At 43.0% G+C, this 142,346-nt stretch overlaps 8 protein-coding genes across 10 annotated transcripts in view; 5 read left to right on the forward strand and 3 right to left on the reverse strand.

Moving 5' to 3' along the window:
- Positions 1 to 20,955, forward strand: part of LOC111222736 (beta-1,3-galactosyltransferase 1-like) — a 95,370-nt gene extending 74,415 nt beyond the window's left edge. The window contains exons 1-2 of one of the 2 annotated variants that reach the window (XM_022746568.1): positions 7,507 to 7,533; positions 18,939 to 20,955. In XM_022746568.1, the coding sequence (XP_022602289.1) occupies positions 19,205 to 20,191 (987 nt within the window). In that variant the 5' untranslated portion in view covers positions 7,507 to 7,533; positions 18,939 to 19,204 and the 3' untranslated portion in view covers positions 20,192 to 20,955. Of the gene's footprint in view, positions 1 to 7,506; positions 7,534 to 18,938 lie in introns of those variants that run through there. The other variant, XM_022746567.1, reaches the window with a different exon arrangement.
- A 16,740-nt stretch (positions 20,956 to 37,695) lies between these two features.
- On the reverse strand, positions 37,696 to 54,341 carry LOC111222681 (bile salt export pump-like). The gene is made up of 29 exons (XM_022746482.1): positions 54,262 to 54,341; positions 54,026 to 54,114; positions 53,842 to 53,860; positions 52,671 to 52,697; positions 52,530 to 52,581; positions 52,139 to 52,440; positions 51,872 to 51,959; positions 51,492 to 51,625; positions 51,208 to 51,379; positions 50,992 to 51,116; positions 50,719 to 50,893; positions 50,246 to 50,359; positions 50,049 to 50,159; positions 49,848 to 49,973; positions 49,248 to 49,451; positions 48,984 to 49,154; positions 48,461 to 48,662; positions 48,292 to 48,361; positions 47,910 to 48,030; positions 47,640 to 47,810; positions 47,368 to 47,472; positions 46,884 to 47,045; positions 46,460 to 46,663; positions 44,815 to 45,056; positions 43,991 to 44,147; positions 43,442 to 43,639; positions 41,842 to 42,048; positions 40,416 to 40,562; positions 37,696 to 39,938 (listed from the first exon to the last, which is right to left on the reverse strand). The coding sequence occupies exons 2-29, from the start codon at positions 54,102 to 54,104 to the stop codon at positions 39,738 to 39,740; spliced, it is 4,086 nt and encodes a 1,361-aa protein (XP_022602203.1). The 5' UTR covers positions 54,105 to 54,114; positions 54,262 to 54,341; the 3' UTR covers positions 37,696 to 39,737.
- Positions 54,342 to 57,852: 3,511 nt separating this feature from the next.
- Positions 57,853 to 61,702, forward strand: LOC111222768 (retinol dehydrogenase 7-like). 2 transcript variants are annotated; one of them, XM_022746609.1, is made up of 5 exons: positions 57,853 to 57,910; positions 59,402 to 59,716; positions 60,350 to 60,608; positions 60,692 to 60,855; positions 60,942 to 61,702. In XM_022746609.1, exons 2-5 carry the CDS (start codon positions 59,404 to 59,406, stop codon positions 61,163 to 61,165), a joined length of 960 nt encoding a protein of 319 aa, XP_022602330.1. In that variant the 5' UTR covers positions 57,853 to 57,910; positions 59,402 to 59,403; the 3' UTR covers positions 61,166 to 61,702. The 2 variants fall into 2 exon arrangements, with proteins under 2 accessions (XP_022602330.1, XP_022602329.1); XM_022746608.1 differs by having other exon boundaries at positions 57,887 to 57,917.
- Positions 61,703 to 65,080: 3,378 nt separating this feature from the next.
- LOC111222733 (ATP synthase subunit beta, mitochondrial) lies at positions 65,081 to 68,878 on the reverse strand. The gene is made up of 10 exons (XM_022746561.1): positions 68,743 to 68,878; positions 67,687 to 67,860; positions 67,404 to 67,578; positions 67,098 to 67,219; positions 66,806 to 66,990; positions 66,539 to 66,697; positions 66,250 to 66,372; positions 65,942 to 66,154; positions 65,651 to 65,852; positions 65,081 to 65,553 (listed from the first exon to the last, which is right to left on the reverse strand). The coding sequence occupies exons 1-10, from the start codon at positions 68,843 to 68,845 to the stop codon at positions 65,456 to 65,458; spliced, it is 1,554 nt and encodes a 517-aa protein (XP_022602282.1). The 5' UTR covers positions 68,846 to 68,878; the 3' UTR covers positions 65,081 to 65,455.
- A 7,449-nt stretch (positions 68,879 to 76,327) lies between these two features.
- On the forward strand, positions 76,328 to 100,687 carry LOC111222660 (collagen alpha-1(XXVIII) chain-like). The gene is made up of 35 exons (XM_022746461.1): positions 76,328 to 76,478; positions 78,031 to 78,605; positions 80,319 to 80,339; positions 80,429 to 80,491; positions 83,273 to 83,326; positions 83,439 to 83,483; positions 83,598 to 83,624; positions 83,981 to 84,025; positions 84,226 to 84,270; positions 84,367 to 84,420; positions 85,770 to 85,838; positions 85,951 to 86,019; positions 86,386 to 86,454; positions 89,396 to 89,464; positions 90,312 to 90,380; positions 90,620 to 90,688; positions 90,813 to 90,881; positions 90,986 to 91,057; positions 91,141 to 91,209; positions 91,303 to 91,374; positions 91,499 to 91,567; positions 92,339 to 92,407; positions 92,862 to 92,930; positions 93,385 to 93,453; positions 94,467 to 94,535; positions 95,719 to 95,787; positions 95,895 to 95,963; positions 96,048 to 96,128; positions 96,284 to 96,319; positions 96,410 to 96,446; positions 96,640 to 97,197; positions 97,596 to 97,858; positions 97,960 to 98,221; positions 100,063 to 100,257; positions 100,463 to 100,687. Exons 1-35 carry the CDS (start codon positions 76,328 to 76,330, stop codon positions 100,468 to 100,470), a joined length of 3,699 nt encoding a protein of 1,232 aa, XP_022602182.1. The 3' UTR covers positions 100,471 to 100,687.
- Positions 100,688 to 103,965: 3,278 nt separating this feature from the next.
- Positions 103,966 to 109,326, forward strand: LOC111222717 (kelch-like protein 41b). The gene is made up of 6 exons (XM_022746536.1): positions 103,966 to 105,165; positions 106,214 to 106,371; positions 106,766 to 106,873; positions 108,042 to 108,227; positions 108,944 to 109,090; positions 109,215 to 109,326. The coding sequence occupies exons 1-6, from the start codon at positions 104,053 to 104,055 to the stop codon at positions 109,324 to 109,326; spliced, it is 1,824 nt and encodes a 607-aa protein (XP_022602257.1). The 5' UTR covers positions 103,966 to 104,052.
- A 1,863-nt stretch (positions 109,327 to 111,189) lies between these two features.
- On the forward strand, positions 111,190 to 113,437 carry LOC111222766 (2-oxoglutarate receptor 1-like). The gene is made up of 2 exons (XM_022746606.1): positions 111,190 to 111,244; positions 112,327 to 113,437. Exon 2 carries the CDS (start codon positions 112,336 to 112,338, stop codon positions 113,338 to 113,340), a length of 1,005 nt encoding a protein of 334 aa, XP_022602327.1. The 5' UTR covers positions 111,190 to 111,244; positions 112,327 to 112,335; the 3' UTR covers positions 113,341 to 113,437.
- A 3,810-nt stretch (positions 113,438 to 117,247) lies between these two features.
- Positions 117,248 to 137,101, reverse strand: LOC111222661 (heparan-sulfate 6-O-sulfotransferase 3-B-like). Its single transcript, XM_022746462.1, has 2 exons — positions 136,527 to 137,101; positions 117,248 to 118,007 (listed from the first exon to the last, which is right to left on the reverse strand). Exons 1-2 carry the CDS (start codon positions 137,066 to 137,068, stop codon positions 117,248 to 117,250), a joined length of 1,302 nt encoding a protein of 433 aa, XP_022602183.1. The 5' UTR covers positions 137,069 to 137,101.
- Between the last annotated feature and the right edge of the window lie 5,245 nt (positions 137,102 to 142,346).

Genomic DNA, 142,346 nt, shown 5'->3' on the forward strand with positions numbered 1-142,346 from the left:
TGAGCTGTAAATAAATTCTGGACTCACACGAGGTTCACGAATAAATCCTCAGCTCTCATATTAGGAGTGAAGCGTCCAGTATCTTCAGCTGGGATCCAAAACAATAAGTCGCCACGTCTCCGCAGAAGTTATTACCACTTTGATTCATGAAAGTGTTTTTTAATCTGAAAAGTCCTTTTTTTTTCCTCACACTCTTGTCTTTACTCCTCAGCCCTGTGAATGTGTGTGTGTGTGTGTGTGTGTGCGCGCCGCTCATATAGTAAATGGTGTAGCCGAGTGAATTACACCCACAGCGGCTCCCTCCCTTGTGAGAGCTGATACTGTCCGTACAAGACGTTATTGGATTACATGTGCCGGGAGATATTGTGTGTCTGCCGCTGTTACTCACTTTCTCATTGGATTCAAAAGGAATGACTTCTGTTGCTTTCACGCCGCAATTTACACTTTAAGTCACAGATTCTCTCATTCAAGATGTTTCTTTAGATCTTATCTGAATAATTAAATACTGCTTACTACTACTACTAATATCTCGTCGTATGAGTTTAATGTCTTTCTCTGTCTCTCGCTCGTAGTGTTGCGTAAGTGCATGCACCTCTCTGCAGAGGGAAGACGACACCGAGCAGCTCTCTCAGATGCATCACCTGATACAGCTGATGTATGGGCCATAAACTCTAAAACAACTAATGTGCATTGATAGTCCTTAACTCCCAGCTGTAAAAGCAGACTGTCAACACATATACAGTCCCCCACCCCTGCGTCACGGAGGTGTGAATCATGGCGATACCCTTCTCAGCCACCTTCACCCGGGGAAGGTATCACTCTGCAGGCTGTTACATTTACAGTTTTATGATTTACATTTACTATTATGTTCAGTTAAGTTCAATGTCAGATTTATTGTGCACGGTGGAAAAAAGATCAGCACTTTCTGTTACTTTTTCTTCTCTTGGAAAGACACTGCCACAGTTTGCATTCACTCCGCATCAGTCAGATAATAGAAAGAGATTTAACCAAGACTCCCAGGACTTCTGTGTTTGTGCTCTGAATGGAGCAGAGTGCAAACATCAAAGCTTCGTGCTGTTGTGAAACGCAGACATTTTGTTGTTCAGAACGAACTTTAAATAAATAAATCTGGAGGGCGTCAGAAGTTACAAAGACTTTAACCTGTTGTGGTTGGACAGAGAAGACGGTGTCATCATCATAAAAACAGACGTATTATTTTCGGGTTGTCCGTTCCATCTCTTGTGAACGCAGATTCTCGGTAACGCCTTGAAGTAACTGCTTCAAATTTGGCGCAAACATTCACTTGGACTCAAGGATGAACTGATTAGTTATTGGTGGCTAAAGGTCAAATGTCAAGGTCATGATGACCTCGCAAAACACACGGTTTTGACCTTGTGAAAGCGATATCTCCGTAACACATTCACTTGGACTCCAGGATGAACTGATTAGATTTTGGTGGTGATTTTGGCAAATAGCCTTCCTCGCTTTCTTGCAGAGAGTTAGATGAGAAGTTTTACACCACTCTTATGTCTGTATAGATGTTAGCTTAGCATAAAGACTGGAAGGAAGGGGGAAACAGCTAGTCGTTCTTTTGCTATCTTGTTTGTTTAATCCATATGGAAACAACAATGTATAAATCAGACGTTTTGGATATACAAGAGTTACATTATGCTAAGCTAGGCTAACTACCTGCAGACTCTTATGTTTAGCACACAGACATGAGAGTTGTAGCTCGTAATGTTCGACCGATCCGCAGTAGCTCCGTGTTCAATCTCGGTTCCACATGAAATAAAACTACAGTCGAGTTCAGCTCTACTTTTGATGAAGAATCCATCGAGCTTGAAAATAGAGCACACGTTCCCTGTTCCCAACCTTTACGATTCTCCACGCAGGTTCATCTATTAATTCTTCCCTTAATGAAATGAAATTACAAAGAGCACTGTAGCAAATAGCAATTTGCCTAATTGAAGTGATGGAAAGATAATCTGTAAACTCTTAACAGCGACTATGGGCGTTTTAATTAGTGATTTAATGAAAGCTACAATGCAGGTCTGGTTATTGGATGGTAACAAATGAAGCCCCGCTGTATTAAGTGTCAGTCTGGCTCGTCTTTATGGGCGGAGGTGCAGTGCTCAGAAAAGACTGAATTAAATCGGAGAGGACTGTTGGCTGTCCAATATTTCAGGACGTTTTTCAGGACGGTGACGGATGATTTAATACAGTTCATAATGTGTGTGCAGTAGCTGCTGTTTTATCCCCGCACCTCAGGCCTAATAGATTTCAGGCAAACTGCATGGACGTGCTCCAAAAAAGGTGTTTTTCGTTTCCAGTTTAAAATCAATCAAGGCCCGAGAAGAAAGAAAGATCGACCTCTTTATTCAGATCTCACCTTGTTGATTTCATGTCAGTCCTTTTACTTTATTGATATTTATTCACAAGAACTTGGAAAGTTTTTTTTCTTTTACATTTTGTCAGAGCCAGTCCATTTGTCTCTCGTATGTGTTTTTTTTTTTGCTTTGGAAACAAATCCTAGCCGACTATTTATTTCATCCCAAAAAAAAAAAAAAAAAACTGGGCAGAAAAATCAATCAGATAAAGTGGCTCGTTGAGACCGGACCCGCCAAGTTCAACATTCACGCCGCCTCGTTACGCAACCACGAAGTTCTGATCCTGACAGCCTTTAGACGTCCTCCTTTCAAGGTCGGAGAGAAAACTGGATTTGTGGTAAGAGGCGGCGGCGGCCGGGGGGGGGGGGGGTTGTAGGAGATGGAGGAAAGTGTTGCAGCCATTTTTGCAGCTACCCACAATCCTCCCCCGCCTCCCACCTCCTGACCTGAGCTGAGAGAACGGCCACAACGAGTTCATCTTTAACTTAATTGACACTTTTTTTTTTTTTTACAAACTACTCATTAAACTAGTGCGGAGTGGGCGGAGAGTTTGTTGTCAGGGTAACTGTTTTACTCTTAATTGTGATGTGAATTTAAAAAAAGCGTTGAGCAAAGAAGCTTCATTTAAATGGATGTGGGTGTCGGTGCAGCGTGGAGAGGAGAATCAGTCTCTGTCCTCGCTCTTTGTGGACGGCGTGACCCCCCCCAACCCCCCTTACCACTGCCCTCCCCCCTCCTCATCATCACAGCGAGATAAAGCTGCTGCAGAGAAAAGTACACTGACCTGACAATGAAACAAACTCAGGACGCTGGGAAACAGCACGAGTTCAAAGAGGGTTTAAAGAAATGGCTTTGGATTATTTAACTGACTGATGTTTTTTTATTATTATGATCTTTAACAGAAAAAGCTCCTTTGTTTTCAATAACTTCCTCCGTTCAAATGAAACACAAGACATTCACACATCTGCACACATCTGTTCTTACCGACAATGTGTCAAATAAAGTAGAGATAAAATAAACGACATAACCTTTAACCTCGTGCTACAGATGTCTTAAACTTCTTGTAAACAAAGAAAAGTTATGTTTTTACATTCGGTTTCTCGACATGTGGAATATATTTCCTTCCTCATAAAACATTTGTAAAGATTTTCAAAGAAGGTATGTATTTAAAATACATCTGTAAATATCCGACGTGCCCTTGCAGCTGCATTGCTGCATGTTTTTTGGGTGTTATCTCATGATGCTGCGGCTGGAGGCTCGGAGGAGACGCTGCCGGCGCCAGGAATGACAAATTGTGGATTATGTCGTTGTGAGTTTTCTGATCAAATGAGAGCTACAGTGCACACTGTGCTCCCCTGTGGATCCCAGATGATTAGACATTAACTGTCACGTTGGCCCAACAAAAAGAGAGAGAGAGAGAGAGAGAGAGGGAGAGAGATGGTCTAATCACAGGCGCAGTGAGAAGTAGCTTTGTCATGGTGCCCCTCCAGTGAAGCTCTGAACTGGTTTCTTTTCTTTTTCTTTTTCTTTTTCTTTTTTTGGGGGGAAAAAAGACTAAACCCAAGTGATTTCTACAAGGAGCTGAGTGATCCTGCTTTGATGGAGGCCATTTTGCAGTTGGTCAAGGACAGGCTGGAAGCAGAGAGGGGAAGAGGTGTCAGGGGAAGAAGTTAAGAAAATGAAACCAGGCTTTTCTGAGTCAGAGCAGCAAATGAAAAGACGATGAAGTTGAAAGCTTGAACTTTATTTTCTGCTTTCTGCACGAACTGACAGTGATGTGTTGTTTAATGTGCAGTGATTTAAGTGCATCATAATAATATCTGATGAAGTTCAGCTTGTGCTTTTTACAGCTGCAGTATTTTTTCCATCTTTCCTCTGTCTGTTGATGTAACAGAGAAAACATAAAGAAAATAGAACAAATTGTATATTTCAACATTTATATACTTCTCTTACAAACACACACACACACACACACATCTTTGTTAGGGGGGGGGTGTCATCTCAGGGGCCAGCTCAGATCGATCCGTCCCAGAGGACAGTCAGCCCATCCAGCAGCTAATCACACAGATGGATCTCTCGTCTGACAGCCGTCATAAGCAGTGAGACTGCCACTGGATCACTTCCTGTCAGCACTGACACACTCCAACGTCAAGACACACACACACACACACACACACACACACACACACACACACACACACACACACACACACACACACCCCTTCTTGTTAGGGACTGTATGACTTTTTTGTGCCTTTTTGCTGTGTAAGAATTAGGTGTACTGAGGGTCGGTAAATTAAAGGAGGCTATTTGTAAGTTTTGCTATCGCTACGCAGCTAACGTTAGCATTAGCAGCTGTTTACTCTCCGGTCTAGAAGAAACGTTGTGACTTCAGCATCTGTCTGCAGAGGTGGAGATAAACACCAACGTTAACTCTCGTCTCTTTCGCGTCTTTTCTTCTAATGAAGTTAGCATGCTAACCAGCTAGCCCCAGCCCGTCGTCACTTTCTTTTTAAGCTAGCGGTCTACACACAGACAGCTTTTCTTTTCAGCTTGTTCGTAACGGTTCACTGTTAGCCTAACATCCTCTGCGATATGTTTTATTGCACATGTTCTTATCGCCGTGACGATGAAAATGCAATTAATCGGTCAGCGCTAGTTCAAATGTAGCACAGATATTAGCTGAAAGAACGTGCACGTTTTACCACTATGTGTTCGGAGACATAAGCAGCTGCTGGCGCTAATCCTCCATTAAACCAATGCAGGAGATGTAGATGTAGACAACAATAAAAAAACATGAAACTTGAGTGAAACTAATTAATTCGACATCTCGTCCGGCTCTATTGACGCTGCTCTGTTCGGCTCAGTCAGTTTAACACCAATAATTTTTGCACAGTCCCTTAAGCAGCCTGTGAAGACGAACCGACTAGATTCTCTTTTAAACCGCTTCACCGCACGTCTCCTTAATCCTAATTAGAGAAACACTTTAAAGGGGCGTTAAATCATCTAATGGGCGTTTTTATTTAGAAGGTTTGAAATTTGAAGTCTCAGCATTTGGCAAAATAATCGTTGAGTCACTGGTATTGATCAGCAGCCCTATTAAACCCACTGCAGATATATTATGGTCATTTGGTGCTACGGGACAGTAAAACTGAACTTACGAGGTTTACTGTTGCCTCCACTTCTTCTTCGTCTTGCTTCTTGACTCTTCTCCCTCCATTTTTCTCTCTTTATCTTTTCTTTTTTCTTCTCCACCCTCCCTCTACGCGACGCTGGCGCCTCCGTCAAAGCTTTGGCCCGGAGGTGAAACTGTGTGAAGAGCTCTCATTAAAGTGGCGTTCAGAGATACTGACACCCAGCTGGAGCAAAACGCCAACAGTTAACCTTGTCCGATTCTCCACGGAGGAATTTAAATATTCATCAGATCTAAAAATAATAATAACAATAATAATAAGAATAATAATAAAATCTTCCTGCTGCTTCAATACAAACAAAGTTTAAGGTTGATATCACTTCTTCTTTGGATCCTCCTCCAGCCAATACTGGTGTGTTTGCCAGAGGTGGGAAGGTCAGAGGATTGCAGACGTGTGTGTGTGTGTGAGAGTGTGTGTGTGTGTGTGTGTGTGTGTGTGTGTGTGTATGCGCTGATGGGGGATGTGTATGTTGTTTAAAGCAAACTGTGTCTGACAGGCTGACAGAAACAATGAAAACTAGAGTGTGTATTTCTGCCAGGGTTTCAGGTCGAAGCCAAATGCCGTTAAAAGTATCCACATCCACTCTGCCCTCTGATGCACACACACACACACACACACACACACACACACACATATATAAACAGATAGCACATAAACAGAAATATTGACTCACTTCTGAAGCCGAAGCGTGGCAGCTCTGAGAGGTGGAATCATTTATTTACCGGGGGCACAATGAGCAGCGTGGCGTCCGACCGGACCTCATGCTGGCTGCAGATAGCAGCTTCACCTCCGAGGGGCCCGAGGAAGCTGACCGCGGGTTATCACGCCATCCACACACATCAAACCAGCTAAAGTGCCTGCTGTGATTTTTACAGGATAGAGAAGTGTGTGTGTGTGTGTGTGTGTGGGGAGAGAGAGAGAGGGAAGCGTGTTTCTATTAATATTTATCGTGTCTCTTTACATCCACTGGCTGACATCTATCTGGATTATTATTTTTATTTTTAGGATTTCCATCTCACCATGGACCATGTAGATGTCATGACAACCTTGTATTTAATACTCAGTGGAACTGGTTCCCAACAATTTGTTAATAGTACAAGTTACATGAATTATATAAGCAACAAAAGCGAATGGTATTTTATTTAAAAGTTAAAAGTGCAGGCGTCTTTCTAGTGAAAGCAGAATGCCTGAAGACGTTCAACAAATGTCTCAAAGTGTTAAAAGACGACGTCGTGATTAATTCAGACACGAGAGAAGAAGAAGAAGACGACAAATCCTTGAGCAACAGATTACACTAAATTTAATTGCACCACTTAATTGGTCACAGTATACTCACTGGCCCCTCCCCTTCTGCTACGTAGCCAAGACGGCGGCTGTAGAGGGTGTGTGTGTGTGTGTGTGTGTGTGTGTGTGTGTATGTGTATGTGATGTAGGTCTCTGTTTTGATTGGCACCATAAGCAAATCAGCAGCTGAACCCACTCACTCATATACAGGTGATGACATTTCTTACCTATGTTTAGTTTGTGTCTGTCCGCACACACTGCAGACGTCTGGAGACACTGCACTCAGGCAGCGTGTGTGTGTGCGTGCGTGCGTGCGTGCGTGCGTGCGTGCGTGTGTGTGTGTGTGTGTAGTGCCCCTCAGCAGGAGGAGTGTTATTTACCGGAAGGAGTGCTGAAGCTGCATGTCCTCATCCTGTGCTGCCATCAGCAGTCGCGTGTGTGTGTGTGTGTGTGTACGGGGGACAGACTAAGAGACAAGGTAATTACCACAGGACCTTTTCATCTCCCAGGTTCAACAGAGCAACTTACAGGAGCTCTGCCAGCTCATAGCAACGACAAGTGTGTGTGTGTGTGTGTGTGTGTGTGTGTGTTTGCACATACGCCTAAAAACTGAAGACCACTATTGTTTTTGTTTTTTTACACAGGGACACAGTGGACGACATCTGCATGTAAGCACATTAGATAAAAACCTGCAGGTGTGTGTGTGTGTGTGCGTGTGTGAGTGCGTGCCTCTGCATCGTGTGTGTTCACTGTTGCCTGGAGTTATGTGTTATCTAGACAGGTGCAGTTGTCTGCGCCCTGCTATATAATGGGATGTGTTCAGGCTGTTCCACGCTGCACCTGTCTGCCAGCTCTGAGATGCTGCTCCTGATAACTCCTCGGCCCTGATAGAGGCGGGAGCTCAGAGCAGGAGTACCGCCACCGGGCAGCGGCTCTGCACATGTGTCAGACTACTGCTAATCCTCTGTCTCCATCAGCTCCATCCAGATGTTTTCCTAGATAAACAACTTAACGTGAATAAGGTGTGTGTGTGTGAAAAAAATGCACGTGTGTGTTCAGAAGTTAATGAGCAGGATTGTATTAGAGCTCAACTTTGGAGGGTTTGCACTGAAAATTGTCTTGAGTAGGTTTTGCGTGAGTGTGAGTGTGTGAACAGATGTGTGTGTGTGAGCAGATGTGTGTTGGTGCTAATTGATGCCTGTAGTGCAGCAACTTCTCTGCTGAGCATATGGCCTTTTAATGTCGCAGAGCCTCACCGCTATCTGTCACCCGATGAGAGCAGGGTGCTGAGGTGTCGGGGGGGGGCGACGACAGTGTTTCACTTCCTGTTTTCATACTTTCCTGCACATTGTGTATTTTTGTGAGTGTCAATAGATGAATGCTTTCCGTGGCCAGGAGGAGAGGAGGTGGACTTGTGTTTGTCAGTTGCCAGTAGACAGTGATTTCGTGGTAGCCGGCTTTGAGTTGCCGTGGTGACAGGTAATAAACAGAGTCCTTATCCTTAGATGAGAGTCACAACAAGAGCAGGTCCAACAGAGGACACGTCACATGACTCATGGAGCTGTGGAGAGAGTGGATGAATCAGATCCAGATTTGCAGAAGAAAACACTTTGACAACTTATAAAACTTCTCAAACTGATTCTAACTAAATATGATGCACAGTATGTTTATGATTGAAGTATTGATCACAGAGGAGTAAACGTTACAAACGGCTGCTCCATCTTCTGTGACAGCTGCTGTAAGATCTGTCAGATTCCAGTATTAATATAGATCTGTCCATTAAATTAAATGAAGTAGTTATGCACTGATATAAATGTGTAAATGTATAAATACATACAAGGAAGTTAGTTTCAATATAAATATAAAGAAGAGTAAAAACTTTAATAAATAACATTAAGAGTTTAAGACCAGAGAGTGACTGTCAGTTTATTTTTTATATCATTATCTTTAGATTTAAAGAAATCATTCTGCTCCTTGTCGTTGCAAATCATCCGGGGATGACGTGGGGCCCTTTTCAGGGGGGTTTCCGACTGAGGCGTCATTGCAAAATGTCCATCGGTTGTTTAAATGGGAAAGGGGGCAAATTTGGGACATTGCTGTGGGAGTAAAGTTTGTCAGCCCTCAGGGAGCCCCCCTCACAGGGGCCCCAAGCAGTTGCCATTACCCATCAACACTTGCCATCACATTATGTTGCACATGACGGACAGAACACGAGCTCTCGTGTTGTTCTGCAGGTATGTTGAGTGAAATAACTTTCAGCTCGTTTTTGGAGAAATATCGCTCATTATCCTCAAAGAAGAGAGGAGGCTGTGCTTAAACGTGATCTAATATTATTAGCTAAGTGCTGTGGAAATTACCCATCGTGTTCAGAGGGGAGCATCAACTCATCTCAATTCTGGTCTCATCCATCACGAGCTGAAGGGCCCACTCCGTCTGACTGGCGTTTGTGAAACACTTCACGAGAATAACGTGATTCACATGCCTGGTAGATTGGGCCATTTTTGTTCCCATAGAAACTGCCACCATACGGACAGAGGAGCATGATGGGAGAAAGGTGATCACTCAGAGGTGTTGATTTGAATGTGGCGGCTCTCCAAAGGAATCGTGCGTGCGGTTTTTCACATCTTGATGGACGTCCTTTCGTCTTCGGGATGTTTCGCTGATGGACGTGACACAAAAGGAAATTGAAATTACAGAGAAACAGCAGAGAGGATCAATAACAGAGACGTTACGGGCTCATCACAGACTCACAGCTGCTGATTTCTGTGTTGGAGATGCTTGTGGACACTTTTGCAGGTTTAAGGTCAGTGTTCAAGTGAAAGAGAGAGCACAGGAAGAATAGGGGGGGGGGTTGAAAGGTTGCTGCTACATGTATTGTGTATACACTGGCGCTGCAGGCTACTGCTGTATTGATCGTCCTCTCAGTTTGTTTTTCACTCTTACAGAAAGCTTCCTCTGCATCTCCTGAGACTGGTGATTTACAGGTGCAGGTACATCTGAATATAAAGACTTTGATTTCTCACATTCACACTCAACGCATCACTTTAAATCCTTGTTTGTACAGATTTCATTCTGCTGTCAGGTGTAGAAACCATGAGTGAAGTGAAATGTATGAAATAAACACTGAACAGAATAGAAAATACACACACACACACACACACACACACACGGTCGTTCACTGGAAACGGTGTAAACAGGAAAGACAACAAGGTCAGCGACGCTTGTAATCGGTTATTCATGCTGCTTTCTCCACCGGTAGTCACGGCTGATGAGCTCTCCGTTTTCAAACTAAAGCTGTCATGATCTGCCCCTTTATATTTCTGAGTTTGGACACTTTCTTTGGATTCTGATTTTTGTTTTACTTTGAAATTATTTATCTTGCGTGTTATTTCATGTTTGTTTTACTTCCTGTCTTTGTTGCGTTTCCCTCCTCGGTGATTGTCTGCCCCGCCCTAATGTGTTTCACCTGTGATTTATTACCCTTCCCTCCCTCGTTAGTCTCTGTCTTCCCCTCTGTCTGTGTCAATCTGTCTGTTGTACTCCTGTGTGCCAGTTTGGGTCCCTGGTGTGTTTTGTTCTGTTACTGGATTGTCTTGAGTTTGGACTTCTGTTAATGGATTTTATTTTGCCTCACTTCCCCAGTTTGGATTTCTTTTACCAATTCACTTCGTCTTGTGTGTTTAAATAAACCAGTTCACTGCAGACACTCACCAAAACTCATCAAAACACACTCAGAAAAGGCAGCACAGAGGATGCTGTACCGTACTGCAGAGGCCGCCAATATCATCTTGCATCATCGTGGGTGTTGATATTCAATATAAGTTTTAAACCACTCCTCACTACCACTTACAAATTTGCTTATTCAGCTTTAAAGTTCTGTACTTTAATACTTTTTTTTTATGTTGGTTCTGGTTGATTTGTGTCGATAAAGTCCAGTGGGGCCGATGGATTTGCTTTCTCGCAAGTGGAAAATGACCTGCTGTGAACAGCAGCCCCGAGAGGAAACATCGTTTTAAAACCTGTAATATTATTTTTCTTGCTGAGCTGTTTTCTGTCGAAACCGTTTTGTGGCTGGTTTCAGATCTGACCGGAGCAGTCTGACTGTCGGCTTGAGGCTCTGTCAGTTGTGTAATCACTCTGGAGGCGGTCCACCTGAACTAAAACAAATGGACTATTATATTTGAACATTAGACCCTTTGTTATGACTTTGGACATAAAGTTTAACACACTGTTGGACAAGGCTTCAGTTTGCTTTGCAGTGCATTATGATTATTATTTTTTTAATAATCACAACAACCAAAAAAACAAAAAACAAAACACAAGGCAGTTTATTTATATAATCACATTAAACACAATTAATTTAAAACACTTTAGAAATAGCATAAAATAAGCAAAACAGAATGAAAAAACATTAAAATGGGTTCAAATAATAAATAAACCAAAGCAGGGACAAATGATCAGTAATTAGATTTTAAAATCCAAGTAAATATATTCTGAATAAAATAGAATAAAATACCCCAAATGCAATAAAATCAAATCAAGAACAGTAAAATAAATAGAATGGGACCACAGTCATCTGCATACTGTGCTAATTAATGCTGTTGTTTTGGAAGAATCTGGCTTTACAGAAGCATATAGATATAAATAAACGGGGCCAAGTATTGATCCCTGTGGTACTCTGCAGGTCATGCTGAACTGCTTGAAAGTAATGGAGATAAATCTGTGAAAGCATAAATCCTGTCTTGCATGTAGGACCTGAAGGGTGTGGTCAGCTGTGTCGAGAGCAGACTACATCTGTGGGTGTCTTGTGATTCAGATGGTGAATCCTGATTGTGACATCATCGCCTACAGCTGCAGGACACTGTTTCATAGTGCCAGCAGTCTGTGAGCGCTAACCGTCGAATCTTTTCACTGCAGATGCTCAGTGTCTGACAGTCAGGCAGCTCTCAGGTGTGTGAGAGTACGAGCGTGTGAGGCAGTGTACTGCTGAAGTGCTGAGAGTGTGTGCTCAGCAAAACTGTGCCCTGGATAATGTAAAAGTTTAGAAAAGCGAACACCGCCTTGCCCCAGGTGCCTGGGCTCTTTTGTGACTACAGCTGATACATTTCATCACTGCTATAAAACTCTGACCTCTACAGCCGGATCTGCGAAGGTTATTACCACCTCATTCTCACATATCAATCCTAAACTGCTTTTACCTTTACCTCCCTCCAGGAGCACCTCAGCAGAAACACCCCAGTGGTGTTGAAGCATTTGTCTTCACCAGCTGGTATCACATTACGTTTGATTTTGGCAGCCTCAGTAGTATAACCATAATTCCAGTTTCTTCTCTGAGTGTCGTCCCCCTCACTTACCCCCGGTGCAGCACCGAGCTTGAATATTGCATAACAGCAATATCAGCCAGTCGGACAGTGAAATGTATTACCTGCATGAATCAAGTTGTCATTTCCAATTTATGAGCATCGAGAGCGCAGGTCTGGCCAGGGCGGGTGAGCCGGCTGAAGGTTTCTCATTGAGGTCCACGACAAAACGAAAACGAAGCCAACGCACCTGCGCTCGTCCGGATTCTCGTGTGTCTTGAGAAAACACTGATTGTGTAATGATGCGATGCAGCTGTGTCTCTGCACCGCACCTCTTGTCTTTCCCCCCGCTCAGCCAGCGTTTGTACATAAATCTCAGCGTGATCTAACGCACCAGATGGGTGGGAGTCGCAGCTCCCCACTAATGGAGTATTGTTCTCAAGTTCAGGAAACTAAACTGGCTTTAAACAAGTTCTAACTTTCAGATTCACTTTGTCCTTTGAGGCAAGCTTTAGCGAATTAAAACAAACACTGAATTTTCTGCAAGCACTGCTTGGCTGCGGACTGATATGCCCCAGAACAGTTTGGGCTCAAGTCAGCACTGAAGTGGGGATGGAGCATCAGGCTTCTGTAGAGCCGCCAAATCTGTTGGCTGCTATTGATATCCTATTTCCTCTGTCACTCCTAAGCTGCTTTGCATTCAGAGGTTTTGCACTAAGCCCAGAGTGTCCAGCCTGTGGCCTGTAATACTGACTATACGGCTGTGCTGCACCACAACAATCATTGAGTCTTTTATTATCCAGGAAACAAAAGCATAGCTGGTGCCTCACTGGGAGCCGTCCAGCCCTGACATGTCAATTGTGCTCCTTTGTTATTAGGTGGGATACGAACCAATTTGGCCATTGCCATTTAATTCCTCACACATTAATTCCCCTTTTGAATGTTTAGAGGCCGACATAATGGGTTTTAGAGTTGGCAGAAGATTGGAGGAAAAGAGGATCAAACGCTGAACAGAAGACAGTTTTTTTTTTTTTTTCCTATGTATCTGACAGTTATAAACCTCCTGTTGAGCTTATCACATATTCAACAGCTTGAGATACGGTGTTGAATTCTGGACTATGGAGAGAGCGCACGTCGGCATCAGCGAGAGAGGTTTCGCTCCAGCGTTTTGATATGTTTAAATTTCTAAATCAGATACTTTAGATTCATGAAGAAAAGCTCTGTTCAGATCCTGACACCCTCCAGTATCACAACATTCATACAACACATTTATAATATGGGTAAGAGCGAGTTAGCGAGCGTTATCATGCTACTGTAACCGTCACTATTGAAAACAGACATGTAACATAAAGAACCATCAAGTCACCTACAGATCGCGGTGGAGAACAGCCGGTCGAGGGGTTCTCCGCCTCAGTAAAGCTCGACCAGTACTGGCTCCACAGTCGGACTGGGACAGAAATTCAGCCGCTGGGATCGGCTGCATGAATGACACTGACGGAGCCGGTAAAAAAACACTGACGGAGCCGGTAAAAACTTTATGGATGTTTTTGACGGCGCTGGTAGTGCGCATCTTATCTCTTTTTTTTTTTTTGACGAATCAAAAGGTCACTTTCACCTGAACGCTGCGTAGGCTACTACACACAGAGAGGGCGTGGCTTAGCTAGACGCCATGACGACAGTGTGTGTTGTCTTTTGGTCCATTTTCTTCACCATCAGCCATTATCCTCTTGACTCTCTTTGTTGCTGCTGCTGAAGGATATTCACAGGTCATGCCTCGCGTTCAGATGCTATTACCACACCATAACGCTGCGATGTAAAGGATCTTCTCAACACCAAACACGATGACAGCTTCGCTTAAATCAGCTGTCAAGAGACGGAGAGGCCGCTTCCTGTTCTTCCCCTGCCAATCATGGAATCTGTAATACTGAAGCAGGCGGCGTGACTGTACGATGTCACCGCAGAGCTGAGAATATGATTTATTTACCTCCTGATGTGTTTGCCCTCTGAGCTCGTCGCTCACACGCGTAACTCCACTGAAGACAGTAGACATTACAGTCTATTAAACCGCCCTGCAGAAGCACATGGTGCAGCCTTTCTTTTGTTTTTTTTTATCTCTTACTTCCTCTCTCACTGACTCAAACACACACCGTTACCCCCCGCCCCCCCACCACCACCCACAAGCAAGGTCACTCTAATGACTGCAATCAATTATCTGGTACGACATTAAACGAGACTCCCACCTCTCTGTTGCCTCTGAGCTTTTAGCTTCAGCTTACAGTGGTCACTTGATTTTAAAGCCCCCCCCACCCCTCCAGGCAGAAACACTATAGCACAGTGACTGATTTCTTTAATGTGTGATGACAAGATGCTGCGTTTATACCACAGCTCTTGAAGCTACTCATCAATTTGGAACAAATACAATGAAATTTAATAAAATAACAAATATGTTCCAGTTATTATTATTTTCCACTATTGATTAAATTAGTTGATAATTCTCTCAGCATGAGCAGCTAGTGAAAACTGTTTCATCATATTTTCTGGGGCTTAGAGACTAAACTTTTATAGCAGAAAACTTGGACTGTAAGTGGGTGTTTAGGAGGCAGGTGAGGTCTAGTGTTGCATTATGGGAATTGGAAGGACGTAGCCTTTTCCTCTGTGTAGCTGCTGTGATGGCCTCGGTGGGATCTGTAGTTTTACATCTCCTCTCTCTGGATCTTCCCTGTGAGCCGTGTCGTGACAGCTGCTTCTTTTTTATTAACACATAAACACAATATAGAAAAACAGTCAGGTAAAGTTTTAGCTAGCACTGATCAATAGAAGATTAAATCAGCTGTTGTTGGCGAACAATAATTCTGTATCTGCTGTTGATAGACGTGTGTCTTTGGTTGGTTTTTGTAGTTTGACAAGTTAAAAAGAATGGTGACTCCTCTTTCGCATCAACATCAGGAAAAATCTCCAGCTAAACTTTAATGATATCAATATTTAACATCAATATTTTAAGCTTATTAATTGTTCTTCATTTTAACCACTTCCATTGGCAGGAAGTAGCTCGTGTCCACCTCATTTTCAGGTTGTAAGCGCCGGTTATGAACATGAAATAAAAGATTTATGAAATTATGATTTCATGAAATGCTAATTGATTCCCAACTCGGGGCGTCTGCTGCTTCAATTCCCTTTGATTTATTCCAACTGATTTCTAAGAGAAAACACATCAGACAGTCATGAAAACTGCCCCTCACTAAGCCCAAGGTGATGACTTCAATAACAGTGACACGTTTGAGCAGCTAGAACTAGTGAATGCTGGGAATTTTGTGCTTGACAAATGACTTAAATGGTAAATCATTTATGAATTGTTGATTTTCTGCCAGTCGATTGATTAATTGTCTCGACGCTAAAAAGAATCGATGTGTAGTTTTTTGGTCTTTTTTAAAGGAAAGAAAGCTCATCTTCTACCCGCTCTCAGGGGCAACCTTTCAAGAGCTGGATAAATGTTTGATCACTGTACCAAAGTATTTTAAGAGCCGTCTCGTCCTCCTCACAAAGGTAATCATGATATGGAGTCTTGGAATCGGCGTGAGGCATAATGGAGCAGCAACCGGCGCAGCAGAGCTCAGTATGAGGTTGCTAAATTGACTTCCCGGGGGAGTTACATTCAAAACACTTTAGCACTTAATGCTGGCGTACAGCAGACTCTACCCCCACTGCTTCCTATCGGTCTCTCTCACTGGGTCTTGCTCTCCTCCTATGGCCTGTCAATGCGCTGTCATGACAACAAGTTCAGATTAGTGGATGGTTAGCAATAAGCCCTGTGAATGGGTGTTAATAATAACTGTAATTATTATGCTTTTGTGTTTTTTCTTTGCATCGATAATACCTGTTTTTACTGCAGTGTAGTGTTTTTGAGTTATTGTTTGGTTGCCATGTTTTACCGCCTTGTCATTAAGGTAGTCACAGTAATAGTAGTAGTAAAGTCCTATTCTTACACACGACTGTGTGGCATTGACGTCACAAGCAATGAGGGATGTAAACCAATGACTTTGATCATATATGAACACATTAAACAAGTTTTGCCAGGTGTCACAGCCTACGACTCGTCGGCTAGCAACAGCCGTGACCACGACACAACGATTGATTGACATTCATACAAACCAATCGGTGTTGAATCCAGACACATGGTGCACTGTTTATGTTTTTATACCAAGTTGGTAAATAATATGATTCTGAACTGATTCACAAATGCCAGAAAACAGATTTTTGTGCTACTGTTAGCAGCTAACAGTTTGCTAGCTGTAGCTTCATGTTTAAAGCACAGATATGAGAGTAGAAAAGTAAATAAGTTGTTGTTATTTCATATATTTGGTGAGCAGCTAAACTTAAACATGCAGTGTGTGTGTGTGTGTGTGTATATATATATAAGAACTGCTGTTGTTGGGCCTCGTCACTTCCATTAATATGGATTCAGATATTGTTGTGACATCTCCCATCAGTGAACTTGAACCTCTCTCCAGACGGAGCAATCAGGAGACTGTGTGGTCTGTTGTTGTCCACGCTGAATTACTGTCCACTAACCACAAATTAACACTGATATTACTCAATATGTCTACACCACCACAGTTAGAAACTCTGATCTCCTGCCCTGATATTCTGTTGGAAGTGTAACATATTCAGCAGAGGACTTCCACGGAGTGCTAATGTAATTCAAAGTGACACGACAGCATGAAACGAAACAGCCGTCTTTCAATTCGCTCCGAGGGGGGAAGTTAGGTCGCAGGATTTCGTGAGGATATCAGTTATTCTGGGAGGATTATGAAACCGATGGACCCACCTCTCCGGAGGAAAAAAAAAAAAGAAAAGGTGCAAACAGGAAGAAGGGAACGAGGGGGGGGGGGGGGGGGGGAAAAAAAAAAAGAGAAAAAAGGGGGAGGGGGGGGGGGGGGGGGGGGGGGGTCGAGGAAAAAGAATTAATATGATGATTAAGTGATTCTGGTAGAAGCTGGTAGTGAGTTAGAGGACTACTAAAAAGGTAGCGCAGGGTGAAGGAAGAATAAACAAGTGTGTGGAAACTTGAAATGAGACAACAACAACAAAAAAGCCGAGAGGATAGAGAGTGAGACAAAGAGCGTGGGGCGGGGGGGGGGGTAGTGGAGCAAATAAAGAATGGATCAAGCACCAACTGGAGTGGAGAAGCAGGAGTGATTGAGAGGAACAGAGGGAGGAAGGTGTGGGAAAAGCAGCGCATGATGATGGATTCTACTGGACCGTGAGATTGATTGACTCTGTTCAGAAAGAAGAGGGAACAATAGTGGATGGGGTACGGTGGTGTGGTGGTGGTGTGGTGGTGGGGAGGGGAGGGGAGGGGAGGGAGGAGTGAGAGAAAAGTCCTGATGAAAAGAACCATGGCGCCCCGCAAGACACGACAAAAACTGGAGTCTGATAAAAGTGAGGCGGTTTTTTATCTCAGCGCTTCCATCTTAAAACACACAGCACAAGCAGCAGCATCTTTGCANTGGGGGGGGTAGTGAGACATATAAAGATGGATCAAGCACCCACTGGAGTGGAGAAGCAGAGAGTGATTGAGAGGACGGAGAGGGAGGAGGTGTGGAAAAGCAGCCATGATGAGATGGATTCTACTGGACCGTGAGATTGATGACTCTGCTTCAGAAAGANACATTTCAGTATCTCTAATAGGATCTATAGCACTCTTTTTCTTTTTTTTTTTTGTTCATCATCAGTTATGCATGGTGGGAAAAAAATAAAAAAGAAAAGTGTATCTCCCCAGAATAAGAGCAGAGCTGCTGTTACATCAAAAGAGATTATGTCTGTAGCAAAGAAAAGTCTGTTTGAAAAGAAGGATTAGATTTATTTTGGCTTTCAAACACCCCCCAAAAAAAAAAAACCCCAGTGAATTAGTTATCCATCACCGGCTTTGAATTCAAAACGACATTTAAATAGAGGAAGCACACGGCGCCAGGACGTAACAAATGCACAGGTTTTTTTTTGTTTTTTTTTTTAACCGTGCTCCATATTTAGAGCTTAAATTCCTCCTCTTATGGTCTGTCGGTGCGACCAATTAGAGCGGCGCTTCTCAAAGTTGCACCGGCGTTCCACGGCGGCGCTCGTCCAGCCTAACGAAGGAGAAGCTCATTACTGAGGAGAATCTGTAAAAATCCACAAGCTCGGTTTGACAAGGAGGTATAGAAGGGAGGGGGAGGGGGGAGTAAGACCGGGAGAATGAGAGGAAGTGGATATTAATCTTTTCCCATGAGAACGTTTTAGTTTCACCTTCTCCGACTTGATCCCTCTCCCCCTCTCTCACCTCCTCCTCCCCCCCTGCTCCTCCTCCTCCTCCCCTCAGCCTGGAGGAGAGGCTGTGATTCGCCAGCCTGCGTCTGGTCCGGGGGGGGGGGGGGGGGGGGGGGGGGTAAGACGGAGATAAACAGCGTTTGCAAATAGAAAGTGGTGGAAGCGACGGCAGAGCAGGCGCCATCAATGGGGAGAGTTTCCCGGGTTATTCACTTTCCTCAGACCAAGAGCTCTTATCAGAGGCAGTGATGGAGTGATGTGGGCGCTGGCTGTGGCACAGCGCCACCTGCCTCGCCAGTGGACTGATGGCGTGCGCCGGGATCAACGGGGAATAAAAGATAATCCTATAAATGCCTTTTTCATTGGAGTATTCTGTTAGTTTTACCTGCTTCTCTTTCTGCGGCGGTGCTGTGATGTGTTTATGATTCATGTGGCCTCTGACCGTCTGTTCTCTCATCTTTTTTTTTTAGATGCTGTCACAGAGCGCTGAGAGCGTTCCTGCGAGCGGCGATGGGACCCGGTGAGGTCGCGGACATGATAAGAAATCTCCACGGAGCTCCGTTTCAATCACAACGGCAACACTAGACGGTGGAGACGTCCATTATCTGAAATTAATGTCAGCTGTGTTGCGGAGGCAGCCTCAAGCTGCGCCGCCAGATCTGAGACACCCCATGGAGGCGTGGCCTCGACAGGTCCCACACTGCTGCCACTGGTAACACCAGCCCGATGAACAGAGATGCCTTCTAAGGTCTCCTGCTTGTACCTGCTGACAGTGGTTTGTTGGGCCAGCGCTCTGTGGTACCTGAGTGTGTCCCGCCCCTCCACCTCCTACGTGGGTCAGCTGACTATCCCAATACGCAGGACGCCCAAGGTGAACAAGAATGCCACCTTCAGCAACATCCGCACGCGCTCGCTCAACCCGCACGACTTTGGCTACATCATCAACGAGGCCAAGAAGTGCGAGGCGGAGCCGCCCTTCCTCGTCATCCTGATCAGCACCACCCACAAGGAGTTTGACGCCCGTCAGGCCATCAGAGAGACATGGGGCGACGAGAGCACGTTTCCAGACGTGCGCGTGGTCACGCTCTTCCTGTTGGGCCGCAGCACGGATAACGTTCTCAACCAGATGGTGGAGCAGGAGAGTCAGATCTTTCACGACATCGTAGTGGAGGATTTCATCGACTCGTACCACAACCTGACGCTGAAGACGCTGATGGGGATGCGTTGGGTCGCCACCTTCTGCCCCAAGGCGCAGTACGTCCTCAAGACGGACAGTGACATCTTTGTCAACATGGAGAACCTCATCTACAACCTGCTGAAGCCCACCACCAAGCCCAGGAGGAGGTACTTCACCGGCTACGTCATCAACGGCGGGCCAATCAGGGACATGCGCAGCAAGTGGTACATGCCCAGGGATCTGTACCCGGAGAGCAAGTACCCGCCCTTCTGCTCCGGCACCGGCTACATCTTCTCAGCCGACGTGGCCGAGCTCATATACAAGACGTCGCTACACACCAGGCTGCTGCACCTGGAGGACGTGTACGTGGGCGTGTGCCTCCGGAAGCTCGGCATTCACCCGTTCCAGAACAGCGGCTTCAACCACTGGAAGATGGCCTACAGCCTTTGCCGCTACCGGCGGGTGGTCACCGTCCACCAGATCTCCCCCGAGGAGATGCACCGCATCTGGAACGACATGACCAGCAAGAAACACCTGAAGTGTTAGCAGGGCCGGGGGGGGAGAGCCGGGGAGGAATCGAACGCCCCTCTCATCAACTGCTTCTCCGTCATTGGCGTCGGCAGATACTGTACAGCACGTAGCGCCGAGCCAAAGGAACCGTATTGACAAAGTGTCCGGGCTTCGTCCTGCTGCTCACTGCTGTGCCAGGAGTCTCTGTAGTGCAAGGCCAAAGCAAACTTCTCTGTACTGCTCTGTCCTCTCGGTCTCACTTCAAGGGGTTTTTCAGCGCTGCTTCCTGCGGCACCGTCGTTTTTATAGGGAATGATGAGACAGGAAGTGCAGACGCCTGTGTTTTAGCTTCTCATTTATACAAGACACAAACTGTTACGAAACAACCGGATCACACAAACGTCAACACACTGAACACAGACGTTGGCCTCTGGAGTTGAGCTCTAACTCTGAATGTTGCTCATGTATTTTCAGTTGTTGTACTTTCTGAACAAGGTGTTACTGTTGGATGTATTGTCTGTGACTGCAGCAGCTGGGACCGCGGCGAGCTCTGGATTATCACCGAGCGGACCTGCCTGATTCCTTTCAAGACGTATTTTTCTTACAACAGATCTGCAGATCTTTGTGAAGGTTTCCTCTAGACGGCGTGGAGACGTCGGCTGCTTCGCGTTCCCGAGTGAATGTTACTTCTGTTGATGTGTACCGTGCGGTTGTTTGTCTCAGGCAGCGCTGTGAGCTGGGCTGCAGAACATTATATTTTCTATTACTTGAACAAAAAGGAGAGCAGATGTAATGTAAGAGCAGTGGAAGACGAATATTACTCTTTTGAGCGCTTTCTTCTTTTCAATTACTTGAGATTAAATAAACTGCTTTTATAAGACTTGATATCGTATTTATTCCATAAAACAATATAAAAAGTTCTTATCCCACCTGGTTTATAACGAACGCCCTCACAGGATTACACCCTGAAGGGTTTCGTCATGTTGTAAAACATGAGCTGCGGAAACGACAGCGTTTCATTAGCCACCGCGGCTCAGAGCAGCAGCTGTGCTCAGTTTGAAGTCCCACATCTCAACACGTCACTGACGGGCGAGAGCCGCTGAAATCTCAGTGCGGAGCTGGAAACATGTTCTTTTCCACGCAGGTGTTGGTGCCAGTGCGTTAAGCGGCGAGCAGAACCCAACGTGTGATTGCATCAACCGTAGCATCTGAGTGACTGGCAGCTGAGAGGCTGTGTTCAGCCGTACGGTCTGAACAGGAGGAGTAAATGGATTTTTATGTCAAAATAAAATGCATAAATTTCTTCATTTTCAGCCTCCCGTGTACTGTAGGTGTCACCACATCATTTATTGTTTCACTCACTGGAAAGTTAAATTCCATTTTTAAGGGCATCAAAATGAAAACAGGCTGTTTTGCTCTTTTTATCTTGAAAAGCAAAAAATAAGAATAATTTCAGAGTCAAAGAAGAATTTTAAAGTAATTTGGAATTAGCAATTACATAAAATGTATCATGACACCTGTTTATATAACTCACCTGGACTAAAGTTATGGAGAATTGGATTAAGCTCTTTGAATTAGCTGGGAGTTAGGGGCAGAGTAAGACACTGCCAAGATGGCGACGGTGCAGCAGCTCACTCTGAGCTTCAGAACCGCTCTTCAGAAACCAAGGAACTCAAGTTAGTTTGACAATTACAATAAAGTTTATTCAAACAAGACAAACAGTTCAGAAAAAAGAAAGAAACTTTTCTGCAGTTCTACCATGAATATAAAGTCAGTTTTAATTTGTAGTTTTATGATGTTTTGTTTTTGACTTCATCACTAAATTATCACCTGTACAACCGACCAACCCTGTTGTATCTCTTACGGCCTCGTCACCAAAGCCCCAACATCTTGTTGGGAACGAGATGAATAATGTCCTAAATGTTTCCGTGTCAAACCTCACGCAAAGAAAAGCCGGAGTTCACAGTTGATGCCATTACACTGCTCAGCCTACTGCAGCGCACACACACTGGTGAGTCTAATCGTGTCTGTACGCAGGAGATACAGCCGGAGGCCGTGTGTGTGTGTGTGTGTGTGTGTGTGTGTGTGTGATCACTGCTGAGCCTGTTAGTGAAGGTCATTATCTGTTATTAACACTAAGAATTCTCTGAAATCATTAAAATGTCTGATTGTGTTCAATTGTTCCCTGCGAGGTACGCGCTCTCGCCGGCATGCGAGCACAAGGAAACATTACTGTAATTAGGTTGCCCCAGCCTCTGATGCCTACAGGTGTGTGTGTGTGTGTGAACTCTTTGTTCCCAGCATCATCATCACCATCATCATCATCATCATCATCCGGGGGAGCCGCACCACTCCTGCGGGATTTGGTGCCAGAGAAATGAAAAATGTCTTCTGTTCTGCACTTGCAAAGATAAACAGAAAGAAAAAAAAAGAAGAAGAAGCGGGAAGCACTCGTGGCGCAGCTCTTTCCTCAAACACTTTCACTCCAAAATCTTGTGGGAGCTCGTAGGCAGAAAACACACCAGCGCTGTTATGATTTCTTCATAATAAAAACTATTCCCGGGCGGCATCTTTACTTCAAATACTTCTTCTTGATCAGTTTCTGGAACAGTCCTTTTTTTTTTCTTTTCTTTTTGCAACCAAAATATAATTGAAACAGTTTTACTCCAGTTTGTTCTGGAAAAGAAAAGAATTCAACCCCTACTAGCCACAGTATGTTATCAGTTAATGACTTTATTTTTTCCAAAATAAAGTGCACAAGAATATTCTGCCTGGTGTACATGTGAAATAATTGTTATTCACAGCTTCTTATCTTCTGCGCTGCGTTTTGCATTCCTCTGATCACCCCCTATGGCATATGCAATTGGATACAATATGCTGAGTAATAGAAAGTCTGCTCCGTAATTGGCCAAACAACGCAGTGGTAGAGCATTTAAAAGGCTAAAGCTTGGGGAAAATGAAAAGCGAGTGATTATTCCGGGGCTTGTGGTAAATGAACCTCATAACGAGCGAGGCGGAGGGCTAGGCAATTGGGAACACTCAGATTTCAAAACAAAGCTTTGGAAGGCAGGCCTGTGGAGCGCAGAGTGGAAACACAACGCTGGTAGGACACGGAGGAGACCTTGATTTGGCGTTGGAGTCTAGTAAGACGCTGTAAAAAGACTGGAGGCAAATTTGTTAATGCTGCATAACCCACTGCAGAAAAAACGAGCATTTTTTTTAATCTTCTTTTACATATTCATATTCTTCTGCTTATTCTTTTGCCCTAAATACTTTCTCCTCAGCCTCTCAGTTAGCGTGACCTCCTCCTGACCTGTCCTTTGAGGCGCAGAGGATGCATATTTACCAGAAAATAGCCACGGAATAAATTGGCGGTGTGCAATCTGCCATCTGTGCGGGCGCAGTTAGACCAAGGTGAGAGGAGGAGGACTCGGCGAGAGCAGCTGGGGAGGCGAGGTAACCGTCCTCTTCCTCCTCCAGGTGAAGCACCGTCGGAGTTGATGCTGCGATGCATTAGGACGCCGCAGCTTCCCTGAAATGATAATGACGAGCTGATGTGCTGGTGGCTCGGTTCTGAAGGCAGCCTGAGGTGTTGATGTTCTGTCACTTGATTACTGGCTGCGATGTTTGGATGTGCAGTTCTGTGAATATATTTATATTCTTTATATCTACAGTGTGTGTTTCTATGGATTTTTCAGGTTCGGTTCTTCAGTACGTTGGTCTGAGGTGAGCTCTGCATTCGAGGCTCAGGTGTAAACAGTTGGAGACACTTGATTGGCCGAGGGTCATGTGACAGTAAACATTATGATAGCCTATTATAATAATAATTACAGTATATTATTGATAGGGTTTAGTTTTGTGTGGGGCTTCCTATGTATCATTTCATTAGCTGCAGAAAAGAAAAACCCCTCAAACTTGTTCCCCTGCCTGTTGATGACTGTTTATACATTCACAGCATTACTCAGCAGGAAGTCAAATTTACTTCCTGCTCACTAAGACTCAAAGGTCCAGACCTGATGCAGTTCAGTGATCAGAAGCACAGAAGCTTATTAATCTTCGTCCTGTCTGCCACGTTGTAAACATTTGATAAATATACATCAGAAAAGTGCATTTCTGACACCAGCTGCCTCTGAAACAAATTTATTTTGAAGTGACTTCTCTGCAAAACAAATCAGTGGCAGCAGAGCAAGAATAAGCTCCAGACCTCAGCTTCCTGTTGCTCTGTCATTGGTGTTTCATAGGCAATCATGATCAGTCCACGTGTCCAGCCCAGGATTTTAACCTCTCAGATATTTAAAACGAAACCTAAATATTAATATCTGGTATTAATATTGATATCTGCCAGGTTATACTGTCCTTGTCGATGACAGCATTTCAGCAGCATGAATTATATCCCGTCATCCATAGCAGATAGATGGGATTTAAATGGGACGCATACATCAGGAACGTGTGGCAGGGGCACCACAAGCGCTTGACAAAGATAAGTGTGACAGCCAGGCTGAATTTGAAATTGCGCGAGCAATAAATTAACCCTTAATGCCCTGGGACGGATCTCTTGGAAATGATGGAGGCTCAGGAGCTCGAACCTCACCTTCTTCTGAAAATCAGCAGGATCATATTTATGACCAGCTGCAAGAAGAGGAGGAATATTTGCATGTTTGCATGAGAGTGGAGTCTCATAAATAGCTGGTCGGCTGGTGAATATCGAGATCATTGGATTCAGAGAGCAGGTTGACGAGCAAGATATTCATAACAGGCTTGCTGGGTATTTGATGTAGGTATTTTCTATAATTTAGCATACCTGTGGAACGCATGCAACTCGTGTTTATGTGTCCTGAAGGCAATGCATTGTGCAGAGGATCTGTGAGTTAGTCTGTTTGATGTGCCGCACAGCATTTGAAGATGCTTGTGCTCCTTTCCTCCGCCTGCATCCAGGCACGTTACAGCGCAGTGCAGTGCAGTGGTTACTGACCTTTTTTTGTTTGAGGCTCTCTCACGTCTCCTTCAGATGAGCTCCTCTTCATCTGTGTCACCTGACATGTACCATTTATCCATCACTTTCAGTCATGTCAGTGGTTTATCCATAACTTTTAGCTGCCGACTTCAACTACCAATTTTAGCCATGTAGCATTAACCCTTTACCTTTAGCTCATTATGTCAACTGTCTCCCACTTCTTAGCTGCATTTAGCATTTATCCATTACATTTAGCTAATAATTTTAGCTGTTACTTTTATACTTTTAACTGTTTAACCATATAATTTTGACTAATAATTTCTAACTATTTTAACTTATTTGCTAGCTTGCTAACTGGCTTCCATGCAGATTTGGGTAAACATGGCCTGAAGGTGTTTGTGGAGCTTCCTGTTGCTGGAGGGACTGAGCAGTTAGCGTTCAGGAGCTGGCAGCTGAGTTGTTATTGTGCCAATAAATGTTCTGATTTACACTAATTCATAATCCTGATTGGATGTGTATTTTCCCTCTAAACACAAATATATGTTTATGTTTTCTATCTTTCCACATACCCCTTATGTACAAGAAGCCCAAGTAGCGAACACTATTCTCAAATTGTCTTTATGAATCATGTATGCTAACAGATGGGTGGTGGTACAACTACAGGCCTTGTGCTCATTACACGGAGGCTTGGAAACAGAAAACAGACTTGTGATTTTACAATCTCTGCATCAACAAGCACACACACTTAAATAAACATGAGCTACAAAACTTCCTTAAATATACAAAAGTAGTAATTGCAATCCTTTCATATAAATTCCCAAACTCTTCAGATACAGAATGGCCACTTTGAATTCATCTTCCAGCTGATGCGATAGGAGGATATGAAATCCTTGTTGTCTTAATTAGAGCCGAGTGAAATGAAACTGCTGAGGCCCGAAGCCACGTTGTAAGATACAATTGGGACAAAAAAGCTCATTAGTAATTGTTTCATGTATTTAAAGAACTGAATCAAACTCTCCTCAAAACATGAACTTTTTCTACATTTGAAATTTAGGATTTTTGACTTCGTCCCAGGGCAAAGCTGCTGCTGCGGCTGCGGCGGCGGCGGCTGCTGCTGCTGCTGCTGCGGCTGAGGAACCTTTGCCATTTGTCCGATGTGTGATCAGCAGTTGGGCTTTAACTGAAGGCCACAACATAACTTTACTGGACTTTAAACACTATTCTGAATGTGTTGATGCCATTTTTTTTATGTCCGTCTCTTTAATATAAAGCTAAAAAAATATCAAGTTAGAGGTTTTTATGTGAAGCTTAATCAGCCATAGTTGAAATGTGATACTTGCAAAACTTCCTCTGCCTCACTGCAGAGTGTAAAAGGCTCTCTGTCTTTTTCACCGGGTCATTGACTTTGATTAATTTCCACAACCCGCTGCACAAATACATTTAACATTGATACGGCAGGTTTGGTTGCTGTGACATCTCGTGCGTCGCGTCTGCAACAGAGAATTGAGCTGCTGTAGTCCACCCATTGGCTCTAAGATGCTATTGTAGCGCGCTTGTCGACTGAAAAGGGTTTTTCAGTCATTAGCTGTGGTCCTAACCACTCTGGCGAGGACCCGTGGGGAGTTCATCGCCTCATTTGGGATGTAATTAATCTCTATTAAAACCACATCCATCATACTCCGCACCTGACCCACATCTCACACACACAGACACACACAATTTTGCGCTTCAGAACACAAACCGCTGGGAACATGCCCGAAGAGATGGCGAGGAAAAAGGATGAGAAGACTGAGTGCTCTCCAGGAGGAGGGAGACGAAGGCAGGAAAAGAAACAAAACGTACAGAAGACGTATAATCTCCCTTGCAACATATAATATAAGAATAATGGCGGGCTGCGTTTTCCCTTTAAATGCGTACTTGTCAGCTTTGTGTCTCTTTCTCCATCCACTTCTTGCCCTTCACTTTCTGGCCCCAATTCTCTGTCTCCCACTGCCTTTCCCATCTCTCTCTGTCTCTGATAATCTAAGCCAGGCTTAAGCCTCCATCTTCTCTATCTGCCTCGCTCTCTCTCAGCCCCCCCCCCCTCCTCCTCGTCTGATTCAGTTCTGCGAGGCCTGAGAAATCCTCAGCAGATGCTTGAGAGACTGTTTGGCTGGCTCCGTGCTGTTGACAGACAACACAGCTTTAAATGTGAAAACAAGGCTATTTCGAGCGGCTTTGCAGAGATGGATGCATGAATTTATAGACAGGAAAAAAAAAAAAAGAAAGAATCTCACAGACGTTGTTTTTGCACTTGTTTGACGTTTTTTTTCCTCCGAACTTGTCAACAGGAAATGTTTTGTGAGAGCAGCAAGGAGGAAAATGCAAACACTTTGTGGCTGTCACAGCGAGAGCTTTTATCCTGAGACAATGCACACGGACACGGATCAGAACGTGTCGCCTCGCCTGAAGCTCGCGGCGCGTGCAACCAGTTGCTTTGATAGGATGAAGTTAGCATTGAAGTCACCGCCAGGTCAGTTGTTGGCGACTGAAACACAAACTCAGAGTTCACTTTAACTTTTGATCTGGATCCTGTCAGAGATATTCGTCTCTTTTCTGTCTTATTATATGGTTTAAAGGCCGCCGCCGCCATCCCTCGTCCACACTGGACAATTCTGCAAAATGCTAGTTATGTCCATTTCCCAACGCTCAACGCCAGCGCTGCAAGTACTGTGCTGTTTATGAAACCCAGCCTTAAAGCTGAGTGTGTTACCTGTTAGTGAGTTCCTGCGTATTACGCAGCAGATCAGCTGTTTGAGTCGTAAAGCGTTTGACGGCAGCCTTTGTTCTCTCTTGGCGAGGCCGGGCGTCCGTCTGAAACCTGGCTGTCGAGTGTTTGACCTCTTATTAGCAATACTGCTGCATTCCAAAAATCTCACTAATTAATTTGGTGAGAGGCCAGACTTTCATCAAGCTACGATCCAAAATCTAATGAGTGTAACTTTCCACTAACAGCGACTGAATCTCCACATGACGTGATTTAGTTTGGGGGCGTGACTCCGTCCTCTCGCCGCGTCGCGCTCGTCCTGCCTGACCTCCTGCAATCATTCCATCTCCCCTGTCAGTTTCTCCCTGTACCGTTGGCAGGACTGATAAGCTCGCTCTGTTTGCAGTCCTTCCCGTCTGACACACACACACACACACACACACACACACACACACACATATCTGGGCTGAGCGCAGGTATACAGCCAAAAAAAAAATAAAAAATCCTGCACCAGCTTTAGGGAAATTCAATCAAAGCTGAAGTGTGCAGATTAATAGCTGCTGTTCGTGATGCAGGAGTCACGCAGCTCTGCGTGGGTTGTTTACGTGACTGTGTGAATGTATCTGCACAAAGATCTCACTCGCTCTGAGCTCATCACTTTTTAGCTGTAATCAAGATTGATCGATTCAACACAGCGCTGTTACTGGGAGAAGTGGGGAAAACTCTATTACCCAGCAGGCTGAGGGGCAACGCAAGGTCAACCGTTACAATACATCCAAGGGTTCTTCTTCTTCTTCTTCTGCTATCGCCTCCAATTTACTTAATACAGGAGGACTGCTCTTCTTCTCCCGCATTCTGGAAGATAATCGACGATGAAATGAAGCGGCGTCAGGCCCGTGTCAGTGGGGGATTGTGGAGGAAGTGACAGCTCAGGGGCTGATGGGAGATAATCGCAGGACACAATAACCGCTGCCAAGAGAATTGCTCGGGGCTTCTTTATGGTCATAATAACCGTAACCTTGTCTGGCACCGCAAGGTAAGTCTAATGCGGCGCAAACATTTTGTTAGGGTGCACACGCACACGTGTACACACACAAAGGCTCATGGGTAAACACATGAGCTCGCCAATATCACACACACACACACAAACACACGTGTGAATTATGTCACTGTCAGCTCAAACTCTCCCCCTGGAGCAATATCCGCTCTAACACACACACACACACACACACACACTTGGAAAGGAGTGTACACTTACCAAATCATGACAAATCACCCTTTCCAGTGGTTGTCCCACCTTGGGGGGTTGTAACAACAGTGTCAGCCCAGATGAGGAAGCAGGCGGCTCACCTGGCGACAGCTTTTACTTTCATGTTTTCAGGCTGCTTTATTTCATTACGCTCTCTGAGGTTTGTCACATCACGTCTGAAATCACTTTAATCTGGTTTGTTTGGGGTTTTTTTCGGTGTCACTGTGAGTGAAACAGCTGTTGATTAGCAGCCGGTTTGATTCACTTTCATCTCCATTTGTAACAGTGGATTTTAAATGTTTGAGCGTTACATTATTTTTCATGTATTACTCTTTTCTTGCATGTTAATGGCAAATTAGGAGAACAGCCAACAACCAAGTCTTTTCCTCTTGTGAGCGTTCAGCTGGCTGACTAACCACTGTAAAAGACCAGTGTCTGTCAGCGCTGATTACTTATGCAAATAGGCAGAGCGCAGTAATTACACCCTGCCAACAGTGTAAACACACACACACACACACACACACACACACGCTGTAGCCGCTGTGACGTCCACCACTGAGAAGGTGAACACCTCAGACCCCGGCGCTCTTCACCCGCGAAGCTGCACTGATCAATATTGTGAAGGTTTAGAAAGCAGGTCTGTGTTTTATAAGTCCTGCGAGGAAGAGGAGACGTGCAGCGTGGAGGAGGCTTGTGTGTGATTACCTGTGGTTACCTCACACAGGACTTCTTGTGGCATCAGCCAGGTGCAGGCGGCGAGTCTGGAGCACGGGGCCAGAGGAGAAGCGCTACAGGGGGATTACCTGGAGGAACTGAAAAATAAAAAAAGGGATGGAAAACCGTCCAACAGGATTGTGAAAGTCTGGCCGGAGATGCAGACAGGTTTGCGGGAGAGGCTGAGGGCAACACTGACACTCAGATAATAGAGTCAGATCCTCAGAGGAGAAGCTGCACCTCTTCAATTCTTGACTTTTTCTGGTGAAATATCACCGCGAAAAAGGAAACAGCACGAAAAGGAAAAATCACTCTGTCGTGTTTGCTCGAAACTCATGTTCACACTGACATCATGTTCTCATGTTCCAGGTTTCACCAGCCTGAAAAAAGGCCGAGCTGCTGCTGTGACAACTGTCATTTAAAAGCATCATCATTCAGGTTTATTATTAATCAACTCAGCCGTTTGTTCCTGCTGCAGTTTCTACACGTTGTAGGTTTGTGACTTTCAGCCATCTGGCCCAGCGGAGAGAGACGCTGCGTTCAGCTGCGAGGTGAAACACGTGGGCGGCGAGCTCGGCGACTGTTACTCAAAAACACAATATGTTTTTTTTATGGCCGCATTGCATTCTGGTCTACTGAGACCGCCGCTGGATGAGATCCTGGTCTCTCTGCTTCTGCTTGCTGTGGGATGCAGCTGCTGCTGGTCGAAGGTTTACGAAGAATAATGAGAATATTTTTGTAAATGTCATATATTAGATTTGTGTACGAGTAACTGCAACAACAATATCTTTTTATTGTTCCAGTTAGGAAACTCTTCTTGTTCTGGCAACATGTCACTTTATCTTGTTATTGCATGAAATGTTTCTCATTATGTCACAAAATCAACATCTCATCTCACGAGAAACAAACTTTTCCCGCTTTCAACGAGAGAAAGATCCGGTGTCAGTCTGAAGACGTGGAGCACGTCAGCTGGAAAAACTCACAACACTGCGTCTGTAATCAGGACAGAGAGAGTGTGTCTGCACCGTGGGTAGAGTTATGGATTAGTGAGAACCAACGTGTTCTGTCTCCAGTCGTGACGGCGGGTGGTAAACAGCGGGAAAACGCGGCTGCTTCTGCTCAGAGATGGTATTTCTGTAAATTGCATGTTTGGTTATCAAAGGCCGTGGAAACAGACTGAGCCGTACGTGCTGCAGAATGTCAGAGACGTGTTGTGCAACAAGACTCAGGTTTTCTCCGCCGAGCATCACTCCAAGGTCAATCATCGCCTCGTTTACAGAAAAGCTATTTGCTAATCCGGCTAATGGGTCTGTTCAGAGACTGTATCTGATTGAGAACTCGCTCTCAGACAGAACAGCAGTCAGACGGCAGCACATTAATGTTATCTCGGGTTATTTCAAGGGGACTGCACCGGGGGGATCCCTCAGGAAGTCGAAGCTGAAATGAGAAATATCAGCCGTGCAGGAGGTGCAACAAATCACACGAGGTTACAGGAGGATGGTTGCCACGGTTCCCGGGAGCAGCAGCCGCTTCAACGATGCAACGCCGAGCCATGACGTGGTTTAACGCGGCTGTCCGTGCAGCGTTTTTAGTCGTCCCCGTGGGGCGTCGTCCTATCACCAGGGTCAGGTAACCCCGCCTGGCTCCTCCACTCACCATGAGTCAGTATCACTCTGCTTTCCCGCTGAACCTGGAGATTAAACGCTGGACTTCATACGTGTCAGACGTGTGCTCTTCCACCGAGCGGCATCCAAGGTCAAAGGTCGGACGCCGCTCGGCGGGAGGCGTGTTCACAGCTGGTTCTTTCCTCCTCAGCCTGCGTTCGACTGAAGCAAACAAGTGCGAGTGATTTAGGCCGGCTGTGCAAATTTCATACATAAAAGCCAAATGGTGCATTAGTGAGGTTTGCTTCTTCAAAAAAAATATATATCTGGAAACCCATTTTACAAAATGACGACCTTAATTTTAAAAATCACACACGCGTGTTATTGCAGTGAATTTAGGGTGACAAAGGTCTGAGCTTAATGCAAACTGAGCTGCTTACACAGCCTGATAAAAAGCCTCCACAACTTCCCCGCACAACCTTAAATTACCGCTTGATTGCCTCAGTAATAGACGGGCTCACCCCGGGCCAGCCGCAGGGTTCAGAGCTCTACACCACTCGCAGGTTATGATTCATAATTCATGTCTTGCTTTCATAATTGTGATTTTTATCAGGTGTATTCATGGTGGAGGAAGACTTCAACAGTCGAGATTAAAGAGGAAATTAAATTGTGTTTTTAATAGAGACCTAATGCAAATCCTTCACGTGTTGCAGCGGCTGAATGCGGGGTCACCTTGGAGGGAGGGACGGTGACTCATTCCTGGTGATGATGTCACGCTGCCGGCCGACAGGTGTGACACTCACCGGGAGGACGGCGTCACGTGTTAGTGTTAGAAAGATTTAAGTGTCGCGTGAGTTTTAAAGTGATTGCCACTGAAGGATTTAATGATAAAAAAGGAAACTTTGGTTGCTCAGCTGTTTTGTGAGACACTTTAAGTGACTCCTTAATGGTTCCTGGTGCTTTTGTCCTTTACCTGTCCTGTCTCTCCTGTAGCTCCGCCCAGCCTGCTCCTGATTACTCCTCAGTCACACACCTGGTCTGGGAGGGACAGGTATAAAAGCATCAGAAGGGACAGAGCTCCCTCCTGAGTTTGTGTTTGTGTATATTCATGTTGAATAAACTCTCTGGACCTTGTTGTATTGGAGTAGAAGACTCCAGGTTATTAAATGCAGCTGTTTTCAGAGGGAAGGTTGTCAGCACGGGGCTGTGATCGATGTCACACTGTGCACACGTGGATCCAGAGCAGGTTCACCTGTACCTGTCTCCGTCTTTGCTGTTTTCTCTGCGTCCAACAGGGAAAATTGCGAGTCTCCATAAAGTGACACGCAGACACAGATTTCAGCAGAATGTGACGGAGAGTGTCACAGAGGAAAAGGAAAAGCAGCAACAACAAAGACTGGAAGGAGCTTTATTTTATTTTTCGACACTGAACACGAGCTTCACAATCAACATGTGGCTCAGAGAGACACGCGCCGGTCTCCGCGTGCAGTCCCGCTGAAACCCAAAGATGAATTCCAGACAGGAGTCACTTCGATCAGTCCAGACCTGCAGTACCTGACGTCCCGACTGTTTCTTTAGTGCACAAATAGAAATGCTAAGAAGGAGTTGTGACTTCCTGCAGTGTGACACCTGCAGACCCTGAGCCAGTAACATGTCCTGAACAGCCCTCATCAGCCAGGCCGATCAATGACAAGGAGCGTCAGTGTGATGAGTACATGTGATGTTCTGTTCCTCACCACCTGTTCTATAGGTGAACCGGGGGGTCCCTGGTGTTCAGCCTACGGTGTCCCTCCAGGCGGGTTGCAGCACTAACCATCCACTGTCAGGAAGCCAAACATGCATTTTCATTTTCACTGACATCTTAGTGTCGCGTCAGCTCTGCCTGGAACAGCCAATTAAAATGCTTCTCCTTCTCCATCCTCTTTCTTAATTAACAGTTGTGAGCTTTTACATTTTCGAGCAGCGTCACGATCATTGAATACATGTGTGGTGCATGAACATCAGGTGTAATTAACCTCGCTGCTTGTTCACAGGGTTATAGGCTGTAATGTGATTTACAGATGCACTTTTAAAATATCTTAATCCCTCCCCTGTGGACCCTGGGCCGCCTGCAGACGCCCCCTCCACCTTCCAGCGCCAGGCTACAGCAACAGCCCCTGATCAGGGACTGCTGAGGTTAGAGCAGGTTGTTCTCGGAGGGGCCGTGTCAAATCTAAAACACTTTCACGTTTCTGAATGAATATTTGAAAAGAGTCTGGTCTGAGAAAATCAAAAGAAGCTGGGTAATGCGCTGGTTTGTGCGCAGTGTTTTCTCACAGAGATTTCAGAGCAGAAAAGGACTGAGGCGACACCAAGGAAGTGATTGGAGCTGCGTCTTATAAAGAGGATAACAACCGCTGAACAAGAGACGGCGGAGAGGAACAGGTGGCACGAGGTCGGTGGCAACGATTCAGTCACTGAACAAACCGAACAATGGCGGTGTTCACACACAACATCAATCAATTCAATCAGAGCAGGTGGGACATGGGACTTCCAGCCACGGTGAGTCTCTGCGTACTTCCTCAGGTAGCAGGAAGTCAGGAAATACTGATTTTCTGTCTTCCCAACTTCTCAAAATCATATTAGGTTGTTTGCATCTTGTTTGCATCACATCTGACGTCAAAGCTTGTTGTTGGAAACATCCGCATACATGAGGTGGTTAATGTCCCACATCCATTTAACAGATCTTCCATATAAACATATAAATTATATATATATAAAGATGTGCTGGAGAAAACACCGGTCCTGATCTCTCTTCACCTGGTGAGAGGTTTCAGAAAGCCGCAAGAGCCGAAAGACAAATTTGGAGTATCTCCTACTTCCAACTTCCTCCAACATGTCAAAATAAGAGCTTGCCGGAGCGCCGTCAAACGCCATGACAGACAGACAGACAGACAGATACCGACGGCGGGGAAGTCGCTGTGGAAATGCAAAAAGAATATTTCAAAAAAACATGACAAAGGGGATTGTGCGGATCTTCTTCCCCAGCTGCAGCTGACAGATGTCTGTCACCATGAGGCCTGCAGAGTCAGGAGAAAAGTTTTACTGGCTTCCTCTGTCGTGGGAAAATTGCTGCATTCTTATATTAAATGTCTAAATATGTGTTTTGCAGCCACTTCCTGAGCTGTTCTCCTCGTGCTGAATCATTCTCATATTAATGAATAACTTATCCCTCCACAGCGTCCTCCTCTAATTCAGCCCTTTGCTCTCCCTGTGGTCACAGTTACTGTTATTGGTGCTGTAATAATGATTATGATAATGAAAAGCTTTAATGGTAATGACTGTCATCAGTAATGATGAAATTAGACTCATGTTATATTGTAGCTCCTTTTCACTTCCCCTTGGGTTAATGATACGTCTTCAAGTATGGATTTATTTTTACAATGGCCGCTGTAATTTCAGCTTTATGAGGACTGTCCGTGTTTGAGCCAGACAGAGGAAAAGACATGAGACCTCAGCAGTTTTTAATATTAGCCCTGAGTCCCTGCGTTAACGCTGGGAGAATCAAATCAAGTCAAAGCATATATTGCATAACCCAATATCAGATTCATGCAGGAAACAAATCCGGGACTAAACTAATTTTATTTGCTCATGCAGCCATATTAGACTGTGCTGCTGCTGTCAACACGCCGCCTGCTGTGCGTCTATTAAAGGTCTCTAAGCATGTATTTTCAGAATTGCATTAGTATTCTGAGTTGAGAGGACACTTCAGCGAATAACCTTTTTTTTTTTTTTTTAATGTGATTGAGTTTTCTGAATGAAGATCCAACAACAGGAGCGCAATCTCCAGGGTCGATCAGAAGTGCGACCTGCAGCCACCACCTCGGATCAAACGCACGACTTCCTCTCCGTGCGCCCTCTGTAACCTGAGGCCACGCTTCATTTCAGTTTCTCCTCTGCTCCACCACATTTAAATTCTGACACCTCCGCCCCGAGGCCAGCTACTGACAAGGCCAAAAAAACAAAAAAAAGAAAAACAAGGGTCTCCTCCATCTTATTTACTGCTCCTTGCGAGCCGCACAATTTGCCGGCCATCCTCTCAGTGAGCTGTAATGGCTTCTTGACTGTCAGCTCTTTAAATCCTTTAGAGACCTCGCAGCGGTGCGCAGCAGGTGAAGCCGGGGCAGAGAGACAAAGACACAAACGATCCTGTTGGGAAATAAAGAGGAGATGTAATTATGAGCGGTGCACACGGCAATAATAAAAGCCTATTGTGTGTTTTCTGAGTTAGATTTTGAGACCTCACAATAAGTTAATCGCTTTAAACTTAATTAATTATTTGCATGGCTTTTAAAATTTATGAGAGAAATTACCATGCAAGTCAAATCAGAGGGAAATCTTGGACAAATGTGAGATCGGAGAAGAAGCACGTTACTTACATTCATGTGAAAACATAAGATAATATAAAACACACAGGAGCTTACCTGTCGCTCTCACTCCCCCAACAGAGCCTCCTACACCTGTTTTCATCAATCAGAATTGCATTGACATTACATGGCACAAAGTCAAACAGTGTCCTCTTGCTGAATGAATTGGCAGGAGGAGCTGCGAGATTAGATCGCGTTTGAGGAATGCTAATTTACCAGGAGTCTGGCTTCTGGAGATGTCGTGATTAAAGACTCAATTTCCCTGAGGTCAGTGTGGTGTGATCGCATATTACCACTAACTGATGGAGTGTCTCTGACATCTGCACTCCGACAGCGCGGCTGTCACAAGCCTGCGCCATATACGCACCGCTTAACATGGAACAGAGAATCGGGCCTGAGCGTGGGATTAAATATTCCTGTCAGGAGTCGAGCTTTCGTTCAGTCATGGAGTTCTTAAGGAGCTGTGCTGTGTTATCAAACTGCTTATTCGTGGTTTAGTTTATGTAAGTGAAAAAAAAAAAAAAAAGTAGAGGGAGAGGCCTACAGCAGTTCTGCTATGAACAGCTAAACCCACCCCACCCCCCCACCCCCCATCCGAAATGCTGCCATCCGGTATTATCTTCACATAGCAGGAGACCCTGCCATGCATTATCCCAACATGTGTCTCAGTGGAAGGCTTTTCAAAGCAGCAGGTTTTAATGCGGTTGTGCTTTTGCTACGCTGGTACTGAGTAACACTGACACTAACACGTCTCTGTATTTATTACAAGCACATCAGCTTGTCATTTGAACAACTGAGTGACAGCTGGAAACGAGGAAATTCGCGGTTTACAATTAAATGGTTATACCAGTGATTTTTTTTTTTTTCCTCCACATTTTAGCTTATTAAATAAGAGTATCGTGGCTTTTCCCAGCCTAACCCTCCAGGCAGCTTGTGATTTGTATTCATTTCTGCTGGTTGCTGCAGAGACTGAAACTCGCCTGAGATATGTAATCCATCACAGTGGCCATTTCCTTGCCCTTGTTTTTGTGTCAGAAGTTATTTTATCATCATGTGGTAATGCAGTTGAAAGCAGGAGTGGTTTCCTCTTATTTAGAGGCGCTCTCTTTGGAAACCCAAGCACCAACCGGCAAAATATATTAAAGGTTAAACAGTATATTCCACAAATACACTGACGTTACAGGAGTTATCTGAACGTTTTCGCTATCGCTACATAGCCGGCGTTAGCATTAAGAGCTGTTTACGAAACGTTCATCATCGAACTTCAACTTCATCGAAACCAACGCTAATGTTAACTCTTGTTTTGCTTCTATCAGTTTTATACTAAAGTTAGCATGCTAACCAAGCTAGCCCCCCCTGGCCCATCTCGTTACTTTCCAACTGGGACTCACTGTTCACTTCCTATCGAAGCTCTACAAATAGCTGTTCACTGTTTGTTTAATAATTCAAAATCAAATGTAAAAGGTAAAATAAAATTTTGTGGTGTTACTTAACTTATAAAAATACATTAAAACTTAAAAACATTTAAGCTAGCTAACCTGAAAACACCCTTTAGCATAAGAGTTTTAGCCAGCAAGCTAATGCTAACAACATTGGCTACCATACAGCTACTATTTTTAGGTAAGCTAGCTACCCACACAGTCCCATCATTGCTTTATTTTGAAAATAGGGAAAACATAAATGATTAAACTTGTGCCAAGGAGTTAAATAATAAATGAGCTAGTGAAAGATTTTTACACTTGTAGAGCTTTTACACCCTTTGATTCATCTGATAATTACTTTCTCGTAGAATTCAAGGACGATGTGTCATCCAGACCAAAACAGGAAAGCACTAGATTTGCATTTCAAAATTCAAAATTTGCTTAGTGTTTATTTTCCCAACAGTGAAGCAGTCAGTGTTTTTCAGCATGTCTAATTATCCCTGAATTTTACCACTAGTTAGGATTTTCAAGGTCATTAAGTTGCTGCAAACCCATGGTACTGCCACACAGGTGATTTCACTTATTTGGTTGATTAGTTGACTAACAGGACTATTTTCTACAAGATAAACCTTCACACAACATTGACAAATACGAAGTTGTAGACAATGACATGGCACCCACTACATTCATGGCTCATTACATTTGTGGCATAGGAAGCTTGTGAAAGGAAAATTAATAATTTAATAAATAAAATCTCACTCCAGACACATTTCTCTTTCTCTCTTCAAAAACACGGTTCGTACCAAGATACAATATAACCTCTAATTTTATCATGTGTGCATGACAATAGGTTATCAAATGTCAGATTGGGCCCTAATTACCAGCATAGCTTTGCCCACCTTCAGCCTGAGGAGAGGCCTAATTAGTTTAACTGAGAACACCTGTGAGGCTGAGCAGAACCTTTTCAAATCCACTAAAACACACCAGGAAGAACAGAATAATGCTAAAGGACATCACGTCTAACTTTTAATGATAGGTTTTTATAGTTATTTAAAGTATACATGAAAAATGTGATTTAATTAGTCTACAACATAATTCAATTCATTAAAAATGTAGAATTAAAATGAAAACACAATTTCAAAAGCAACCTGGATTGCAAACACCCCAATAGACTTGTGGTATTTGCAGGTAGTCGGTTGTGTGACATATTTCCAGTAGTTACCAACAGTTCCCACATGCCTGTTAGGTTTTATTTCATTTCCACATAAAGAATAATAAAAAAAAGTAGGACCATCCATACAGTAACAGTAACAACAGTGAAAAACAAACGCAAACTGAAGTAGATGAGAAGATTGATACCACTCTCATAACTACATGCTAAATATGAGGCTACAGCTAATAGGTGATTAGCTTAGTTTATGTTAGCCTAAAGGCTGATAAGGCTAATTTGTGGTTTTATGGGTATTATGTTCTTTCATGTGTTAAATATTGAGCTTTAGAGGTGCTGGTGGGCAAACTCTTTCATCTTTGGAGAAGATGCTGGTCCCAGCTTCATGTTTTAGTATACAGACAAGAGAGTGGCATCCATCTTCTCACCTAACTCTCAGCAGTAAAGCAAAAAGGTATATTTCCCCAAAAATCTTGAACTATTCCTTGAAGAAAGGAAGAAATGTCAGTTATGCAGCATCAGTCCCATCACTGTAATTAAGAGATTTCCTCTATTTCTATCTGTGTCTGTGGAGGTGCTGCCATCGCTGTGTTGTATTTGGACATGAACACACAACGTTCAGGTTATTGTTGCTGGTTATTGTTGGTCGCAGTGGAGGAAGAAGTACTTAGATACTTGAATACAAGTAAAGTACAAGTCAAAAGTATTAATAATTACAAAAATGTACTCAGAATATCAAAAGTAAAACTATTTATTATGCAGAAAAATGGCCCCATGAGTGTTGTATCATAATACGCCATCATTATTACATTTTACTGTAATTCATAACAAATAATAAATATGATAAAATTGTAATCTGCATAGTAAGTATGTTCTGATGTAAAAAGTACAGTATCTCCAGTGTAAAGAAACATTAAATCAGGATAAGGAAGTTAATGTACACATCGCCACTTACACCTGGACCTGTGTGTTGTGGTGGATTGTAGTGGCAGTATTAGGATAGCTGTGGATCAAGTGTGAGTTATGTGCTCTGAATATTTTGGCATTTTTCAGACACACTACCAGGTGGCTCATGAGAAGGTGGCGGGAAAGACCCAGCGTCCAAGAGATTAACAACTGCCAAAGTAACAGAGAGACATTGACCTTAAAATATATATCCCAAAAATACGACGTGAGACTCCCCAAAAAAACCCGTCTCTTCACGCCCCGAATCCCTTCCCAAAAATAAATACTGTCAGAGTGAACTGGTGTATCTCTCTTTGTGATTTAAAGTAAAAAGTAAAAGCCTGCTTCCAGCTCGGCTGCCTTGCTAATTGGCAGTTAGCTGATTGGCGCTCCCGTGGTGACCAGCTTGTAGTAGGCTCCCTTCAGGGCCATCAGCTGGTCGTGCGTCCCCTTCTCGATCACGAAGCCCCTGGACATGACGGCGATGATGTCAGAGTTCTGGATGGTGGACAGGCGATGGGCGATGACGATGCAGGTCCGGCCCTCTCTGGCTCTGTCCAGGGCTTCCTGCACGGTCTGTTAACAGGCGTGAAACACACACACACACAAACACACGTGAAGCGGACGTCACAGACTCTCACACACACACACACACACAGGCAGGAGCCACGACTGGTTCTCCCACACACTGCACACGCACCAGCCGCACAATTATAGCAATTTTACAATCACGCGTTGATTACTATCATTATAATGTTCCAGTGGATCGGCGCTGCAGAGGCCTCTTTGCTCCTCAGTGTGATTCAGACATTTGAGGTGGAGAAGCTACAGCACAGGCCCACAGACTATTCATCTTAAAGAGGCTCTACTGGAGGGCTGGGATGAACTGTGAGCTGCTGGTGATAATAATAGAGATGATGAATGATAATGATGTTAATGATAATAATAATTAACTGGCTGCTCTCCTTGCTCTCTGCGCCCAGAGAAAATCAGGCAGCTGCACTGCACTGTACTTCTACTGTGTGACGTGAGGCGAGCGGAGGCGTAGGTTACCTTCTCGCTCTCGGTGTCCAGCGCCGAGGTGGCCTCGTCCAGGAGCAGGATCTTGGGGTCACGGATGATGGCCCTGGCGATGGCGATGCGCTGCTTCTGACCTCGAGACAGCTGAGAACCCTGAGCGCCCACGTTGGTGTCGTATTTCTGCGGCAGGGAGAAAGATCAGTTCTATCTATATTAGATGCACAAGTGTTACCATGATCTCATTTTTCTTAATGAGAAAACTCAATGGAGGATAATGGTTATAGTTGTGGTTTATAACAGAGAACTGACCAGTTGAATCAGCTGCATCAGTTTTAATACACTTTTAATGATTTAATCGTTGTGATCGCAGCGGAGTTTGTCACTTTAACAACAAATTTGCATATCTCATTAATTTGCTGCTGGAAAATGGGTTTTCGTCGAGCTGATGAACCTTAAACCGTCGCCGCTGTCAGTCATCAAACCACAACTGTGCTCTCAGAGCCCAAAAATAGTCCATTACTTTCAAACCATTAGGCTACATAATTGTCAACTACAAAATATTAATGAATAAAACAAATTTTATAGTAATTTCTGGACGCCCCTTTGTGCTGTAGACGGGGTGCAGGTCTCTGAAGTTATCAGTTCCTTCCCTCCTATCTCCTATCTCCTTCCCTAAACACTTTTCCTCGACCTCCATGCAAAGATAAAGGAGAATTCATAAGAAAAGAACTGCGGTTTAAACCAACTTGATTTATAACACTGATGATAAATGCTCCTCTCCTGACGACAAACACAAAACAAACATGATTGAAATAGAGAAGCAGAAAGAGTCGAGCCATTAAAAAATAATTACATAAAAATAAGGAACTGAGGAAAGGATTTTTAACATTTTATACACATTTGTTAAGTAGAGAAAAATCATTTCTGTATGTAGTATTGTGTTAAGACGATGATGTCATTAACTATAAATGATGAGTCCTAACTGGATTTGAAAGAAGAAATCTATATTTATGGATTTGGACTTCCAGATAATCAGACATTAAATAGATGCTCTGTTTCTGCATTTACATGGTTTGTCTTCTCCTGCAGCAAGGAATTGTGGGACGGCAGAGGAGATAAGGATGGATGCTGCTCAGACACCTCCCCATCGCTCAGTTAGGAAGATGGTGAGTAAGCTCAGTCATGAATCATGATGTCATCCATAGCACAGAAGTAAACCCCGCCCCTTCCAGAAGCTCTACCCCCCCCCCAAACCCCCCCCCAACTCCCCCACCTGCACACCTGCTCCTCATTCCCCCATCAGTCACACCTGTCCCTCATTAACACAGTGTGTCCATAGACCAGCCTGTGTCTGTTTGCCTCTGCTGACTGACTGCATGCTGCCAGCCAGAATGAAATGAAATGAACCTCGCTTTGACCCCCCCCCCCCCAACATTAAAACACAAACTGCTCACGGTACCTCAGGAAGCGACATGACGAAGTTGTGAAGCTGGGCTTGCTTGGCGGCGGCGATGACCTCATTCATGCTGATTTCCCGGGAGTTGTCGCCGTACTTGATGTTCTCGGCGATGCTGCAGTCGAACAGGACGGGCTCCTGGGACACGATGCCAATCTTGGAACGCAGGAAGGGCACGTTGACACGAGTCGAGTCATGGCCATCAATCAGCTGCAAGAGGAAATAGATTTTTTACCATTAGTAGAAAGCAATGTAACAATCAAAGACTGGAAATACAATCCACTTAATGAGCTATCATGTGACAATCTCTACTGTAATTTCTCTCCTAACTACGCAGAGGTGATACTGTCCTTCTTAAATCTCAGACACAGAATCAGGACCGTGCGTTCGCAAACCACTTCCAACTCAATTAAGGCCATTTGAATCTTGGCAGTGATCCGTCGCTGGCACGAAGTCGAACCCCCGTCCTCTTTTAAAACACAGCCCAAAGTCAGCATAAACGTCTGACTGATAAATGATCTGGAGTGATATGAAATCCCTCAGTCGCAGAGTACACTGAGTGTCCAGTAATTATTCTTTGACTTTGACAAATTAGAGATTTCACTTTTATACACTGACATTCAAGGTACAACTCGAACCTCCTCACGGTGTAAGTTGAAAGCAGAAATGACATTTATTTCAAAGTAAGATGTCTGACATTTCAAAAACAAAACAAAACAAAAAGGTCACACATCTGCTGTGACAATACAGTGTTCCCTGGTTTAAAGTCAAATCTGTCACTTGCACATTTCCTCGTGTGAATATGTAAAGAATTAATCAGATTCTTCCTTTTCCTTATAAACCGTATGTTTGTGTATTCTTTACTTAAACCGGCAGTAACTGATTTTTACAGTAGAAATAAATAAACGCACCTTTAGGTTGATACTGTAACAAACAGCTTCCTGTTATCAGATCCAGCAGAGAGACGCAGTGAGCATGAATATAAACCTGCTGCTAGAGCTTTTCCACGTTTAAACGTCTAAAAACAACTCGACCTGTGTTATATATATTTTGTTGGAGCTGTGTTCTTTATAATCCCAAATGTTTGCAGTCATTTTTCAGTCATGTATTTTAACCAGATGAAGGATTTTATTCGTCAGACGTCTGGATCTGAAGTTATCAGAGACAAACAGCTGAGGAAATGTTAGACAGCTCAGCTCAGAGACGTCCTGTGTCAGCTGAACAGAAGAAGAAGACGACAAAGAGGAAGAAGACGAACAAGTTTAAGATGAAGAAGAAGACTTAAAGTAGTTAAAGTAAAAGTCTCCAAAAGTTATACATCACTATTGGGTTATTTTATCATAAATCAATTGAGTTTAATTAGCATTTTGTAGAGACAGATTATTCTAATTACTGGTTAAATCTATAACAGTGTCATATTTGAACAAGCTAATCACGTTTCGTATGTAAATCATAATAAAGTACCAGCTGTCACTTAAATGTAGTAAAGAAGAAAAACTGAATCTGCATAAAGAGGAAATACTCAGTTAAAGTACTTGTACCATTTCCAGTCTATACTCTGCAGCCATTCATAAATCACACTCAGAGAACATGTCCTCCTCACCACTCGGCCGTGGTCGGGATCGTAAAACCTCTCCAGCAGCTGCACGCTGGTGCTCTTCCCACAGCCGCTGCTGCCCACGAAGGCCAGCGTCTGGCCGGGCTTCACCGACACATTCAGCCCATTCAGGACCTGGATGTCTGGCCTGGTGGGGTAGGTGAACTTACAGTCGATGAACTCGATGTTCCCTTGGAAGTTATCCTGGAAGCAGAGTGGAGGGAGGCGGGGGGAGGGAGGGAGGGAGGGAGGGAGGGAGGCCGGAAAGAGCACAAAGGTCACAGAGGGTTTGTTTGTGTGTTAGACTCTCCAGTTACACTCCTTTTTTTATTTATCATCATTCACCTCTTTAATGTTCTGGTGTTTACAGGAGGTGATTTCTCTTTTTTGGGATGTATGATATAAACATCTCTCTCACATGACTGATGTGAAATTAACCAGAAAAGCAATAAGACTTGGATCTGAAGGATCTGAATCCACCATGGAAGGAAGAGTCATCCCCTCAGCGCTCGGCGTGACGGCGTAGATCATGTAAAATAACATATGCCCTCATACCCATTTGTCTCCCTTGGCGCTGTAGACGCTGATCTGAGGCACGCGGTCCAGCAGCTGGAAGAAACGTGCGGCTGAAATCTTGGCCTTGGCGTAGTCGGGGGTGTAGGAGGAGGCTCTGCCGAGGGCTGTGCCGCTGGTGACGATGGCTGAGATGACCCTGCCGAGGAAAACCAATGTGCTGTGAATGTACTGCTCCACCACAACAGGAGGGTTTCATGTTGTCTTGTCCAAATCAAAGACAATGATTTTTATTTTTCATGGCACCATTTTCAGCTAGAAATATAAGAATTAATAATCCTGATCTTACTACATGGGATATTTGCAATAATTAACTGGAATTACTTAGTTACAGCGTTGAATAATGGCCAGGAGATTATGATGTCACAGTGAAGTTGACCTTTGACCCTTTGTTTATAAAATGTCATCACTTCATTTTATCCTTTTTAGACATTTGAGTTAAATCGTGTCATAATTTGTGTACGAATTTGGGATTTATGGCCAAATACGTGATTTGTGAAGTCACAGTGACCTTGACCTTTGACCTTTTCCCACCAAATTCCAACGGGATCATCCTTGGGTGAAAGTGGACAATTGTGCTGAATTTGAAGAAATTCCCTCAAGGCGTTACTGAGGTAACGCAAGGCAAAAAAAACATGTTTTGTGAGGTCACTGCAACCTTGACCTTTGACCTTTCGCCACCAAAATTGAATTAGTTCATCCTTGAGTGCTAATTGATGCTTCTGCAAAAATTTGAAGAAGTTCCCTGAAGGCGTTACTGAGATATCCATAAAAAATATATGAAGCGTATAAAATAATCCTCTCACCTGAACACCAGGCTGAAGTGAAGCCCCTCCTGTCGCACCAGGTAACCTCCAAACCTGTAGGAGGCGGAGTTAGTCAGGAAGACGACGCACTGGGCGAAGCCGTAGCACGCTCCGTACACGTTGGCTTTCTTCAGGGCCGCCTGGTACGGAGCGTCGAGCTGGGCTTCGTACATGTCCACGAAACTCCTCTCCTTCCCCAGACCCGCGATGGTGCGGATGTTGTTCAGGGCCTCGCCAGAAATCTGCAAACAAAGGGTTGAAATTCTGATTATAACAGATTATACGAAACAAAGACCGGACGGCCGAAGCCGCTCCTGATTCTTATGTGTTTTTAAAGTGTGGAGACGGATGGGCTATAGATAAAGCATTTGCACTGTTCTTATCTATATCCTATTTTATGCTGCTGCAGTAAGCCAATTTCCCCCCATAGGGATCATTAAACTTTCATCTAATCCACTTTATTTGGAAGGGTGGGGTTTAGTGCATCGGGATAATTAAGATAGCGTAAAGGAAGTTCACAGCAAATTGACTTTTGAATACTTTTTCTTTTGATTTGAACTTTCTGGCTCTCACTGTATTGTCCTGGGGTTTTCTTCTTTTTTTTTTTATCATTTATTTTTTTATCAGCTGTGCTTTTCAGTACCATGGCTGCATTATAAGCATGGGTGGCCCCCCCTCCCCCCCTCAAGTAGGAATTGAGCCCGACAGCGTTAGCTCCGTGACCAACTCAGCAAATTACAGGAGCACCTAATAAAATGCTTTTGTACCTAAGATCTGAGTTCAGCTGTGGGGCTGTGCAGAGTTTCGCTCGGCGGTGTGAAGGAGAGGAAACTGGAGACGAAAACAGACACTGATGTTGAGCTTCCTCTTCCCTGCTGTCAGGAGTCACCTGACAGTTTACCATCACTCTACTATACACAATACTGCAGGTGTGGTGTTTTCCAGGGTTTGAATTATGATGTAAAAACAACAGATCAAGGGTGTTGAAACAATCCTACTTACCTGTAATTGTAAATATTAGAATATGTTTCTATTAGAATCTTGTATTACCAGGATTTCACACACCCCTAAAGTGGACCGTACCATTTCTAAGCCTCGAGCATAGCTGAACATCTCTTTTGCTAGCTAGCTTGTTTAATACACTTTATTACCTCTGGATTCGATTGTGTTAAATATCTATGGATGGACACTAATGCTAGCTAGCTTCTAACTTTAGCAAGTTAGCAATGCTGGCAATATAAAATGTGATCTTATATGAGCAAGCGCTGGTGCTCAGTCATGAGCAGTGAAAAATGGAGGATTAGTTGTTGCAGAGAAACGTTTTCACGTCAGTATAGAGTTTATTATTTCATGTTAATAGTCTTTTGTGTGTCTGTTGGTGGTTTAGTTCGTCTTTTAACTTTTTGGCTGGACCACAGCAGCGAGGGTCAGCCCTAAAAAGCCAGATGTCACTGACTGACTGACTGAGTGATCATATTTCCACCATTGGTCAGCTAAGCGCCACGTGAGAGGAAATATTGTACTTTCCACTCCAGTACATTTATTTGAAGGCTTTAGTTAAAGAAGATCCTGTAGGGATTGTGACCCTGATTGTGTTTTCTAACAAGAGGCCGATAAACAGACGGGAGGACGGTTGGTATCTGACCCGTCCGGCGGCCTCCATCGCCGCCTTGTCCTGCTTCGCGAAGCCCGTGAGCATCTTGGCCTGGAAGCCGCCTGACAGAGCGATGAACGGCAGGAAGCACAGGATGAGCATCGTGAGCTTCCAGCTGAAGTAGAAGGACATGAGGACGGCCACGCCGATGTTGGTCAGGGAGTTGACGATCATGCCGATCTGCGAGCCCGTGGCCTGATTGGAGGAGGGGGAGGGGGACAAAAGGGGAAAGAAGGATGGTGTTACCTGACTCAGTGTGCTTCACACTTGTTTAAAAAACGTGCTGCAGAGCTGCAATATTGGGAACAAATTTCACCTTATCAGGCCTTTCAGATTAAACCATAATTCTTTCATTGAATCTGGGACTTTTCAGAATATTTTTCACCATATTTTTTACACCGAGGCTGCAACTCACCCCTTGAACTTGCGAGGCATCAGTCGCCAGGCGTGTGGTCAGAGCTCCAGGGCTGTTCCTGTGATCATCAAACCAGCCGATCTCTTGGCCCAGCATGGCGTGAAAGCCCAGCCGCCGCAACCTTCGGGTCAGCAGCTCTCCAGACTTCGAGAAAGCGTAACCCTGGAGACACACGCGCACAAAGTATTTTTATTAAAGCAAAATACCCCGACAGTGATCTTCAACACAGAGTAATGCATCAGTAATATGGAAAGCCAGGGGTCTGAACTCTGAATTACAGAACAATTCCTCTGCAGGATGGGGGGGGTGGTGATCTTATTCATCCCAGGAAGATATTAATTTACCAAAATAAAAGCAGTCTCTTTTGACTTTCCCCCCAACCTTGAACACAAGCGGGGTGGGGTGGAGGGTGGAGGGTGGGGGGGGGGCGGCAGCAGAGAGGAACTAGAGCAATCAGTCTTGTTAAAGCAGCTCGCTTCTCTACCTGCAGCATCTGGGTGAAGAAAGAGACCACGCCGACCATGACAAAGAACAGGCAGATGCTATCAATCTCCTTCCTCTGAGCCACGGGGTCTGTTACCGAGAACGTCTGCACACACACACACACACACACACACACACACACACACACACACACACACACACACACACAAACACACACAAACGCATGTTATTGTGGACCACCATGCACATAGTGGCTCTGAGGCTTTTTGAAATTAGGTTTAATTTTTTAAGAAACGTCTAATTGGACTTTACGGCTAAGATCTGGCTGAACAGCAGAGAGTAGACGGGGTTGACTCCTCCGTTTATTGCAGCTCCGAAGGATCCGAACAGCATGTAGGGCCACTCGGGCGTGTTGTACTTCAGGATCCTGGCGACGGGAGCGGGCTCCACATGTTCCTCCTCCTCCTCCTCTGGGATGGCGTCCTGAGGCGTTCACACAGACAAACACACATCAGTCAAACAAGCGGTTTCCACTCCCCAACAGGAGGGAATCATTGGATGCAAACACACACACACACACACCTTGGATTTGTCGGCCTGTGAAACGGCGTAGGCTCTGGGGCCGAGCTCTCCGACAATGGGAACCGAGGACTCTGGGACCAGGTTGGACAGCTGGGAGCGGGACCGCTGGCGGATCGACGCTCTGGGAAAAACAAGAAGTGGTTTCTGAGCTGATGAATCTACGTGAGGACGCTGCTGTTGTTCTTCCTGCGCTCCGGTGATAGTGTTGAAGTAAATGTAATGGGGCAATTAAAGTAAATTAAGGTACTAGTTTCTGCCACGACACGAGTCCATTTTAGCCACAAAACAACTACTGTAAGAATCCAATTAAGATGCTCAGTCAGGAAATTATACACAAGTGAGCAAATGAGCAAGTAATGAAGGACGGGAGGTGATGGGAAACCTTAAACTGGCTCTGTAGCTGCCCGCTCTGGACAGACTCAGCCCCTGCGGCTCGTCCTCGGTGTCAGCCACTGATGGAGGAAACACAAACACGAGGGCGACGGTCGCAATCAGCACGTCTGTCTGGTGTCTGGGATTTTAGATGGGAGCAAAAACAAAGTTGGACCTACTTTGTCGAGCCTTCTCGTTCAGGGCCTTGTCTCCTTGACTCTGCAGGGTCACAAGGGTGAAGTAGACCCCCTTCCTCTCCAGCAGCTCGCCGTGTTTGCCCCTCTCCACGGCCCGGCCGTGCTCAAAGCCGACGATCACGTCGGCGTTCTTTATGGTGGACAGCCGGTGAGCGATGGAGATGGTGGTGCGACCCATGCGAACCTACGACAGATATCAGGTTTATACCAGTGTTTCATTCATCACTTCTTCTTTAGTTTCTTTAGTCTGTGTCCATGTGTAGTGTGATTATAGATCAGCTCTAGCTTCTATATTAATACTGTGAAAGTATCAAAGCCTCAGTCCACAGAGAAATGCACACAGCCTGTATTCAGAAACTGAGCCTTAAAACCAGCCGTCAGGACTTCCTGTAACTTTGTGATGTCACAACTATACAGTCACCGCTCTCAGCCACGCCCACCTATATTTCTTATTGGATGACTCAGAGAACAGGGTGACTCCTGCACACGGACCAGTCACACTTACTTTATCCAAGGCCTCCTGGACTACAGCCTCGCTCTCGTTGTCGAGGGCAGAGGTCGCCATGTCCAGCAGCAGGATACGAGGATTCCTGACCAGCGCTCGAGCAATGGCGATACGCTGCTTCTGCCCTCCGCTCATCTGACCTCCACCCTCCCCCACCAAGGTGTCGAATTTCTATCAAGTTTAAAATGACACAACATGACAGTTATTCGTCTTATCGGTTGTTTATAATTCCTGAAACTGAGACTGTATTTGCCGCCGCTCCACCTGCGGCATGTCCATGATGAAGTTGTAGGCGTTGGCCTCCTTGGTGGCGGTGATGATGTCCTCCATGGAGACGCCGGGGCGCCCGTAGCGTATGTTCTCGGCGATGGTGGTGGCGAACAGCACGGGCTCCTGCTCCACAATGCCAATCAGAGAGCGCAGCCACTGGATGTTCAGCCCTCTGATGTCATGGCCGTCCAGGGTCACCTGAGACGGAGGACGCAGAGAGCAGCATGCGTTTGCAGAATTGATGGATGATGCTATTAAAGCACCCTGCCGCTTTAATGTGAATCCCTCAAATGATAAGGTTGTTAGTCTACAAGAGTCTATTTCCTTCTCAAGCAGCAGAAAGGAATAAGAGAGTAAGGTGTGTGAAGATCTCTAATTCCAGTAGAAGTGAAAAATGAGGCTGTTAGGATCCATCGGCTGAATAATGAAACAGATTATCATGTACTTCTAAAACCCTCAGGGGATGGTTATTTTTGAAACTTAAAAGGAAGGAGGTGGCAGCTCGTGTGTCGAGGGAATCGTCAATCTCAGGAGTTGACAAGAGGAGCGTGAATCACAGTAGATTACAGTAGAGAGACCTGGTCTCCGGTTTACCATGCCCTCCTTGGGGTCGTAGAAGCGCTGGATGAGTTGAACAGCCGTACTCTTCCCGGCCCCGCTCGGACCGACGAAGGCCGTGGTCTCCCCGGACTTCACGGCGACGCTGAGCTGGTCCAGGATCTGAGGAGAGGTGACACCGAAGCTGAATCCCATCCTACCCACATGATAACTGAAACTGTGGAAGCGCTCAAGTACCTTGACTTCGGGTCTGGATGGGTAGTAGAAGGTCACATTGTGAAACTCAATATCTCCTTTGACCCTGTCGAGTTTATATCCGGCCTCGGACAAACAGTCGATCTCCGGCTCCTGGTGAAAGACACGTTTCAAAGATGAGACTTGTCTCATCCTGCGGAAATACAGCAGTGACATTTATAACGGCAACACCTCCTCACTCTGTCAATGGTCTCAAAGATGATGGTGGCGGCGCCGCGGCCTGCGGCGAACGCCTCCAGACACGGAGAGGCCTGCCCCAGATTCATGGCCGCGATCAGAACACCAAAAAACACCTGGGATGGAGAGGTCAGAGGTCAACGTGTTACAGCTGCAGAAACGAGTGCAAGACACAAATTAGTTTTATTTTTCAAACTGAGGAACAAGAAGTGAGATTTTTTTTTTTTTTTATCAAAGCAGCACTTTTTAGTTTTATCTTCCTCTGTTTTTTCCATTTAAGTGATAAAGACTGAAAAAAGGAGAGAGCGGTAAAATGCAGAAAATGAAAGGAGACAAGAAAATGGTGCATTTGATGAGCAGGAGAAATGTTATTCCCCCTGTTGCTCCAGTGCTCTTCAGCCAGTAAATATAGAGACTGTAATGAACAAAAACAAACACAAACAACAAAAAAAAAGAGCTTATTTTCTCATTAGACCTGCAGCAGTGTTCCCGGTGTGTACTCCCCAGTGTCCACCACCAGACTGGAGCCGTACCAGAAGGCCAGACCGTAGCACAGGAAGATGATCAGCCACATGTATCCGGTGAAAAAGCCCATGATCAGACCCTTCCTGATGCCCCAGCGCTGAGCTGAGATCAGGTTCCTGTCGTACCTGTAGAGGAGGAGAGGAGCGCCACTCAGCTGCAGAAGCAAAACAACAAGTAAAAACAAAGTGCGTCGTACTGTGATTTTGTTTTTTGCGTACTCCACCTTTGCACCTCTTTTGTCTCTCCACCAAAAGCAGCCACAGTCCTGATGGAGGAGAGGACTTCGTCGGCTACGGCTCCAGCTTTAGCGTAGGCCTGCAGCTCCATCCCTGTTAGCTTAGCTACGAACTAGACTCAGGAGGGGAGGGGGGGGTGAGAACGTTAACAGAGAAGAAGTGGATGGAGTCAAGTCAAGTGAAGAAATGAAGCGTAGTCTCACCAGAGCCATGAGACCGGCTCCGACACCGATGAGCGGACTCGCTGCGACAATCACCAGCGTTAACTTCCATCCTTTCACGAAGCCAATGCAGAAGCCGCAGACGAAGGTGGTGAAGCGCTGCAAGAAAATGGCGACTTGATCCGCGATGGCGTCGTTGATCTTGTTGATATCACTGTAACACAGACACGGCCGCTGTAAGACACACACACACACACACACACACACACAGCCGATGCTCTGGAAACGCGCGGCGAGACAGGAAGTCAATGGTTCTGACCACTCACTCCGACATGCGGGTGTTGAGCTCGCCCACGGAGGTGCAGTCGAACCAGCCGATCTCCATCCTCATCACTTTGCTGAAGTACCTCTTCCTGATGAGCTGGATCTGCCGGGCAGCGGCCGTCACCCACAGGGAGATCTGTCAGCGCGAAAAGAGACGGTGTCATGACCTCTGACCTCTGACCTCCTTCAGAAGGCCACTGCACCAATTCTACACGATAACGTTCAGGTCATGCGACATGAGGTGAAAACAGTTGCACGTGTTTGTAAAAGCTTGTGGCAGCAGGGGGAGGATTTAAGACGTCGCACGATCCCCCTGTAAGGTTTGATAGCGAGGATCTAATCAGATTGTGTCATGTTGGGTTTATTTGCATTAAAGACGAACCTGGAAGTATCCCAGCAAGAACACAGCCGCTCCGATTCCAACATAATAGAAGGCAAATAGAGTCATTTCATATTCGATGTCAAGAATCCTGAAAGTCAACACACACACACACACATACACACACACACACACAGTGGATAAACCGTCAAGGGGAGAACAAAACCACATACACACTTAAACACTCATCTAGGACCTTTAATATTACATCTTACACTATATTTGGTGTTGAAGAAAGCAGCCCTCATGCATTTCTCACAACCCACTTACCCACACGGCCTGCCCTTCAGCGGTGTGAGCATCTCCCATGTTGAATTGTTCATGATGCTCCAGCCCGACTGGTTGTGCATCGTGATGAGGCCGCCGGTGTAGTTCCTCCTCCACTGGATAGTGTTGTTGACGCACTCCTTCCTGTCGTCGCTCAGCTCGTTGAGCTCGATGTCGTACTCGATGAAGGTGTCGGTGAGCAGGCCGAACACCAGCAGCATGAGCGGCTGGGCCGAGCCGTGCAGCACCGCGCACACGCTGCCCACCACCATCATCAGCGTCTCGTTGCACGTGGCAAAGCGGAACTGGGGGGGGGGGGTGCAAAACACACTCGCATCAGATGGACAAATCTCAGAAAGCAAGTTCTGCTCTGAAGTGAGTGAATGTGTTTTACCAGCTGAAAGAAGCCGACTCGTATCGCTGGTTGCTCTTCTTTTCCCTGAGCTCTGTTTGGAATAGAAGGCCGATCAGTTCATGTATATGAGGTGAATGTAATTGAGTATCCAGAGACTCTGTTCTACTATATTTCACTCACTTCACATCCTCCTTGGAAGCCATGGTCCTGCATGGAAGAAAAGAGAGTGCAGTGTGAGCTGCTGCACATATCCTCTGGGTAACACTTTATAATAAGGCTACAAAAGACATGCTTAAGAAATGCATGATGATTTAATGCATGATTTAAAGCAGGATGTATTATGAATTCCTGCTGCTCATGATTAATAGATGATGAAGTCACAATGACTTTATATCATTAGTCAAGGCTTAATGTGTCATCAAATAATGATTTTAACGATTTTCAATTTACAGTTTCTTCATACATCAACTTTTAGTTTAATTGAGTTTCTATTAAGTGCGGAGAGAGCCCACTGCACTGCGACATAAGAAATACAAACGCACCTCAAATACTGTGCAACCTGCAGCATTCCTGCGTTTATATTTCTAAATACTAATGTCAGATTCTCCTTTTTTTTGCAGTTTGCTTTTGTTTAATCTATTCACACATTTTCTCAAGTTGTATTGAGCCTTAAGACCCTTTATAATTAAGTACTAACAAATTACATAAACTCTTCAGCATGTGATGTGTAACCTTATCATGAAATGTTAGCTATTCTCTGATACAGCAGTTATAGCATTTATCTTCCTCATCTCATCTGAGACGCTGTAAACAAAAGCACATACACACATGTAAATAAACAGACCTGCGTATGTAGGTTACACACCTACACACAAGCACATGGACGTCAGCCACAGAGATAAAAGATTAATCTTTCTAGTAATTAAAACTCACCAGACTCGTGTGTATGTACATGTATATATATATTATAGACATACTGTATGTTACATAAATATAAATCCATCCTAAAGCCTGTCAGTATATGTTGATATTATATAAAAAAAGTCAGAGAAGAAGATGGGAAGATAGACATTAAAATGAATAAGAAAAACATATATATGCATATAGAATTTTTATATGTATGTTGTTTTAATAAACTTATCTAAACCAAATATACATCGTTAACATATATAGTCCATGTAAAAATCCATCATATAGATATTTTAATGTATATACAAATGTCACTATGGGTATATATGTGATGATAGTATGACATATATGGCAACATCACTCTGCGTATAGTGACATACTGTATGTCATATATTACATTTCTGTATGGGAGAATCATATACATATAAGATATTGTACTTACATATAGGAGCCGGCTGGTTCTGCAACACAAGAATTAAATATGCATTACATTTTTCAAAATAAAACATCCATACAACCATAATATTCTATCTGAATTAAATGAATTATAACATTTTTATGTTGGAGATTTTTTCTTCGATGAAGCATCAACTCTGTCAAGAAAATCAGACATAATGGTTCATTACCATCATCTGAAACCTCATAGCTGTGGTTCTCCTGTCCCAGTTTTTTAATGCTCTGCAGTTTTACTGATCCAGTCGGCATGTTGACGCATCTTGGAGAAGCAAAGAGAAAACTAATTTCAGATGTTCAAAAGCAGAATAATTAGTGTGTGACATGTCATGTCAAAATTCAAATCCAACCAGAAAGTACATTTATTTAGCTTTTTAAAACAGCCATCCACCTTTGAGGTAAAACTCACCAACACGTTTCCTTTACAGAGGAAATTATCCTTGATTGAAACTGGTCATAAAAAAAGGAGTCAAGTCGGATTAAACCAGTAGCACCAGCAGCGCTCCTACTCTCCAGTATCCTGACATCCAGTTATGTCTCCTAGTTAGCTGTGGTAGTAGTTGTGGCAGCTTGTCACCTGTGTATAGGACAACACTGTGTACCTTAGCAGCAATACACGTGCTCTTATTGAACAGGAATTTGGCTTGGCTGGAACTCGGGGTCAGAGTGTTTTGTTTGAGGGTAAGTGTCCTGTCGGTTTATGCTGCTGAACAAGTCAGTGACCTCGACAGAGCAAACATTTTATACCTGCAGAGGCTCTGCACGCCTTCTGCATTATGAGTGATGCATCCACACAGCTGAAAGCTTTAAATGAATATTATGCAATCCTTTTTTTTATTTATTTTTTCATTACAATCTTTAGAATCCTTCATTTTATGAATAATATGTGTGTGTAAAAGAAAACCTTGAGTAAGGAAACACTGAAATGAAATCCAATTGATTATGTAAATGCTTAAATTACAGTACACTGGATTATTACGTTAGCTTGCCAAGTGGATAAGAAGCAGCATATAAACCAAACTGATTCAACAGTGACAGATGGTTGAAGGACTTTTTGGACTGTGGAAACAACTCAGTTCTTCAAGTGTATGACAAGAGATTTGATCGACCCTGAGACTTCGTAAGGTCCTTATTAATGTAAGGATTAATGGGATTTAAGCAAAAACCAGAGGCTTTACTGAACTATTTTCCAATTATTTTAAAGGCTACAGTGGAGTCTGAGAATTATGGGTGGAAGTGATACTACCAATACAAAGTGTTTCTTAGATTATCAATACTGCGAAATAGGATCAACATTAAAGGTCCCATATAGTGTAAAGGCCTCTGTCCATGTGTAGTGTGATTATAGATCAGCTCTAGCTTCTATATTAATACTGTGAAAGTATCAAAGCCTCAGTCCACAGAGAAATGCACACAGCCTGTATTCAGAAACTGAGCCTTAAAACCAGCCGTCAGGACTTCTGCAACTTTGTGATGTCACAAAAAAGCAGCCACCGCTCTAGAACTTAATGTTTGATTTGACGAAACAAAGCTGTAAATAGTAATTATTCTATTATTATTATTGTTATTCCTTAAGTTATAAATGCTACATCAGTCTTGTAACACATTAAACCCTCCCCATTATCTAATCCACTAGCTAATAACGCCGTCGTTAGCAGTCTCTTAAAACAAGACTATGTGACTTTTAAAAGATGAAATAACACATTGTTTTTCTCACAAAATAAAAGCTTAATACTAAAGCTTAAAACAATAAAACACACTCTTTCTTAATTCAGTACAGTCAGGAGTTTTGCGACTACAGCCTTACTTAGGCCGGTATGAAGAGTAGTACATGATGGCTAATGTTATAGCTAATGTTAGCAAACATAGGTAGGCTATATATTTCTATAAAAACATACATTACTGATTCAGTTTGATGGCTTAATGACTGTTCTTTACTTTTGCTAGTGTTACATTATGCTTGCACATTAAACATTATCCTGTAATCATCACACTGCTGCACAAAAGTTACAAATATAAACGTTAAATAGCCTTTACAGTTAGCTTACATACAGTTTTAAATGCTGCTCTAAACATGTGAGCATGAGTGGAGGCTGGGTGGAGGTGTTGTGACCTTTAAAAATGCTGCCCTGGAGGTTAGTGCCCTCTTCCTACTCGACTTCCTCAGCTTCATAGATAAGTCATTTTTTTTTCACGCGTTATTTTCATTCGGCTCTCAGCAAATCACTGCAGGTTTCAAATACACACAAAAACTCCCACACTAAACGGACAAAATGAAGGCTTCTTAATTAATTCCTTTAAACTCAACAGCAAATTAAAATTGTAGTTGACCTTTTGTTATATCTTATTAACATTTCTGTCCGTTCCTTTGTTTGAACCTTTGAAAACTGACAGCTGAAAGGAAATTAATTAACACTCTAAATCAAAAACTAATATTAATGTTTCTCGTGCAGCTCAAGGTATGTTTACATCATTAGAATTTGAATTAAAAAATCCCAGAATATTTTAAATTATGAAAAATTGAGACACACAAAATGCTTCATTTTTATATGTAAGTCAAACTCTTTAAGTCTGTAAGAAATTATACTAACTGTGATTTATATTGTCATATAAATGACTGGCTGGGTGCCCATGAAAACAACTGATTGCTCACTGGGGGTAATGTACTGCCGGTCGCTGACTGCTGCCTTCAAGTGCTGTCAGGAAATAACAAAGAGGAGTATCATTAACATATGTCCATGAAGGTTCAGGTGAAGGGGACATGATAATGTACTAACGACTTAAAGCTAGATTGCAGGAGTTTTACATATCCTAAATAAAACTTCTGTCACATTCAAGCCTGGTGAATCTCTCTACGTTTTTACAGTTTACAGGAGTTTTAAATCTGGTGTCTGTGGTGACATTACAAGCAATGCTTGGTCTGCCAGCGCTGAAGACGGGAGCAACTGAAGTGACAGATAATGAGAATGGGGGGAAAGATTACAGTCTAAAAGAGGAAGCCATCGATGGCGAGGATGAACACTGATTACCATTGATGTGGCTTTTACTCGCTGTTTGTGTAATTACTGTCACTGCCTGAGGGCGGAGACAAAAGTTCCACACTGTAGCTTTAAGCTTTAGTGATTTACACTGAACTCATCATAGCCATAATTTCAGTGTTTATCTAATGTGAAAAGTCCAGGATGAGGTTAATGACATCTTTATTCAAGGTGATGAATGGGCCATTTACAGAAAAAATTAAATTATCAGGTAGTTACTGGAACATTAAGCAGTTGGAAAGTTGCATTGACATCTGAGTGTGAATTGTCTGTAGGTCTGTTTTGTTACATTATTTTGTTTAGCAGCGCTGTGTGAATGACAAGTACATGATCTATTTTCTACTAAAACATCAAAAATAGATTCACATGTGCAAGATTTGGAGTTGGTAAAGTCAGCATGTGGGCAACAGGAAATGAATCACCAAACAACACTGCTGCCACCTTGTGGTAAAAATGTAGAAAGAGACTGATGACCAAACAGTTTATACAGTGTGGGCCTTCTGTGGGTATTATTTAGGGATTTTTCACATCCTGTGCTGTTGAACAGAGGCAGGATGTTTAATGATGCGCTCGACCGTAGAGAGGAAACAGATATAACAAGCCAGGGAGGTTTTCTGTGGATCTGTTATAATATGCCTGAATAATCATGGAGACCTTGAGGATTAAACCACTAGAGCCAAACAAGGGTTTGCAGATTCCCAATCTCTAATACCAAAACTACAACAGCATTAAATACCTTTAAACAATATGGGACCTTTAAGTTTTATGTTTCTTCTTTCTATTATATTCTTGTTTTAAATGTTTACTATCCACTGAATGTCAATAAGACACAATGAATGTAACCGCCTTTGTTTATTTAGAAGCAGATCTGTCATCAACATCCTGGCCGGTATGTGGAACCAGTTTCCCGCTGAACACATGGTTTTACTTATATGCTGATGAGGGGCGGGGTCTGAACTGTGCGGTTTGAAACTGTCGGATTATCAGCGGAAATAGTCGAGGAAGACTTCTGCACGATAGGTAGGAGGTTCGTGGGTTTCTTAATTGACATAATTTTGTTCATAAATGTTCATATTTAGCTGTTTGATTTGGTAACAATAGGTGCGATTGCCTTTTAACTTTTCGTTCACATGTTGTACATTTCTCTACAACACTTCAACAACAGAAGAAATATAAGATCAGCTAGAGTAAATACAGGTTATAAATAAACAGTGCAAACCGTTAGAAAACCAGAAACTTTGTTGTGTGTGTTAATCGATTGAACAAACTCTGGATCACTGCACTTTGAAATCACTTTACCGCCAATAATATCTGTCGAGTTGTGTAACAAGGCAGCAACAAATGAAGCTAGTGGAGGAGTTGAATTAATCATTAATGACGCGAAATCTCTTAATTTAACTTCATATAGAAGTTACTTTAAATCAGAGGTGGACAAAGTGCATAACTTTATTACTGGAGTCAAGGTCAAATATTCCTCCAATACAAGTGGAAGGTGGAGAAGTTAAAGTACTGCAGTATTTGATTTAAAAAAAAAAATACTCATAAGTAATTTACTTATGTCAACAAGTATTATTCCACATTTACAGCAACTAATGAAACAACCACTGAATGACTTGCAGAACCGGTGGAATAAAAGAGCTTGTAGAATATTCTGCAGAGCCTGGAGACATGGCCACAAAAAGTTGATTGAATCAACAGAAGGACGGACAACTGCCGCAGGCTGTCTGATTAATCAAACAAACATTACAATACCTCCACCTTCTCAACTCGGACGGGAGTGACAGCAGAAAGAGTCTTTCTTTATTTCCTATATTTCAGACATGGACTTCAGATAAGATCATGGTCTTTGCTGAAGAATCTTCTGCCTCATTTTTATTTAAAGTAGCCCTGGTTTGGACACTGCCAAGTTTAAACCGAGCTGTTCATGACTGACACAGTAGGAGTTGGCTGTGACGACATTATAGAAAAATAAAATTATAATATTATAATTATAATTATATAAAATTCATTAACAAAGGCAGCAAGTCAACTATGAGTTTTAATGTGTAGGAGAGTTAAATGTTAAATTTACCACTGAAATGTAGAGAGATAGAAGCACGCATGAGCTCTTATTTTGAAAGGATACATAAAAATGTACTTGTTAAGTTTTCATTTTGCATCATTAACGTTATTGGATTATTAATATTGATGCATTAATGTGTTAGTGTTATTATACTATTATGTTTAATGAGGTGGAGCTAATTTTAACCATTTTATATGATGTTGATAGTTAAATCTGAATATAATTTTATAAGCAGAGGAAGTATAAAAGGTAAAAAAAAAAAAAGGACAATATCCTCTCTGAAATGTCGGAGGATACAAGTACAAAGTGGAAATGATCAAAGTGCAAATTCCTCAGAACTGCTCTGACCTGCAGCACCTTGCACAACAATATATTGCCACATACTGGCTGTCTCAGCGCAGTGCTGCTCAGATCCAGCAGTTAACAGTTCTGCATCTCTGCTCCTGCAGTCATGTATCTGTACCTCCTGGGGCTGGTTGTTTTCTTCTACCTGTACCGCTGGGTCAGGGAGTTGCCCAGGGTTTCCGACAAGGGCAGCAAGTATGTCTACATCACGGGCTGCGACTCGGGCTTCGGCAACCTCCTGGCACGCCATCTGGACAAGAAGGGGTTCAGGGTGATCGCCGCCTGTTTCACCGAGAAGGGAGAGGAGGACCTGAAGAAGTCCTGCTCCCGCAACCTGATCACAACACACCTGGATGTCAGGTCTAAGGACAGCATTGCCAAAGTGGCAGCGATGATCAAGGACGAAGTGGGGCAGCGTGGTGAGTCACAACCATTGCATGTGCTGTCATGAAAATAGGATAAAGTAGCCGCTGACTTTTAATCTCCTCCATGTTAAGACCTTCTGAAATATATTCAGCGTGTATTAACATGCTTTGAATTTCCTGCAGCAGGAAGTGAGTTGGGTGTGGAGGAGCTTAAAATATGATAAACTTTATTTGTATTGTACCTTTCCTACAAGAAATGCAACACAAAATGTTTTACAACCAAGAAATGACATGCACCAAGTGCTTCACATGAAAAGACATTAAAACATGTTCAAAACATTAATGTAAAATAATAAAACAATCAATGAATATTGACTTCTCTGATATCTAAAGGTCGTGTGCTCCCCAGCTTTGGGCCGTAACTGACAAAGGCTGCATCCCCAGTTTTCCTCCGGCTGTTACTGGGAACCTTCAGTAAAGCAGCAGCAGATGATCTCAGTGTTCCTGGATGTATATAGTCAATAATGGAGTTAGTAATGTAGCTTGTTCTAGCCATTAAGGCCTTTATGTATAAGGACACGTTAATGTAACAGGAAGCTGAAACTGGACTAATGTGCTGTGTCCTCTTGGTTCTGGTCAACAGAACCAGTTTTGAACGACTGGTTTTCCTCTGCTTGATCCTCCCAGGTTTATGGGCAGTGGTGAACAACGCAGGCGTGGCCGTCCCGTCTGCCCCGTGCGATTGGCTGACGATCGACGACTACAAGTCCATGCTGGACGTGAACCTGAACGGGGTGATTGCTGTGACCCTGAGCGTCCTGCCGCTGATTAAGAAAGCCAGAGGAAGAGTGGTGAATGTGGCGAGTGTGTTTGGGAGGATCAGTGCCACCGGAGGCCCGTACACTGTCTCTAAGTACGGCGTGGAGGCGTTCAATGACAGCCTCAGGTGAAACATTAACTCACATGATGAAATACTTGTCGGTATGTTAATCATAGCCAAGCACTGACAACATGAAATGTTTTCTTAAGGATAAATATGGTACCTTTCGGGGTCAAAGTCCTCTGCATTGAGCCAGGCTTCTTCAAAACAAACGTGACGGACGCTGGTATCCTGAGCAAGAGTATCAAGACGCTGTGGGAGAAGATGCCCCAGGAGGTCAGAGATGACTATGGAACTGAATATCTACAAAAGGGTAAGTCTGGATCATCTCTTTTCTTCAGTTATGCATTTATTTTTAATTCATCTTTTTATTTATTCCACTCTTTTCTCCCCTCCTAGTAATGGACGTGCTGACAGACAAAGTTGCCAAGATCAGCGATGCCGATCTGATGAAGGTGGTCAGCTGCATGGAGCACGCTGTGTCCGCCGTCAGGCCCCGCACACGATACTCCCCCGGCTGGGACGCCAAGCTCTTCTGGCTGCCGCTGTCATACATGCCGAGCCGCCTCTCTGATTACATCATGACGATGGAAGCCGTTCCTATTGCCAGGCAGATACAATAAAATGTGTTTTTTTATATTCATGTGTGCACATTTTAGACTCATCTATTGTATGTAATTGTATAACTGAAGCACTTTTGGTAGCCAACATGACACCTAATGAAGTACTGTGTATCCCTCCTCTGAATAGTTTCCCTCACTGGCTGATAAATTATTGTCATTTTCAAGGCCACCTTATCTCCAGGCAGATAGAGCTTTGTTCAGTCTAATGTCCTGGATGATAGGTGTGTGTGAAAGGTTAAGGAAGAGCAATAAAGAAACAGACTTCTTCACAAAGCACATGTTTTGTGCTATTTGTCGAAATACAACTTGAAATAGAAACTAGTCATTGTGGCACTGTGCAGTAATAATAAGGAGTATGTGAGGAGCAAAGATACAGAGCTGTGAGGTCATTTTGCAAACACACACCTGCAAAACTCAGGACTGTAACCGACCCATGACCCAATCATCAAACACAGGCTAAACAGACTCTGTCTTTGAAACTTTGAATGGTTGCTGATAAAATTACGCTGGTTTAAAAATAAACACCTTTTTTTTCTATTCTGTTTTTCATTCATTTTTACATGTATTATTTTTGGGAACCCACACCAGTGCAGTTTCTCACAGCTTATCTGTCTGAGTGCCTTAAATTAACCAGTGATGTTACACAGTAGTTTTTAAAGTCCTGACTCAGCACAGACCATCTGCAGGTCTCGAAGCGTCTTAGAAAGCATTGAATTTAAATTCCTTAAAGGTATAAAAAAAAAAAAGTCCTTAATATTTTGTCTTGCCTGCTGTGGTATGGAATCAGATTTGTGCTAATATGAATAAACATCAAACATTTTGATATTTAAAAATGTAACTTCAAACTTGTGTAGTGGGAAATGCTTTCAGGTAGTGTAAGGTTTGTGAACGTAGCCCTGGGATGACTCCTCCTCCAGTTGGCCTCCTCATCAGGGCCAGGTTATAAAGGGCACCTGCTGGCTTTTGTTCAGTCTCTTGCTGGTTCCTGTCAGTTATGGCTGGTATCAGTGGCTGCAGCTGTGCCCCCTAAACGGTTGTTGACCTGTCCACCCAGAGCGAGCTCTTCATGCCCTGTACCAGAGGTGATTCACCTGCTGTCGTTTTGCATTAGTTCTACATACTTTGTTTGGCCTTATGGTTAACTTTGCTTTATTGGTTTTGTTTGTTTAGTCACCTGGGTTGTTTGTGATTTGGTTGTTTAGTTTATTAACTTGTGATAAATTGTTTTGCATTAGCCTTTCTTTTGCAGTGTAGCTGAGTGCTGCATAGTTGGGAGGCAAGACACCCCAGGTGAGGTCCCCACACTTTGTGCATGTGATTACGGGCAGTGTTTTTGGATTACGTTTGCAGTGAGGTTTGTTGTGTTGCACCTGAGGTGAGTAAGTAGTAGCACCACTGGGTAATGTACCTCTCCACAAGTGGCCTCAGCTCACTTTTCTTGTCTTATTTTGCTTAGTCTGTGTTGCACTGATCTTGTACAACACTTCTATACACAAGTTTTATTCCTTATGTTTGTAGTGATTTCATTTGTTAATATATTTCCTTTTTCAGCAGTTCCAGTCCCTGCTATTTTATATTTAGTTCTAATAAAATATATTGTTTCTAAAACACGTATCTGCCTTGTCAGTAACGAGCCTGTGTCCTGGTATCCTTTTTACATCTAGGGTTAGAAATGGTGTATCCTGGAGTGTGTCCCCCGGTGGAGTTGTTGGCCCCTTTCACTTCATTTCTCCCCTTATTGTTCACTCAACGCCGCACTGGCAAACAAATTATTTAACCATGAAGCTGACTGTGTGGGCAAAAGTCTCATCAGTGAGAAAGAAGCAGAGGGAATTGTAAACAAAAGGGATATTTTGTCAAACTAGAATTGCCACCTTGTGGTTGTATCCCTCCACCACATGTACTAGGGTTATAGTTTCAGGTTACATCCCTGTTTATCCAGGGTCATATAAACTAACCATTTGTGTGAAATAGTCTTAATTACTGTGTGAAGTCTTGAGAAATGGCTTGAGAAAGTGTTTTGTGAGGCCATGGTGATCTTAACCTTTGACCACAGTTGCTCTTGCACATAGGCAAAAAAGGTAAAAGACCAATAGTTTACATGATTACACAAATAATTTATTTGCTAGTTACAAGTTTTTCTTTTAAATTGACTATGCTTTGGTTAGAGGATTGCGTTGTCCTTTTTCTGAACCGTAGCAGACACTTTCAGTACTGCTGCTAGCTGTAGTAGCTAGGAAGCTGAAGTATAGCGGCCGCATTGCGTCACAGGGACGCGACCAGGCCAGAGCTGTGCGGCCGACAAACTAAGGCTTCAACCTATCCCAAGATTCATTGCGCGCCGGTAATGAAAGCAAACGCCTCCAGAGAGCCACTTTTAAATGTAAATATTGGGTTTTGGCTCAGTTCAACACCTAACGGCACAACTGTTAAAACAAGTTTTTTTGTGGAAGAACTTACACGTTATCAACGTTGCTAGGCAATGACGCAACGGCGGGCACATCTAGTGACGCACAGCCAAATTAGACCAGACCGGCTCATTTCAATTCGGCCTTCGTGGCTTGTGACTAATGAAATGAGTCAAATAAGTAGCTGCAGCAGACAAGAAGCTGCTGATTGGCTGTACCGCCCGGCGAGCACATCAATTGTCCCAAATTAAACACACCTGCCATGTTGCGTGACCAACAGGTGCATGCTGGGTCTGGCTAACGGCTAAAAGCTAAAACACTGACGGCGGGTCTTTCTGCCGTGATTTCAACGTTCACTTCGAGCAGAGAAGTCGGCTGTAGAGCGGATTGTGGAGGAGCTTCGTGGTTCAGAGTGACGTCCACACAGGTGAATACAATACATGACTGATGACTCACCGCGCAGCATCAACGAGTAATGTGTTGCCGAGCAACGCAGCGTTTTGTCCTGTGTTTACCGGCTGCAGTTGCTGTGGAGTTTATGTTGTTTAAATACATCTCTGCATTTTCTGCTGCTTTATTCTGTTGTTAATTCTATGAGAAGTAGCAGCTGTTTCATTTCCCGCCGTAGTGTCCTTGTGTTTCTATTATCTATTATATTGTCCCATTTATATCAATGAAAGTAGCCTAAATAACAGAGACAACTCTCTACAACAATTTTAATACAAACTGAACATTTTAAGGGAAGAATTATTTCAGGACTGTTATATATTAAACTGCATTAATTTTAGTTAGATGCACCAAGTAAACTGTGTATACAGGCTTCAAAGTGCCTCACTGGGATTCACTGATTACCTTCTGTGCAGTTCTCACCTGGAACAACAACCTGCATATGTGTCTGTAGCCTGAAGATGTTCTTTCATTTAATAGTTTTATTATCTAATCATCATTGTCACCGTACAACATATTTTACCCCTCCTCTTCCGCCTAGATAGGCAGATAAACTGACAATTTATTCATCCTCTTGGGAAATTCAATTGTCCAGCAGCTCGCACATATTTGCAGCTTAGATTAATGGCAGTGGGGGAGAAGAATGCAGTAACATTTACTCAGACTACATTTTAAATGACTTACTTTTATCTAACTACACCTTTTAATTTTACTTCGAGTAAAACTTTTAAGTAACAGTACTTTTACGTGAGTAGTTTTCCAGTGCTCTCTCCTCCCCTGTCAACAAGCTTACACTTTCATAGTGGACAAATTGAATGCACTTAAATGAATAATTGGTTCATCAGTTTCTGTCTCAGTTGGAGTAATTATGTACTATTGGGCACTACAATCTACTTTGTAATGAAATCATTCTGATGCACACTGCCGTTCAATCACAGATTTGAGGGAGTTTTGATAAGGTATAGGATTAGAAATCTAAACCAAATATAAGTTTTTTCCTCACTGTGTTCCCTCTAGTGTTGTACAAACTTGACCTTCAGTTTGAAACAGACACGCAATATTGTTTGTCCGCCGTTTTATTTCAGTACGTGACAAGCTGCAACACAGTTCAAGTAGCTTTACATGGCTCAAGAACGCCATCTTGTGGTCAGAGTAGATGAGGACAGCCATTTCATGAAACTTCCCATTAGGAACAAAATTCTCAACTACAACATATGAAAGCCTATAATAGGAAATATACAGTTGACAAGTTTTGTGTAAAGACAGTGTTTTATTCCATCTTTCATTGGAAACATTAAATAGAACTTTCTTTCAGGATGACAGGACAGGTACATTTGCATTTTTGACATGTTTTACAAACCAAGTGCTCCTTAACCAAAGGACCCCCTCCCTCTCTTTGATTCTCTTCTCCACAGAACTGAGATTGTTTAGATGTTTATGAGTGCTCCTCAGCCAGCTTCTCGGCCTTCTGAACAACTTCCTCGATGGGGCCGACCATGTAGAAGGCCTGCTCAGGCAGAGGATCGTACTCACCTACAGGGAAACAGGTATGAAAGACAGAGTTAATATTAAATACATTTCAAAATGAGGCTAGGGTCACCAGCACAAGCTAAAAATGTGGCACACTTACCACCCAGGATGCTCTTGAAGCCCTTGATGGTCTCTTTGAGGGGCACCAGCTTGCCCATGTGGCCAGTGAAAACCTCGGCCACCTGGAAGGGCTGGGACAGGAAACGCTGGATCTTGCGGGCGCGGGCCACAGTCAGCTTGTCCTCCTCAGACAACTCATCCATACCCAGGATGGCAATGATATCCTGCAGAGATTTGTAGTCCTACAGGAGGAAGTGTACAAATGTTTAAATGCTACTGTCAAAAATCAAGAATACAGGTTTGAGGAAGTAAAAATGATCAAGTCCCAAACCTGGAGGATTTTCTGCACACCACGGGCGACGTCGTAGTGCTCGGCTCCGACGATGTTGGGGTCCATGATACGGGAGGTTGAGTCCAAGGGGTCGACAGCAGGGTAGATACCCAGCTCAGCGATGGCACGGGACAACACAGTGGTGGCATCCAAGTGAGCGAAGGTGGTGGCGGGGGCGGGGTCAGTCAAATCGTCAGCAGGCACATAGATGGCCTGGTGGAGAGAATTGAGACTTGGTCAGCCTGAAGTATATTTTAATCTATCACCAGAACATGAAGTCAGTCATCCTCCTTGAGGTAACTGTTTACCTGCACAGATGTGATTGAGCCCTTCTTGGTGGTGGTGATTCTCTCCTGCATGGTACCCATGTCAGTGGCCAGAGTGGGCTGATAACCCACAGCAGAGGGGATACGACCCAGCAGGGCAGACACCTGAGAGGTAAGGACATAAAATCAGTATCAAGCATGTTCATTAACGTTTTAAGCCAAACTTGAGGTTTAGATTTGGCTGCAAAATGTGTGTATCATCTTTCAAAATTATGAAATACAACCTTATTTTAACCACAATTATAAATGTATATCCTGAAATTACACAGACCTCAGAGCCAGCCTGTGTGAAGCGGAAGATGTTGTCGATGAAAAGCAGCACATCCTGACCCTCCTGGTCACGGAAGTACTCAGCCACTGTCAGTCCAGTCAGAGCCACTCTGGCACGGGCACCGGGGGGCTCGTTCATCTGTCCGTACACCAGCGCCACCTAACGGGGGGGGGGACAAGGACTGAGGTCAGTGATTGGTATTCACTTCTATTCTATGCTTCAGTTTTCATAAACTCTAATTATTGAATGGCTTTCCACAATCCCCACCTTTGAGGTGGTGTCCTTCAGGTTGATGACACCAGACTCAATCATTTCATGGTACAAGTCATTTCCCTCACGGGTACGCTCTCCCACACCGGCAAACACAGAGTAACCACCATGGGCCTTAGCCACGTTGTTGATCAGCTCCATGATCAATACAGTCTTGCCGACACCAGCACCACCGAACAGACCTGTGAATGAAGGAGAAATGCAAGATTAGTTTTGTAATATTACAAAGTGGCTTGTATGGAAACGGTCTATCCTGCCAGAACAATATGTACTTTTTTTTTCCCCATACCAATCTTTCCTCCCTTGGCGTAGGGGGCCAGCAGGTCCACAACCTTAATGCCAGTGACCAGAATCTCCTGCTCCACACTCATGTCAGTGAATTCAGGGGCCTCAGCGTGGATGGGTGCAGTCCTGAGGGAAGACAACAGTTTCCAGTATAACTCTTTTGCAGACATTTTGAAGCTAACTCATTGCCACTTGTTAATATTAGCAATACAAATGCTGCTGTCACTTGTACATTTTCATTTTGTTTTATTTTTGTGAAAGTCACTAAATAAATGTGATGCGTTCTGTTATTCTTTTAAAGTGGACTCACTGTTTGGTGGTGATGGGACCCCTCTCGTCGATGGGCTCACCAATGACATTCATAATCCTGCCCAGGGTCTCGGGACCCACTGGGATTCTGATGGGGGCACCGGTGTCCAGCACTTTCTGTCCACGGACCAGACCTTCAGTACCATCCATAGCAATGGTACGCACTGTGTTCTCCCCTAGACACAGAACACCATTCACATTAATCTCCTAGTGTGACAATTAATTGAATGTCTTTGTCTCCTTGTAGCGGTTCAGGACTCAAGGTTACACTCCAAGCAGCTCACCAAGATGCTGTGCCACCTCCAGGACTAGCCTGGACTCGCGGCCGGAGACTTCCAGAGCGTTGAGGATGGGAGGAAGGCCCTCGTCGAACTGGACGTCGACGACGGCACCGATGACAGCCACAATACGCCCGTTGGCGACGCTGGCAGCGGCGGCAGGTGCGACATAGTCTCTGCCTGTAAAGCAAGTTAAGACAATGTTTGTATTTAGCTGCGTCATGTGTGTGCTGCAGTCGTGACCTTATGTCACTGGCGTTGTTTATTTGTGTCTAAGAAGCCACCATGTTCGGTGTAAGCCCCGGATAGGACAGCTCAATAACTGCGTGTCTGGCCGCTGTGTCTCAATGTCAAGTGATCATTGTCGGCCAATCTATGAATCAGCTTTAAAAACAACTGTAATAACTGATCAATACAAAACAACCTGCATATGTGTGTTAAATATAAATACAACCCCAATAACCCAGGCTACCTAACGTTAACGCGAAGGACTGACAGATGAATGAAGTGTACTTCAAGCTAACGTTGCTAATGTTGCTACTGTTAACGACAGACGCAGGACATTCAATGGCAAGTTCGTTAATAGCTTATTACCTGCATGGCTCTTTCTCTGTTGCAAAATTACCTCAATGCTTCTGTGGGCTAATACGACTTTATAACCTTGTTTAGCTAATAGCGTTACTTTGCTGTGAAAAGCAACACGGAATGTTAATGCTAAGTTAGCGGGCTGTGCACCGTCTCGCACCGCCTCATGTCATTACACAAAGGTCATTGCATCTAACACAAGAAAATCACAGCCTAGTCATTAGCTGTTGCATGACATCTGTCAATATGAGCATGTATGGTCGTGTGTACAATTATAATATTTTGGAATTATTCCAATACATCTCAAATTTGACATTTCCAAATTCCGGCCTGCTACTCCTACGGCAGTGCAAGCCAGCGTGTTGCTAGCAGCAGCTAGCGTTAGCATTGTCCCTGCCCTCTTCTGACAAGTGCTGAAAAGCGTATTTTCCTAACACAGTTTCGCTGAAAAAAAAACAACAAGCATAGAGGACTTACGTGAAAGGACGGCTGGGGATCCAACAAGAGCCTTCAGGGGCTGGACCCCAGGCTTGAGAGCCTGCAGAGCCCCGGTGCAGCAGCGTCCCACAGCTCCTAACATGGTCAAAATGGCTGAAGGTGGAAAGAGACAGAGGAACTTGCGGCTTTATAATGAATTACCGCTGAGGCGAACTGCGCTTGCGTGCAACGTAACCAGGGCCTACTGAGCATGCGCAGACGTTAACCCCATCCAGCTGACATTCTGCCCTCCACAGGACTGGCCTATTTGACAGTGAATGTGAATGGTGAATGACAGTCGAAAGCAAATGTTACCCATGTTATAAGTTCATTCATTCATTCATTCATTCATTTAAATCAGTGGTTCAGATCTACATGGTAGGCAGAGGGGTTAGTTCCATTTATATACAGTGTCCTTTGTCAAGGGGAGTAAAGTTTTCTGCTGCACTCCTGGGTCACTAACACTGCCCTCATTCTCCAAAGGACCTGCAGAAAACGTCCACAGTTATGAGTTGCATATTCTGACTGAAAACTAGAGGATTCAGCTCGTGTTTATTGTTATTGTATTTAATAATAAGACATAATCAGCTATATTATTTTACCTCAACATAAGATGACAGTTGACCTCAGTCTATCACTGCTAAACACTGACTTGACAGCTTGTCTGGTGACTGGTGGAAACACAGTCACAGACACCAGCAAACATGCACACTCACTTATCCATAGTGTGCTGTATTTATGAAAAGTGAAGTTTAAACTTATTGCTGAGTATACAATAAAATAAAACTTCATAGATCTGTGTTAGGAAGACAAATGAAAACATCTGAATAATGATGATTGGTATAACAAATAAATATCTCATCCCTTATAATTATTTAAAGTTGTGGAAGTATTCAGATAAGTCAAAGCAGTGATATCACATGATAAAATATTTGTAAGAATTACCAGCAAAGCATACACCTAAAGTATCAAAAGTAAAGTATTAATTACATAGAATGGCCCCTTTCTGAATGTTATATTGTTGTTACATTATTATTTTGTTGTTATTATCAATGCATTAATGTGTGAGCAGCAATTTCATGTTTTTGTTTGTTAATGTTGAGCCAATTTAGCCAGCTCTCTAAACTGGCTGCTAATCGCAGTTTGCAAGGTGATCATATGTTTTGTATATTAAATGTTAATATGCAAAGAAAGCTATAGCTGTCACATGAAATTGGAGGCGTAAAACTCAGCTCCTCTGGGCAGTTTAGTCGGGACTGAGAGGAAACCAGAACAGCCGAAAGGAAAAGAGCTGGAACAGAACTAGGGCTGAATTGGAAAAAAAACAAAACACTGGTCTAGATAATCAGCTGTGCCCCAGATCCAAACTACTCACTAATAAGAAGAAAGTTTTAGGCATATAGTGTGCTCATACTAAAAAGTTACTAAGTAAAGATTAGTCACAGTCAGACTAATAAAATCTTGATTTTTGAGGAGGCTGATGATGTACGCTTTCCTTTGTGCACTCCCAAAATGCAATGCACATAGGAAATGGTGAACAAGGACAAACACAACAGACCTTTTACAGGGCAGATATTTTAGACATGCCAAAGGAGGAAAAGCAGAGGTGTAATTAAAACCATAAATGATGTGTTGTGTTGTATTTAAGTGAGCAAGGTCCAGGGTTTGGTGTTGTACATGCTGTCTCCCTGGAGAGGCGTCTTTGCAAAGACAAGTTTGTGTTGTTGCTCCTGTGCTTTAGTATTCTTTTCCTGCTACTACAAACAGTAAATTTAACTCATCTCTTGGATATTAATTGGAAAAAACAGTATACTATGAGTCTTTGTACTGTCTGCAGTATGTTGTATGTTGTATGGAACAGGTGTGCATTGTAAGCTTAGAGAAGTGAGTCCACCATATCTGCAGTAGAGGGTGCTGTTGTACCAAAAGAGACAGAGTGTGTAGCTGGAGGTTTTGTGCAAGAGTTTGCACGTGTGTGTGTGTGTGACATATGTGGAGCTTTTTCATTTTGAGAGGCTTAAATCATCCGTTTGTCAAAGCGCCTGTTAAAAGCATAACATAAATTATGTATTTTTTACATTGAGTTTGAACAATAATCGGATAATCTATTGTCTTACATTTCAAGGTTTTGGTCCTTTAAGCTGAGTGTGAGTTTATTTAACATTGTAAAAACACTTTTATCTGGTGTGTAAGACATTCTTGTGTCAGCACAATATTCTCCCAAATCCACATATTAACTCTTTGTATTAGTTTTCTGCTGAGAAAGTCCAACTATCCACTGTGTCAGCTGCAAGCGTCAGAATTAGCGTGTCTGTTCACTAATCCCCTTTTTAAATGTTAAAGTGGTCATCCTCTTATTACATTACATATGTTACATAGGATTAAGATATTCACTGCTACCTGCTGTAGGCGCTCCACACAGAGCAGAGGTATGTGCAGTACTACACAGGTGAAAAGCGTGTTCAGTCAAAATGAGTTTATTGAGTTCACTGTTCGCATCATGTCACACAGTCGTGGCATTCCTTCAGATTTCAATTGACTGTATTTTTGAAACACTCACACTGTTTTGGATATTACTGTGACTGATTGAACGACGCTTGAAAACACTCCTACCTGCAGATGACTATCTGACTCTCTGCAGGCGCAGATACAACTCTGCTAGTCCGTATTTGTCTGTGAAAACACAGCGCATACTTGAATTAAGCATCCTGTGCATGCCCTAAAGTAAAGACTGATGAGTGATGGCTGAGATTACTTTGTGTTGCTAGGCTACTGTGGTTTGTGTTGGTGGATTATTGCAGGTACATATGTACTGCATAGGCAGGAGTCTGACTGTCCCTTAATAACAAAAATCTATTTTAAAGTTTCTTGTTAAACTGATGCAAGTGATGTAATGTTGAGATCATTGTTTCCCTAAAAGTTTCCATGTGTTACTCCTCTCTGTGATTGTGTTGGGTTACTGTTGTGTGAGAAGCCAGGTGATACAAGAATCGACATGTTCCTTCAACCGAGCCAACGCGCTAGATGCCAGTGTTGTTGCCATTTTAAACAGCTGTCACTAGAAGAGTTTGATGACCCACATCATGGAGTAATCTCCGCATTTGAACCCGCAACAATAACTCTTCTTTTGTTTTTCTTCAAATCATCGCGAACGTTCCACAACAAAAGCCCCACCTGTGCAGTGTCTGTGTCGGGTTATGCAAAGCCGTCCTTCATCACATAATGACAGCAGGCGACCTTTGACCTTCCATAAGATCAAATCATCAATCAAAGACTTGATAGGTGATGAGAATGTGCTCAGAGAAGCAGATTGAAACAGATTGTGGTTGCTACACAGTTAAAGTGGCGTCTGCAGATGCTTCTTACCCCTGGTCCTCTTCTGCTGCACAGCTACAGACAGTGCAGAAATGTCGGTCTTTCAGTCGGTCCACCACTTTGGTCCAGGCTGAAATATCAACAATTATTTCATGGCACGGAGAAACCCATGCAATTATATTTTGACTCTTCCTCTAGCGCCACAGGAGATTGACATTTTTGTGTTTTAGTGAAATGTCTCTGCAACTATTCTAACTATCAATTAGCATCCAATTTAGGTCCAGACTGTTTTCTCTAATGTTTTGAACATTAACATAATAATATAATTTGCATTTGTCCAGTAGTTTATATTATGACCAAATACCTGCAAAAACTTATGTCATTCGCATCAACCTCAGATGCTAATTAGAAAATGTTAGTATGCTAATATGCTAAACTAGGATGATGGCTGTGTCTAAAATCACTCCCTTTTTCACTGATTTACTACTCACCATATCCCACACTCCACACTGAGCAGTAAATGGAGATTTCAAACACTTTCAACACAGTCGCACAACTGCTGATTTCTGCAAACAGAAACTTGCATTGTGGGATAGTTAGCAGGAAGAAGTATACGTGCATTGAACACGACTTTTTCCATTGCTCTGGGTGAATTTTTGCACTATGTTGTGCAGTAATACGTCATTGACATGTGCACACTAGCATCCCTTAACTTTTCTTCCAGTAAAATCATCAGGGCAGAATTTAAAACCTGCAGACTAATGACATTCCCATCAGCCTCAGCCGTACTTCTCGTTTAGTGGTAATTAGCGAGTGTTAGCCTCCCAACACGATTAAAACATAGTATGTTTGAGCCGCATGTTAGCATGTTGATGTTGCCGTGGACATGCTAACATGTGGCTCCAGCCCCACAGAGCTGCTGGCATGAAAAACGTATCAGACAAACAAAGCATTTTATCTGAGACTGACAACTTATGCAACTCTATCTAAATATTTCTGGTACAGTCAAATGTAACACTCTCCTCTGGGGCTTTGTAGTGCTTACACAATAAGGATTATTTTCAGTTTCGCCCTGCTCTGTGGTGTAGCTGTCAGCTCCCCTTTATATCAGGTGTTAGTCATGTTCTCCTTAGTGCTGTAACTATATGTTTAAAGAACATGCATTATCTTGTAAAAACAGTTGTTAAGCCAAATGTCACAGGAAAGATACCTGGGGGGGGTTAGCGCATATCAAAGCGCTAAGTGGTGGCTTCCGCAGTGTCATAAAAGAGAGACTCACTCCTGTCTTGCTCCCCCTCCTCTCTTCATGCCACACACCTTTTTAAAAGGAAACTATTTTTTCATTAAAATTCAAATGTGAGGCATTAAATAAAAAGAAAATGCCAGGCCCTGCTCTTTATTGATGCTCTTTAATGATGGTGTCTGCACCCTCTTTTAGACGGGGGCCATCTTCTCTTGTTTATTCCCGTACGCTTGGCGAATGCCACCTTATTGTCAGGTAGTTTAGAGACACTGTGGGGAGCGTTTTTTTTTGTTTTTTTTTAGAAAACCTTTCAGCAACATTAATGTACACTTTTTAAATGCGGTAGGGTTGAACACTTAGGCTCATTATTTCAAAACTCATGCTCTGAAAGAACCAGAATAAAAAAGAAATTGTCATTAGGAGGAATGTGGATTTGCTGTTGCCTTATTTAGGTTTTCAGGATGCTAAGATTTCTTCCTGCGACAGTGCCTGGAAATTCTGTGGTTTTCCATTTGAATAAAGGATATCATATTGATATTCAGTGCTATGCTGTGTCCTAGTTTTGCCATATTTTGTGAGTTATGCAACAAAACAGGTGTCTGAGCTGCACAGGTTTCATTCAGTCGTGAAATATCTAAAGTAGGAGCTTTAGTGACAGTTTTTTTTCCTATTTCTCACTGCAGACTAGGCCCCCCCCCCCCAACAGACATAATATTAGAATAAAAATGCCCTCGCTTTGCTCGATCACCGCACGAGGGAGAGGGAGCTGAACCAGATCTAAGGAGGTCCATCTTTCAGGGGGAAGCATTCCTGAGTGACGGCTCGCGTCTCCTTGCTTTCAGTAATACAGTAGGAAATAAAAACACACTCCGTCATCCCTGTTGTGGAGCTACAGTATGTGAGTCCAGCTCCAGTCTTTATGGTTGCAGGCAGTCTCATGGGATTTTAAGCATCCTCTGATCCAGGACTGTAGGGATTATAATGAGATTAAGGAGTTATGAGACTTTTCTCTGGTGCTGAAAAGGACACGCACCGGGTTTCAATAAAAAACTGGGCTGATTCTGAGGAAGTGCATCGTTATAGCCTTTCACATCCGGCTTTGAAGAGACCTCTGCCAGAGAACAGACGTCTTCTTCTGTTACTGTACAGAATCTGACTTATAAATAACATTTTATGATATCAGAGCAACATGAATGGATGATTGATGTGAAATAATTCAATTCACCAATGTGAAAAAAGACAGAAACAGAAACAAGACTTTTCAGGCAGAAATGAATGAAATATGTATTTAGCTTTAAATGCTACAGTGGCACTACCCTTCATACTTCTTTTCTTCTTTTATTTCTTTCTGGCTCCTTGAGATCTGTGTTTACAGTAAATCACACTAAGAGACAAATAACAAATGACTGCTCTGGTTGTTTTCACAGGTGAATCATGGTATGCTGCCGCTGCAAGGTGTGTTGCCTCGAGGTATAAATCTCCTACCCCATTTTTCCAGCTCTCTGGGTTATTCTGAGGGCAATTCCTCTGGAGGCACAAAAAATAATATGTACTTTTAAAGCAGCTATAATTGATATTTGTACAGCAACAATGGATTAAATGATTATGTGTAGCGTGAACGGCTTCGCTTGTAGTGATGCATCCACAGAGAATCATCACAGATCCCCCGCGGCTTGATGGAGCTTTATCGCTTCTTTTAACTCATTGTTTGGTTTCACAGCCCACAACTTTATTTGTTTTAGCAACAAACAAAAAAACAACTCACTTTATTCTCTCTGCCCCGTACCAAACAGCAGGGAGACAAAGTGAGCAGCCGGCTGGTGAACATTCAACATTTAGCAGCTAAAGAGTCAGATATTAAAAGGAATCTAAATGAATATTAATGTTGCTGTGTAAATAATCGATATATTTTGTTAACACGTTCAGTGTTGTGTTGACAGCTTGTTACTGCCGCCCCTACAGCGGCCCTCACCTACAGCGGTTTACCTGCAGGAATATGAGCGACCGAGCAGGAGTTTAGAAATCTGACTAAACTTTTAAAGCAAAACTATTTGGCTACAGGATGATGGCACATACACAACGATATCTATCTAAAGTTTGCTAACAAGTTTTCGTTTGTAACATGAAACATGTTGATATTCCTTTTTTTCAAAAGTAACAAGGTCGTGTTTCAGTTTTTGCTTGTAAGCAGTCAAAGAAATCAGCCCCAAAAACCACAACATGCATCAAATGTCTTCTTCACATCAATATAAACCTTTAACTCTCCGGACACTTTAAGATATGACCTTGATGCTCTCAGAGCTAGCTATGGCCAAACTGCTGTGATCTCAACCATTGCTATTATTTGCAGGTGCTTCCCTTTCTGTTTTAAACAGTATGGCTAACAAAGTAGAGAATGGCACTATCAAAAAAACAAAAACCAGCAGGGGTGGTGGAGGTGGGGGAAGGCTCTGTCATGTCGAGGGATTTCTCCCACACTCTCCCCAAAATGGGAGTGAGCTTGAGAAAAAAAAAAAAAAAAAAAGGGCTGGCCTTCCTTTCATTTACTGCGAGCTTAGAATGACTCCAATTTGAGTCTGTTGAGAGACAGGATACAGTCCAAACCTTTGGCTACACACTGCTGCTGCTGCTGCTGCTGCTGCTGCTGCTATCTACCTGACCTGCAGCCTCTCAACGAGGATCCAACCACTGGGAGAGGACGTGTGGTTTGATGCTGCAGGACATGGAACCAAATTAACAAACTAACACTAACTGAATGAAGAACCTCTCCTTCTTATTTGCACTTTCTGTCTGAATTTTCTTCACACCCAGGAGAGCTGCAACAGACCTCATCACGTTGGAGACCTAAGTCAGCAACATTGTGAGTTATGCATGCCTGATGCCTGAGTCTCAAACATGCACGCTTGTTAAAGCTTGTTCTCTGAGTGTGTGCAGACTTTATAATGTGAGAACATGTCTGAGCCCCTTTTCTTTTTTTCTTTTTTTTTAAATCCATCTTTGCTTTCTCTTTATCTTTTGAAGGGAGTCATGGTCCCCTCACTGCACTGGCTCCTGCTGCTGTGGGGACTTCAGGGTCTTTGTGCACAGGACTATGAAGAAGACTATGAAGAAGAAGTGGTGACCACCAAGAAGAAGAACAAACTATATCCGTCCAATTCCATCCCCCAAAATGGCAAATGTAAGTCTAAAGTAGTGTCTTTCTTTGTGCTTGGGGGTAAGGGGCAGAAAGTCAGTTTCTTCTCCGCTGATGGAAAAAAGTGTTGTGTAATTTGTGCAGGTGGCACATGCTCCATTTTTTTCATCAGTGGAAAAAAAAAAGAAAAAAAAGAAGAAGCTGCTGCTGCCACGGGTGAAGAAATAGAACATGATACTCAACAAGGACATGCTGGGGGATGTAATCCACTTGGACTGATCGTATCTCTCAGGCTTCTCACAGCCATCCATCTCCTGTGTGACTATTCAGTGCTCTGTTACCCAAATGTTTTATTCGCTCAGAATCCTGTTTCCCCGGGCACATTCTCTCTGTGACACATTTCTGTGAAGATTAATGTGATTTATCCTCAGCCTATATTAGATCTGTGACCTCCTTCCACAGCTGAAGGTTAGTGCAGCAAGTTGAGTTACTTTTTATTTCCGCTTCAAAATTATATGTCACATTCATGAACTTATCACACTTTTCTTAAGAAAAAAAGAAAAGGCATCAGCCTATAGAGACTAAACAGTCAATAAATCACCTTTAGCCCTTATGGAGGCTCCACAGATAAAAACCTCTCCCTGACTTATGAAATACATTTGGCTATCATCTGATAGGTATTTATATCTGGATATGAAAGTAAGAAATGATTTTGATACAGGAGAAAATACATTATGTGCATCCATCTGTGTAGTTTGATGTGTCAGGTTGTCACAAGGGCAAACAGCTAATGTCTAATAGTTGCTCTTACTGATTATGGACATTTGGGGAAATAGAAAATATGCCTATTCACTTTTTTTTGCTGAGACTTGGATGAGAGGCTAAATACAAGGTAATAGCAGCCAGTTAGCTTAGCTTATCTTAGCGTAAAGACTGGCATTAGGGGGAAATAGCTAGAAGTAACAAAAACTACCTAGAAATCTAAATCTTAAACTCACTCAATCCGAACAAAGTGTAAAACATCATGTTATGGTTTAATGATTTATGTGCCTGACTATTTCCTACGCTAACCAGCTGCTGGCGCTAACTTCACATTTACCATAAAAGTAACAAAATCACTGGCATATATCTCCTCATAAATCATAATTTGTCATTTTTTACACTTAAGTTTTTGTGCAGATTAAACAAACATGTTACGTGGTGAATGTAGAGATGCTAGTAGGTAGATTTTGTTACCTTTGAATGGAGCCAGGCTAGCTATTTCCCCATAAGCTAAGCTAAGCTAACTGTCTATTGGCGTCAGCTTCACATTTAGCGCACAGACATAAGAGTGAAATCAATCCTCTGATCTAACTCTTTGACAAGAACATGAATAAGAAGCTACTAACCAGCAGACAGTTAGCTTAACTTAGCACAGGCTGGAAACAGCTAGCCTAGCTGTAGCTATAGCTTCACATTTAGTGTACAGACATGAGAGTGGTATTAATCTTCTGATCTAACTCTTGGCCAGAAAGCAGATTAATTGTGTGTCAAACTATTCCTTTAGGTCCGTGCTATCACGTAGTTAATTAATGACTAACTCCTCTTTCTTCTCCAGCGCTCATTGATGAGGACTGCGGTTTGGAGATAGCCTTCCTGATCGATAGCTCAGAGAGCGCCAAGGACAACCATGCCCAGGAGAAGCGCTTCGCCTCGGACGTGATGGACCGGCTGCAGGGCCTCCGGCTGCAGACCGGCCGCAGCCTCAGCTCGCGCGCAGCCCTGCTTCAGTACAGCAGCCATGTCATCATAGAGCAGACCTTCAAACAGTGGAGAGGCACCAACGACTTCAAGGCCCGAATCGCTCCAATCGTGTACATCGGTCACGGCACCTACACCACCTACGCTATCACCAACCTCACCCGCATCTACCTGGAGGAGTCAAATCCCAGCAGCATCAAGGTGGCCGTCCTGCTCTTCGATGGCATCTCGCACCCCAGGAACCCAGACATATTCTCAGCTGTGGCCGACGCCAAGAACCAGGGCGTCCGTTTCTTCACCATCGGCATCACACCTGAAGCCAACGAGCCGACCAACATAGCTCAGCTGCGGCTGATCGCCAGCTCCCCGGCCTCCCGCTACCTTCACAACCTGCAGGACAGAGGCATTGTGGAAAAAATTATCAAGGAGATTGTGAGTAAAAATAAAATTACTTAGGTTTGTTTCAGGTTACATGCAAAGTCCACTCAAAGTTAGATTTAGTTTAGCTTTAGTTTACTTGGTCTGGTAAGACCAGTAGCTTGTGGTGGAGAATGTTTCAACAAAAGTTACATAGTCTTGCTTTAAGTCTAAATATAGAGTCTTTGTTATTCATTTTATTTTAATTGATGAATGAGCTCTGTTCAGATTTACACAAATTACTTTGTGTAAATCCCTCAAAGGCAGCATCCTAAATACGTTTTAATTAAAGTGAGATTACATGAGATTTGACAGGAATGAATGTATGTTTTTTGGTATACACAACATGCTCAGACTTGCATATAATCATTCTGCTAGCTCTAATGTTTTCTACATTTCTGTGGCACTTGGCATTTTGTGAAATTGCACATATGTTTGATAACTGCTTATTACCAGAGGGCAGATATTTATGACAGGTAGAAGCTTCAAAAATCCATTATGCAGACAGACTTTTACCAAATGAATATAGTAGTGTCTTTGACCTCTCCATGCAACCCAATAATCATTTCCACTGTGCCGTCTTTGACACTACCCGCTGCTTTGATTTCTTGGCTTATTGCTTCCCTGATGTACAGCTGCTGCCTATTGCCATAGTTACAGGTCTGCCGTAGCCACCCAAGTCATCACGGTGATATTAAATTCACTTTACGCACAAAATGTAAAACTTCTTCAACCGTACACATGTTGGGAGTTGATGAAGACAAAGTTTGTCTTTTTTTTTTCTCCAATTGTTTATATAAACCTGCAATTGGCTTCCACTAAGATAATTAGGCCATGTGCTGCACAGCAACATCCTGCAGACACAACCGGCCAACATGTGCTCTGCATTAAAACTCTTTATGGGAAAAAACGGGGTGCAGTAAGTGCAGGAGCCCAGCAAGAACATGCATGCACGCTACTCATTCAACCTGCTCCTCAAACGCCACTTCAAAATCAGGCTCACTGTTGACACAGGTGGTACATATTCAAGTATGATCAGGGAAACTTTATAGAAAACCTGACTGCCTGCATTCTGCTGGCATGCAAGAGCCCAGCGGCAGCAGCCACAGACTTTCATCTCGTTGCCATGTACAGGCAGCATCTGTATGTCATAAGCATGACCCTCTATCCCAGCTGAGAGACCGTCTTTTATCTTCAGTCATGGCGTTCGACTGCATCGCTTCATCCTCTAAAAATGTTCTGTCTGCGTTGTCTTCAGCCACCCCTCCCTACTGCGGAAACATCCCCTGGATGTTAATCGAGAGGCTATTTCACTGATCAATTCATGTGGTTTGTATTTGGTTTCCGTGGAAATTTGGATCCTTCTCTCCTGTGTAGAGAAAGCGGTCGGCTTTGAAGGGAAAAGAAACGGCTCTGGTCAGATCCGCGTGCGACGGGATGAAGTGCAGGATACGAGTCGGCTCGTGGAGTCAGGTGGAGGAGGTCGAAGGCCAGCCGACAGATCGAACACAGCAGTGAACGGGTTTAATTGGGTGTTTGAGTAGCAGGTGTTTGCAGTTGCCGTTGACTCCCACGGTGTAACTTTGACACCTGAATAAAAGATTAGTTGGCCTTGAATGGGGCTCACATAGAAAGACTGTTTTCTCAGCGCTCTGTTTGTCTGCTGGTGGGGTATAAATGGGGTAAATCTGACAACATCTTGACATCCTTGTGTTTCTTGCTCCACAGACGGCGCTGGCGGATGAAGGGGTAAGTCTCGAGCTTGCGGTCTGTCCACACATATCTGGATTTGTGAAACCCGTACGGCTCGTCTGACTCTTCCTCACTTGTGTTTGAAGTGTCCCCTGGCCCAGAGCAAGTGTGCATGCGACAAGGGGGAGAGGGGACCCAGCGGCCCTCCCGTAAGTATTTCTCCCACCCTGCGTTGGTCTATGGAGCCTCAGATATGTTCAATATTAATTATGAAGTAGATAATTACACAAATAGGTCACGTAAAATATATAAATGAAACAATAATTTGTAAAATATCCTTATTATGAAATGTTATTTTATCATTTTTATTTTCATAATGGCTTTGGTTTGGTTTTATAATAATTATTATTATAATAAACTTTATTATCTATTACAGCACTTTTCCTACACAGGATGCAGCTCAAAGTGCTTTGACTAACATAAAAGGAGGAAGGGAGTCAAGACAGAGAAATCAGTTTTAAAAAAGCAAGACAGGGGAAATCATGAAAGCGACGGCGGCAGTGCTGCGGCAGCGAAACCAGAACCAACAGAGAGAAGAGAGATCTGTGTTGCCAGATCTCACAAGAGTGTGTTCCTGAGACAGACAGGTCTCGTATAAAGTTAAATTTCTCCCGATCTCTCGGTCTGAAAAATGCAATTTCGATGTGCGAATGTTGGGAAGATCTGTGGCTTCAGAAAAATGGATTCAATATTTATTTCGGCGACTGTAGGGGCGAAAGGATCCGTCATACTCTGTGATCACGTTCACTTCCTGCTGCTGGTCTCCTAAAGAGGCGAGGAGGGAGCGAAACCCACGTGACACAGTCACTGGAAATAATTGAAAGTGAACCGTCTCCTTTCTCATCTGTCTCTGCCCGACACCCAAGCCTGGCTAGTTAGCCGGCGAGCTAGCATTATGCCTTGGTAAGCTAAATAGAGAGAGAGGTTTAGTAAATGTGCCTGTGAACCCAGATTACTGTGTATTTTGAAATAAAATGTCCATCATTAAGTAAAAATGAGACCCAATAAAACTCTGTTATTACAAAAAATAAGTGATTAAACTACAATTTATAATGATGAATTGAATTTTAATGATTTCTTAAACGATTCACCAAACATTGGTCCATTAATATACATTAACAGTTTATTCCTGATACTTTTATTTCATAATGTGTTTATAATGGGCTTTCATATCGACCCCCCTCTGCTACATACAACAAGATCAAATCTCTGTCCCATTAAAGACGATTCCTCCCAAACCGGCTCCTTTTGAAGCCCAGGACAGCACAGCTGACAAAGGCCCCCTTGAATGCTAACACGCTTCATAATTGCAGGGTTTTAGGGGGGTTTACTAAAATTGTGCTGTGTTTTTGAGAAGCTCTGTTTTTCCCGCAGCAGTGAAAGTAACGTGAATGCCTCACATTCCTCTTTCAAGTTTATTGAAAACAGGCCTAAACAGACATTTACATGGAACATCAGCAGGATCATGTCTGAGAAACAGGAGGCCAGACACATGGGATTGTCTGAGGACACATGCCGGATAAGATGTTACATGCATGACTTTCTTCACCTGCCAAAGTCGTGTCGTGATATGAGCAGAGGGTCAGCCGCAATTAGACGTGGTGGTTTCGCTTTGATGTATTTTCACAGGATGAGAGCGGAGTAATTACCCCCCCCACCCCCCACTTCTTTAAATTGTGATGCTCCGAACAAAAGCTGTTTCACATCAGGGGCAGCCGACGGAAGCAGAGTGCGCAAACAGGGACACACAGAGAGGGACACACACCAGATAACAACATGCACAGTCACACAACACACACACACACACACACACACACACACACACACACACACACACACACACATGCATGAAAACAGAGCAGCCAGACAGTTGTTTCGAGTGAGTCTTCTCACACACATGACGACAAGTTCAAGTCCCGTCTGACTCATCTGCTCCCAGACTCTGGGGGGGGGGGGGTCTTTTATCCATCATTGACTTCAAACATGTTGCTTCCTTGAGGCTCAGCTTGTATAGACCAAACAGGAAGAGCTCTTATCTTGCTGAGCGTCAGGCCGCTAAGTGTTCAAGACAAACTTAGAAAAATTGAAATGAAATGTATAAAAAACATTTGGGGAAAATATATTTCCTTTCTCTACTGTGAGCCAAGTTCGCCTTCTTAATGTGTCACATCACATCTTGCTTGTTAAATCCAGATAAGGACCAAAGTGTAAAAATGACAAAGTTGTGGTATAACATGCTAATAGGGTTGCGAGGTGGGAGGAGCTATTTCCAGCGCCCCCCCCCCCCTCCCCTGTTCCTGAAGTAAAAGTTATATTCATTTTTCCCATAGACGATGTGATATGACTCACATCTGGAGCGCTCGGACAGTTCGGACTCATGTTTGAACATTAACAGCTGTGTTAGAATAAAAGTTGAAGGTTAAATGGTCGGGTTAACGACAGCTACAACATTGAGCCTTGATTCTGTTTCCCAGTCCAGCACGCTTTTCTTCACAGATTCAAAGGCGTCCTGACTTTGCTTCCTCTCCATAGCAACAGCAGCCGAGGCTCATGAGTCTTTGTCGTACTCAGCTGTCTGACAAACAGACTTCTTAAGAGACAATGGTGAATTAATTAAAACTGGTAGTATAACAGTACAACATAACGCTATTTTATGTGAAAATTTTTTTAATGAAAATACAGAATAAAACTTTTACCTCTTTCCCTTTGGTTCTATTCTTAACCACAAATATATCTTCCAATGGATCAAAACACAGGAAAAGACCTTTAAATGACTTTTTATTGAGAGATAATATATCTACTTTTATATTTTTTTAACTTACTTATATTCTGTAAATGTCTTTTATATTACCGTAAGGCTGGTTTCATACATCCAAAACGATGAAACATCATTCTGAATTATTATCTTTCATGCATGATTTTCTCCACAGGGCAAGAAGGGCCGTCCTGGAGACGATGGAAGTCCTGGATCAAAGGGACAGAAGGTGACGTCCACTCATTAACCACCACAATTCAAATGTCCTACTAGTTAAAAGGTGTGTGCTAACAAGGAGGGTTACCTTTCCTGATTAAACTACAATCCGTCTTCTCCTGTAGGGTGAAAGCGGGCTCAGTGGACTTCCAGGTCGAGAAGGAGGAGAGGTGAGATGAGCGTCTTAAATCTAGTCGTTCGGATTCAAATCATCGCCGTAAAACAGAGAGTGGTGTGTGCGGTCGTCTTCCTCCTGACTTAACGAGACTGTTTTGTGCACACAGGGAAAACCAGGATACAAAGGAGAGAAGGTATTGTCTGGTTTCCTTTTCATGTAGAGTCTCTCGATGTTCCCACGCTGGAGAGTTATGTCTTCCAGACGCAGACGGTGTTCTCCTTTTCTTCATCCGTGTTTAATGTCGACCCCGTCTGAAAGTATTTCTAGTTACTTTTCTCCTGAACAAATGTAACCCATAAATTCTGAAATGCATAAATCCCATGTCATTAGTCTTGGCTAAGCAGCGCCTGGATGGGATATTAAGACCCATTACTCCAAGATAACTGGTTAGAAATTGCACTCTGTGTCATAAAGTTGTTATTGAAAAGCCACAGGATTTGATGAAAATGACAAAAAGACCTTGTTAAACAGTTTTTTATTCTCTTACAGGGAGAGAGAGGAGAGTGTGGCACACCTGGGATTAAGGGAGACAGAGTATGTTGCCCTTTAACGTTGCAAAAGTGTAATTTTCTGCTGCAATTTTATTGTCATTGTTTCAGTGATGCAGACGAGGAAATCTGCCTCTGTGATATGTTGTTTTCTGGTTTATCACTGACTAAAGTTAAGTCTCGATCTACCTAACAGAACCGCCTTAAGATAAAGGTAACGTTTGTTTAACTCCTACTCTTTTCCAGGGCCCTGAAGGCACCATCGGCCCCAGAGGAAATCGTGGACTTCAGGTGAAACCCCCCCCCCAAAAAAAAAAAAAAAATTTCAGTTAACTTTAATATGTCCATTTGCATCAGCCAATGAGTAACACTTATTCACAATCTCAGGGTCTGTCCGGTCCACCTGGTGATATCGGCCCTGAGGGTGTGATGGGTAGAAAAGTAAGTTTTCCTTTTGTTTGATGCTTTTGAAATCAGAGCTTGATGTGTTTGAGCCGGACCTCTGAAAGGAAGGAGGGGTTCTGTACAAAAGAAAGAAGTAAATCAAACTCTTTCCTTTATACGTAGAGTGACTTCACTTTAGTGCGGAAGAGCGGCCTTCCCCCCCCTCCCTTTTCTCCTGTCCACATGCATTGATCAAAGGTGACCCACAGTCTCAAAACCAGATGCATATCTGAAGGATACTGCAGTTTCGGTTGGATTCATAAACTCCTTCCCAGTCTGGTTTGAATCAAGTCTCTTCCATAGCTGTGTGAATGGGGTGTCCATGTCAACCGATTCACAAGCGCAGACATAATGAATAACCCTGGTTCCTGCGGAGTGGCAGGAAGGTGAGAGATGAAATGTGTTTCGGCATGTGGAAGAATATAAAGTGGTAAAAAAAAAGAAAAGAAAGAAACATGACATAATAAAGTGTTCTCTTTGTTCAGGAGGATTCCTCTCAGAATAACATCCCACTCACGAAGTTGACATTTAAAATGTGCTCGGATTAAATCAATTCATCACGGGTATAAATAACGTCACAAATGTCAAGTAGCCCTACGAACTGATCGGCTGACCATACATTTCAACACTTTTTTTTTTTTTGAGTTATGATCCATCACCACTGGAACATTTGAAACCCTTGTGAAGTACCTCATCTGTTATTACCCTGTCAGCCTATTTGTCTGGTCCTACTTTTAAAGCCCCCGCTCTCGTGTTATAGCTGCCAATTCTGCCATGAGCCCACACTCCCCACCAAGTGCTCCCTCCTTAATTATTTTGGAAGAATGTACATGCTGATTGTCTGGCTGTCATCCTATATCACCTGAATGGCAGACTAATGTCTGGCTTTAAACATTGTCCCAACTTGCCTGAAAGGGCAAGGGAAAGAAGAAAAAGAAAAAGTGCCGGTATGCACGACTAACATTTCCACGCCTTCTTCACGTCTCTTGTGTTCCCTCCTGCTGCACAACACCGCCCTGATTTACAGCTACTGAGGGAATAATTGCATTCTTTACCAATAAAGTCTTGACTGAAAGGAATGAAGGAACCCCCCCCCCCCCCCCCTTTTTAAAAAATAGCTGATTATTAGAGGACGGAAAAGCAGGTTGTGTATATTTATGTGAGTGTGGAAGAAAGTAGAAGCTGGGCGGCTCTACTGGTGTCCAAAGGTCAAAATGAGACTAACAGAGCTAGTGTGTGTGTGTGTGTGTGTGTGTGTGTGTGTGTGTGTGTGTGTGTGTGTGTGTGTGTGTGTGTGTGTGTGTGTGTGTGTGTGTGTGTGTCTGTCCTCGCCTGTCTTTTTATAGGGGGAGAGGGGACTTCCTGGGCCACCTGGAATCCAAGGGGAAACAGGGATCGGCCTTCCGGGACCGAAGGTGATGAAGTCTGTCACTCTATTGTTTTGGAAAACCTAACGCATGAAAACATAATAATCCACCTGCGTCTCACCCTGTTTGTGCACTCCTCTCTCTCTCTCTCTCTCCACAGGGCGATGTTGGCTTCCAGGGGCAGCCAGGGCCCCCCGGTCCCCAGGGACTTGGCGAGCCTGGATCACCGGTGAGTATAAGAAGCCAGCACACGTTGTTTGTTTGTTTCACTTTCACATGAGCCTGAACACAGTGGATGTTCCAGACTTCATCTGTAATCCCAATATAATCACCTGATAAGAAAATTGCTCCTCGGCTTTGGAAGTAAGAGAAGACAATCTGCTTCCTGTTTGCACCGGCATGCACATGACCACTGGTCATGTATGTGTGAGTTTTCAGTTTACGAATATACGGAGCTTCACATCTTTAATAGAAGAGAAAACCAAAGTTTGACAGACCTGCTGTGATTGGACAATAACTGCTCAGGGGAGGGGGTTCAATTTTTAAAAAGGGTAATTTCCTGCAGTGATCATTTCCATCATTTTCTTTTACTCAGGGGCCTCAAGGGCCACAGGGAGTCCAAGGAGAGAGAGGGCCAATAGGAGAAGGTCTGCCTGGACCAAAGGTGAGTTAGTGTTCATGTCTTTTATGTCTCCGCCTCGTGGGGCGCACGGTTTTTTCTCAGGAAGCCCGGGCACTAAAGCCAGTTAAAAGCTTTGAACCCTCCTGACCCTATTTTCATGCATTCATCTCCACGTCACCCACCTGCCCACCGACCTGCTCAAAGGCCCCCGTCTGGGCTCCAGACTCCAGGGCGCAATGACAGGAAATTGACAGCATGTACGGTTTCGAGAGGACGACAACACAACGCAGAGGCTCCATAAATTGACACAGAGCGGCGCAGCATGACTCTCATTACCTCACGGTACGACCCGGGCCGTCGATCGTCCGCCGCCAAGAGGACGTGAGGACAGATCACACAGGACAGTACGCAGGACTCCTCGAGACATGATGGAGCGAGTGACTCAGAGAGAGGAAAGAACGAGTCTGTTCCTGCGTCTGTGTCTGCTCAGGATCCACACACACACATATATTGTCTCTCTCCCACATATGGATACACCACCTACACAGGTGCACGTGAACAGCGGAGACCGAGGTGCACTTTCCACTCTGCGATTCAAAAATTACACACGTGTGGGTGTGATGTCTGAGTCAGTGTTTTTAAATATTTTTAAAACGTGCAGTTTTTTAAATCAGAGAAGTAGGAGTCAGTGTTTTCACATCTTGTAGCGTGGGGGAGGTTCTGAACCCGCGTTTAGATCAGCAAGTAAGTTTTTATCCAACGGTTAAAAGAATAAACCGTTTGTGAATATAAGTCGACACTTAGAAGCTGCGTGTCGCGCTTTCTCAAAGAGTGCTCGGCCTGCAGGCGCCCCCTGGTGGTCCGCCAGCGATCGTGTTACAGTGTCATGTAATCAAGATACTCACGTCTCTTTGCCAGATTACAGGTTTCTACAGTCCTGCGATTTACATCTAAAACCGATCAGCGTGACATTTGAAGGGAAATGTGGATGAAGCTAACGGTTAGCCTTGAGCTACATTTCACTAACGAAGGCCGTAGTAGACGTTTTGAGAAACTTGTCAATGCTAATTGTAAAAGCGGTAAAAATGCGAGTGCTCATTTGTTGTTTTAATAAATCCTCACGGTTAGATGAAGCGTGGTTTTGGATCTTCTTCTTCTTCTTCTTCAGTTAATGACAGACGTAATCACCTTTTGGCTTCGTTACAACATTAACTGAGCGACTGGTTAAATTCTTCATTATTCCACTTCCTCCCCTTCACCTTCATCCAATTCACTATTTCTCAACCTTCCTCTGATGGTAACAGCTATTTTCCACCTGTGAACAGACGGAGGTGTGTATCCCTCCCGCCCCTGCTCAAAGATTGGCCCTCGGGGGGGGTGGGGGGGGGGAGACCGTGGACTTGCAGATGGCGTTCTTGTTCTGAAGCGGCGTTCTTCACATGACGTGCCTCGACAAGCTCCAGATTCACAGGAGCCCGGCAGCAATATCAGCCTTTTTTTTTTTTCCACATCATTTGCACCTTCAGGCTCGTGCGCCAGAACGAGGGATCACAAGGAGTCGTGACAATAAGTCTGTACTTTTTTATGAAGCCTCGCAATGCAAATGGATGCTCTCCTGTTTCTGACACTGTATTTCTGTTGTCCTTGGACGACCTTGGATGACAGGGGAAATTGTCTGGAGGGAACTAAGGCTTCTCTGCAGACAGATATTACACTGCACTCTCTTTATTGTACTTACTGTCAACTTGGATTACAGCTTTAATCCCTCACTGTATTGCTGTTCCTTTTTCTGTTTTTCATACTCACACACCCCCCTCCAGACACATACACTGCTTTACTTTGAATCATAATTTCATCCCGTATGTGTTTCACTCAGAAGTTGGTCAGTAAGCCACGAGAAGGGGTTAAAAACCTCGTCTCTTTACAGATACTATCATGCAAATATGAATCTGCCTCAGGCTTTTGGCTCAGTTACACATGCTGAGTGCGTAACACAGCACAAACAAAAGTATGAAATAAAGGTTTTGCTGCTACAACCTTGTTCGGTCAGGTGCGAGCAGAGGTTTGTGGTGGCTAACGTTAGCTTGTGCTACTCTTACACTGTGTTTTAGCGAGGACCATCATCCTGTGTTTGTCTCTGGCAGCAGCTGCCACATGCTTTTATACACTGCAGCTACACAGTCTCCGTTTAAAAGAAGCTAAGCTGATGCTAACCATGTGTCCTCTGTGAGTCAAAGCGTACTGCGAATGCCAAATAAAACTTTTACCGAGCTGGTTTTTACACCAGCAGTTATAGAAACAACATGTTATCTCTGATCTCATTCTGATAATATGAGTTTGATGTTGGAACTGAGCTTCACTCTTCAACAAGAAGGGCTGCGACGTCTAAACGAACTCACATCAGGAAGTTATTCACATCTGTATTAACTGCGTTTACATTTTATCGATCAGTAGACTGACCGATATTATCAGCCCACCGTACGTACATTGTACAATCATTATAATCAGAAACTTTCAAATCAAAATGATTAATAAGTCATAAGTAATTTCCATTTCCATGTTTCTAATATCTTTTTTTAGCAGCAGTGACAGAAGGTTAGCATACTCTTGTTTTGAGATACTAACTCATTATTTCGATAAAGTTTTCTTATTATGATAACTTTTACAATAATATGTTTGTTTTTAAATAAATATCTCAGCATCTACTGGATGGATTAGCATGAAATTTTGTACCGACATTCATGGTTCATCAGATAACGTATCCTGATGACTGTGTTGATCCCTCGACCCCTCCTCTGACAGATTAATGGGATTGCCAAGACGTTTTAGTTCAGACATTAACGTTCCCTTTTGAATAAATCTTGATAACTTTGGTGATCCTCTGACTCCTCACCTAGCTGCTCGCATGCTCGCATCATCGTCTCATTGTTTTCATGTATGCGAGAGAAGCAAAACGGTATAACTTCTCTGTCTCCTTTCACAGGGAGAGCGAGGCTTGGAGGGGCCACGGGGGCCCAGAGGACAGCCGGGCACTGGAATCAAAGGAGACAAGGTAGAATACAGAGAGGGTGTAAATAAGCTGCCTGGCTGAAAAGCTTTCACACAGGCGTGAAGATAAAACCAGTGTCCTGTTGCGAGGAAGAAGGCCAGGAGTTGGCAGAGTCACCGGTGAATGCACAGTGAACGCATTCAGCACGGTGTTATATAGGAGGTCACCGTCTACAGGTGATGAATGAAGGTTAAAGCTCGAGTTGTGTAGGAGGAGTGAGGCTTCGTGGTTTGGATTGATAAATTGTGGAGAAGTTAACTCTGCGCCGGCACAGTCGGACAGAGATATTCTCTCTTTCTTTCAGGGTGTGTTTTGCAGATCTCTGCGGCCATCTGGCAATCTTTTAGCTCACAGACGCTGACAGGGACGTGACGAGGAGACTTTAAAATGTATTTTAAACTTACGTAATTCATCTTATGTCACTGGAACATGACATTAATATTTAGGAATGAATGAAACCAATCTCCATGAGGGGAAAAAAAAAGGATCTTTTAAAAGCTTTTGCATGGGAGTTCTTGCCAAGGATTGTGATGACAGTTTTATTGTAGCTGATGGATAATTGCAGTGTTTTCATGTGGTAATGAAAAACTAGAGCCTATAGTGTCAATGCTGCATGTGACAGATGAAAATATAAAATAACAAGCTATGCGTATACGAAGATCTGGGTGCGCTCGTGTATTACAATAAATAATATATATTTATTACTGAGCCAAAGGGAAATGTGCAGGATGAAGGTGGGTGCTTTCCACATTCAGTAAATCATGAAATGTCTGAGAGTGATGGAGTGTCACACCATCAATATTTACATGCTGTTATCATCATTAACCTCCATCCTCACCTGACTCTGTAGGGGGATTTTGGACCTCCGGGTCTCCCAGGGCCCCTCGGCCTCCCGGGCGTAGGGATACAGGGCGACAAGGCAAGTACTTTGTTTACATGAAGTGACAGTTTTGCATGTTATTTCCATAAATGCTCATGTTGCTCCAGTCTTTCGTAGGGACTGTGCAAACATTATTGCTCTTTCAGAAAGCAAGTGCTGCACTCCTGAAACCAAAGCAGAGACGAAGCTCTACATGTTCAGCTAATGGACGAAGCCATACAGTTTTTAATTAGTGTTAATTCTTAATAGATTGTTACTGCATCTGTTTGTCCTTGCAGGGCATAGAAGGGCCGAGGGGGCCCCCAGGGAGCAGAGGCCCACCAGGGGAGGGCTTGTCTGGATCCAAGGTGCGTACATGATGATAATGCGAAATCAACACCATCAAGTGAATAAAATATTATTCTTAAAGGGGCCGAAGATTCACAGCCCCTTCCCTGTGGAATAATAAGAAGGTTGCCTTGTCTCACACAGGGAGACCAAGGGTTGCCGGGCGAGATTGGCGCCCCAGGGGAGAGAGGGGCCGGAGACCCTGGAGCTAAGGTAGGCCGAAGCCCTCCACATCACCAGCGAGCGTCGAAACTTATTCACAGTCGAAAATTTTTTCCGATTCACAAATCAACACGGCTCCGCGGATCTGTCCTCAGGGCGAGCCGGGATCCACGGGAATGGCGGGTTTGCCGGGGCTGCCGGGAGAGGACGGAGCCCCCGGACAGAAGGTAGGTCAGAGGTTTGTTTGCTCCAGTATGAAGCAAACAAAAGGTCAGTTCACTGTTACGCACCTGTGTATTTGTGTCGTCAGGGAGAGCCAGGAGCTACAGGTTTCAGGGGGCCAGAGGGGGCACCTGGGATCGGGACTCAGGGTGAAAAGGTAACTGCTCACCAAGATTGTGCTGCATTGTATGATAAATAAAGTAACTGCTGTCAGATCACTAATTACGTTCCCAATGATGATGTTTTTAAGGGTGACCAAGGCCAACGAGGAATAAGAGGCTTGACCGGTCCACCTGGGATCGCTGGACCCTCCGGACCAAAGGTCAGAATCCATCAAGCCGCCGTTAGCTGCATTGAGACCTTGTCTGGGGCCTTTGGTGATAATAAGAAAAGATCAGCCGTGTGTTAATGATTTTAACGGCGTGGCTTGCTTTGATCTTCATTAGGGAGAACCGGGGGCACAAGGCAGGGCGGGTTCTCCCGGGCCACCGGGCCGTTTCATCGTGGGACCCAAGGTAACTTCTATCAGATCCACTGTGGTGACAGTTTGTTTATATAGCACTTTATTTATATAGCACTTTTCTTGACTTGAAGTTACAAAGTGCTGCACAGAATAATAAAACCAGATAAAAGAGAAGTCCAAAGAGTCTAAAAGAGTAGAACAGCATCAACATTATGCAAAAGGATCTGACAACAAGTGAAGAGCCAATAAAAAGAATCAATTGTTCTCGGTTGGGCAAATACCATGTCAATAAATCGGATGTAATTGGGCTCCCGGTCATTTAAAACCTTTAACATCAGCAATTAAACTTAAAAATCACTCTGAAAGGAGGAAGAAAGTCACATAATGTTGCTCCATTATTACCTCAGTCTTTTATTAACATATCAGCTGATAGTATACTTTCAAATGACGTGTTGTTTAAATATTTTGTAATGAAATTATAAACCAGACGAACTCGGGGAAGTCTGGGTGGTAAAGGAGGGCGGGGGCATGTGGCTTCTGTGCACATTTTTGCCCCCTAGCGAGGCAAGTCCCGACTGTTGGTGGTGGTTTGATCTCTAACTATACATCACACTGTGCATCACGATCCAATTACAGCTTTGTTTGCTGAACCTGAATCTGCTAAGTGAGTAGTAAAGCAGTGGAGCAGACATACGTGGTAGTACAACATTACTGTGTAAATGTATGTATTTACATTCCACCATTGCATGTTAGCACTATGTTATGGACGTTAACTTTACTGTAATGTTATGAATGTGTCAATGAAACCTCAAATGTGTCCTAGGGTGATCTCGGTCCGAATGGTCCTCCTGGTCCGATTGGCGAAACCGGCTACGGACTTCCTGGTCCGAAGGTGATGCTCAGCATGAACAAACAATGTGCACTGTATAACTCTCGTGTGATTCGTGTCTTGGACGTCCGCCTGTCAACACACACACACACACACACTCAAAAATCTTCAATAAGCAAGCGAGAGCATGTTGTCACAGTCTTATGTTTTTGGAAAATCAATTATCGAATTAGACGTAATGAGAGGAGGGTCTGGCAGCGCATGTGTGCAGTTTCATCATGAGAGAACAGAGAAGATCACAGGAAGGACGGTAAACACAAACACTCAGCTAATAACTGCTACAGCATGTTTTGTAGTTTTTAACCCCCCTCCTTGTTTTTTTGATGTATTGCAAAATACTCACAGGAAGCACATGTGTCCGTTTACGTCCACATTCCACCTCGGTTTTTTTCTGACAATCGGTCCATAATTCACGTCGTGTCCTTTGCATGAATGAATTATGGTCTGTGTGCTATAGGGTGACCGTGGAGACCCGGGCCCTGCAGGTCCATTCGGCCCCAAAGGAGACGGCTATCCCGGCCCCATGGTGAGGAGCCTGTCCATAAATCTCCATGTTACATCTACTCCTCCATCTATCTGTCTTTTGTCTTCTTTCAGTCCCAGCCATCCATCCATCAGTGAGACATTTATTACCAAAAGTTACAGTATCTGACCCTTATACATCTCCCGGGTTCGTTTTCCTTAATCAAGACCATAGCGAGGAGGCACAGCGGTGGATTCAGGGGTGAACACGTGATCACTGAAAAACAGATTTAGTTTATTTGCTTTTTTTTATGTTAAATGAGAAAATCAAGTTTCTATCTCGTGTCTATATAGTAAATATGAAGTTCCAGCCAGTAAACTGTTAGCTTAGCTTAGCATAAAGACTGGAAACAGCTAGCCTGGCTCTAAAGATCACTAATTTATAAATGATATCTTGTTCTTGTCCAAACTATTCCTTTTAAAGAAAGCCCTAATTAATAATGTCCTGTGTTGTTTAGGGCCCACCTGGTCTGCCTGGACTTCAAGGAGAACCTGGGCCTGAAGGAGAGGGCATCCCTGGACCAAAGGTGAGAGCTTGGTTCTGTCAGACCAGGAAATGATATTTGCCAAGTAGCTGCATGTCGGAGGCAGGTGAGGAGGACAAAAACAAAGACAACGATGTGTAGAGATAGTAGTGTGAGAATGAGTGTGACTTCTCTTTTTATAATCAGGGACAAAAGTGTGAGATCATTTAACTTGTTTCCAATTAACACTAAATGTACTTTATTATATCAAAGGTCTCATAAAGCCTAAAGGTAGATGTATATGTGTCGTTGTTCTATATTAATACTGTGAAAGTATCAAAGCCTCAGTCCACAGAGAAATGCACACAGCCTGTATTCAGAAACTGAGCCTTAAAACCAGCCGTCAGGACTTCCTGTAACTTTGTGATGTCACAACAAAGCAGTCGCCCTAAGCCTTATCCACCTGGACCCACCTTTCAAACCTTGCAGGATTTGGTTTCTCTGTTTTTACCTGAAATCTGCTATATTTTTATTTTCACTCAGAAAACAGTCAGCCAATCAGAAGAGAGGCTCAGAGCCTCCTCTCTTCTGATTGGCTGACTGACCTGTTGTCACTACAGCTCCAGAGCGAAGCCTGAGAGAGGAGATGTGAAACTACACTGAGATGGTTCTTGGTTCTTAAAACAGCTGCTTGTATAATGTTGATGAAATGACCTCTGCAGACTTTATGTTGAAGATGAATTAGTTGCTGTTTGTATTCGATAAAAACTTTTCTGTTTTTAAAATGCACAAAGCTTAAAATAAACATGTGCAATATTGTGAACTTAGCTGCTGCATTACAGCGTGATGTGATACCAGTTGGATGGTCCATGTGAGGCCAGAATGACTAGTGTATTTTTGTGTGAGAGTTTTGCAGAGTGAACGTCTGTTGTGAAAACTGAGCCAAAGCAATTGTCAAAACTCCCGACTGAAAGGTTTTTGTGAGGAAACTAATTAAAGGAAGCAGGATTTTATTTGATTGATTATAAAGCGCTGTCTGTAAGTATTCACATACCTTCGCTGTGTGTTCTTTGCAGGGGGATGTCGGTTTCCGAGGGTTGCCTGGTTTACCTGGACCTCCAGGCGAAGGACTCCAAGGACCTCTGGTACTTGATGACTTTCACTTTTTCCTAAATTCCCTTCCATCTAAAAATGAGTTTTCATAAATATTTTCTAACTCACACAAACAGACTTTATATTTCTTTTCCTGCAAACGTGTTTCAAGGACGTTTCGCTGTGCGGGAAACCTTCTGTAATTTTATTTGACATACAACCAGATGGCGGTGATTGAGTCATACTCTCTGAAGAATTGTGTCTTAGCTGCAGTCACAGAGTTCCACATTGGGGGGGGGGGCGCTTCATCTTGTGTGTGAACATGCCCACCACAGGGGCCTGATATTCAAAGGCTGCCAGTTCATTTGTTCAGGGTATTTATCATGATTTTCCCAGCAGCACTCTGACACATTGGTGCAGAGTGTGAATCTCCACGGACATATGTGTCTGATGAGAAGCACTTCGTCCAACAGGCCCCTAAGTGAGGAAACACCCAGCACCCATATGTCCACAAATATCACATCCAGATTCCCCGCAGGCGTCAGACCAGTGTCGCTGCAGGTCCGAGCGATTTAATTAAGGACTCAACCAAAGCCATCAGATGGTGGAACAGAAAAATGCAGATCATACTCGGCAGACTTCTGTCCTCATCATGTTGAGAAAATCGTGCCTCAGAAATTCATGACTGTTTTATAAAACAGGAATAATCCTCAACTCAAAAAAGGCTTTGTCCCAGAAAACTGACTGACTTTTTCAAAGCGTCCATTTTACTTCTGGTCAAGGAAGTTAAATCACATACACATACACATTTTTAGACATTTAAAAGCAGGAAAGTTACGTATTATACCTTTTAAATAAACTCAATTAATATAAAGGTGTCCTCACAAGTGGAAGGTGATGTGGATGACACATCTGCAGTTGATTCTCAGGTTCTCAGGTCGTTGGGGGGGGGGGCAGGTCTGCTCACTGTCCCAAGGTCCCAGGAGTCGAACCCAAACACGGGGCAGCACCTTTCAGTTTTGATGCTCCACATACCTGAAACAAACCTGAGATCTGCTCCAATCAGCTTTTTGAGATCAAGGCTGAAGACTGTTCATATTCAAACTATAACTACATTATAAATATTCAGATTCATTTCGCCTTTAACTTATTTCCATCTTCTATTTTATTTCCCTGTTTTTAAACTTGCCTTGTTGTTGAAAGGCGCTGTGCAAATAAACTTGTCCGGCCTCACAGGGTAACCCCGGGCGACCCGGACCACCGGGGCCAACGGGACCACAAGGACAAGGAGTTCAAGGGCCAAAGGTCGGCTGTGGTTTGTCGTCTACCATATAGAAATTCAGATAGTGAATTATATCTGAGAGATTTAGACTCTTAACCACGAGCATACTGTGTTACCGTGTTTGATTCAGGGTGAACAGGGGTCCCAGGGCGTGACAGGGCCGAGGGGGCTTCCTGGCGAGGGCTTTCCTGGAGCTAAAGTGAGTTTTGGTCTTTTGACTGACGGGCTGTTTGTGCACGTTGTACGCTCTGATCACTGACACTGACACTTTGCCGTGCGACAGGGTGACCGCGGCTCGGCAGGGGAGAGGGGGCTGAAGGGAATCAAAGGAGATATGGGTGATGCTGGAACCCCGGGGCAACCTGTGAGTGATGCTTTTATACATCCATTTACTGTTTGCTGCTTTGTGAGGGTTTGAACCTTCCTCGGCTGTAGGTGAATATAATATATTATGTTCTAATCCTGCAAAATCCCAGACGCCTTCTCGTTTCTTTTTACATTTTCCCTTTCTTATCTCAGGGCCGAGCTGGTGTCAAAGGTGAAGCGGGACTCACCGTGAGTCTTCTCACTCTTTCATACACTTTTTCATTAGTTTACTCTCATGTTAATTTAAACACTAATACCGTGTTGGTGTGTTTGTTTCAGAGAGAGGACATCATTCGGATGATCAAAGAGATCTGCGGTAAAGTATCTCACGGTCATCTCAATATTCATTTCACCTCTCAGTATCGACTGTGTTAAAAGGGAAGGTTTGGTTTCTGAATCTGAGCCGCTCTCGTCTTATCTGCGGATCATCAGATCAGATTCCCGAGGCTGAACCTCGTCAAAGTGACATTTCAGTCATGAGCTCATATTTTCATGCGATGTGATTCCAGGATGTGGGATCAAGTGTAAGGAGAGGCCCATGGAGCTGGTGTTTGTCATCGACAGCTCGGAGAGCGTGGGCCCGGAGAACTTTGAGATCATCAAGGACTTTGTGAACGCACTTGTCGACCGGGTCACAGTGGGGCGCAACGCCACCAGGATCGGCCTGGTGCTGTACAGCCTGGAGGTGAAGCTGGTGTTCAACTTGGCCCGCTACGTCAGCAAACAGGACATCAAGCAGGCCATCAGGAACATCCCATACATGGGAGAGGGTACGTACACGGGCACGGCCATCCGTAAAGCTACACAGGAGGCCTTCTACAGTTCACGAGTGGGCGTCAGCAAAGTGGCCATCGTGATTACTGACGGCCAGACGGACAAGCGGGAGCCGGTGAAGCTGGACATCGCGGTACGAGAGGCCCACGCCGCTAATATTGAGATGTTCGCTCTGGGGATTGTGAACACCTCAGACCCAACGCAGGCTGAGTTCCTGAGAGAGCTGAACCTGATCGCCTCCGACCCCGACAGCGAGCACATGTTCCTCATTGATGACTTCAACACCCTGCCAGGTGAGAGGAAGTCAAGTAGGAAGTCAGTAGTAGCAGAAATGTCCATCTCATTGTGTGCTAGTCTTTGATATGATATCTAACCGACGCTTGAAACCAGCGTTATCTTTTTAATGTTTTACCAAGACTGAGTCTACAGCCATGCTAGCAGCTCTGTGAGTTGCTAGCTAGATGCTAAATCCTTAGAGACACCAAAGTTACAGTCAAACTGCTTTAGTTTGAAATGTTTTATCAGGACTGAGCCATGCTAAGAACTATGCTGGCAAACTCTCAGTCTTGATAAAACATTTCAAACTACTGGTTTAATAAGATAAAGTAACTAATGTAATGCTAGCAGCTCCGTGAGTTGCTAGCTAGATGCTAAAGTCAACATGCTACCATTGTCACATTGTCTGTCTCAGCTCTGGAATCCAAGTTGGTGAGCCAGTTCTGTGAGGACGAGAACGGAGCCCTGATATACAACAGAATAACAAACGGCTACAACGGCTACAGGAATGGCGTCAATGGGCACTACGCCATCGGTGGCTATGGTTACCGGCCTGCGACTGAGCAGGAAATACTGAACGGACGACAGACTGGCACCAACACTGGCGCCAGCACCCACAGCCACGGAGGCCAAGTAGAGACCACCCAGCATGGCAGTAAAGGGTCCAGCACAGCACATGTACGTAACATAAGAACGTATATTTATATTTATATTATGCAAAGATTATTATTAATTAGCAACAAGTGTTTAATAGTGTTTCCTGGTTTTGTCCCCTTCAGGGCGGAGGAGCTCAGCATGTGCACACTGATGCAACAAACTGGGGGACTGAGCGCGGGGACACATTTAACCGCGGAAACTTAGATCTCAGACCTGTCCCTCCTTCCAGAGAGGACTCCTCCGGTAGCCGAGGCTCCTCCTCATCTTCATCATCATCTTCATCTTCATCATCATCATCATCATCCTCTTCTACAAATACAACCACATCCTTCTCAGGTGGATCCGTAATTCATGTACCTGCCCCGAGGCCAGCTCTCCCCAAAGGTACAGGAAGTCTATCTTACTTCTGTACGATGTTTTTCATTGTCTTAGACGTGGCAGTAACAAACAGAGCCGCCATCCACAACAAACAGTTTGCTCATAATTACAGAGAAACGCTATCAACAAAAGAAAATGAGCAAGTGAAGCTGTTTCCTGTAAATGACGCAGGCACTTCCCAGGCAGCAGACACAGGATGAATCACAAGTGTTTTTAAATGGATCGTTCCTCCAGTGTTTCTCTTTGTGTTAGAAAGTTTGGCAGTTTCAATCGAGGGTAATTCAAAAAGAAATACCTGCATTTGTGAAGCAGTTTTCAAGTGCAGTTCTTCTGTCAAAACTGAACCGGTGAAATCATGTTTGAGTTAAACGTTAATTATTATTTATAGCTTCCTTAGCGGAGATTTAAGACGAGTTTAAATCACACGGCCTCTTAAAGCTCATGACTGAAGGTCAGACGCTGTGGGTTTAAACTGCACCTGTGGTTCAGTAGGTTTTCACATACAAGGAATTTGCTTTAAAAATAGGGGATAAATATAAAATATGAATATAAATATATGAAAAGGGATGAAATTATAGGACAAAGTAGAAGCAAACTGGAGCAGGAAAGAAGAACTGCTGCTGGCAGAGGAGGCGCATCAGAGAAACTGTGTCATAAGGAGAAGTTAGTATCACAGTGACAAGTGCAGATAGTGAAGATACATGGGAAGTGACTGTGCAAACAACTCCGTATCCATCTTTGTTTTCACCCCTGATAAATGCAAATCCATTCTGGTTTGTGCGTGATGATTTAAATAACCTATTATGTTTAGTTGTTTTTTTTTTTACAATTACTTCAAAACAAGTCTCGGAAGACGTGTGCTCTGTGTGTACTGCAGCTAATTAACCTCGCTGATCTGTGGAGCTCTGGAGCGCTCTCACCGTCAAGTATTTTTAACTCTCAATAAACGTGATAAATAGATGTTATCCTTGAGTTTACAGCACGGAGGTTAAGCGAAGGATTTTTAACCTGTTCAGGTGATTTTATTCATTTTTCTGAAGGTTCAAATCACGTGTAACGAACTGATGTAACTGTTGTACAGTTATATTTGTGTTTGTATTAGACTGATGGATATTATATTATACAGGTAGACTGTAACTGATAAAACAAGCCTCGCAGATTGTTCCAGTAGTGTTTCTAAAAGCTCTCCCTGGCAGGTAGCGATAAGGGCGCTCAACTTCCTTAATGATCATTTTCCGACTGAGGACAGCTTCTGCGTCGCGTCCGTCTGAATCTGTGCTTGTGTTTTAAACCCCAGCAAGATCCAGTTTAGCTGAACCTCTTTCAAACTTCCGCTAAGCTCGTCAGACGCTAAGTGACAGCCCCAGAACTCCCTCCGTCTTTTATCAAACTCAGATCTGCTGTGATGTCCCCTGATAGATGACTCTCCGCTGCGTTTGGGGCTCGTGTGGCGGAGGGGAACACGGCTTTCCTTTTTAAAGTGGCCCTTTCCAGAAAAGCAGTCCCTGTATGAGGAGCGTGAAGAGTTGCTTTGTGATTGACAGGCTCTGTAATGAGGTCATGTAGGTGAGGAGGAGGGAGGCCAATTATTACCAGCTGGTATTGTTTTCACCTTGTGAGTCTGTAGGTGTGTGTGTGTGTGTGTGTGTCCTGAAGACACCGACTGTAGCACGGAGCTGGTTTTAGGAGTTTGGCGTGGGGTGTATATGTCGCCCTGATGTCGTTGGAAGCGTGCCGTAAAGCCACGCAGCTTCACAGGGCCGAGTTCCCACCAGTGGATGCTGACAGGTGTGATGCCGTCGTAAGCAGGTGTAACCTCATCTTTGTGTGACGTCCTCTCTCTGCAGAGACCGTGCCCTTAGACCCTCGCTGTGGCCTGGTCCTGGACCAGGGCACGTGTCGGGACTATAACATCCGCTGGTATTACGACAAGCAAGCCAACGCCTGCGCCCAGTTCTGGTACGGCGGCTGCAACGGCAACAAGAACCGCTTCGACACAGAGGAGGAGTGCAAGAGGACGTGTGTGATCACCAGATCCACCGGTAGTACACGCTCATGATTCATCCCTGCCGTATTAAAATCATTTATGTCATTCACACCCACTGTCAACCTGCAAATGTTTCATTTTCTCTGATTTTTTTTAATTTTTTTTCCCTCTGTAATTTCCTCTGCTGAAATGAGGCCATAAGAATCTAATTGATTCCAAATGTTTTAGAGTATTGATATTCTCGTGTTCTCTGTTTGCAGAAGGCTGAGTGAAGGCGTCTGCCATACATCTGCTGTAGATACTTCCAGGAGGGGCAGCTAAAACCAGCCTTTTTCACAGGGTTATGTAAAGTCTTTGCATAATTCTCAGGCATATACACGTACACTGATGTTCCATACCACTACTACATTATACTTCCTGTCTTTGTGCCCCTTCCTATTGAACCAGTTGTGAAATTGTCCTCCTCTTGAGTACAGAGAAAGAGAGTTTTGATGGATACCTCCATTGTTTTTTTTATAATAGCATCTAGTGCAGAGATACTTCTCAGGAATACAGATGAGCAGTGTGTTTCCAGGTCCCTGGGGATTCCCGCACCTATGGGACATGATCTGTTTTTATTTTATTTTTTTTCATACACAGTCTGTGAGCGCTGCAAAGATGGTGAAATAATGGACTGTTGAATTTGCTCAACGCGATCGGTGCCTTATCAATGTCAGAATCATACATGGCATCAATCAATCAATCAATGTGCCATTAAAATAAACTGTAGCTATTAATTTCTTTAGGGAATATTGGTGTTGTAACACACAGAGGAGATTTAAGCCTCTCGTCACTTATATCAGTGAAATATAGTTTGTTTTTGTATTTTATATAAAATGACTGATGCTCTGTAACTTCGTGAAAATGTTTTGTGCCTTTTTGAATGTTCTGTTGATGAAAATGTGATGTTTTGTGTTTATGTTGTTTCACTTTTCTCCTCCCTCTGTCTCACTTTGTTCAACCAGTTAACTCACAACACACACACACACACACACACACACACGCACACACACACACACTGCCCTCTACTGGGTGACACGTGCCGTGTTCTGAACGGGCAGCATTTTCCTTCTGTTGTTGAACTGACTGCTTCAACCCATACTGTATTGTTTATTACATGATCAACATTTGATGTCAAACATTTTTAATAAACAGGATCTAAACTAACAGGTTGAAACATTTTTATTAGAGGGGGAGGGGTGGTTGGAAAAGGGAGGAGGGAATTGTAGTTTTTATTACTTTTTAAGAGACTAGTTACATCAATCAAAATCAAACAAGTAGCAAATAGAGGTAAAATGTCTCTTTTTGAAATTAAACAGCTGTTTACTTTCTAAATCGTTGCCAAGCAACCTTGTTGTCTCTTGTTATGTTTCCATTTCCATCCCATCACTCCTTCTCTTCCCCTGAAGTTAGCGTGCTAACCAGCTAGCCCCAGCCTGGTCGGAGTATCCCGTCACTTTCTGATACCGAGTCGCTGCGGCGTCAAAGTCTGCCCCCCCACCCCCACCCAGTAGCGCTGAAGCTCTTGGCGAGACTGGTGAGTAAAGAGCTGTTGATGCTAACATTGGCTAAGCAAACTGTGAGCTTGAGGTTAGCATAGCAGCTAGTAGTTCTTAGTTCAAACATATAGAGACTGAAGCGTATGATCGTTTGTTTGCTATAAATTCAGCATTTGCTTATTTCACTTTTAATGTGTCTGTTTCATTAGTTTATTTGGATCTGTGTGTGTGTGTGTGTGTGTGTGTGTCACTTTACCTTTTTACCACTTAACCCCACTTCAGCCAATCAGCCACGAGAAGCTGCTGTTAGACTCTGTTTCACAAAGGAGTCTGGTGGAGCTGTGACAGTCGCTGGAAGCACATTTATGTGAGAGTCAGTGTGTGGGAGGCTGTGATGTAGCTACCAGCTACTACAAAAAGGCTGTGTGTGTGTGTGTGTGTGTGTGTGTGTGTGGTAGAGTGTCAGTATAAACCGTAGCTATGCTTTTTATCATGATGATGAACATTAGTGTTTGTCAGCCTTAGATATCTTGTTAGCACTGACTTGTGTTTGCTGCCAGCAGACAGACATTGGTAAAATCTTTGTTAAATTATTTATGCTTTGCCTATTTTAGTTATTGTTGTTTTTTAAAAGATGAAACATTTGGGTTTGCCTCCACGTCCCCGTCCCAGTCATTTTCACACGGTCCCTAAATACGCCACAAAAATGAACTCATGTTTGCAAAACCTTTTTAAAACTTTGCTTAATTCGTCTGCTGTAGCTTCAGGGAGGCGGCGGAGCTTTTCTTACGCAGAACCTGCTCTTTCCTTCTGCTTAAATTACTTGGTAGACGCTCCTCGACAAGTGGCATAGTCTGATCTATCTTTAGTGCTGCCCACGGGAGACTCTACACCTAACTCTACACACTCCTCACACTTTATCAGGGCCGCAGGAATAAGATTTAACAATATACAATCCTATTGATCCAGACACATGAGTAAAGGCCTTCTTTAACAGCCCTTTGTACTGAAACGCATGGCTGTGTGCAAATTGACACAGTTTATCTTCAAGAAGAGGGAATGTTTTCAGCACTGAAATTATCTTGGTGATTGAAGTGCATTTTAAAGTGTTTGTGCAGAGCAGCACACACACACACACACACACACACAGTCACAAAAACGCACAAAATGAAGCAGCTGGACAATAATCCATCCAACAGGGAAAGGCAACACCATGCTGATTGGTTTGTGGTTATCACCTGTTTCTTCTCACAGCTGCTGCACCCAAACTTTTCTGGTCCCTTTTTTTAGCTCAGTTTCTTCAGTCTCACTTTAATAATAGTGACAAGATGAGATAAGATAAGATTTAGTATTGACTGTAGCGGTTCCTCTGAGGAACTGCACCATGTGCCGAAAGTTATTTGTTTCTAAAACACCTTCGTGCTAAAAGAATGTATAGAATTAACAGTAAATCACTAGAAATAACAACAAATAAAAGCTAAAAATCTTAATTTGACTTTGAGAATCCAAACGTTTGTACATTTCCTCTCTCTCACATTTATCTGCAACCATTTTGATAATTTTTCTGTCATTTTTGAAGAAGAAAATACCCAATATTTGCTGCCTCCAGCTTCTCAGATGTGAGTATTTTCTGCTTTTCTTTGTTGTAAATTAATCAAAATATTTTCATCTTGGACTACTGGTTGAACATTTGGCTCGGAGAAATGTCTTTTTTGTGACGGATTCTTTTTAGAAAATAAATCAGCTGAGGTCTTGATGAAAATAGGCATCGTGACAGCTTCGGTAGCTTAGTAATGTTGCATGGATTACAGCGTGTGAAGACATTGGTGTGTATGTAAGTAAAGAACAAATGAATGAAAGTCTGGAGAATACACATACTTGTGAATGTGACAGTGACCGCTCTAAATATCCTCCCAGTCATACGCTCGGTTCGAGGCGTGCTATTTGAGGGCTTTGACAGCATTGTCTGCCACATGACACTCCTGGAGCTGAATCATGGTGGCACATCCCCAGCCCGAGCAGCCAGTTGCTTCTTTCAGTCTGTGGCAGCAGCTGCTCCGGTCGAGGCCTGTGCTGCGCCGTGATTTGGCCCAGTCAGATTCCAGCGGAGCTGGAGCAGGCAGGGGGCAGAGGGGGCTATATTTAGACTGGGACAGGATTAAATTGCAGGGTCTTCACACTGGGAACTTTTCCTCTGCTCTGCCTTTTCCAGCCAGGACCGACTGCCAAAAGGACCTGTGGCCACCATCTCTCCTCCTTCCTCTCTCCACGGACCCCCTTTGTTCGCCCGCCGTTTCCCCTCCCGACTCACCATGGACCCCAACGCCATCAAGGAGGAGCTGCGCCTGTTTCAGAGCACCCTGCTCCAGGACGGGCTGAAGGAGCTGCTGAATGAAAACAAGTTTGTGGACTGCACCCTGAAGGTAGGCGACCGCAGCTTCCCCTGCCATCGGCTGATCATGGCCGCCTGTAGCCCGTACTTCAGGGAGATCTTCTTCACAGAGGACGGGAAGGAGGTGGAGAACACCAAGGAGGTGGTCCTGGATGACGTCAACCCCTCCGTCCTCGACATGATCGTCCAGTACCTCTATTCGGCCGAGATCGACCTCACCGATGACAACGTGCAGGATATAATCGCTGTGGCGAACAGATTCCAGATCCCCTCCGTGTTCACGGTGTGCGTGAACTACCTGCAGAAGAAGCTGTCCTTGGGCAACTGCATGGCTATTTTCAGGATGGGCTTGGTGCTCAACTGTCCCAGACTCGCCGTGGCTGCGCGCAACTACATCGCCGACCGCTTCGAGATCCTCTACAAAGACGAGGAGTTCCTCAGGCTCGCGCCCCACGAACTGTTCGCCGTCATCGGTGGAGACTCGCTGAACGTGGAGAAGGAGGAGCTGGTGTTCGAGGCGGTCATGGCCTGGGTCCGCTTCGACAAGGAGAAGCGCATCAAGGTCGTGAAGGATGCTTTCAACTGCATTCGCTTCCGCCTGTTGCCGGAGAAGTACTTCAAAGACAAAGTGGAGGCCGACGACATCATCAAGGCTGACCCGGAGCTCCAGAAGACGATCCAGATCATCAGGGACGCCTACAAGGGGAAACTTCCAGAGAAACCCAAGAAGAAGGAAGGGGCGGAGGGGGCCGACAAGGAAGGAGGCGAGGAGGAGGACAGCCTGTTCCCCGGGTTCCTGAACGACACCCGCAGACACGGCATGTACGCGCGCGACTTCATCCTGATGATCAACGACACGGCGGCGGTGGCCTATGACGTCAGTGAGAACGAGTGCTTCCTGGCGGCCATGTCGGAGCAGGTGCCGCGTAACCACGTCAGCCTGGCGTCACAGAGGAACCAGCTCTACATCATCGGCGGACTGTTTGTGGATGAGGAAAACAAGGACGTGCCTCTGCAGTGTTATTTCTATTTGGTAAGAAGGTTGAAACTGCTTCTGCAATTACAAAATACTGCATGAAAAATTAAATACTTTTGGGAAATATACCTTTTCTTGCCAAGGGTCAGATGAGGAGATCGATACCACCACTCTCATATCTTAAATTAAACATTGTATGCACATTAAACATGAAGCTCCAGCTTGATTTAGAGGAGACGGTCCGCTCAGCTAATGCTGCGTTCAAGCAACGTCGACAGAGTGGGAAGAAAAAAAACCTCCATTTATTACAAGGTGGGAGTGTTCATGCAGTATTCCCTGGTGGTCGGCCCCACTGCTAACCTTGCAGTCATTTGTTGTGTTAAATACTGGATTTTAATTTGATGTAACTGTAGGAAGAAAAAAAATACTAGATATTAATGCAATGAAACAAAAATATAACATGTTAATTAGTTAGCTTTAGCCATGCTAGCTGTTTCCCCGCCGCCTCCGGTCTTAGCTAAACTAAGCTAACTGTGTGATGGCTTTAGCCTTAAATATTGAACGCACACACATGAGAGTGGTATCGATATTTTCATCCAACTCTCAGGAAGAAGACAAATAAACATGTTTCCCAACATGGTGAACTATTCTTAATAAAACTGAGAGAATACATTAAAATAATGCACTTAGTATTAATAACAAGCTTTGCTTCCTAGGGAGTATTTTCACTCATTCATCCTTTTTATTTTGTCTTTTATTTCAATGCCTTCATGGAGCTCAAACCACAAACAAACCAGAGGAAAAATGAGACAGAAATTCAAATACATTTTCAGGATGTTGCCACAAAAATGAATGGGACTCAGTTTTTCCTAAATCCCTCTGCGAGCAGGAGATGGGATATGTTTCCCATGTTGCTCATCAGGTCTCAGTGATACACACACTGTAGCACACACTTAAATACCTGTAGTTTACAGTATAATCAATATGTGGATACCAGACAGTACAATGATTCATTTCCTCCTTTATGGGGGAGCTAATGGGCTCTGAGCGGGGCGCTTCCCCCGCTCTTGTGTTTTAATGTGCCGCTTTATTTTTTTCTCCACAGTTGGATCCTCTCTCTTCTGACTGGGTCGCGCTGCCGCCCATGCCTTCTCCCAGATGCCTCTTCAACATCGGAGAGAGCGAGAACTTCCTGTTCGCCATAGCCGGAAAAGACCTCCAGACCAATGAGTCACTGGATTCTGTGATGTGCTACGATGTTGAGTTAGTGATATCATTTGCTTCATCGCTATTTTTAGCCTCCCTATTTTCTTTGTTTCTCACTGCCTCACCTTTTGTAAAGTTTCCAGGTGATAATTAACTTGAGGAAATTAACAAAATTGCTTCCTTTGGAAAAAAAAAAACAAAAAAAAAGGTAATATGTGGTGTTTATGTATAATTAATCATCGTTTGATGTGATCTCACCCTCTTAATCTGCTCTGGTTCAGTAATTATAGAGATGTTTTCTCCTCTGTTTGTATTAGAATATTTAATTTATTTAATACAGATTGATTGTGCTCTGAAGATCTGAGCAAAGCATCAGCAAGAAATTAAAGGAAACAAAATAACACTGAATGAATTAACTTAAATGTCCTTTTTATTTATTTATTTTGTTTAGCAAGATGAAGTGGAGTGAGACCAAAAAGCTTCCTCTGAAGATCCACGGCCATGCTGTCGTCTCCCACAAAGGAATGGTCTACTGCATTGGAGGGAAGACAGATGATAGGTGAGTAAATGAGTCTGTGTGTGTGTGTGTGTGTGTGTGTGTGTGTGTGTGTGTGACCCTACATAGTGAGCTGCAGCTGTTTGTAGTCTATCATCCTGACAGACTGCAGGGCTGCATGGCACGTTATAGACAACAATTACACTGCTGCAGTCCGGGACGGTCTGATATGTTAATATAATGGAAAACACTGACCTTGTGCAACTGTTGTTGTGTCACAGAGAGAAAACAGGATCTGCTCATTTCCTCTGCCTGAGACTTGTGTCGCGTCGAACGTAACATACTGTGATCTTCAATACGTTTGCTGTGCGTGCAGCAGTGTGATCCACTGATACACAAAACATAAAGGTCAACAAACCATAGGATCTAATATTATAACGTAGGGGACAACAAAAGGAAACGTGTGCTTCTTCTGTTAACGCCGTCATCCACAAGTTCCACGAGGAAAATGACTGATTAAGCCCGAAAAACATGACACAAAAAGACGTATAAGATGAATAAAAATAAGTATTTTTTTTAAAACATAGGTTTATGAAGGAATTATGCAATAGTATAAAAAAATATATGTATATATGATAAAAAAAACAGCTTTTATCTCAATTTACTCTCTCCCAAAATCATAATACATAATATGGGGCAGTCCCAAATGTATGTGCACATTCACATCAAACCACGCAACAAAAATGCATCATATTCCTAATCATAGACTGAGATTATGGAGATTTAAAATATCGCATTCTTATCTAATCTCATATAAATTGTCTAAAATTTGAGCTGAATAATTCCATCTATCTGTAATATAAACAGTATTAATCTGCTGTGTCCAGATGAGTCATCTTGTGGAGACTTTATATTGTCTGTCTTGAACGGATTATGTTTTCAATCAATTAAATCCAGTATTATTCCAAATTACATTGTGTTGCTTTCATCATGCCCCGTTCTATATGTTGTGATAATAAAATGGACCAAAAAACCAAGCTGTCTTATGTGTATATGTATGTAAAACTGGTTATTTAGTCTTTTTTTTTTCTTATTTCTTATCTGTGATTCGTCTTTTTGCTTAAACGTCTTGGGGGGAAATATAAACACTGTGGTAATCATATTTACAAATCAGTTTATTCCAAATGATTACATCTTTTTTACGACCGTATTCCTCCCTGTGTGCCCACAGCAAAGCTCTCAACAAGATGTTTGCGTACAACCACAAGCAGTCAGAGTGGAGGGAGATGGCAGCCATGAAGACTCCCAGAGCCATGTTCGGAGCCGTCATCCACAACGGCAAGATCGTGGTGGCGGGTGGAGTCAATGAGGAAGGCCTCATCGCCACATGTGAAACCTACGACTTCACAACAAACAAGTATGATTCAGTCTAAACCAATGTGTATATATATAACATTTAAACATTTAGATATCATATCCCCCGGTTTTCAGGAACATATGGATTAATTGCAGACATAAAATACATATATAACATATAATTACACCAAAAATTATGAAATAATTCAACCAGTTATTTAAAAAGATGTTATGATGAAATTGTCATGCTTCCACCCAGCAAGCTAACAAACTGCCAGCTAGCTAGCTAGCTTCCGTTGGCTAGATAAATACTGTTTTTCTTATCATGAATTCTTCGTCTTTCTCTTCAGAAAACAAAACACAGCTAGCTTATTAATTCAGACTCGACTTGGCTATTTCACTGGTTCTTCACTTTGATGCTGAGTAATAATCCAAGTTCACAACAACTAGCTAGGTAGATAGCATGTTGAGCTTTGTTTCGCTAAATAAAAGCGAGTCAGTTAGCTAACAGGAGCTAACTGGCTAAATTAGCAGAAGCAGTTGTTCTCAGCAGCTAAAAAAAGATAACAACCAAAAACTGAATTTCAATAAATATACGAATAAGAATAAGAAACATGAAATAAAATAACAATGAAATGAGTTTCAACAATTACATTTTTTTAGTATTATTTATTTCATATGTCTCAGATATCTCAACAGCAGCTCAACAAATGTACCAAGGTACAAAAGGCAACTCCATCTTACACTTGACCTTCTCCTAATGTCGTGTCTCCTCAGGTGGGAGCCCTTCACAGAGTTTCCCCAGGAGAGGAGCTCTGTCAACCTGGTGAGCAACAGTGGCTCTCTGTACGCGGTGGGCGGCTTCGCTATGATTCAGATGGAGAACAAGGAGGTGGCTCCTACAGAGGTCACCGACGTCTGGCAGTAAGTCTTTCTCAACTTATGGGAAACTGTAAGATCGAGACGTGTTTTCCCTGTTTACCGCTGTGGTCGTTCTGAGGTCTGACTCTCCCCTCTCTCTCTCTCTCTCTCTCTCTCGCTGCGTTAGGTTCGAGGATGATAAGAAGCAGTGGAGTGGCATGCTGAGGGAGATGCGTTACGCTGCCGGCTCCTCCTGTGTGTCCATGCGCCTCAATGCTGCCAGGATGCCCAAGCTGTAAACAGAACCGCTCTAACGAGACCCCCTCCACCCTCCCACCCATCCCCAGCAAGCCGCCTCTGAGGCATCTCATCCTCTGCACTCGGATTTCTGTGTCAAGTTGATCTTTGACATTCGTTTTTCTCAGAACTCAGATGATTTTTATCTGTACTATAAACACTTGGTTCTGCTGCCTCTTCAAAGACCGCCACCATCCACACAGTATTAAAAAAGAACAAAAAAAAAAAAAAAAAATCCACAATTTAGATTGATCTATAAAGCTCTGTTTACATCATTTCTAGCTCTTCTTTTGTAAAATAAACATTCGTAAACTTTGGCTTCTGTTACTGTTTTGATTTTGTCTGATCCACAGAAAAGTGACAGAGACCGTACCAACGTGTCGAGGGCGACCGAGGGAGGAAAGATATATTTACATATATTTGTAGCTTCTTTGTTCTTTCAGGCAAACAAGGAAGTGGAGCAGGGTTAATAGCAGGAGTAGCCTTGGCATTTAAGTACGGCATAATTAGCTTCCGCGGGTTACTACCCTGCAAGTATTCGACAAAGATGACTGGAGAAGTTGAGGTATGTCTGTGCAGTTTCACTTCCCATTTCCTTACAGTAATATTGATCGGATGAAGGGAATTACACCTCACTGAAATCAAAAGGTTTTCAGTCTGGTTTGTAAAGCTGTAGCTGTAAAGGAGATGGGAAGATGTGTAATGCTTAAAAATGAATAATTAGGAGAAAGAAAGAAAAAGAGCAACAACCTGTTATTTAAAGTGATGAACTGTAGTTTGAATTTCTGCTGACACCGACACTGAAACCTGATCTGGAAAAAGGTAACCAACTTGTTTTACATTTTGAAATCAACATATTTTAAGTGAAAAAGTAGAAAAATAATAAATTCATGTGTGAAAATTTGCATTTGCAATATTTGAGATAGATTTTTCATATTTTGTTTAACATGGTTTTCCCACATAAAAAGTAAAAAAAAAGACAAAGGGAACTTGTATTGTTTTTATTATTATGATGATGATGGACGTTTATGTTGCTCTGTAACCGCTTCATAAGCAACTGATGCTAACACGCCAATCATATGTGCTGTTACTGACTGATAGAAATCAGTCTCTTGCACTGGGAACCACTGTGTGTGTAACCGTGGTGCAAGCTTTAAGATTTGCTCACAATGACATTTAACATGTGCACAGGTCAGGAGGAAGAGTCGTGTATCCGACACAGTGTCCACACAGGTTTCAGCATTTCATTTCTTCATGTATAGATATTTGGAATTGATTGAAAATTAGCTTCAGAGCTAATTTGAATCAGATTTTTTATTTTTTTTTACATATACATGATGTATTTTAACACTATACATCTAAGTTTAGGGAAAGAGGTCTGAAAAATATTAACACTTAGTCATGACACTATCATTGAAACAATGATTTCCAGGAAATCTTTAAACTTCCTTATCGCTTTAATGAGAAACCAAGGTCTGTGTCTGTGCCAAATTTAGCTCTGCAGTGTCAGTCTGAGGTGCTCACATGCCTGTTTGAAGAAATAACAAAGACCTCAATAGAAACAACTAAGATCTTTTTTATTTTTTAACAAAAGGTGCACTGAAGAGTTTAATTTGACAACAAGTACTGAGTGTTTTGCCGGACTGGCCTTTCCCTATTCTCTGCAAGTTCACCTGACACCTGATCTGTGTAAATAGAGTGACTCTTCAGCTTTATCAGCTCAAGTATCACACCAGGAAGTTGATGCACATGGCCTAAAGGTGAATCACACAACGGTGGGCTTTCACACTAAAATATTCTGGAGTTTCCCCCTGGGTGTGGATAACTGGAGGGGAAGAGGAGTGAGTGGGAGGAGGAACGACAGAGATGAGACGCTGAAGGCTGAGGGAGCGAACACCGATGAGGACACTGTAACTGAAAGTGAGTAAAAAAAAAAAAAGTGAACAAATCTTATTCAGCTTCTGGATAAAATGTGTGTTTCTCCACAGATATAATCATTTTAATGAGTACCAGTTCCTGCCGTGTGAAATCTGAGCGTACACGCTCTGTGTAAATGACGCCTTGCACGTCTCCTCACATCCATAATGAGAGGAGATTGTACTGACAGCATTACAGGATGCTGCCATCAAGCCAGGAAGCCATAGGTGCTGTCATATCCTGAGAGGCTCGCAGACTGTCGACCAGGAAAGAAGAGGATTTAGTTTGTTTCTTTCCGATTGAGTTTGCTTGATTGTTTGTTTCTTTCCAAGTGTGCTCGGCTTCGGCTTTTTTCTTCTTCCCTCTCCTCTCTCCTCCCTTCTGCGAGCAGTAATTGCCACTGACAGTGATATGACAGGTGAGGGAAAAGGCAACGACGATTCGCTCGCTCTATTTTTTTCCCCTCACCCCAAAAAACACACACTGTACATGTATTCATTTAAACTGAGATATTAATCCACTCAAAACAACCATTAACTAACCAAAAAGCATAAACGCAGCATTTATTCATATTTGATCAATAATACTATATTGAAGATTGAAAAAAATGATATAGTGAAAAATTAAAATAATAATTTGTAAAGTAAAAAACCTGAACCGACAGCAGCAACTACGTCGCCGCACTTTTCTCTTTGCTACTGTCGTAATTACTATGACCACTAGATGTCGCCTAGCAACAAAACGTAACTATGGTTCACAATAACCTGCCACTCTTTGGGGCGTTTTAGCATTTTTCAGCTCATTGTTTTGGTTTTAGGGCGCACCGCTTTAATGTTTTGGTTTCCAGCGAGTGAGTAGCTTGTGAAACCAGTGGAGCTGTTAGCAGGTAAAAAAATCCAGATGTTTTCAAGAGTTGGAGGAGACCCAAACAGAGTGTACTTGTGCCGACGTGTTAGCCAATATCAACTCGGTGATGTTTTCTCACCCACAAATGGTCGAAAACAAATCACTTAATACGGGTTTTACGTTTTGAATGGTCGGCTAATTGTGTTTAGTTTGTAATATTGTGTTTTTTTACTCCTCAGGGCGCAGCTATGGCCAGCATCTGCAACAAGACAAAAGATGGCAACTACACTGACGTAGACCGACTGATGAGACACTATTTCCTGCCCGCCTCCTACACCGCCATCTTCATCGTGGGCCTGGTGGGAAATGTAACCTCCATCTGCATTTACCTGACAAAGCTGCGTCCCTGGAAGAGCAGCAGCATCATCATGGTCAACCTGGCGCTGACCGACCTCCTCTACGTCCTCAGCATGCCCTTCCTGGTTTACTACTACAGCAGCGGGGAGTCGTGGACGCTCAGCGACTTCATGTGCCGCTACGTGCGCTTTGGGTTTCATTTTAACCTCTATGGGAGCATCCTCTTCCTAACGTGTCTTGCTGTTTTCCGCTACGTGGTGGTGGCGAAGCCTTTGAGGGCAGCACAGGTGGAGCAGAAGTTTTGGGGTATATGTGCGTGCTCAGCTGTCTGGATCATCGCTGCTGCTGAAACCACTCCTATGATGGTGATTATATCACCGGTTAAATGCGACAACAAGACCTACTGCTTGGACTTTGCGAGCACCGAACCTGTGAACAACGTGCACTGGTACAGCTGGCTGCTCACTGCACTCGGGTTTCTTCTCCCCCTAGTGGTGGTGTTCATGTGTTACATCGGTATAGTGAAGAAGTTAGCAGAGGGGCCTTACACGGCCAGTCCCAGTCGTGTGCGAGCGCGACGCGTGACCGTGCTAATCCTGGTGGTGTTTGTCGTGTGTTTCCTGCCATATCACATCTTGCGCGTGTTGCGGATAGAAACGCGGATACAGAAGACGTCGTGCATGATGCAGCACGTCATCGATGTGGCGTATATTGTCTCCAGGCCTCTGGCTGGACTCAACACGGTTTTTAACCTGGCTCTGTACACTCTGTCAGGTGACAAGTTTAGGAACGCCTTCCTCAGCACTTTCCACTGGAAACGTTGGCTGACCAAGACCAGGTTGCTGCTCCACATAACCACCATCAAGAGGGCAGGCTGTGACATGCCTGCTGCATGAGTGAAAACTGTCCGCCACCTTCCTCTGACCTCTCTTAGACTCATACCGTGGACATAATGTAAACTCACTCACTCAGACATGGACAAGGAAAGCTGGATGAAAGCAGACTACCCTTTAGTTTTGGTTTGTCTTGGGCAGAAACTGTGTGCCAACCCTTTAAGTGTAAATAAGTAATGCTATAAAATTTGAATTTAAAGTTAGACCTTTATCCATACGTTTTATTTGGCTGGAAGTCTTGTGAGTGTAATTTAGTGAGTGTGGATTCCTTTTAAGGACTGATGCAGAAAAGAAGTTTGACAACATGCTGTCATGTCCTGTCAGTGTGATGGTGGAATACCTGTAAATAACTCTACAGTGAATATGAAGTTGTTTTGTGTCTTTATAAAGTATATTTTTTTCAAATTAAAATTGGCATTGGTGTTAGAAATTTAATTTATGCTACACTACACCATTTTATTGATTCCCCCACTTTTCCTTTAGCCCCCATATCTGTGGTAAATTGCTGAGTAAATTGCTCAGGATGAACCGTACATATGTTATTATATATTCTATGTATGTATATAAAAATAACAATTATTATTTTTGCCTCTGAAGTGAAATGGTTACCGTCCTAAAACCATGAAAATAGAGTTATCCAATCAGATATTAATGTTATTTTATTTTATTTTTTCTCTAAGCAGAGAAAAGGTTAGCTGGGTCACTGATTGGTTACAACCATAGACTGTATGTAAGAAGAAGAAGAAAAAACGACTTCATAATCGGGCAGTAAACGAGCATAGAAGATGCGAAGAAGAAGAATGCGACGAAGAAGAAAGCGAAGAAGAAGAATGCGACGAAGAAGAAAGAGAAGAAGAAGAAGAAGAAAGCGAAGAAAAAAGCGAAAAAGAAGAAGATATTGAGAAATTGGAATACTTTTATGATAAAAACCTTTTGATTTTTCTTCCTGTGGACACTTACGGACCAAAGGAACAGAAATAATGGAGGAATGGACAGATGGTTGACCTTCACGCCCGCTACACAGGTAGGGAGTCGCCATCTTGTTTGTCTATGATGCCGGTAAATCTGAATACTTAAACTGTACGTTTGTACTTGTACTCATGGTTATTGTTGAATGAACTGAGCAGTTGAATTGCAGAGCATCTGTCCGAGCTAACGGTGTGTAGCATGTTAATACTGACAAACGTTTGTGGGTTTATATCTCTGTGCATGTTACTGAACCGTTTAGCACGAGCTTTAAACTGGTATTTTTTTGCTCACAAACAAACAAAATTATTAACCTGTAATATTAATCTCCTATTGATTTGCACTGAATTGAGTCTTAAAAACACGGGATAAAGCCGCATTTTACTGGACGGTTAGCAACCCTACCACAGCCTCAGCTTTACTTTGTGTTGATAGTTAGCATATGCTAGCATGCTAACAAGCTAAACAAAGATGGCGCACAGTTGTAAACTGTACTTTTGAGTCACTTAACATATGTCTACTTGGCTTCAGCATGTTAGTATTGATCATTGTGAACATATGTTAGCATGCTAACTTCTTAGCTCAAAGTATACAGACACAAAACAGTCTCACAGAACCGCTGGCATGGATCTAGCCTGTGAATTTGACGCTATTTTGACGCTATTTTGTGCTTTAAAAATTATGTTTTTATAATGAAACTTTGCAGGTTTCAGTTACTGTACTTTTAAGTCACTTAACGCTATTTTTCTTTTATTTAAACTTAGAAAAAAATTGGAAAATTTGAGCCATTTAGCTAATTTTTAACAGTAATAGACAAAAATTAAATTATCTCTTATACAAACAACATATTGCACTTTCCATTATCATTAGTATATTTGTCTGTCATAATGCAGTGTCCAGCAATATTTCAAATTTTTCTCAACACAAAGGAGTTTGAGACTTGTAGAAGAACCTACTTTTTGTTTAGAGGAGTTATTTTCTTGAATGTCTAATAAATGATTTAACACATAGTTCACAATACTTTGGAAATGGATGGAAATTTAAAAGTGATAGCAAAAGGACATTTGGCTCCCCGACAGTGTGATTAAATGATTTTACAGCCAGGAATCTCCGGCAGCTGCTGATCTGTGAAAGACTCAGGTTGTCTGAGCACTTAGCTGAGCTCTCTGTGCAGATGCATTCACCTTCCCCATGAGCTAACAAGGCAGGCAGCACATTTCTCATATTGAAAGCCCACGTACTGCTGTCTTTATTGCTGTATAGAGAGTGCTGACAACTAAAGAACCAAAGCATTGGAGTCATAGCTCTTTGAAGGTGGCATTAACACTAAAATGTTTCACTACTAAGGAGAAATCTTTGACAACATGGAAACACTTAACATCCATTTATCCTCCTGGAACAAATTCTCCTCAGATAACAGAGGCTTTTACATTATTTGTCTATCACTGGCTGCAAACTGCTTCATCCTGGATGACAGATGTCGTTCCGCTCCGTTGCCCTTCCTGGTTTATGACTGAGCTCACATTTCAAAACAAATACTAAGCCGTGTCTAATAACAAAGAATCAGAATATGATATAAGATGGAGGTGGTTTAATATTTGAGGTGTCTGCCACTTTTTCAGAGAAGATCCAGCATCATAATCACAGTCTTATATAATTCAAATCTTTCTAGCATAGAATAGATACTGCAGCTGGGAATGAAAGGCTATTTTAATCTATGGACATTTCCTTCTCTTGAACTAAACGCCTGCATGGAGTGGCCAGGAAGTGCTTATTACAGCAAGCTTTTTCCAGAAAAAGGATATTAATATTGGTTACATCTGATCGGCCTGTTGTCTGAGGGAATGTTTTACAACAGACTTTTTCTACTAAAGTGCAAATGGAAGCGTCGGTCGATCTGAGTGCTGTATGTTTGTCAGATTATGGAGGGGGGAAAAAGCGTGCAGAAAGCCACAGAGTTTTTCTTCTATTTTCTGCTGCGCCACAGTCACGGTCAATTGAACTTTAAATGATCAATTTGGGAGCGCAGAGCCTGTGATCAATGCCCTAATGGTGGAAATACCAATGTTCTCTCACTGTGATGTAAGTGCACCGAAACTGGCTCTGACAGCCTGTCTTTCAGGGCCTGCAGCTCTCCTCATCAGTGTGTCTGTACGTGTGTGGATGTGGAAGAAGTTGGCACACCGAATGAAGATTTCAGATTTTTATGGTGAGAACATGCTGTGAAAAAAAAAGGAGCAAAAGCAGGAACACGTGCGTGTACACATGCGTTACTGGAGAGAGAGTCCATCAGGGACAGATTTACATCACTGGATGCTGCATATTTTTATTGAACACATTTCCTGCCAGAAATTGCTTTGATTGTTTCTGTATATCGCAGCTTAATCAGTCAGAAAGAAAAACACACTGCAGACTATTGCCAAGTTTGTGCTTTGATATTCTTATGAAGCCAAACACCACAGAGGAACTACAAAGATTTCACTGATCAATACGGCGCTAGATCACAAACATGACACAGAGGATCCTTCGAGTCACTCACCATTTTGAAAATATACTAGAATCGGCCTTCTTCATGAGGCAAGGTTTTCTTTTCTTTTTTTTTCAGTTCGACTAATTCTTAGTGAAATTTAAGAAACATTTTTTTTACGGCTTTGAGAACATTCAAAGCACCTGCTAAGGAATAAATACATTTCACAACTGCAGTTCCATAAGAAAAAAAAAACATAAATACAAAATGTTTATGTTGCCATGACAAATACATCCATCATAAATATTAAGACACCATTCGGCGGTCCATCAAAGCGTCATGAGGCCATGAGGGCAGGAGGTTTTGGCAGATTCACAGCGGAGGCGAGACGGAGGGAGATGGAGAGAGGAGAGTAAAGCACAATGAACCGAACAGCGATCAGTCTGTGCTTTGGTGTTTTTAGTTCCTGTGTTCTCCTCACCACCGCACCACCTGACTGCTGTAGTCCTCTGTAGTGGCTTCCTCCTTGAGCAACTTCAAATCGCCTTCCTCCTCCTCCTCCCCCCCGCCTCCTCCTCCTAGTCTCCACAGCTCGGCCAGATAGGTCCTGTGCAGCCGCTGCCTGTGCTGCCTCTCCTGCCTCCTCCTCAGCCGCTCCTCCTGGTGCTGCCTCTGCCGGTTGTACTGGTAGCGCCGCAGGAACAGCTCCTTGGCGTACTCGTACAGCTCCATGTCGAGGGCGTTCAGCCCCTCGATGCGCCACCGCACCTTCTCGCTGATTCCCACGCTGGCCGCGCGCGTGCTGTTGATCTGCGTGAAGGCCCGGATGAAGCGCAGGCCGAACGTCCGCTCGAACAGGTACTGCGTCTTGCGCTGGAACTCCGTCAGGCCGTAGAAAGCCATGTTGCGCAGGTTGGCCTTGGCGCTGGCGAGCAGCACGTGGCCTCGCTCCAGCGCGTTCATGGAGGACATGTTGTAGCAGCCCACCAGGCTGAGGTCAGCCAGCATGCGGACTTGGCGGTTGTTAGCGAGGTTAGAAGGGCAGTTCATGAAGTCTGCCAGGGGCACGCCTGTCCAGTCTTCGCCGCTGTAGCAGGCGGGGAGCTCGTCCTGAGTGGGCGGGCGGCCATCACACATGTGGAGTGCTGTTTTCCATGTGGCCCCGCGCTGCACGTGTTTCCACTCGCTGAGGTAGCGTGACACAGGGTCACGAAGCATGGTGATGTAATAGAAATTCCTGCAGGGACAAACAAAGAGACGTGAAATGATTGTTGGTAGCATGTAAGTTAGCGCTAAGACATGTATGTGTTAAGAATGGATTTCTAGTTTGACATTTTAGGAAACATTTATTCCTTATCTTCCCTTGAGCTAGATGTCTTTGCCCATTTTTCAATTATCTGGGAATTAGGGGTGGAGTCAGGCACTGCCAAGATGGCGATGGTGCAGCAGCTCACTCTGAGCTTCAAAACCGTTCTTCAGAAACATCTTTACTTTTTGCCATAACTTTCAAATTCATAGTCTAATAATGACTCAATTACCACAAATGTCTATAAGGATAAATTGATGCAGTAATGACATTTTATAGCCAAAAGGTCAAAGGTCAACTTCACTATGACATCAGAACCATCTACAAAAACACTTCTGGCCATTATTCAATGCTGTAAGTCAGGAAAAGGAGGTTGTGACCATATTTCCTGCATCTTGACTGGTTGGCAGAGGCACACAACCCCGACACTTCATTTTTATTCTTCGTTTTTGAATGTCACGATAAGCTAACTGCCTGTATTAGCATACAGACATGAGAGCAGTGTCTATCTTTTCGTTTAACTCTTGACAAGTAAGCAAAATGTCAAACTCTTCCTCCTGAGATTATGTGCTGCTCCGAGTTCCCACGCTCGCTGGTCTGCCTTTTTTCAGACATCCTTTGCTTTGGTCCTTGTTCCAACACTGTCTATTGATCTGGGTGTAGACTATATCATGTTCCTTTTCATCAGTGTTCATTACTTTCTTCCCTTTGCGTGAATAATATGTTTTTTATTTCAGTCACGTAGTCCCAACACTTTCTTTTAAAACATCCTTCGTCACCTGAATTACATTAAGTCCAGATAGTACCTGTGAGCGCAAGAAATGACACAAAGGTTGAAGAAAAGACCATGAGCCACAATGTAGGAGGATGAAACTTTTTCACATCCTGCTGCAGTTAAAAAGAAAAGATGAGCCAGAAAAAATATCACGACACTGGAAGTTCATACAGCGCTCTGAAAGTGTGATTAGGGTTTAAATGAAAAACATCATCAAGTGTGTCTGAGGGTGTTAGAGTATAATGACATAGAAAGCAATGCAAACCAGGAATGTATAGCATTTAATATCCAGCAGATATGAAATTATTTTTATTTTTGCCACACCAATTTGCTCCCGTCTCCCTCTGGTAATAAGTATTTTCTTCTTCTTCGTCTCCACCACCTTTCGTGTTTCTGGATCGCTTTGATCTGCCACAAATGGCACTTCAAAAAATAAATAAATAAATAAATGCTGTAAACCAACCGCACGGGCGCCCTTTCAGCTAACACACCAAACAGCTTTCTGCTCTTATCTATTGAGTTCTGTGATGACCGGCATAACGGCGAGGTGACTGAGGGGGACTTTCAGACATTTTTTCCAAAAAGTTTTTCAAAAGAAAAACAACTTAGATAAAAGGGAAATTGAAAATGTTCATCTTGTATACAAAGATCACCATGACCTTACGGTGTCAGACTGAGGCCCAATATCAAGGCCAAATAAAAAGCTGAACATTTCGTTTCTTTCACTCCCCCAGTTTACTTCCCGGGAGCTTTCAGTCAACAGCTAAATAAAGAATTCAGATTCAAGGACGTTTCACAGCAACACCTCTACAAGCTACTCTTTTAAACTCCTTTTTACATGAATGCTCAGTTCTCAATACATGATGCAGTTTCTTTTCCATTAAGTCGTATGGCTTGTTGATGTTCCTTTCTTGAACTACCTGTTGCCCTGCTGGTGCACAGCAGGGCTTTCCATTTGATTTTCTCTCCCTGTGATGAGCTCTCAGTGGACTGGATTTGGCTGAGAAGAGCACAGTCCGCTGCGATGAGCTGGACCGGTTCCCAAAATCAGATCCCTTATGGATTGTGGGTTTTCTTTTGTTTACAACACACACTCACTACCTGTGCGATTAGATGAGGACGAGTGTGGACTATTGGTGTTGACGAAAGCTGTGCCAAGACACACACCTGCACATTTCACCTGGTGACATACACAGTCTGTGGAGATTCAGTCATCCACCTCATGGTATTTCTAAGTGCCAGACGAAGGCAACTGGACTAGCTTACCCTTCAGATGCGTTCACGGTTATAGTCGGGCCTGGTACTGGTGAGGATGACCGCTAATTATTAACCTTTTCCCACCATTTGTACTGTGTTGCTACTCTGACTGAATGAGAATTACTGGGGTGGGGATGGTGGTGTATGGAGGCGCAGGGATGTCACATGGAAAAGTAATAAAGCATTTATTAAATTTCAATTTTAAGGATGGATTTACAAAAACGGCATAAAGCACTAAATAAATACACCATTTATTAATTCATGAATAAATAATAGAATTTGAGACACATTACATTATATACATTCCTGGATTCCCTCTTGAGTTTCCATTTCCTTTTTCCAGCTGCTTTTCTCTTTCCTATTAGCTAATCGATTAGCTTCTCCTGTTAGCCTTTCTGCGACACTCTGGGCCTTCAGTGCTGGTAAAACCCTTTTTTATATACAGTCTATGGATATGATATGACTGGTTAGCTCAACCAATCAGAGAGCTTGTTACATCCCATGGCCAACTGGGATAGTTTAGCCGGGAGTTACCAGCACTGAAGGCCCAATCCTTGACCTTCAATCTTTGTTGCTTAGGAACGTGTGAAACAACCCGGAAGTATCTATAATTTACTCTGGCCCCTTGCTCAATTCCTTATTTTTATTTAATCATTATTTTAATGGCTCAACTTTTTCTACTTGTATATTCCTTTCATGTTATTATTTCATAATTTCAGTCCTGTTTGTTTAGTTTTTATTTTCCGAGGTGTTCTGCACTGACGTCACTGTATTTATCCTCCATGTATTTATCTTTCTCAGTCTTTTCTTTGGTCCTTTTTGAATTATCCTTCAAATCTTTTAACGACCTTGTGATGTTTTCCATTGAAGTCGATGAAAAGTGGTTAGGAAATGAGATATTTTTTTTTTACTCTTCAACCATAGCCCAGGTGTTTCAGCCTTTTTCTCTTATTGTTCATACCTGTTTTGTTAATGACCCCTTACCTGCCTGTTTTCCTGTTCTGCCTGCTCTTCAACTCAGTAAATTATGCTCTTACCGAAACAATTTCATCTACAGTCCCTGTTTGTTGAGCCTTTTTCAAATTGTTGATTCTTTATAGCTTAAGAAAAAAGAACTTACTTTGCTGAATTTCTTTTACAAAGGATAGAATAAAAAAGGAAAGGCTGTCATAAAAGACTTCAGTCACAACAAGAGTTGACTGCAGTCGTTTCTTGAAATAAACTCGTACAGACGTCAAAGAACAAAGGATTTGTCTCATTCTGCTGAATTACTCACTTCCTTTTAAAAAAAAAAAAAAAAAAAGAATTTAAGAGGGAGTTTTAGACTTGAATAGATTATTTTATACATAACAGCTTTCTGTTTACATTCTGTTAAAATGCATTGATCTCCATTAGTCCTCTCTTTCTGAATCTGCTGCGTATTACATATAAAAAGCAGCAACCATGTAAACCTGGAGCTTTTATAATGAGAGCATCAGTGCGGCTGTAATTGTTTCAGGTTCACTGCTGAACTGAGAAATGTGATTAACCGAGGGTTAACTGAGAAGTTGTGTTACTGAGGAAAAGAGTGAACAGCCAAACGGCCTTAAAAGGTCCACAATTTAGCAATTATTGCCAGATGGCAGATATCAATCAGCGGTGATGTACGCTTAAGTGAGTGCCACGATGATATCATGGCAGAACACACCCGCCGACAGGCACACCACCCAGAGATAATGGCCATCCACAGTGGAGGCTAAGTGAATTACCCTGCCATCTTCGCCGGGTTGAGCGGACAGCACGAGATGGATGGACACACACGAGCGCCTCACAAAAGCGGCCTTTGTTGTACATACTGGAAAACAGCTCACTCTTTTTTCCTCCTCCTGTGCCTATCATCTATCCATGCAGCTAACCGCGAGACAGCCGGATCAATACGTGTCCGTGCAACCCCAGCTTTCTGCGTCTGTGCTTTCATTGACGAAGAGCAGCAAATGTCAAAGCGCTCCTCTTACTCATGTCAGGGACAGGTCACATTATGAAGGTCAAGAATAATTACTTGTTGGGTGAATTGCTGAGGTTTTCTTGTGTCACCTTAATAGAGCGTTTATTAAAGTAGAAAATAACCACAGCATCATCAATAGGTGGTGCTCATTGTCCTAAAGCATTTTCAGTAGATGCTAATCGCTCAAAAATGGATAATCTTTGCTTCTTAAACCTGCAGTTTTTTTTTTTTTTTTTTTGTCCATTTGGTGGAAAACAAACTGGAAAAACAACACTGACATATTATCACCTTTTAAAGTTGAATGGCTAATGTGTTAGCGAGCAGCTAGTTATTTAAACATCAAGCAGGTGTGACGCAACATTAGCGTTTATTTGTTTAAGTCATGTTTGATTATCCATATGAAGATATATAAAACCACCTCAGTGTAGTTTTACATCTCCTCTCTCAGGCTTTTCTCTGGAGCTCTAGTAACAACAGGTCAGTGAGCCAATCAGAAGAGAGGAGGCTTTGAGTCTCTCTTCTGATTGGCTGAGTATTTTCTGAGTCATCTAATACAAATATAGCAGATTTCAGGTAAAACACTCAGGGAAACCAAATCCGTGTGGATGGTGGGTCCAGGTGGGCGGGGCTTGGGACATGGCTGAGAGCGGTGACTGCTTCATTGTGACATCATAAAGTTACAGGAAGTCCTGACAGTTTGTTTAATCCCCAGTTTCTGAATATGTGTTTCTCTGTGGACTGAGGCTTTGATACTTTCACAGTATTAATATAGAACTTAGACCTGATCTATAATCACACTACACATGGACAGAGACCTTTACACTGTATGTTAGTTACATATCACCATGTGATGTATTAACTCCTGATCATAGCAGTTTCCCTAAAGGCACAGGGTGCTTAAAAGTTAATGAGTCTTTCCTGAGCTAAAACAACTCGTCTTCACCATCCATCCCTCTAAAAAATCATCTGTCATCCGCACGGGTTTATTCCACGCCGATGCGTAAGCTCTTCGCTAATGTGCTCAGTGGCTTTCAAGTCTTTCAGGCCTGAAAGGGCCGTTTTCTGTGTTCTCAAATACCTGATTGATTGAGGCTGATTCTAATGTTCTCAGACACCTCTGAGTGAATATGCAGAAGCCATTCGATCATATAATAGCACAACCGCGCAAGTGTGTCTGATCATGCGAGGTTGTTCCTGAAGGTAAAAACGGCTTGTCGCATTTTGCTCCGGATCAATCTGACACCTCGTTCGTGCCCTTCTCCCGTCACCTTTCTCCACACAGCAAACCCACAAACACTATTGATCGTCCTCTGTCCGTCTCTGTCCCTGATTGTCTCTCTCTCACTCTCTCAATCACCATCAAAAAGCTACAGAGGAAACTCACAGCAAGAGATCAATAACTGCCTTGTTAATTCACTCACTACTATCAAGGACACTGTCGGTCTCATGATAAAAGCCTTAATGGAAACTATTTATGCCGCTGAAGAAGCAGCCCATACAAAAAGTGTCTGGATCGACAATAATCTTATTTATTTCATCTTTTTTGAAAATGCATCACGTTGCTTTTAGTCGAGGCGTTTCTGAAAAATGCTTTCACTGCTCCAACTCGATCGCACACTCGTCCAATAAGCGCTCTCAATGAAATATCACTTTCAGAGCTTTTTCTATAGGCTGAGTTGGGAGAAGGAGCGACTTTGAAAACAATTGCAGGACTGCACATCGATTTCACACTGAAGTCAGGTTGTTGATAACTGGCACAGTTGGAGCAAATCCATTTTAAGGGTGTTTCTGCGCCCACAAGGGATCCCTTTACCATTGCCTCCAATAGGAAATTACTGCCTGACAAGAAAAAAAATCCCCCTCAGGCATCTCACTCTCTAGTCACATGGAGGTTCAATTGTATCTCCCTAAAATCACCTTTTAAATGGCTTTTGCTAAAATTTTATTTCTTACATCAAACAGAGAATTAAATCTTTCTCTGAGAGGAGCAAGAGAACTGTAAAATAATATTTGAACTCACAACGTCTCCTCTAGATTAGTAAGTAAACAGCTGTTAATGCTAACGCTGGCTATGTAGCAATAGCAAAACTTACATAAAGCTTGTTTAAAGTAGCTAACATGTTTTTATGTCTGAATAATGATCCGACCTTCCACATAAATACTTTCTTCAGTTTACAGACGGATGTGCCTTTCCCTGATCAAAGCTAAAATATACTGTATAACTTCAACAACGCATCAAATGAGCATGTCTAATGTCAAAGGTGTCGCTAGTGATGAAGCCAGATGTGTAAATAGGCGATAGCTTGGCCAGAAACATCTGTTGATATAGAGTCAATGAAATACTGAATTTTATATAAAGACTTTGAAACAAGCAAAACCTATTGAAAGTCCTGAAAATGACTTACCACTAGAGGATTTGTGTGTTTGTGTTTTTGTCTTTTTCTCGCTGGTTTGGGCTCAGTTTGATAAATGTGAGGTCACATATTTCTGTGCACCACTCAGAATTGAGCAGCATTTCTCTTTAACTCTCTGATAACAGTTGTCGGGTTGTTTGCTTATGGTTTCAGGCCACTGTCTGGAATCCAATCAGTTCACACCCACACAGTCTCGATGAAACAGATTAGATGAGTTTTGACTCTTAAACTCTTAAGTAAACGATAAGTAAGAATAAAACTTTAAATTCTGCTTATTCTGTGATGAATATTTAATGTTATAGAAATGATTTTTAAGGCTTTTAATGGAAGGAAAACCAGATTTTTTTTTGCTAAACTGGAAGTGTTGAATGAACAGGGAGAACATTCATCTTAGTCCAGGAAGGAAATGTGGACATATTGATTTTGGTGAAGCACATTATTTATTAGTGGGGTTTGATTTTCAGCTTAAAGTTCAATATTTTCCTCTTCTCCTGTGTTTTATTTTGAAGTGTTGATCCATAAGAAGATTCATTTGTGGTTTTAAGAAGCAAAAACCATCTCAGTGTAGTTTTACATCTCCTCTCTCAGGCTTCTCTCTGGAGCTCTAGTAACAACAGGTCGGTGAGCCAATCAGAAGAGAGGAGGCTCTGAGCCCCTCTTCTTATTGGCTCACTGTTTTTTGAGTGATCAAATACAAATATAGCAGATTTTTAGGTAAAACACCCAGAGAAACCAAATCCTGCAAGGTTGGATGGTGGGTCCAGGTGGGCGGGGCTTGGTGACTGCTTTGTTGTGACATCACAAAGGTACAGGAAGTCCTGACGGCTGGTTTTAAGGCTCAGTTTCTGAATACAGGCTGTGTGCATTTCTCTGTGGACTGAGGCTTTGATACTTTCACAGTATTAATATAGAACTTAGACCTGATCTATAATCACACTACACATGGACACAGACCTTTACACTGGAGGAGCACAAATTCCCCCCAAAAAAAGTCAGTCAATTAGATGGATGAAAGAGGAATGTCAGAGGGTAGAGATCCAGCAGTGGTAGATCTGTATCTGTTATCAAGATGACCTGAGTGAAGCTACTAGACCGGGGGGGAGTCTCATCACATCAGTCTCTGGACCAGCAGGTCAAGCGGGGCCAATTTTCACTCATCCGAGTCTCTCTCTCTTGTACAAATTTAATCTTCGTCTGCCAATTAGAGGCCAAATGATCCCAGTCCCCATCTGTGCACAGCAGGTTCATCGTCCAACAATCAGGCGCACGCACACAGAAAAAAACAAAAAAACAGTACAACACAATCCACTCTCTTTCAGCTCAAGATGATCTGTCACTAATACACTCTCCCCTCTAAAACATAACCCAGTTGTGGGGAACATCGGCAGGTAACACTCCCTGACAAATCATACAGACGCGCCAGATTAGGAGCGAGAGAGTGAGAAGAGAAATGATGAGCAGGGAGACTGGCGCTGCACTGTGATCTTCGCTGGTCGCAGATATGAGATGCTATTTTGGGCAATAAAGGGAAAAGAAGCCCCAGGGATGCTGGTGTGGAGACGGGGGGGGGGGGATCGAGAACGCTTCCTGAAAGATGAAGTGTACGGGCAAGCAAGGGTGTGAAGATGTGGTTTTACTGAAAACTCGGTGATAGGCTATGTGAGGAGCTGCAGCCTGTTAAACAATTTAAATTATGCAGAGAATTTCAGGGTTCAAAACAAAATGAGGTTTCATCTTTGCATAAAAAATCTCCCTCTGGAGACTGAATCATCCGTCTGTGTTTATTCACTTTTTTAGCTGCATTTCAGGTAGCTACATTTTCCCAGAGTTCCTAGAGTTCATTTGGTTGTTTTTTTTTTAACACACCCACAGCAAGCGGTGTCGAGGACATCCACACACACACACACACACACACACACACACACGCACACACTCAACAACCTGGCGTGTGCAGCTTTAGTAGCTTTAGCGTCTTAGCCTTAACCTTTGCCTGACATCTTAATCTTTGCAGCTTTGTGAGGTGTCAGCCAGTCCTCCAGGTCCATGTAGATATGGAAAGGATAAATGGGAAGACTGTACGCTGCAAAGGTCACAGCTACCCACATAAACTACGAAGGAATTTCTCAAAGGCGATCCACTTTTTAGCAGTATGTGAAGGCTGCTTTGAACAGCGTCCTGTATGTTTTCTTGCAGCATTTTGACATCGAGTCCTTTGAAAGTCGTGAGTGGTTTACAGCTTGCATCTGCCCTACAATTATTACTCTGCGTACAAGATTAACTTGGTCAACAACAACCTCTAGTTCTCATATAATTGAACAAATTCTGCCATACATCCCAGGGAAAGTCAGATGGCGCAAAATAGAAACCATCTGTAGCAGAGACTTCCTCCCTGTGATGTTTTTTTCCTCTTTTTTTTTTTTTTTTTATACCCAAAATTGACACACACTGTTTTGTAAGAAAGGAATCTTCAATCCCGTCGACAGGTTTCTGTGTAAATCAGGACTTCTGGATTAATCGCCCCCTTCCTCCTCCCTTGTACAATAAAACCTGTCTTCTACTGCCCCTAATCCCCCAAGCACTGTGGAGATTACCAAGATCCTCTGAATATCTCACATTTCCCACAAGAATACTAGACGTTACTCTCTGTCATGGAGGGAGGGCACTGAGGGGTTTGATTTAACAGAAACAACACTGTTCATTTCTATGTATTCTTTAACTTATATTCTGCTATACACTTAACCACATCTCTAAAAGGTGATTATAAAGACGTGATTTCCTAGTTGTCAGTGATTTCCTTCAACCACAATGGAAGCTGTTTTTAAGGAAGCTCATTTTTGCCACCCAAAAAATACCTTAAATTATTATTAAGTGTGTTTTCATCAAAATTATCAGGAATTTAAAAGATATTCTTAATGCTGTAATTATAAAGAACCTTAAAATTATGACTTAGTACCTCACATCTTATAAATACAACAGAAGGAAGTGACAATATTTTCTATAATAATTTGAACTAGATTTTTTGAAAAACTAATTTAAATTAATGATTTTATAGTGGAATACAGGACCAGGGTCAAGAAATTAGTCTTTTCAGTTATAATTATGAGATACGTTTCTTATAATTATGAAGAAAACTGGTAATTAAATCATGTTCTTTCATTTTATCCTCCTTCATAAATTATTAGAAAGTATCTAATAATTCTGATGTATGTCATAATTAGAAGAAAGTTTTTAATCTTCACAATGTTTCTCAGTCAGTATTTACGAGCTGGTTTCTCATATTTATGAGATGGTGCGTCATAACTTAATATAATAATGAAAGAAGTAAGTGATGTTATATTGCAGTAGTTTGTCCTGTGTTGGTGACAATCAGACATATCCAAGTTTCAATCGCTCAATTAGAACGAGATTTCTTGTAATTATGAGACAATGAAGCCTATTTTTTATAAAAGCTCATTTCTGCCACTAAATAAAAATCCTGAGATAGGCGTCATAATTGTGAGAGCAAACGCTTAAAGATAAATATGTTGTTGGTTTTTTCCTCTTTTTTTTTTTTTGTGCCACTAATTGACTTAATTCTTTGCACAATGTCCAATTAACTGCTGCCTAAACGTGCAATTGATTTTTCCTGTAACTAGAGAATTTAGCATTTGAACTAAATGTCTTCACAAATGTCTGCAACATGTGTTTACATCAAGCTCCTCATCGCAATCACTGATAGGATCTCTGTTCCACAAGTTCTCACCAACTGCATGTGTTTGAGCACAAGCAGTAAAAATAACAGCAAACTCCACCGGTGCCGGCAGAACCAGGAATTCAAATTCTCTCAATCATTATCAGTTCATTATCGTTTTCACACTCATGCAAGCGCATGCAAAGCCGTGCATGTGCTGTTTGTCTGTTTTAATTACATGCGGATTTCAAAGTGGTATTGCATGGACAAAGAATACAACCAACATGATGCAAACAACTGTGTGTCCAACACTGAAGTGTACTAATAATCCCAGCTACTAAAAGATATGTAGAAGTGTTGCTGTCACAGAATGGGTTTCATTGATTTTTTGGGGGGGAGCAGAGGAGAATAAAAATATGCATCAGTTTTTTAAAAAGATTGTAAAAGAAATATTATATTGGGCTCAAAATGACAAAAATGGATTTAAGAATAATTGAACTTTTTGTCAAACAAGAAGATTCACATCTGTACGCTAAATATGAAGCCAGAGCTAGCAGACAGTTGGCTTAGCTTGACTCCAGATGTACGTAATATCAACTGATTAATTAGTGAACTTTAGAGGACTACTTTTTTTAAAACTTTGGACTGAGCCAAACGAGCTGTTTCCCCCTGATTCCAGTCCAGATCGTAAGCTAACCTAACTGGTTAGCTCTAGCTTCATATTTAGCGTACAGACGTAAGAGCGGTATCAATTTTCTCATTTAGCTCTTGACGAGAAAAAATATGAAACTGAATTTAGGGATGAAAAGGCATTTAAGGGTTTAAAGACTAAAGGCTAAAGCTGCAACACTTTGGTAACAAGGCAAATGTATTTATATAGAACATTATCATACACAGAGGTCATTCAGTGTGCTTAAAAATAGAAGTAAAAATAAGAAAACGGAATAAAAACTCAGATTATAAAATAGATTACATCTATTAAAGTGCAAGATTAAATGATTCAGTGAAGGCAGAGGAGAACAGAGCAGTTTTGGTTTAGTTTTAACTGGCTAACTGACCAGCTCCTGCAGCTCTTGGCTCAAACACATCGAACATTTCTGAAATATATTTAGGGCCCAGACCATTTAGTGACTTGTAGACAACAAGTAAAACTTTGAATTCAACTCTGCGTCTGACTGGAGGCCAGTGCAACGACCTGGAGTAACATGCTCTCCTTTCTAAGAACCGTTAGCAGCAGCTTTCTGAATGAGCCGTAGCTGTCTATTGGTCTTATTTGGTAAACCAGTGAGGAGAGTGTTATATAATAATGTCCTGGTTAGACACAAGGACTCTGACCCTAGCTCTGTTTTTGAGATGCCTAAACGCAGATTTAGTTATAGCTTTAATCCCCATCCATGATTACACTTTAATGCTCTAGACTCCAGGTAGGTACTAAGATGCAACCTTCCCTTTTTCCCGACATGTGCCACAAAACTATCACAGCAGTCTGTGACATAAATCATCGTAGTGCCAAATAATGCAAAAAATAATTTTATTTTTAATTCTGCCAGACGTCATCAACGGGCTGGTGAAGGCATGGCATGTCATAAGTGTTAAGACACATACTGTAGCACGTACTTCCAAATAAGGACCTTTACCTCATTAGCAAAAAAAAAAATGCAGTGTCATATTCCTTGTTCTCCTCCACTGACGCAACAGAAAGGAAGTACTGACAGGAACTAAAGAGCAAACGCTACCTGAGGAGATTTTGATGTTTTATCAGCCTGCATCACAACAGCAGGCTGCAGAGTAGGATCTCCCAAAAGACCCGTACAATCACCCTTTGCTAAATATAAAAGTCTGGTGTCAGGAACTGTACATATACTTTTCCTCCCACCAGAAGTGATGAATCAGAACTTGAGTCAAACCGTCTCCTAAAGCAGGACAGAGTCCACTTTATTGTTTTAGTTTCCTTAAAAGTGAGTCTATAGAACTTTTTGGCGACAAATGACAGTTACGGGATCATGCTAATCACATATATTAAAGTTAACTTCCACATGATGGTATGGTTTTTTTATATAATACAAGACGTAAGACTGAGTAAAAACACGTCACGAACCTAAATAACCAATCCTCTCCCCACCTTTCATTTCTAAGACTAAGAATGTTATTTCTTTTCTCACAGTCTCACTTTAAGGATCCACAGGGAGCTGTTTCTTTGATTTCTGGCCACTGAAGGTCACATTTTTTTTTTTTGACAATCAGTGTTCTCGTCACGTTGACTTTTTTAACAATGTGGTTGTCAGCGGCTTGAAATAACTTGATGTGTAAGCTCAGAGACTGACATTACAGTCAAAAGAAGTGGTGACAGTAAACGGGCAGTATTAGGCCTAAAGCATTAAGAAATACTTGCTTCAAACTGAGCACATTTCCTCCATAATGTACATTCCCTTTCTGATATCTCTGCATATGGCTCTCTTTAGCTGAGGATTTAAACTGACTCACTGTGGCTGCAAAGGCAGATTAATGTCAAAAACTTGCAACCAGATGTTTTTTTTTCCTCCATATAGTCTTCTTCTTCACTTCTGTGAAACATGGTTTAGCAAGAGGAAATGGATAATCATACATCTAGAAAACTGCATTTTGATAAAATCTGCTTTTTCACCTCATTTCCTACTAAACTTTATGAACTTCCTGCATATTTTTGCATATTTTCGAGGCCATTATGCCATCACCATCATCAGTAATAGGGCACCATAGCCAAATTAATAGCTAAAACCACCTTAACTGTGTGCAGAATGAACTGAGCTAATTAGACTCAGGCTGAACCGTGTTTCAGCCGGCCTGCATCCTTTGCTCTAATCTGAAATAATGAGGTCAGTAATAAGGTTACACTCTCTGACTGCCCAGTGTGAGGCCGGCTGCCAAGGACGAACGGGGCAGCCGGGTAATTGAAGCAGGTCTGACGTCTGGCCTTACAGCAGTTCTGTAGCCCGCTGTGACGCGAATGCTGTAGCGACGCACGCTGCGAGCAACGGCCCCGCAGGAGCCGCCGACCGGTGGCGTGCCCATCAAGAACTACTTGAACCGGTCACGTATCACTCGGTGAAGTTTGTGCGTTATGGGGGCGGGGGATTGCCAGGCATATGGAAGGGCGGATGGATACATGCAGGTTACTGATGTTAGTCAGGAGTGGAGGAACAAAGGAGGGAAAACCTCCTTAAAAACGTGTTGTGATCAAATCTATTGCCACTAATTCTCATAAAGCGTCGCTATAGCTGAGCTTTAACAAAACTAGAACTGGTTGCTATGCCAACCAAGGAGCCAATTAATGATTAATCTCATTTTATTGTTTTTTTTTTATATTGAACGAATGCAGTGAGCTTTTCATATGTCGAACCCACAGTGACAACAAAGCTAATGTATAGTAAAACCTGTCGTGTGCACTGCAGCTGAAGCAAGGTTTTTGTAGTACCGTGCTCTACTTTATACTTCATGCATCCGCTGGTGTTATTAGTTTCTACGCTGGTCGGTGTGTGTGTGTGTGTGTGTGTGTGTGTGTAGGAGAGAGGTGATTTCAAGGTGACTATGAATTGCTCAAAAAGCAGACAGATGGTGCGTCTGTATTTAGAGAAGACCAGCAGGACAACAGTTACCTAACGCGCAAAACACTGATCTTTTCATGAGGGACAGTAACATGACGGATCCAGGTAGAAGCGTTCACCTGTTACTGATCCGCTCATCATGAAGGAGGATGGAAGTTTTTACATAAACGAGACGTAGATTGTAAAAAAAAAAAACACTCAATGTACTGAAGAATTTTTAGTCACACTTCACCTAATTTCACCCCCCCACACACCCCCCGAGACTCAAATATACGTCATCAGGGGACAGAGAGCAGGGAGGTTTGTTCAACTCACACTGTAGGAAAACAGCTGCTGTGACACATATTATAATCACATATTACATTATTGATATGTGTTCACTAGCTGCTTTTATTTAAAGGTGCGTAGCTAACTTCGATTCAGTTCAGGCCCCCTCCAGAGGGACATGAGATGTACAGTATCTGGGAAATGTGAGATGATTAATGGGAGAGGAAGTTCTGCTACATAAAATATTTGATTTATCTTTCATATTTGCATTTTGTACATGAAATATTCAATAATTTCACTTCTTTTGTGTCGTCTTAAAGTTATTAAATGAGACTGAATCTCTGCACATTAGACTTGGTCTATGGGTTACATCTTACAGGCGGGATCATACACTGATCATATCTCAGTGTTAGTATCAAGGTGCTTTTTTTCTCCATAGTTTATTTTGTTGACAGTCCGCTCGTCCTTTGTTGGAGGTTTTGGCTGCAGCCATTTGTGTGTGTGATTGCTTCCTCACCAGCAGCCAAGAGGGTTTTAAAGAGGCATTCATCCTGAGCCATGAGTTTGCCTGGGATTTTGCCCAGGAGTAATGTGACAACAGAGCAATCAAATTCTAATCCAAATAATTTCATTACTTATTTACCAATCTCTTGCCAATATGAAAAAGTAAAAACACAAAAATGCCTTTTTATAAAACACTGCCTCCACCATTAATCCTGTCCCTGATAACCCCTTTGAATACATTTCAATTCTGGAGTCACTGAATATTATATTATATTATATTCCTCCAACACCCATCCACTAGTTTTTATGTGCATTTTCAATTTGCACACGAAAAACAACCTCAGCCAAGTTTTAAAGCTTGGCTGAGGGTGTAAAAGTTGGTCTATGGATAAACACAAAATGAAAACAAACTTTGCTAATTAATCGTAATCTAAAAGACGCGTGTGACTTAAACACCATCAAGCTTTCACTGAAGAGAGGAAAAATGGCGGCAGGCTAACATTAGATCTGTGACCGTAACTTCAGATTGAACGGAAACGTATCTGAACTGCAACTGCAACTTCTTTTTTTGTCACAAGCCAGTTAGTAGATAAATGTAGTGCAGATTTCCCTTCCGAAATATCATGAAGTTTTAAGCAGCAGAAAATGTAATTAGTCAAGTGGAGAGTAAAAGTGCCTCAAAAAGTTGTACTAACAGTATTTGAGTAAAAGTACTGTGAGTTATTTGTAGGAACACCATATGTTACATCTTGTGCTCCAGAGTCAAATAAAGAAGTGTTGGGTCTGAGGGCTGAGATAAGACTCTGCAAACTACATCACACCCTGCTGGAGTTAGCCTTAAGCTACGCGTGGGCGTCATCCATTCCCATGATGTTTTATCCCTGACTGTCTGCACTCCTATGGCTATACTGTGACTTGTATAAGATAAGTCATCCTTCCATATCCGCATGCTGTTACTAAGTTGGATTGTCCTTAGAAATCAGAGTATAGGAACAAATGTTGTGAGTGCTTTGTAAAATACAGAGATTATGTCTCAAGTTCAGGTACCAGGCAGTGTGGATTATATATGTATATATTGGAAAAAATAATACTCTTAACCTCTCTTAACAACAGTGGGATCAGTGCGAACAAATAAAAACAAATCTACCAAAGCAAAGGGTGGATCAGAGTAGCATTAAATATTGTATTAAACTGAGCAGTAACATGACTTAACTTGGTAACACACACTGACATGAACACGCACCAACTCAGCTGTGTTCCCTCTGCTGCCATCATGGTGCGTGTCACAGTCCGTCACGGAGTGGCTACATGGCCCGGAGTGACGGGACGAGAGCCTCTCTGGTCTGATAACATGAAACCTCGTGGCGACGTATCATCAAGTGCAGAGCAAGCACCCTGTTGGTCTTTAATTTAAAGTGACAGGAAGGCATCGCTTAATTGTCCGTCTATTTCCAGGCCGATCGGTGCGGTGTGATGGCCCCCCTCGATACTTTTATTTATTTATTTTAAAGGACAGAAAACTAACCAGGCATTATCCTCGGGAAACGAGAACTTCGTGTGACAGATTTGTGGCTGTTGAATGAGTCATGACTCGCAACTCGTCTGACAAATTCACGGCTATAGGATGAGTTATGAGTCACGGTGCATTTGGCTCAAATTCGATACCTCTAAAATACACACTGTACGTGCACTGCATCTGGTCGTATGTGACGACTGTGCACGCAAGACTTCACATTACCTGAAAAAGATTTGCATTGCAACATCAGAATCGGTGCCGTGAAACAGAGAAGAGACAGATTTGTCACTGAGAAAGACTCTGAATCCCTAAAAGCTGCTCAGGAGGGGTGACGACCTCTGTCCTCCGTGTGTGGATGGGACCGGACAGAAAGAGCATTACACCGCAGGGGATCAATGAAGTATCACATTCTCATCGGTGCGGCATCGTGTTATATCAGATTTCTCTGGCGCTGTGGTGGTGAGCCGCAGAAAAACCCCTCTCAGCTCACCCCACATTAGCTCTGTGAGAGGAAATGTGACTCTCCAATCAACACTTCCCCTTGTCAAAATAATGAATACAAAAATCAACCCTTGATAACGCTGAAATTGCAGCACCGTTCAGATTCGGTTCCATGTTTAAAAATGAAGCCGGCTCGTGTCAGTAATGGGCCTTGAACACAGCAAACTGCCAACGTTAATGAGTGCTGCTTTTTCACTAACTATTATATTGAGTTGACAGGTGTTGACTGGAGTGTTGTTGATTCACTCGTAGTGCTGATGTGGCTCTGAGGCGCCTCTTCAAAACTACTTAAAAGTGTTAAATTAAGTCTGATGGCTGCCACTGTGGACGGTTAATGGATTGGAAGGATTCTTGAAGGCACTCCCGGTCCTCGTCGACCCCCTTTAACGCTCTCGGTAACATATGGAGATTTGCTCCCTGAACCAACTGCAGGGCAAATTGGCTTCAATGCCCAGGCGGCACACCTCGGAGGACCCTGCCCTTCTTAAGTGATTTACTCCCTTAAGCTTAGCTCTGCTGGTTCTGTAATTACAGAAAATTGAAACAGACCTACCAGTGGAGGAAACGCTGCTTCTGCTGCCGGTGTTGACGTGCCATGTGGCGTCCGTGTTAACACTACAGCTGCAGCAGCTCTGCACCCCACGTTACATGCCAATAAGAACATGCGTGTGGCAAGTGCAGCCCCGGAAGAAACTGAAAATCCAGTTACCTTTTGACTTTGAGCCTCTAGGTTAGCAATGGAAGCTACAGGCTGTTCATGAACACTAGGTTGTGTCTTCAAATGTCAAACCAACAGGCCGAAACCTAAAGCTGTTCAACTGCTACTGATGTAAAACTGAAACAAGCAGAATCCATCATCAAAATCCTCATCCGTTAGTTTCCTATCAATCAGAAAATCAATTAATCAAGTAATCATTTCGGATGCATTCATGATTCTGTGTCGGTGCGCTCTCAGAACATCCACACATTGATTACCAGTCCTGTTTGGTTTGTACTTGCTTGTTTGGTTGTTAATTTACTTCATTTTTAATTTGCATATTCATTGTTCTTCTCATCAGTTTCCTTCGTCAGCCATTCATTCATTCATTCATTCATTCACTTGCTTACTCACTCAATATCAGAGGGCGGAGGACACAGAATGACTCAGAATGAGTGAGTGAACAAGTTAATGAGCGAGTTAATGAAGACTGATTTAATGATCGGTAAATGAGTCAATGAGCAATGAAGCAGTGAACCAGTTAATCAAAAATGAGTGAGTGAGTGAGTGCTGATTCAGTCACTCACATGTTCACACAGTCATTTATTCATTTTGACCTAATTTTCTATGATTTACCCACATAAAAAAAGACAAGTGAGTGAGTGAATTTGCAAGTGAGAAAATTAATGACATGAAAAATAAAATGAATGAGTGACTTTACATTAAGAAAATGAGTCCTTGAGTAAACCAGTGAATCTATTAATAAAAGAGTGAGTGAATGAGTGAGTGAGCAAATTATTCCAAAAGACTGCTTTGATGTTAAGGCTAGTAGGTACAAGCAACAGTGAGTATAATGAGTGAGTGAATGAATGAATGAATGAATGAGTGAGTGACTTCACATTAAGAAAATTAGTCCTTGAGTAAACCAGTGAATCAATTAATATAAATGAGTGAATGAGTGACTGAGTGAGCAAATTATTATCTGAAAGACTGTTTTGATGTTAAGGCTAGTGAGAGCAACAATGAGTGAATGAGTGAGTGAATCACCAAGTAAATGAATGAGTGGCTTAACATAAATTGAAAGACTGCTTTGATGATAAGGCTAGTAAGAGCAGCAATGAGTGAGTGAGTGAATGAGTGAATGAATGAATGAATAAGTAAATGAATGAGGACTCAACATTAAGAAATTGAAATAAATGAATGAATGAATGAAGAAAGTTAGTGTTTTATTCAATAGGCTGCACACCCACTGACCACACCTGTCCTGCAGGTCTCACTCACCTCTTGCTCGTCGGCGCGCTCTTCTTGTCCCTCTTGTTCATCACCACAGGTACACAGCTCGTGAGCTCGGTCCAGTCCGCGTGCAAACCGCAGCTCCAGCCGGTGGAGAACCGGGAGAAGAGCCACGAATCGGCTCTCCCGGGCCGGTGGCAGGTGCATTTCCTCTGGCCGGGCATGCAGTCGCAGGGCTGCTCCAGCTGAATATTTTTGACCAGGTGCCGCCCAAACGTCGTCCCGCCGGTCTTCTGAATATGCAGGAACACCATCACATCATCTCCTCGGATGTTGAAGTCGACGTGTCTGTCCAGGTCCCGCTCCGTGAAGTTAAATCTGGACGTGATTTTGGAGGGAAGGTCCTCGTCCGCCTCCGGCTCCGTGTAAACTAACTCAAACCCCGACGAGTACCGCTGGAACAGCCCCTTCTCGCCACTTCGGAAGTAGCAGGTGTTGCTGTCCGCAGGGCACACGTACTGGTAGCCGATCATCAAGAAGAGCACCGCGGCGATGGGGATGAAGATGAGTCTGTTGAACTTCTCCTCCATGGTGGGGAGAAGAAGAAAAACAAAAACAAACAAACAAACAAACAAACAAAAAAAAACTGTAAATCACGCCGTCGGCACAAACAACGGTAACGTGATGTCCGAGTCCTTCTCCTCTCCCCCTGGTCTCATCCTGCACTTTCACTTCAGGTACACGGAGCTCCGGTTACTTCAAGTCCCGGGAGCAGGTGAGGAACATATCCTGCAGGACTGGCCTCGTCCCGCGCGAGAACAGGTCCACTTTTTTTTTTCTTTTTCTTTTTTTTTAACTTGAAGCTGCCACTAAACATTCAGTGATTTACTAATAGATTACGGCATCTTTCTTTTCCCCTTAATTATGTCACGACTAATGGCATAACTCGTGCAATAACACCTTACGAGGCGTCAGCGCGAGGCAGCACATCCCCTCACGAGGAGCGTTCGAGCTCGGGTGTCCTGCCAAAGCCAACTGCTGATCGGTATCTGAGCCAGGAGCCCGAGCGACAAGCAGAATAGAACTTACACAGCGACTTCCTGTCGAGGATTTCAAAATAAAACATTAAAAAAAAATCGTTTTTGCAATATTAAATGGAATAAACATCATTAGGGAAACGTGTAATTAGTGTTTGGACCTTACACATTGGTTCAGTTTTGTCTGAAAAAATAACCATTGGTACAGTCATGTGAATTCTTTCAAAATGATCAATATTCTCAAAATAAAAAAGTCAAGGTTTTCATGATAATTTAATGTAGTGGACTGTAGTCTGTTCGTCTGTTTTGTCTCAAGAAAACCCCCATTGTGTTAAATCTTTATATTCACTCATTATTAAACTCCTGTTTGACTCTATTGTATCAATTGATTTAAATGGTTGGACACAGAACCTTCATATCTGACCTCGACCGTGAATCTAAATTCCCTTTAGTCCCAGATCTGAAGCTCCATGCTACTTTCTAGCTAAAAAATCATTTCTCATTTCGTGTTACTCTGGTCAGCCTGCGCAAAATACCACATATCAGAATTTCAGAAATATATAGGCTAAAAGATTTAATCATGGAACATACTTTTTTATTGAATATAAAAAAATATAATACCAACTGCAACTCCAGTCCCCGTGTCAAATCGATTAGAGTAATGCAGCCCTATTTACTATACTTGGTAAGCTTGTTTACATCTGACCTGTTTTCATAGTTGAATTCGTCCCATTGAACTCAGGCTCGCTTTTATTTTGACGAGCAAGTGGCCGAGTGTCCGGTTTCATTCTGGGTGACTTGATTCTACATCTGCGCCAGTCATCTGTCCCGGCTGCCTGGCCGGTGACGCAACCGCATCTCTAATCACACATACACAGGCAATTTGAGTGGCCTAGAACAAGTGGTGGCGGAAAATCTCCAGAATGACAATGATATATGGAATATATAAGAATTTATAGCGGAAATGACGTAAATAACAGAGATATTAATGGATTTCTTTTTTTATTATTATTGATTATTTTGTATTATCTTTCTTTTCTCATTGATCATTTGCGCTTATTTCACAGTAACTTTAGAGAACCAAATTTAATTTTATGTTTATTCCATAGGGCATAGTTTTTTTTATTGCTTTAATGACCCTGTTAAATGGGCACAGGTCTGTTGTATTCAATAATCTGTGGAGCATCAATAGAGAGGTTAATGTGTTTATATCTTTAATGTTGTGTTTGTGAGGTTACTTCATGTTACAAGCATCTCTGCACAATGTGAGTTGAAAAATCTGACATCTGTGAAGTTCCCATGCAGGCAACAGGAAAGAGTTAAATCCCCAGGCGAGTGATTTCAGCACCATGGACAGATTCCAACATGTCAAGTCAATAATTGGCATCATGCGAGAGAGAAATGTGTGTGTGTGTGTGTGTGTGTGTGTGTGTGTGTGTGTGTGTGTGTGTGTGTGTGTGTGTGTGTGTGTGTGTGTGCCACTTCGTCATCACCCTACATAGGTTTTCCTCTTCTCCTGGACACCAACAGACTTTAAACATGTGATGCAGCACAGTTGAATTTGCAGCGCTGTATGGACACTGGGAGCCAGAACTAAAGTATCAGTAATGGACTTCCTTTAAGCCTGCAGTGATCAAAAGCTTTTGTTATTTTGCCTAAGATGCCCTCCATCAAGGGATTTAACCAGGATGCACTTTGGTATGTATTCTATTCAATCCTCTTTCAGCACTGAATGCGCTCTGCCTTCTTGCTCTGACATTGACTTAATCTGTATGGGAGTTTAGTCTGTGGCTCACCTCTCTCTGTGTCTGAGAGGAGTCACCAACCCTCCTCCTAAGAGAGGGTGGAGGCATGAAAGGAATCTGTTATGGAAAGTGTCAGGATAAGAAATATCTAATTTTCTAAAGGTCACACAGAAGTGGACGTTTAGATTTTTTGGCTCGGTGATGGTAACATCCTGTGTCAGCGTGCTCTTTACCTGTGAGGCCCCTCGCAGATACAACATGATACAGTCCTCATTTCACAAAAAAAGAAACCCCTTTTCTACAAATGGCATACTGATTAAAATCTGAGCAGAATCCCTGATGGGAACGAATCAGCATTAATGTTTTGTGCACTGAAGCGAGACTCGTGTTGTTCTGGCTGTGCAGCTGGGATATTTATGAGGTCCCTGACGCTCACTACACAAGCCTTATGAGAAATAACCTCGGGAAGTGCTGATTCAGCCGGCTGCTGCAATGCACAGACCTCCCAATAATGGAACTGAAGCTTCCTGGAAATTATGATTGGATTGATTTGGGATTTCTGTTTATCTGGTTTTGTTTTCGTTTTCAGCGAGGCTGGTTTGATGCAGCCACGGGTGTGTATGTATTTTTGCATTTATTGGAATGAGTATTGATTTTAATATGAATGATTGAGAGGTGTTCAGACTTTCCAGTTCATTTTTCGACTCTTGAAGCCGGTGAGCTGAGAGTTTCTGGGCATTTCTAGCAAATGAGCACCCTGAGACGCTATTAAGGAAAGCAAATGAAATGTAAAACTGCTGCACAAGAAAAATTGAGAACATTTTAAGAAAAAAGAAGAGAGCACTGTGGGCTATCAACGAGTCTAGTTCTGCTGTTGCAGATTCATTTTGTAGTAGAGTGTGAAAAATGATGCAAACCTTAACAGCCTCATAGTATCAAGAAATATCTGTCTCTTGCTGCTAGTTCTGCTGGAGATAGAAAATAATACACGTGAGAATAAGACAAATACAAAGTGTGGAAGATAATAAAAATGATTAATTTTAATAAGCACACTAAATGCTTGCCAAAAGTAATGCAATGAATGAGACATAAAAAAGACCCCAGAGGTCGTTGTTCAAGCAGTAAGAAACAGCTCAGTGTAAATACTTCAACACCAGCAATGACAAAAGTTTCTACAACGACCCATACTTGCGTTCAAACAGCAACCTGCAGTTCCTCTAATGACCACTAGAGTCTTTCTCCAACAGTGAGTCAATCCCCATAGACTCCCATGTTAAAGTGTCCAACTTTACAGCAGAAATAAACATGTTTACAGCCTGGTACAAAAGGCAGTTTTGGTTTCTAGAGCCAATTTCCTCCTTCATGACACCTGTTTATATAACTCACCTGTTTACATTTTATTAAGGACTAAAGTTATGCATAATTGAGGGCGTGGCCACTTTGAGTGACATGTGGGTGAGCGTACATTTGTACAAGTGTCAGCTCCACACACGCCCTTCCTCTTTGTCCATTTTTGGATTATCTGTGAGTTAGGGGCAAAGTCAAGTGCTGCCAAGATGGCGACGGTGGAGCAGCTCACACTGAACTACAAAACCGCTCTCCAGAAACCTGTGTGTGACGTTACAGAGGCGATGTCGCCATCTTTATATACAGTCTATAGTTAGGTTTTATTGTTAGACCTCTAGCAGCCGTAGTGATTGTGGAAGTCAGGTGATGTAGTGTGAAGAGTGACCACATTGGGAGGATGGGATAGGTCAGAGTCATCACTCTTTCTTTTAACCACATTCCTCAACCTTAACTGCATGTTTACGATTGTAACCATGACAACAAACCTCCTCTGACCTTTTAACCCAAACCGTCTTTTCTCAGGTGAAGGCTGCGTGTACAGAAAGAAGCCTGAATTGTGCAGATGTGTTCAATAGGCTGTCACCATGGAAAATGTACAGATGGCGGTGCTGTCATGACGACAGCTGCTCCTTCGTCCTCTCCTGCCTCCAGCTCCTCCGTGTGCTAACCATCTCCTATCGTGTCAGACACCTATCATGTCTCACCTGTGTGCTGGCTGCTGTCACCAATCACCTGATCGTCACCCGACTCCTCAGCTGCTGCTCATCACCTCATTAGCTCCCGTGTACATACTTGGCAGCTTACCGGCTGTTGTTTATCAGGTATCGCTGCAGTTTCCCGTCTAATTCTCTTCACGTGTTCTAACTACCTTCTGTCTCCAATGATTTGATGCTTGCTTCTGGGTTTGTTTGTTGTGCTGACTGGCAACCTGTTGCTGATTATAAGCCAGGAGTCTGCTCATTGGTCCCAGTTGCTGCATAGGTGCTGAAAATATACAAACACTCGAGTCACATTGTTTTACTATTTAGATGGAAAAAAGGACAAATCTAACAAAAGTACTTATTTTTAACTTCTCTGCTCTTTCCTCTTGGCAGAAATTTTTACTTTCTTGACCTTTTATCTAATAATTGCCCCAGTTGTTTCATTAGCTGTTACATGTGCTGGAAATACTGAAAAAACAAACAAACAAACAAAAGAAACAGTCAAAGAATGCCACAATAATGTTTTGCATCAAAAGACAAATGTTGCAAACACCAGATTAGCTCACTGGATATTTAGTTTTTTATACATCTAACAGGTAGAAAACCATTTGGATTTCTTAAATATTGGCACTAATCAAACTTTAAATGTTTAAAAGTCCAAATTTGATCCAGTAGTTTTTAAAATATATAATGAAAAAGAACATATTTTAACAAGACCAAGAGCCTGGAGCCATGCTAGCAGCTCCATGAGGCTGTACTCACAGCTAAATGCTAACATCAGTATGCTAACGTGTTCACAAATGGCAATGCTTAACATACTGATGAGGAAAATCTTGGTTACCCTCACTGCTAGCCTTGTAGTCACAACATTTAGATTAGCCTAAATTAGCAAACGGTATATAACTCTTTAATTAGCTGAGGTTTTGGCTTTGCAGCCATTTTGGCAAAGGTTTGTTGACACTTGTTGTGAGATATCGTAGCTGATAGAAATTTCCAAAGTCTTAAAATTATGAGACTGTCATGAATGTTTTACCATCT

The sequence above is a fragment of the Seriola dumerili genome, unplaced genomic scaffold, assembly GCF_002260705.1.
Source record: "Seriola dumerili isolate Sdu_G_001 unplaced genomic scaffold, Sdu_1.0 BDQW01000105.1, whole genome shotgun sequence".
In the NCBI taxonomy this organism is placed as follows: Eukaryota; Metazoa; Chordata; class Actinopteri; order Carangiformes; family Carangidae; genus Seriola; species Seriola dumerili.

What these genes read in the sequence shown, in the direction of transcription:
- LOC111222681 (XM_022746482.1), bottom strand. Translation starts at nt 54,104, where the DNA reads ATGCCGACTGGATCAGTAAAACTGCAGAGCATTAAAAAACTGGGACAG. An exon ending in TCTTGCTGGGATACTTCCAG is followed by an intron (nt 51,626 to 51,871) that starts GTTCGTCTTTAA and finishes TCGCGCTGACAG; the next exon opens with ATCTCCCTGTGGGTGACGGC. An exon ending in TCTTTGAGACCATTGACAGA is followed by an intron (nt 50,160 to 50,245) that starts GTGAGGAGGTGT and finishes GTCTTTCACCAG; the next exon opens with GAGCCGGAGATCGACTGTTT.
- LOC111222768 (XM_022746609.1), top strand. Translation starts at nt 59,404, where the DNA reads ATGTATCTGTACCTCCTGGGGCTGGTTGTTTTCTTCTACCTGTACCGC. An exon ending in GGACGAAGTGGGGCAGCGTG is followed by an intron (nt 59,717 to 60,349) that starts GTGAGTCACAAC and finishes TGATCCTCCCAG; the next exon opens with GTTTATGGGCAGTGGTGAAC. An exon ending in AACTGAATATCTACAAAAGG is followed by an intron (nt 60,856 to 60,941) that starts GTAAGTCTGGAT and finishes CTCCCCTCCTAG; the next exon opens with TAATGGACGTGCTGACAGAC.
- LOC111222733 (XM_022746561.1), bottom strand. Translation starts at nt 68,845, where the DNA reads ATGTTAGGAGCTGTGGGACGCTGCTGCACCGGGGCTCTGCAGGCTCTC. An exon ending in CGCCAAGGGAGGAAAGATTG is followed by an intron (nt 66,991 to 67,097) that starts GTATGGGGAAAA and finishes CTTCATTCACAG; the next exon opens with GTCTGTTCGGTGGTGCTGGT. An exon ending in TGAAGGACACCACCTCAAAG is followed by an intron (nt 66,698 to 66,805) that starts GTGGGGATTGTG and finishes CCCCCCCGTTAG; the next exon opens with GTGGCGCTGGTGTACGGACA.
- LOC111222660 (XM_022746461.1), top strand. Translation starts at nt 76,328, where the DNA reads ATGGTCCCCTCACTGCACTGGCTCCTGCTGCTGTGGGGACTTCAGGGT. An exon ending in CGGCGCTGGCGGATGAAGGG is followed by an intron (nt 80,340 to 80,428) that starts GTAAGTCTCGAG and finishes TTGTGTTTGAAG; the next exon opens with TGTCCCCTGGCCCAGAGCAA. An exon ending in ACGGACTTCCTGGTCCGAAG is followed by an intron (nt 92,408 to 92,861) that starts GTGATGCTCAGC and finishes TGTGTGCTATAG; the next exon opens with GGTGACCGTGGAGACCCGGG.
- LOC111222717 (XM_022746536.1), top strand. Translation starts at nt 104,053, where the DNA reads ATGGACCCCAACGCCATCAAGGAGGAGCTGCGCCTGTTTCAGAGCACC. An exon ending in TGCAGTGTTATTTCTATTTG is followed by an intron (nt 105,166 to 106,213) that starts GTAAGAAGGTTG and finishes TTTTCTCCACAG; the next exon opens with TTGGATCCTCTCTCTTCTGA. An exon ending in GAGGTCACCGACGTCTGGCA is followed by an intron (nt 109,091 to 109,214) that starts GTAAGTCTTTCT and finishes TCGCTGCGTTAG; the next exon opens with GTTCGAGGATGATAAGAAGC.
- LOC111222766 (XM_022746606.1), top strand. Translation starts at nt 112,336, where the DNA reads ATGGCCAGCATCTGCAACAAGACAAAAGATGGCAACTACACTGACGTA.
- LOC111222661 (XM_022746462.1), bottom strand. Translation starts at nt 137,068, where the DNA reads ATGGAGGAGAAGTTCAACAGACTCATCTTCATCCCCATCGCCGCGGTG. An exon ending in AGCGCGCCGACGAGCAAGAG is followed by an intron (nt 118,008 to 136,526) that starts GTGAGTGAGACC and finishes TTGTCCCTGCAG; the next exon opens with GAATTTCTATTACATCACCA.